The following is a 121,896-nucleotide window of genomic DNA, read 5'->3' on the forward strand; positions in this document are numbered from 1 at the left end:
CGTTTTTATCAGCGCTACCAGTGAGAGTTGAAATACAATTATTTCATTAAACTTGAGAGACCAAAAAAATATATATCAGTATTTTGAGGTTGGGGTGTAACTCACAGGTAGAAAATACACTAAGCATGCACAAGGCCCTAAGTTCAATTCTCAGCACCAAAAATAGAAGAAGAGAAGGATAAGGAGAAGAAGAATATTTCTAAGTTAATATTTCATGTAATATTTAATTTAAACTATACTTAACTAAACTAATATATAAATATTATTAGATGTTCAAAAATTCCAACTATATTATTGTTATGGTTTGCCTTTGTAATTTTCCCCCAAAAGTTCCTATTGAAAGCATGTCCCCAAATCCCAGTACTTGGGAGGTGCAGATGATAGGATCATGGGTTTGCAGCTAGTCTCAGATACTTAGGCTCTCCACAACTTAGTGAGATCCTTTAGGGCAGGGGGTGTAGCTTGGAGATCAAATGCCCCTGGTTTCAATTAAAAAAAAAAAAGGCATGTCCCCAATGCAACAATATTCAGGGATGAAATAACTGAATCAGGTCTCTAATCTCATCAGTGAGTAGATCCAAAGAATTAATAATTTTAATGGTTCCTGGGTGATAAGTTATGTATGTGTGGTATGGCTGGAGGAAGTAGGTCCTGAAGATATGGCTTAAGGACTCTATCTGTCCCTGGTCACTGCCTCTTTCTTACTGCTTTCTGCTGCTATTGAATTGAGCTCAGCTGTTCTCCCCCACACAGCCTCATGATGTCTGCCTTGGAGTTGGCCAACTATGGACTGTATTTTTTTTGGGGGGGTGGCACTGGGGTTCCTGGAAACCCTTCTACCTCCGGGACACCCCAGACACCTATTTTTTATATTTTTATTTGGAAACAGGGTCTCTTAAACCAGCAAGGCTGGCTTCTAACCTGCGCGATCCTCCTGTCTCTGCCTCCCAAGAATGGGGATTACAAGCGTGAGCCACCACGCCCGCTGGACTGTACTTCTGAAATTATGAGCCAAATAAACTTTTTATTCTCTATGTTGTTCATGTCAGGTATTCAAGGCACAGTGACAGAAAAGCTGTCTAAGACAATCCCACAACTTGATGATACATTCTAGTTGGCCATAAAAGTGTTTTGGTGCAGCTCCTATCATGAGAAAGTGGAAGAACTGCATTACCTAAGGTCACCTGATATTCAGCAAATACTATAGTTTGGTCTATGCAGTACCAGGCCATAGAGTTGAAAGAGTAGCAATAGATGAAGTTGGAGAGGAAAGAAGGTGGTTGAATCAGAGTATGAAAAGTCCACAATAGGCAATGGAAAACTACTAATGTTTAGAAGATGTGTGTATTCTAATTAAGTTTGCATTTTGAAGCCAGGTATGGTGGCGCATGCTTGTAGAAGAATTATCCTGGTGGTTGTGTGAGGGATCTAAGAATATGAAGGAAAAACACACTCGAACTCAGTTTCTTTTACTTTACTCTCAGAATATAGGTCGTCTGACATCAGAGTGTAGGGTCTTTTCCCAACACACCAAACAAGTAATCAATGCTGGAGTAAACGCCAGCTGGGCACCGTCCAGCTATCTACATGTCCTGTCCAGCTATCTACATAATGGAGATAGTATCACTATCTACCTGGAGATAGTGTCAGATGCCACAGGATGAGGGTTGAGACTTAACTTTCCTCCTCCTTCAGATGCCAATCATAAGCCGCAGGTTGTTTTACCTGTGCTTCTGATGGACCGCTGTAAATCTGGGTCCTCACAACCTTCTCCATCAAATCTTTGATGGATTTCCTAGAGCAGCTCACAGAACTCATGGAAACACATTATAAAGGATGACACAAAGGATACAGATGAAGAGATGCATGGGGCAGGGCATGTGGGAAGGGCAGGAGCTTCCATGCCCTTTCTGGGAGTACCACCCCCCTAGAACTTCCATGTGTTCAGCTGTCCAGAAGCTATCTGAGCCCTGGCCTTGGTATTAATAGTACTATTATATAAGCATGACAGAAGCATGGCCAATCACATGGAAATGTGCAAAAAGGGAAAAATTTGATTCTAATATACTGAGTGGGGAAATCCAGTAAGGCCTGCTTTTTCAGATTCTTTTTAGTGTTCCTGTGCAGTAGTCCTTTCTTCCAGGTGTGAGGTGGGACCTCTTCTGAATTGGGGGTCTTGATCTATTATTAGATAAGGTAGGTCAAGCTGAGTGCAGTGCCATACACTTGTAATCCCAGAACTTGGGAGGCTGAGAGAGGAGGATTGCAGGTTTGTGGCCAGCCTCGGATACTTAATGAGGCCCTCTGCAACTTAGTGAGACTCTGTTTCAAAATAGGGCTGTGGGTGTAGCTTGGAGATAATGCTCCTAGGTTCAATCCTTAGTTCTGGAAAAAAAGAAAAAAAGATAAGGTAGGTCAGAGAATTTCTTTATCACCAGCTCCAGACAAAAAGGCAGGAAGAAAAGTAGAGTGTATTTTTAGTTTCTATGGCCTGCCTAGGGGAAGAGAAATCATAGTTTCTATGGCTTGCTTGGGAAAGAACAAGGAGCGGGTAAAAGGAGGGCAGGAGAATGTCAGAAAGATATCTTTCTGTCTGAGGTCCACTTCTGAGGCTTAGAGAGTCCTAGCATTATAACAAAAGACTGTCTTTTGCCTTTATTTCTGTGAAGTTATTCTAAATCTGCTTTAGGAATCAAGGAAAAAAGGCCAAATACTTTAACCTTTTTCTAGTCACTGAGGAAAGGGCACTTGGAGTTATGATCTGGGAACTATGGACAAAACCCAAAAGACATATATCATAATATTGCAGAAGGTCAACTAGAAATGAGAGAATGTCAGTTCATCCTAGACCTATGAATGTTCCGGGTACTTGTGGGGTTGTTTTGTGGTAGCATCCTCAGAGCCTAGAAGAGTACTTGGCCAGTGAAAAGTAATCAATACTTCTTAAATGAATGAATGGATGGCTGGATGGCTGGATGGCCTACCCTGAAAATCCTCGTTTGTAGCCCTCATCCCACCTCCTCTGAAAAGTTTTCAGGTTGGCTCTTCCCGTTTGACCACATCCATGACATCTCTGGATTGTCTGCCTTTCCTGAATTGAGCCTCTACCTCCTTCAGTTACACTTTTCTAATGTCTCATCATCACAGTCTACCCAACTTCTATGGCAACACAGATAATCTTGAAACTTTTGAAAGGTAACGCCTTTGGGGAACATATTAGGGAGAATAAGTTGCCTGTTCCTGTCCCTCAGTCTCTGCTCTTAACTGTGTCATTATGGTACCTTTCATTAAACAAACTTCTTTACTTATAGTTGGGATTATAGACTGAGTCAGGATATTGAGCAAACTATCTCACTCTACAGAGAAAAATAAAGCTGGATCTGTACATGAAATCATACACAAAGGTGACCTGAAGATGGACTTTAATGTGGAAAGTAAAACTATAAAAATAGAAGATGTTGGGAGCCTATGCTTATTATCTTGGGGAGAAGAAGGACTTCTTAAACAGGATAGATTTGAGCCAGGCGTGGTGGCGCACGCTTGTAATCCCCGCGCTTGGGAGGCAGAGACAGGAGGATCACGCAGGTTCGAAGCCAGCCACGCGCGCTGGCTTAGGAGACCCTGTTTCCAAATAAAAATATAAAATAGGTCTGGGAGTGTAGCCCGGAGGTAGAAGGGCTTCCAGGAATCCCAGTACCAAACAAAACAAAACAAAACAAAACAAAAAAACCAGGATAGATTTGGCTCTATAAAACATAAGATCTCTTTTCAAAAATGACCATGATATATAATGTTATTAGGTGACAGATTAAGAGTAGATACTTTTAGTCAGTTTTACTAAAACTGACCAGCATTAATGTCTAGAAAGTACAAAAGTCCCTGCAAAACCAATAATAAAATAGTAGAAAACTACATAAAAAGTAAGTAAAAACTGTGAATAAAGTATTCACATAACAAGAACATAAAAAGCTATTCATCCTTATTAATAACCCAAGACAAAAAAAAAAGTACCATAGCTGAGTTGGGGGGTACATGCCTATAATTCTAGTACTTGGGAGGCTGAGATGAGAGGGTCACAGGTTCCAGGTTAATTTAGTGAGATCCTCAGCAACTTAGCAAAACTCTGTTTCAAAATAAAAAATAGCTGGGTGTGGTGGCACATGCTTGTAATCCCAGTATCTGGGAGGCTGAGACAGGAGGATGCAGTTCGTGGACAGCCTCAGCTACTATTTAGTGAGACCCTTTGCAACTTAGTGAGACTCTGTTTCAAAATAAAGAATAAAAAATAGGGCTGGGGGTATAGCTTGGAGATAGAATGTCCCTGAGTTCATCCCCAGTACCGCAAAAAAATAAATAAATAAATAAAAATAAAAAAAAATAATAATAATAATTAAAATTAAATTAAAAACTAAAAAGGGTTGAGGGTGCAGCTCATAGCTAAAATGCTCCTGGTTCAATCTTGATACAAAAAGAAAAACATGAGTTATCATTTTATATCCACTAGATTGGAAATATTAGAAAGTTAGATGATACCAAATGTTGTCAAGGAGAGGATATCGAAGATTTTTACCAATCATAACATTGTGAAAAAAGAAAGAAAAGTAACAGAAAGCATTCTCAAGTACAATACTTATGTAATTTATTTATTTATTTATTTATTTATTTATTTATTTATTTTGGTGGTACTGGGGTTCCTGGAAACCCTTCTACCGCCAGGCTACACTCCCAGGCCTATTTATATATAAATATATATTTTTTATTTGGGAACAGGGTCTCTTAAGCCAGCGCTGATGGCTTCAAACCTTCGTGATCCTCCTGTCTCCGCCTCCCAAGCGCTGGGATTACAAGCAAGCGCCACTACGCCTGGCTACTTATGCAAATTTTAACATGTGAATAAACACAAAAAGTCATGTGTATACACAACCAATAAATATACAAGGATATTTATTAAATGCTTTAAAGGATTTCTGTGGAAAAATTGGGTGAATAGGAACAGTTAGAGATAAAGGAAAAATGAAAATAAAATTTAAATGCAATAAAACCACCATACAAAGAAATATGCTTTGTATGGTGTACGGACAAGTTATGATCTGAATACAATGTTTCACTAGCCTATTTGCACCAAAGTTCCAAAATAAATAAATAACTAGAGAGAACATGCCTCAGGGAGATTTCCCTCATAATCCCTGATTTATAAGGCGAGCGCAGTAACCGCTAAAATACAGTCTTTAATTAGTTCCAGTCCAGAGGTGACTGCTTTTCCAACTGGAGTAATGGAAGGCGAATTTAGGGATTTTTCTCACTCCCAAAGAGTGCCGATCTCACAGATGATTAAGTGTCTGCCTTCATTCTCTGCAGCCTGCTCAGATAAAAGCCAAGACCACCCCTTGAGAAAGCATTTCCAAGGAGAGGAGTCTGAAAACCATCATTGTGACAAAAAAGAATTACCATCAGCCAGGGTTTGGGGAGCCGACTTGAAGACCAGTGAGGAAATCAGAGATTAACTCACAATTTACTGAATGTTCTTCTAAATAATTCTAACTGTGTAGTTTGCACACTGATAAAATGGAGGCATCCACCAGAAGGAAATATAAAGAATGCAGCTAAAGAACACTGAAACAAGTATCAAGGGAATCTTTGGAGTTTTTTTGGTGAAGGAAATAATGGTATAAAAACAAGGTATTTTTAAGCAGGTAACACTAAGTAAATAAAGCAAGAATATCTTGGTATGAACTTACCGGGAGTTATCTTTGCAGAAGTTTTGGTTTCGTTTCTTTTTTTTTTTTTTTTTTTTTTTTTTTTGTACTGGGGATTGAACCCTGGGCCTCACATATGCTAGGCAAATGCTCTACCATGGAGCTACATTCTCAGCCCAACAGATGTTTATTTTTAAAGGGGGAAGTGTCCAGAGCACTATAATATTACCAAGCAATAAACCATTTACTTGTAAGCACTGAATGAAATGAGAATGTTCAGAAGAATGTGGGGCTAAGGAATTATCTTAGGTATCTGTCTCTAACAGTCTTCTGAGGAAGAGTCAGGCCCAGCCTTAAAGGCTTCATTCTTCATGTTTTGGCAGGGCGGGGATGGGCTAGAGATATATTTCACTGCTCTGACATAATAGGATAAGATGCTAGCTAATATGATAAGAGCATGAGATGAGATTTAGGTGATCTCAGGGGCTTGTTGAGGAAAATGAAATCAGTCACTGAAGTGACAGTATAATTACATAAGAATGGGACCAGCCGAGGGGTTGTATGTACCTTCCCTATTGCAGTGGATTCTGAAATTCTACCGGGTTCTCTGTTCATCTTCTAACAGTGTTTCTGAAATTAACTGTACTATGTTATGGATCTTACTAAACTCAATTCTTCTATTTGGATCAGGTGAAGGGGATAGAAATTGATTTCACAGCTGGAAGGAAAAGTTGAGTAAAGTACCTATTGTCACGCTAGTGAACATGGTAAAATGGAGTCAGAGACTGAGTTTGAATCCCAACTCAGTCACCTTCTGGCTAGGTAAACTTTAGTGTTTTTTTTTTTTTTTTCACTTCTCTAAATTTAGGCTTGTTCATTTTTATGGAGTTCAAATGCTTAAAGACTCAAGAGCTAATAGCCATAAGAGTAGACCCTTGTTTATTTAGGAATGCATCATTTATTTCTGGGAGGACTTAAAGTCTCATATGCATTCATGAAATAGTCACAGCTACGAACTGCCCTGTTCTCCACATTTACTGCCTGCTGAGCACCTTGGCCATTCCTTACAGATGCTGCTAACCACAGGGATGAAACAATGCTAATGCCAAGGGTGATGATTAGTACCTAAGATGACTCAAAGTTTTGGAGCAATCTGTTATGCAACAATAGACTGCAAACACAGATTTTATAACAGGGAGAGGTTTTTCATATCTAAACTTTGAAATGTTGGAATGGCTTTGGAACTGGGCAGGGCAGAAGCTTGAAGGACTTTGAGGAGAATGTTAGTGAAAGTCTATAGAGTTTTGAAGTTGTTAGTAGAACGCTGATGGTCTTTGATAAGGTTATAGAAGAGGTTTTAAAGAAAAATATTACTGGAAACTGGAGGAAAGAAGTGGTTATTATTGTACAGGGAGAAGTTTAATAACATTGCTACATGTAGTCACATGTAAAGTAGGAAATAAGACTAATTGACTTGGTGTTGTAGTGAAGGGTATTTCCTGGTAGAATTTTTGCTTTGTTTTTCTGAGTTGGGCTTAAACCCATAGCCTTGTGCATGATAAGTGAGTGTTCTACCAATGAGTTACATTCTTATCTCTACTGGTAGAGTTTTGAAGGCACTGGCTGATGTCTTCGTGCTCATTATAGCAATAAACAAAAAGAAAGAGATGATATAAATGAAGGAAAAAGAAAGAAAAGGAAGGAAGAATTGATTCGGATTTGCTAGGTTAGAAAACCCCCAGTTTCTTGCGGTAGCAAGTGATGCTAAAGGAAATGGTTTCCAGGCAAAGATAAACTACAGAATGCTGCCAGGAAAACATCACCAAAGCCAAAGCCACACGTGGTGGCGCACGCTAGTAATTCCAGTGCTTGGGAGGCTGAGACAGGAGGATCACACAGATTCAAAGCCAGCCTCAGCTACTGAGTGAGGCTCTCAGGAACGTAGTGAGACCCTGTTTCCAAATAAAGTATAAAATAGGTCTGGGAGTATAGCCCAGAGGTAGAAAAGCCCCTGGGTTCAACCCCCAGTACCACACACACAAAAAAAAAAAAAGAAAGAAAGAAAGAAAGGAAGAAAGAAAGAAAGAAAGAAGAAAAAAGAAAAGAAAAGAAAAAGAAGACATCACCAAATGATGAAGTAAAGTCAGGCATGGTGTCGAATGCCTATAATTCCAGTACTTGTGAAACTCACACAGGAGGATCATTGGTTCGAGGACAGCCTCAGCAAGTATTAAGACTTTATCAACCTAGTGAAACCTTCCTTGTTTCAAAATAAAAATAAAATAGGGCTGGGGGTGTATCTTGTCCCTGTGTTCAATCCCCAGTACCACACACACACACACACACACACACACACACATAGATGAAGTAGGAATATGACTTATCTTGAAGAGATTTCTGGGTAACAGTTTTGTCCAATAGAGTGAATTCAATTAGATTCTTATAGGAGAGTATAAGAATTTTAAAAGACTTATATTGGCATAATCATTGGCAGCAAGGACACTCAGAGACAGTACAAAAGGAAAAGTGGCCTTTGGACTTCCTAAATTCTACTCAAAAGAGGCAAACTGACAAAACTATACAGTTGCAAACATGGGCTACTTTCAGTAGAAAAGGATGACTCAGAGATCAGAATAGTCTAAGAATCACAGAGAGTCACTGCCATGCAGGAGTAGGTCTGATATATAACCAAGGAAAGTCCAACATGTACCAAACTGGATTTAAGGCTTACATGACTCTTCAGTCTTATATCTTTCTCCTTTTTAAATAAGAAAGGCTGTTATACTATCCTAAACCTACCCCACTGTTGTGTTTTGGAATTATGATAGAGGAGATAAAAATAACTTAGCAAGGAACACTATTCAGTAAATATACTAAAGTTGATGTTTGAGTTAGCATTGATTGAATCTTTTTTCCTCCCACAATCCTTGTTTTTAATGAAGTCACAGAAATAATTTCCAAAGAAATGAACTGGAGGAAAAAATATGCAGGGAATTAAAATCTAATTTTTCAACATTCTATAGAATTGTTCTGGGGTTAAAAAAGAGTTTCTGAAATAAATAACAAAAGCTGTACAAAGATTAAGCATATCATATTCAAGAAGACATTAAAAAGCATATACTCCTTATCCTGTAGCATTTTTTTATGGAGATATCCTAGCTCAGAATTATCTAAGAAAATCAAAAGAAAACTTACACCATTCCATCACCCTCCATTCTTTTTAACCACACCCCAGCCTCTCCCTTGACTAGATCAAAATGTCCCTTTTCCTTTCCCAAATGCAAAATACAAAACAACAGCTTTTCTGTAATGGAGACACATAAATTTGTAGTAGAGATGGGGTGTTGCCTACACTATCGGCAGCCGGCTAAAAATGTCTTATGTGTTTAAAATGTTTCAGAAACCTCTTTCAAATGGTCATTGTGAGCACTAAATATAATTTGTGCCAGATCCAATAAAGCTTAAAGAACACCAAAGTACAGGCTCTTTTACATTTGATAAAATAACCCTATTATTTCACTTTATATACTTCTTAGCATTACTTCCACTTTACATACTTTGTGTGTGTGTGGTGGGGGTACTGGCCCAGCATTCCCAGAGGCAGAGACCAGAGGATCGCGGTTTGCGGACAGCCTCAGCTACTTAGCGAGGCCCTTCACAACTCAGTGAGACCCGGTTTTAAAAAATAAAAAGACTTAAAACAATACCTTAAAAAAAAAAAAAACCAGTGGAAAACAGAAAACTTGTCCATAGTCACTAGGGGCTCTAGGATCCTGGGGCTTCAGGACAGTATTTCTTATAAAACCAGCTTTTAAAAAGCCACTCAAAGACCTAGCTGGGTTCTTGGCACTTTGAAACCGTTTGACATATAATGGTCCCCTTCCTGACCCTGGGAATCCAAGGCGCACCTAGAGGGATTCCTTACACGAAGGAAAGTGACTGCAGCTTGGAACTCTTCACAAATACAGCCTCCTCTTCCCACCTCCCTTTACCTGACGTTTCCACCTAACCCAAGGGAAAGCTCTCAGAAGAAAAAGGCTGCTGCCCCAGAGGTTCGAAGCCCCTAGGAGGCAGGAATGCTGAGACTTTACAAGCAGACCAAACATAGTATTGCTTTGGATCAAAAATGTTTGCTTGCACAGCCTGACTCTGAGAGTCCCTGAGCCTAGGAGAAAACCCAGCTCTTTTGGGGCCGGTTGAAAATCCCAATAGGCCAGGTTGAGTCTAATGAACAACAGGGTCCTGGCACCTTACGGGAAACCAGGGACTGTGTCGGGTGAAGACACAACGACACCTCTGGGGAGGGGGCGGGAGGCGGGCCCGGCGCGTCACGGGAGGCAGCCGCATCCCCCCCTCCCCCTTCCCCTCCTCTTTCTTTGGGGGATGCTGAGATTCCCAGCGGCGCGGCCGAGCCCCGCGGGAAAAGCAGAAAAGGGCCATTGCCACTTTAAGTGACGCAGGAAGTGAAAGGCGGCCGCCTGACCGGGGAGGAAAGCAGAACCGGGGCGGCGGGCCGGGCGCCGCGGTCTCGGGCGGCGCGGCGGGCGCGGGGGCTGACGGGGCGTGGGCGGCCGCGCCGGAAGTGCGGGCGGCGGAGGGAGCGCAGCGCAGCGCAGCGCCGCGCCGAGCAGGCCGGGCGGCGGCAGGCCCAGAGCTCCGCGCCGGCGTGGGTGCCGCGGCCGCAGGCCCCGCTCCGGGACGGGCTCGGCGCAGGGGCCGGCGACTCGGGCGGAGCGGACCGCGGGGGCCCGGAGCCCCGAGATCGCGCCAGGGCCGGCGGCGACTCGCAGGCCCGAGGCCCGGGCCGCGCAGCTCACCCACATGGCCTCCGGAGTGGGCGCGGCCTTCGAGGAGCTGCCTCACGACGGCACGTGTGACGAGTGCGAGCCCGACGAGGCGCCCGGGGCCGAGGAGGTGTGCCGAGAATGCGGCTTCTGCTACTGCCGCCGCCACGCCGAGGCGCACCGGCAGAAGTTCCTCAGCCACCACCTGGCCGAGTACGTCCACGGCGCGCCGGCCTGGACGTCGCGGGCCGCCGGGGAAGGCGCGGGGAAGGACGAGGCCGAGGCCCAGGCCGAGCCCCAGAGGGAGGCAGAGAGCGAGGCCGGGGAAGAGAGCGAGTCGGAGCAGGACAGTGAGTCGGAGGAAGAGAGCGTGACCGAGGAGGAGAGCGAGGACGAGAGCGACGAAGAGAGCGAAGAAGACAGCGAGGAAGAAATGGAGGATGATCAAGAGAGCGAGGCCGAGGAAGACAACCAAGAAGGGGAATCCGAGGCGGAAGGGGAGACCGAGGCCGAAAGCGAATTCGACCCAGAGATAGAAATGGAAGCAGAGAGAGTGGCCAAGAGAAAGTGTCCGGACCATGGGCTCGATTTGAGCACCTATTGCCAGGAAGATAGGCAGCTCATCTGTGTCCTGTGCCCAGTCATTGGGGCTCACCAGGGCCACCAGCTCTCCACTCTAGATGAAGCCTTCGAAGAACTAAGAGTAAGTATTGAGCATTCAGAACATAGGCCTAGGGGCAGGACACCTGGGTTTTAACTCACATGACTTAGCAGTGATCAAAAAGAGACTTTCACTGTGTCCCTTAAGAGTTACATCGCGGGAGCAATGCCTATTCGCCCCTTTTGGTTGAACTCTTGAGAATCACATGGAAGTTCTGGACCATTTCCCGAGAAAATACACGAGCACACAAAATCTAGTGTATAATTTATGAAAGATGGCAAACCTCTGGTCCCAGATAAAGGATTCCTTGAGCCCATTTAGGCCAATCTCCACAGCTTCACCACTGTTAGGACTAGTTAGTGTCTTGCCAGGCATGGTGGCCCATGCCTATGATACCACTATTTGGGAGGCAGAGACAGGAGGATCTCAAGTTCGAGGACATCCTTAGCAAGTAGAGACTCATCAACCTATTAAGAGCCTATTTCAAAATAAAAGTAAAGTAGGGCTGGAGGTATAGGTTAGAGATAGAATGCTCCTGGGTTCAATTCCCAGTATCACCAAAACAAAACAAAAAAACAGCCTTGACTTAGTGCTCTTGATATGGCAGTCTTTTGATCTCTTGTCTACCTGAAAACACGAGAAACCATGATTTTTCCCAAACGAATCCCAAGCCATGTTTCCTCTGCAGAGTGATTTTGGTAATGCCTTGATGTGTGCCTTGATTTGCTGCTTTTAGGTTTTTCATGGTGAAACTTGGGAGGAAAGGAGAGTAAGAGGGTGAAGGCCAAATGGTGGGGGTGGGAGTGGAGGTTCATAGGTTTCCATTTGGATTTTCATTTGTATTGCATCTGGCTGGTCCCTAGAACAGTGTTTGGTGAGTAGTAAACATTTAGTAAATATCTGTTGAATCCATGAGTTTGCAAATGATTTGCCTTTTATTTCTATTCTGAATGCCCAAAAGTCAGTAAGAGTAACTGCTGGTGTTACCCATGTTGAGAAAAGCTTAGTGAATATTGTCATGCTGACTTTTGCTTTCCTAAGCAACCGAAGAATTGCTGGAATTAAGTATTTATATGATGAAGATTCTCTATATTGAGATTTTCCCTTTTCTTTTTTATCATAAAGTACACATTCACAAACTGTGTAGAGATAAATGCAGTCTAAAAAATAGTTGCAAAAAACAAATACTGATATAACCATCCAGATTTAGAAATGGAACATTACTGGCAATATTGACCCCTCACACACCGCACATACTGACCTTTTTCCTTCCATAATCATCTTTCTTCTCCATAGATAACCATTATCCTGACTTTGGGGTGATCATTTGCTTATTTATCTATATACTTTTACTACATACATATGCATTCCTAAATTGGTTTGAACATGACATTATTGGTATCATGTTTTTATTATGCATTCTGTTGTTTTTGTTTGGTAACGAGGATTGAATCCAGGGGAGCTCTACCACTGAAGATACATTCGCAGCCCCTTTTATATACTATTTTTTGTTTTGAGACAAGGTCTTGCTAAGTTGTCTAGGCTGGCCTGTAGCTTGGGATCTTCCTGCCTCAGCTTCCCAAGTAGCTAAGTAGCTGGGATTATAGGTATGTAACATTGCACCCGACTTCTTTTGGATTTTGCTTCATTATTGTTGTTATTATTAGTAGTATTAAAATTAATATAGTACTAGTAGTAGTAGTTTATTTTTTCGTATTGGGGATTGAACCCAAGGGCATTCTACCTCCAAGCCACACTCCCTGTCCCTCCCCCCCTTTTTTAATGATAACTTTGGCTAGTTTGCTGCAGCTGGCCTCGAACCTATAATTCTCCCATCTCAGCCTCCCAGGTACTGGGATTATAGGTGTGAGATTCATCCCATGAGTGGCTGTGGCTCATTTTCATTGTTGTATTGAATTCCATTTTGTGAATATGCCACAAATTACTCTGTTATAGATGACCATTTTGGCTGATAAACAACATAGGTATAAACTTTTTTGGTCATATCTCCTGGCATTCATTTATCTACATTTAAATGGACTATATAGGGGTGAAATTGCTGAATCAGACAATGTATATCTTTAATAGTGCTAGGTGCTACCAACTATTTTCCAAACTGGTTGTACCAATTTGTGTTATCATGAAGAATAATAATTCCTGTTGCTCTATATCTTCACACTGCTTGCTATTACAATGTTTTTAAGTTGTGTCTAGTGAGTATGTGATTAAATGGTATCTTGATTTTAATTTGTATTCATTTGGTTACCAGTGACTAACTTTATATTTCCTTCTGGTACTCAGTCATGTCTTTTGTTCATTATCTCATTATATTGTCTTTTTCTCACTATAGGTAGTTTTCTATTTTTGGTAGTGGCAGTGGTGACTGAACCCAGGGACATTCTATCTCCCAGTCACCCTCATTTCTTTTTTCTTTTTTTTTTTTTTAATTTTAAAAATGGTCTCTGTAGGCTGTGATCCTCCTGTCTCAGTTCCTAAGTACTGGGATTATAGGCATGAGCCACCGTGTTTGACTGGTGGTTTTTTAAAAAATATATATATTTGTTTCTGATTTATTATTGCCTATATGGTTTTCAAATATCTTCTAATTTGTGGTTTTTCTTTTCTTTCTTTTTGGTGCTGGGGACTGACCCCAGGGTCATTCTAACTCTGAGTTATACCCTCACCCCTTTTTATTTTGGAAAAGGCTTTTCCTAAATTGCACAGGGTTTCCCTGCGTTGCCGAGTCTGGCCTGGAACCTGCAATCCTCCTGTCTCAGCTTCCCAAATAACGGTATTAGGTGTGCACCACTACTCTTGGATTGTGGTTTTTCTTCTGAAAATGTGTTCTTTTTTTTTTTTTTTTTTTTTTGCGGGTTTGGAGATGGAACCCAGGGGCATTTGACCCCCGAGCTATACCTCTGCCCTATTTTTTATTGTTTACATTTGAAACAGGGTCTCACTAAGTTGCAGCGGACCTCACTAAGTAGCTGAGGCTGTCTGCGAACCACGATCCTCTGGTCTCAGTCTCCCGAATGCTGAGATTATGAACCTATGGTCTCAGCCTCCCGAATGCTGGGATTACAAGTGTGCTATAATTACACTTGTAAGAACACACCCGGCTGTGTTTTTTCTTTTTAACATGGTAAAATTTACCAATATTTTTCTCTATGGTTTGTGCTTTTTTTTTTTATCTTGTTCCACACAGTATTGCTTTTTTTGTAATAAAAGTTTATTTTATCCCCATAGATACCAATTGCTATAGTCCTTTATGCAATGGTCTGCTATGCCACCTGTCATATATCAAGTGCCCATAAGTGTGTGAGTGTGGGGGCCCTTCTGTACTGTTGATTTTGTAGTTTATTCCTGTGCGAACATGATGTTTTCTCAGTTACAATAACTTTATAATGTGTCTTAATATCTGGTAGAACATGCCATTCTACTCTCTTTTCCTGCAAGAGTGCCTTAGCCAGTTTCTTTGCATTTCTTAAACCAGCACTACAAAAAAATCCCACAAGACTTTTTTGGGGGTATTTTTGGTTTTATAAACCAATTTAGGAAGAATTAATGCCATTATAATAAGAAATCTTCTGATCTGTTTCTTTAGATCTTTTTTGATTGCTTCACAATAAAATTAAAAAAATTTTTTTTTCTGAAAGATGTTTATCATTGTGAAATTTATTTTTAGATATTTCATAATTTTATAGTATTGTAAACATCTTTAACTTATATAATTGTGCATAAGATTTTTATCGTATATTTTATATTAAGCTATTTGTTAAATATTTTATATATTCTAGTAATTTATAGTCATTCTTTATATGTGATTGTATTAACTTGGAAGGAGGGGAGTTTTTTTTTTTCTAATCCTTATGTCTCTTGTTTTTACTTGATTTAATGTTCTTGATATGACCTCTAGTACAGTGTTGAATAGATGTAATATTGGCTTTTCTGGCCGTGTTTCTAATCTAGGAATAATTCACATTTAATAAATAAGGATGACATGTTTTATATTTTTAATGGACATGTTTCATGAGATTAAGAAGGTTCTCTTCCAGTCATAATTTGCTAAGTTTTTCTTAATTTTGAGTGGATATTGAGTATTAGCTACTTTTAGTTTTGCATTTATTAGGATGATCATCTGATTTTGCTCTTTTACTACATTAATGTGATATATTACATTAGTTGATATACTTTTTTTTTTTTTTTTTTTTTGGTGATGGGGTTCCTGGAAACCCTTCTACCTCCAGGCTACACTCCCAGACCTATTTTTATATTTTTATTTGGAAACAGGGTCTCTTAAGCCAGCAAGGCTGGCTTCGAACCTGCGTGATCCTCCTGTTTCCGCTTCCCAAGCGCGGGGATTACAAGCGTGTGCCACCACTCCCGGCTAGTTGATATACTTTTTAAAATTAAATTTAGAAGTCAGTATTAAGTACACATGTCCCAAAGCTTAAACACAGTAGAAGTATGAGACATTTTGTGTCTCATGATGTTTTAAGTTCTTTAAATGTAAAACATATATCCTTAATATTTCTGTATCTCTTGTGCCCACCATGAGAAAGATGTAAAAAGTCTGCCTAATAAATGAATTAATATATGATCTTAAGACCAGAATACCCTGATACTAATACACTACATGTGTGTACTACAATCTGAGTATAAGAACTAGGTTATTTTCATAACTACTAGCTGTTGGTAATCACTTTTATTAGGTCTTTGCTTATTCTCCAGGTGTTTAATTTTGCAAATATAGGTATGTGCTATTATATGGCCTTATTTCCATCTTTTCATGTTACTATTACTATTTTGTAATTAAATAACTCTTGCATTTCTGGTATGTACTTGACCCAGCTTGGTCATGATGAGTAATTTTTATGTTTTGGGATTTGGTTTTTTTAATAGTTTATGTAGTACTCCTTTTGCATTTATATTTATAGAGTAGATTGGTTTTTTTAAATTTTTCTATTAAGGGTATGCTGGTCTCATGCTTCAAGGAGGAATTTATTGTGTTTTAAATATTCTCAGTGTGTCGGAGGAAGTATTGAGGTTTGAACCCAGGGCATTCTACCTCCATGCTACTCCCTCACCTGTTTTTATTTTTTGTTTTGAAACAGGGTCTTATTAGGTTGCTGAGAGTCTTGCTAACTTGCTGAGGGTACCCTTGAAGCTGTTATCCTCCTGTCTTAGTTACTAGGTATTGGGATTATAGGTGTGCATTACCATGACTGGCTTTATTCTCTCTCTCTTTCAATGTTCTGGAAATATTACCTTAAGATTGAGGTATTTCCTCGTAGAATGATTTGTTAGAACTGACCATGAAAGCCTTTTGGCCTTTTCTTCTACTCTGCTGTGCTGGGGATTGAACCCAGGGTCTCCATTGAACATACTAGGCAAGCATTCTACCATTTAGCTACAGCCTCAATCCAATATAGACCTTTATTTTTTTTATGCTATAGGTATTCTCTATATTTTGTAAGAACAATAAGCATGTTGGTTTATAATCTGCCTCTGATAATCCCAATATGTGAAAATGTCATGGATTTCTTTATTATCTTTTGTTTTTCTTTCAAATTTCTCTTATGCTTGGTTATGTTTCACTGAGTAGCTTCTGATTGCCTTTAAAAAGTTATGTTTCACTGAGTAGCTTCTGATTGCCTTTAAAAAGTTATTTCTGGGGATTCTTCAAACCTTGGATGAAGCCGTGTTCTACAAGAGCAGATTTTAGTTAGTTTCTGCTAAGGTCTTAAAGTATAGCTTGCTTAGACCTCTCTTAAACTAAATAAATTTCTGGAGGTTTCATGGATCAGATTTCAGAAGGGTTACAATCTTTCAAAGATTTTTTAAAAATCATCTTCCCTTCTCTGTTATGCTCAACTCAGAAACACTCCCCTACAGTCTTTGGAGGTTAAGATTGTGGCAAGTTTAGTTTGCTTTTACTGTGGTTTTTACTCTTTGGCATGTGTGGAAAAGTAGGAGGGTCCCATGGAAAGGATCTTTGAAATTTCTCAATCTGAGCATGCTATGGGCTTTGCTGTTTTATACCTTCCTCACTTCCCACTTCACTTTCCACCCCTAGCCAAATGCAGAGTTTCTTGGGACCAGTAAGTGTCCTGAAATCAAAAGTTACTTCCTGACTCTGCTTATCCTAACATTGAAACAATATATTATTAACTATAGACCTTATTGATTTTTTTTTTTTTTTTGCGGTACTGGGGATGGAACACAGGGGCATTCTATCTCTGAGCGACACCCCAGCCCTATTTTTTATTCTTTATTTTGAAACAGGGTCTCACTGAGTTGCAGAGGGCCTCACTAAGTAGCTGAGGCTGTTCACGAACTGTGATCCTCCTGTCTCAGCCTCCCGAATGCTGGGATTACAAGCGTGTGCCACCATGCCCAACTAGACCTTACTGAATTTTACCAATTTTTTTTTCCCTGTAATGATTTATGTACCAGGATTCTCTTATCCTAGACCTCACATTATAATTTATTTTTGATAGTCATTAGTTTTGAGAAGTGTTAGCCAGGTATTTTGTAATATGTTTGTCAATTTGAATTTATCTGATGTTTTTCTTGTGAAATTGTAGTTATGGGTTTGGGGGAAATGTAATATTCTTTTTGCAGTACTGGGGATGGAACCTTGGGGCATTCTATCTCTGAGCAACATCCCCAGCCCTATTTTTTTTTTTTTTTAAACTGGGTCTCAGTGAGTTGTAGATGGTCTCACTAAGTAGCTGAGGCTGTCTGTGAACTGCGATCCTCCTGTCTCAGGCCCCAAATGCTGGGATTATAAGCGTGTGCCACCACACCTAGCTTATAATACTTTTATGTTTTTTTGTTTTTTCACTTAGCAGTCCTAGAAATTACTCTATAGGTTTGCTCATTCCTTTCCTTCCTTTTCCTTCTTTCCAGCTGTGTACCTATCATTCATTACTGTGTGTGTGTGTGTGTGTGTGTGTGTGTGTGTGTGTGTGTGTGTGTGTGTGAGAGAGATGCTGGAGGATTGAACACAGGGGTGTTCTATCACTGAGTTATACCCCCAGTCATATTTTATTTTTTGTTTTGAAATAAGGTCTCCTTAAGTTGCTGAAGGTCTCACCAAGTTGCTGAGGCTGGCTGCAAACCTGTCATCTTTCTGTCTCAGCCTTCTAGGTGCTGGGATTACAGGTGAGCACCACTACTCCTAGTTCTCTGGATCTTTCTGAGTCTCTTTCTTGATCATATGTCAATTTTCTTGATCTTTTCATGTCTCATGATTATTTATTGCCAGATACTGTGTTTCAAAGAACCTTAGAGACAATATTTTCTTTTTTCAGTGCCAAAGACAACCCAGGGCCTCATACATGTGTTATTTTTTTTTTTTTTTCCAGAAGGGGCATGCCATTTGCTCTGTTAGCTAAGAGAACTGCTTATTTTGATACCATAAAGATAAAATTTTGAATTGGGCATAGTTATGCACACCTGTAGTCCCCATATAGAAAGCTGAAACAGGAGGGTCACAGGTTCTAGGCCAGCCTCTAAAAAGGGCTGGCAGTATAGTTCAGAGGTAGAAGCCCCTGGGTTCAAATCTCTAGTACAGAAAGGAAGAAATGGAGAGAGGGAAGAGAGAAGATAGATTTAAACTTAGTAGGAACTTTGTTGCAATTCTGGTTTGAATTCTTTGTTGACAATGTTCTGAGTGCTGTTCATTTTTTGGTATTGGCAAGAGAGTAAGGTATTTTAAATTTGTTAAGCAGCAAGAGCAGAGCATTATACTGTATTCATTTGTTCAGCAAATGTTGAGCATCAGAAAGTGCAGGGATATAGCATTAGGGATATAGCAGTGAACAAAAATGGAACCAGTCTCTACTATTGGAGCTTACATTTTACTCGAGGAGAATAGAGAATAACAGATAAAATAAATGTATGATATGTATTATAAATTTTAAAAAGTTAACATAGGGTTAGAGAGGAACAGGAGGTATCCTGGCTCTATGTCTTTTTGACCTTGGACAAGTTATGTAACAGTTCAACCATGTTTCTATATTTTCAAAATGGATATAATAAAAAATAAAATACAATTTTTGTGAGAAACACATGACTTAATGGGTGATAAAAGACTAACAAAATTTAACACATTGCCAGTGCACCGTGTTAGTTCTTGTTCTTATTAATATAAAAAGCCTAGTTAAACAATAATTTAGACTTGGGAAGAATTTGTACAATTTGTGTTTAGATATTTCAGCACTGAACTGACTGTGAATGACTGGTATTTGTGGTTATCAGTTTTGCAAAAGAAGAAACTGAAGTATAAGAAAGTTCAAATAACTTGCCCAGGATCATACAGTTAGAAATTGTCAGAGCTTAGCCAGGGGTCTGACCAGCCCACTTTGAGAGAAAGGTGCACGCTTTTCCTGCTTGTTCTCCCAAGAGTCCAGTGCTCTTTTTTCTCTTCATTGACCTTATTATCAAATTAGAATGGATCAACAGGCATTTTATACAGTTACACAGTTGATTTTTATAGTAAGGTTACTGATGCATTTAGTTTATTATTCCTAGGCTCTTCTGGAAATAAAGGAATATGTGCCTTTGCACTAGTTTTTCTTGACCATAGCACACTTTCTGGTGGTTTTTCTGCCTGTTCATCCTTTGGTATACCCACCCTTTGTATCCTTTGCATCTACCCATATCTGAGAAGCTAGAGATCCATCTGTATTAAGGCTGAATATGTCTTCTATTTGAGGTTATATTTTAATCTAGAATGACAAGTCAGTTTTGTGCACTTATTTCTTTTGGGTGTGGTAGAGGTGGTGGTGGTGAGGCGGGGAGAACTGGGGACGAAACCCAGAGTCATTGTACCTCTGAGCTATATCCTCAGCCCTATTTTATTTTTTATTTGGAAACAGTTCTCACTAAGTTTCAGAGGCTGACTGAACTTGAGATCCTCCTCAGCATCTCAAGTAGTAGAATACAGGTGTGTGTCACTTTGCCTGGCTGTTAATGCTTTTAATATCCAAACCAGGGGCTGAACTTGTCAGGTGGCAGTAAGGAATACAGATGTTCATGGATCTCTCATAATAGGAGACAGAGTATAGACCAAGATCTGAAACAAAAACTAGTCTTGGTATGTGGGGTAAAAATAAAAATAGTATGAGAAACACAGATACCTGGCCCTATAGAGAGGAATCCCATGTGTGTGTGTTCATATGTGTGTGTATGTATCATTATATGGATCAAGCCAACATGCATTGGGAGAAAAATAAAAGTTGATGTCCTTTTGAGATGGAAAAAACAAAATCCCTCAAATACACTAATGGTAGAATCCATAATTTATAGACGTAACCATATGATCAATGACTTTGATGTGAACCATAGTGTGCTAGCTTATGCTTATTGAACATTTAATTATATATTCAACTTCATATGTGTTTAGCTAGTTTTTAATCAGGCCATAATCTATTTTTAGCTTTAATAATCTTAGAAAAAACATTTACTGTACTCTGTCCAGACTATTTTATTTTCTTAAGTTAATTTTATTTATTATAATAATTTTTGAGTCCTTATTATGGTGAATTGTGTGTTCTATATTGAAAAGAATAAGGAAACCTGTTACGATAGTGCATACCTTATAATCCCCTGTAATGGGGAGGCTGAGACAGGAGGATAGCAGGATTGAGGTCAGCTTCAGCAACTTAGTGAGATCTTGTTTAAAAAAAAATAGGGCTGAGGGTGTAGCTCAGAGGTAGAGTACCCCTAGGTTCAGTGCTAGTGCCATACACGTACAAAGGCTTATAGTCTAAGAGGAAAGATGGTCTTTCTTGTGTTTACTTATTAAAGGAGAGAGAAAAACAGTATAATATATGAGTTTAGAGAAAAGAGAAAACATTTGTTACTAGAGGGTGTGGAGCCAGGAATGGTTTCCTGGAGGAAGTAGTATTTGAGGTAGGATTTAAAAGACAGGATTTTATTAAGTAAAAACAGGTTGTTAAGTAGCCTTCCTCTGTGTTCCCATAGCTCCAGCCTATACACATTTCTGTAGCACAATATATTGTGTATTAAATCAGTGCTATCTCTTTTTGTATGTGTTCCCTTATGGGTCATGAACTCTTCTGAGGCAAGGCCTATATGTCATTGATCTTTGTATTCGCAGCAGCTAGCACATTGCCTAGTGGGGTGTTAGTAGACATAAGTGGAGTATTTGGTAAATGTGTGATAAGAAGTATAATGATCTCAACTAGTCCCAGAGCATTAATGAAGAACTGAGATAATATTGCATAGTTATATTGGAATTAAATTTGAATATATCCAAAGTAATGAAATTACTTGGAAAAATCCCAAGTAACAGCAGCTTAAACAAGATATTTATTTATCTTCCATGTAAAAGAAGTCTGGAGGTAGGCAGTCTAAAAAGGTGGAAGGAACCATAAAGTGAAGTGATTAGGAATTTAGGCTCTTTGCAGTTCTACTCTGTTATCCTTAGGGTATAATTCTTGTTATGGACCAGGGTGACTGCTGAAGTTACATCTCTGGTCTGGAATACCAGATGTAAAAGTGAAGGGCACTGTCCTCTATTTTAAGAGCTCTCTGGAAATTGTGCACATTGCTGCTTAGGTTTAATTGGTCAGAACTCAATCCTTGCCTTATTAAGTTGCAAGGGAGTCTGGGAAATAGTCATTTCTCTAGGCTACAGTGTGTCCAACTAAAAACTGGGGTTCTCTTACCAAGGAAAAACAAAAGAATGAATATTAAGTCTTTGTCTCAGTTGGCTTTGCAGTCTGTGAGTTTAAGTGCTAGCACTTTTACCTCCTAGCTGTCATATGGGTAATACATTCACCTCCCTTGGTTTCTTCTGTAACATGGGCATAATAATATTTTCTTCTTGATGGATTATGGTGAGGAGAAAGGACCATAGATGTAAGGAACTTAGCACAGTGCCTGTAATACATTAAACTTTAAGCAATTGCTGCTTTTTTTTGTGTATGTGTGGTACTGGGGGTGGAACCCAGGGGCTTTTCTACCCCAGGCTACACTCCCAGATCTATTTTATACTTTATTTGGAAACAGGGTCTCACTAAGTTGCTGAGAGCCTCACTCAGTAGCTGAGGCTGGCTTCAAACCTGTGCAATCCTCCTGTCTCAGTCTCCTAAGCTCTGGAATTACAAGCCTGCGCCACCATGCCCGGTATTGATGCTTTTTGTTATCATTAGTGAGCCATCTAAGGTTCTATTCTAAGTTCAGTTCCAGACAAGTTAGTCTTGCATCAGTAGATGTTCTGGACACCAAGTTTCTTTGGGTGAAAACTGTTCAGCCCCCTCTCCTTCTGCTCCTTCTGCCTGCTCTAATCTGGTGAGTTGATAGGCTGGTGAAGAACAGCTCTTCAGAAAACAGGCTCCTATATATTTCACTGTCTTGCTGGTGCCTTTTGCATTAGCTAACCAAAACACAGCTGGTAGGTCTAAATTTAGGTTCACACATCTTGCTGGTTGTCCTCTTTAGATCTCTTTTCTATTCCAAACTGTAGGAATTTTTTTTTTTTTAAAGCTGATGGGAGGCAGGGGCAATTTACCCTTTATTATCTTGTTAGAAAGTATAACCTCCATTTTTTTCCTCCTGTAGGCCATCATGGAGAGAAATGAAGGGTAAGTTTATATAGGCATTCCTACTCTTCTCCTTTCTGTTACTTTGGGTCTGTGTGAACCCTGGCAGGATATAACTACAGTGAGTGGTAGATTCTTACTTCATGAACTTGAAGAATGAAATTGCTCCCCTTTGAGATGACTGGAGACATCTAGACAACTAGAGTCTAGGAGAGGACTAGACACTTTTTTTTTTCTGGTGCTGAATTTTGAAACTATTCTAGAGATAAGAAAACGAATAATAACTCATTTATTGAGCAGCTTAAGGTCAGATGCTTTACATACATTTCTTGATTTGATCCTCAGTACAAATCCACAGTAAGTTATGCTGTTATTATTTCCACTTTATTGTTGAGGAAATTGAGACTCAAAAGAGTCTTGCTGGGGGTTAGCCAGGTAGTAAGTCAAATAACAGATTCGAATCCAGGTCTGACACCAAATTACATATTCTTTCTACCCTCGTTTCTCCTGTACTCTTAGTTAATTATTCCTACTCACATTAAGCTTTCAGTATTGTACTGCTGATGTTTAATATCTCTATGAAGGTATATCATAAACATAGATTTCAAAACCACTTTTTTTTATTTCTCTGAAGGTTTCTTCTTAAATATTTTAGACTGACTTCCTTTCCTTTCCTTTCCTTTCCTTTCCTTTCCTTTCCTTTCGTGGTACTGGGAATTCAACTTAGGAACATTCTACCTCTGAGCTAGGCTCCAAGTCCTTTCTGTCTTTTGTTTTGAAATAGGTCTCCCTAGGTTCCTGTGAGTATACTAAATTGCTGAGGTTGGTCTTGAACCTACAATTCTCCTATCTTAGCTTCCCAAGTACTGGACTCACTGGTGTGCTCTATCACTCCTGCTCTACAAGAGTATTTTGATTAATCAAAAATGGTTTTACAAGCCGGGCATGTTGGCACACGTTTGTAATCCTAGCATTTGGGAGGCTGAGACAGGAGGATTGTGGTTCGTGGACAGCCTCAGTTACTTAGGCCCTTTGCAACTCAGGGAGACCCTGTTTCAAAATAAAGAATAACAGATAGGGCTGGGGGTGTAGCTTGGAGGTAGATTGCCCCTGGGTTCATTCCCCAGCACTACCACCCCCCCCCAAAAAAAGGTAATGGTTTTGCTCATTTTTTTTATTCACTGCTTTTCTAGCTAAGTACCTGATATTTAGTAGTCACTCAATATATTCTTACTCAATAATAATAGTGATAAGTAAAATTTGAGTAACGTTCTATTTTTTGTAATATAAACTACACATAATTTCATTCAATTTTTTATTTTTTGAGGTATACTATTTATTGAAATATGTTTGTATATTTGAAGTTAATGGCATGATGTTTTTCTTTTGATCTTTTCATTTAATATAAATTTATTGGAGGATCAAAGTTTCAGAAGGTGGAGTACTTTTGGCAGAGAGAAACTAACAGTGGCCAATTCTAAGTCCCTGATCTTAAGCTCCTTTTATTCTGTGAGGAAAAGCAATAGTAAGCAAACTAAATGATAAATAATTTTTCAAATAATGCTAAGGGCTATGGGTAAACAAAGTAGAAAGAGAAATAGGAAAGGATTGGGATGTGTGAATGAGAGGAAGGCTGTTGAAGGATCTGAGATGGACTATTTTGAAGTAATTACCTGGCTACAGTTAGAGTTAGTGATTTAGAGGTAGTGATGGGCAGGTATAAGGGACATAGTGACTCAGGAAGAGGGAATAAGGCCTTGATCTGGAATAACCTTGCTGAGGCAGCCAAAACAATGGCTAGAGAAAAATGAGTAAAGGCAGTGGGGGAAGGATCAGGAGTAGATGAGATCAGGCTACAAAGTAGGTCCTGATAAGGATTTTGGTTTTTATTCTGAATGCTTATACTGTTTGGGCAAGGGAATGATCTGATTTATGTTCTTAAAACTTGGTTTCTTTGTGTAGAATGGACTATGGGGTAGCAAGAGTAAGTGTATTCCTGTGGGGGGGGGGACTGGGGATTGAACCCAGGAATATTCCAATAAAAAATTCCCCTTTTTTTCCCTTTATTTTTGAAACAAGGATTTACTAAGTAATAGAGGGCCTCACTGAGTAGTTGAGGCTGGCCTCAAACTTGCAGTCATCCTGTCACATTCTCCCTGTTACTGGGATTACAAGTGGGCACCACCACATGTGGCTTGTGTAATATTCCTACTTGTAACTGTACTAGTGGAGATGGTAAAGAACAGTTGAATATGTACGTTAAGAGTTAGGTCTAAAAGGACTTGATTTTTGTCCAAGCAACTAAAGGTGGGCTTAGAGTTGGAAAGTGAAATAATACGAAGAAAATGGTAAAGATTTTCATATTTGAGAGAGGAGGCATTGCAATGTAATTTCATTTCCTTTTGATAAAACTTGCCTTTTTTATTTGATTCATTAAGAAGACATCTATATTTTATATTCTGATTCTTTTCCACTGCTTCTTCTGAACAAGATCTTTTTGTAAAATCGACAGAAAGTTGGATTGACACATGGTGTCAACACAAAGCCAATGGGGTATGGAGTAGGAGAAAAAACAACTCAAAACAGCTAATATTCTTTTCTAAACTAAGCACCTTCTGACTTCATCCCTCCCCATCCCCTCTGGTATTAGGGATTGAAGCTAGGAGCATACTACCTTGAGCTATACTCCCAGCCCTATTTTATTTTTTTGTTTTGAAACAGTCTCACTAAGTTGCTGAGTGCCTCGCTAAATCGCCGAGGCTGACTGTGAATCTGTGATCCTCCTGTCTTAGTCTCCCAATTACTGGGATTACAAGTGTGTTCCACCATGCCTAGCTATCTTCTGATTCTTTGTAATATTGAATTAAATATTTAGGAGTTAATTTAGGACATTTATTTATGTGATTTACCTTTACTTTCCTGCTTGACACATGACTTATTTTCCTCCAAGCTTGTTATTGGCATTAAATTAGACTGATGCTTAGAAATACTTTCTGTTCTGATGCCATTTTTGTCCACCAAATTCCACTTTTGTTTCTAACCCCATGGCCATTTTTGAAGAATGTTTTTGTTAAAATAAACTATATATGTTTTTTTGTATTGGGGGTAGATGGAAGGTAGATATTCTGTTCTTCTTTGAAGACAGACATCCCAACTTTCTTGGTATTTCAACACAAGAAACTATATAGTTAGAACACTTAAAGGGAAGAGTTTCTCACAGGGATAGCAACTTCAGGTGTCTACAAGGACCAGAAAGGCAACGCAAATGAGAGAAACAAGAAAATGTGAGTGAAAAGAGCTTCCTTTGTCTAAAATGGGATGTAGCTTCTGATATGGTCCATCTTCCTCATTTACAGATGGAGAACTAGAAACCCAGAGAAATAAAATGACTTTCCTAAGCTTACATAACAGTTAGTTGCAGCACTGGGAGTAGCACTTGGGTCTCCTTTTTTCTTTGTGCAATACTCATTACACTAGAAAGTTAGGCTTTTTCAGAAAATCTGAGGAAAGATAATATCCCTATCCCTATAAAAGTACAGATATAGCACTTACTTTCTATATACCTTTGGGGATTTCAGGCCACCTGAAATCCATACATGAACACCAAATAAAGAACCCTTTCTTGAACCTGCTGGTTCATATGTTTGCACTGTAAAAGGAACAGGCCCCAGAATTTACATTCAGACAAAAAAAGAAAAAAGAAAAAATATCAATGGGAAGAGACATTTGAAGCAGAAATCCTGTACTCTTCTTTCCTTCCTTCTCTTTTTTTTTCTGCCAGATTTTTTTTTTTTTTGTATTCCAAGTCTTAATTATACAACAAATAGGAATACATTGAACTAAATCTATTCCTAATACCAGTCCTGGGAGTAATTATTTTTCTAGTCACTTACATACATATATCACCCATAGAAAATGCATACTTATTATGTATACTGTTTTGCAAGTTCCTTTTTTCTCTCTTAATTCCATAGTATCTTGCTGTATATTTAGGTACATACAAATCAACTTTATTCTTTATTTACTGTATTTGCTATTCCATTGTTTAATTCTGCAGTTTATTTTGCTATCCACTAATTTTTTGTTATTGTTCTGGGGGCATTCTAACTTTGACCTACACCTCCAGCCCTATTTTTTAATTGTTTTATTTTTTTGGAGGTAATACATTTATTTATTTTTAAATTTTTTTAAATTGGTACATTGTAGTCATACATCTTGATGAGGTACAAGATGGTAGAGGCATACACTCACACATCACTCAATTAGCCTTTCCCCAGTTACCTCCTCCCCCATTCCCTCCTCTTTCCCACCTTCTCATGTTTAGCTTAGTGATTGATATGTTTATGAATGTACATCTTGTACATTCTTTATTTTGAAATCGGGTCTTAGTAAGTTGTAGAGGGCCTTACTTAAGTAGCTGAGGCTGGTCACAAACCTGCAATCCTCCTGTCTTAGCCTTCCAAGTATTGGTATTACAAGCTTGCACCACCATGCCGCCCAACTTGGCATCTACTATTGATGAATGCCTACTGCTTTTCATTATTATAAACAGTGCTGTAATAATTTTTGAATGTGTCTCTTGGCACATGTACTATTACATCTCAAGAGAAAAGGAGCCGGGCGTGGTGGCACACGCTTGTAATCCCAGGACTTGGGAGGCGGAGACAGGAGGATCACGCAGGTTCGAAGCCAGCCTCGCAGGCTTAAGAGACCCTGTTACCAAATAAATATATAAAATATGTCTGGGAGTGTAGCCCGGAGGTAGAAGGGTTTCCAGGAACCCCAGTACCACCAAAAAAAAAGAGGGAGGGGGGAGGGAGAAGGAAAAGTGGACACAATAGGCATGTGATTTTAGTGGAATTTTCATTTTAATCACCAATATAATGGAAGTCCCCTTTTTCCCCTTAAGCCCCTTGCCCCCCCCCCCCCCAGTACTGGGGATGAAACCCAGGGGCATTGTACATCCAAGCTATACTCCAGGTCTACTTTTTTAGTCTTATTTTTGAAACAGATTCTCACTGTGTTGCAAAAAGCCTTGCTAAGTAGCTGAGGCTGTCCTTGAACCGTGATCCTCCTGTCTCAGCCTCCCAAATGCTGGGATTACAAGTGTGTGTCACCACACCTGGCTTACACTTGCTCTTATTAGATTAATTTTTTTCAGTCTGATGGGGAAAAATTATACTGTAATTGTGAGTAAGTTTGAGGATCTTTGTATCTTTATATATTATTAGCCGCTTAATATTTCTGTTTATAGCCTTGGTTGGGTTTCTTTGGGGCTTGTCTCTTTCTTATTAATTTACAGGAGTTTTTGTGTGTGTTTTTATTTGTTGTTTGTTTTGTGGTACTGGGTATTAAATGCTTACATTCTACCTCTGAGCTATGCCCTCAGCCCTATTTTGTCTTTTATTTTGAAACAGGGTTTCACTATGTTGTGGAGGGCCTTACTAAGTTGCTGAGGCTGGCTATGAACCTATGCTCCTCCTGTCTCAGCATCCTAAATCCTGAGATTATAAGTGTGTGCCACCACAACTGGCTTCATATATTCTTGCTACTAATCTCTTCTGTTGTAGATGTTATACATCTTTTATTCAGAACGTTTTGATCCTGGTTTTTGTTTCTGGCTAGCTTTTTGATTGGGGTGTATCATTTGACTTCCAAAGCCATTTTTTCCTTCACTGTAAAGCAAGAATACAGTGTCTCTTAGTTATTGTGTTACTGTGAAATGCTAATTAAAGGGGGTGTCTGAGCTCTATGATTTTTTAGTTTCTCACTTGATTTCCATCAGCTATTTTTCTCATAACACCGCTTTTTAGAGTTATTGTGAAATGCTATGAAAACATATGAAAGTGCTTTAGGTAGTAAAGAATACCTTCAGATATAAGGCATTTTATTCTTTCTTTGGTTTATTATGACTTATCTGTAGGACCTGGCTTTTATGAAGCATTTCACACACATAGTGATCAAATTCTGAGGGGTAGGTGTCACAATGTAATACTTGTCTCTATTCTTTATTCTTCTTGGGAAGTAAATGTCTAAACAAGATATGTCTACACTGAACTTGTGTTCTTGAAGTGCATTGGTGGGATGGACATGAAGTACAGTTATCAGGAGAATCTAGCTTCTTTGGCAGTCATGGTGCTTGTCTCAAGATTAACATTATAGCATCTGATCATTTATAGAACCAGACATCTAGTTGATTAGAATTAGCTTTCCCTGAATTACTGTCCTGGCCCATTTCTTGATTAGAAAACCAGTTTCAGAGGGAGCTTTTCTGTTACACAAATTAGGGAACATATGAGAGTACAATCTTTTTTCTGATTACCCTTTAATTAAAGACTGACTATAGCAAACACTAAAACATGAGACTTCCTCCCTATAGTTTAGGGATACTCATGCTCAGATACCACCCTTAATGCCCTGTGTCCCATGGTTTCAAAGGCTCCTCCACTCATCATGCCTGACCCCTTCTAGATTGTGTTCCAAGTCCCCAGGACCCAGGAATTGCCTGATGAAATGTCTTGATCCTATTTCTGGGACTTTTGGAGGCTCTGTCTGCCTGAAGGTGGATCCCAAACCATTGAATTCCAGGTGTGGTCAGGGGACTGTTAGAGAGGAATGTTTTCAGAATTTGGACACTAGTTTGAACACCTGTACACAAGACCCCTTGGGGTACAGGAAGGGATTGAGGTATAGCAGAAAGCAGGGGCTGGGGGTGAGATGGATTTGAGCCAGGTTCTCTCTTTAGACTCTTGAGCCAACTCTGCAGCTGTCAGGGTCAGATCTGCCCAAAAGAGCCTTTCTGCCTTTCTCTTTGACCAACTGCTCTTTTTATGATGATGTTGTTGTTGTTGTTTTTACAGTACTGGGGATGGAACCCAGGGGCATTTGACCTCTGAGCTCTGCCTTCTGCCCTATTTTTTATTCTTAAGTTTTGAAACAGGGTCTCACTAATTTGCGGAGGGCCTCACTGAGTAGCTGAGGCTGTCCATGAACTGCGATCCTCCGGTCTCAGCTTCCCAAATGCTGGGATTACAAGCTTGCACCACCACGCCCGACTCTTCATCACTCATTTAGAGGCTGAGTATATAGCAGGTTCAGGTGTAAAGCCCAATTAATCTTTGAGCATTCTCAGAGAGGGAGGGTGTAGTGGGTGAATTTCCTGATGAGAGGCTCTCTTCAGGTGCCTCTCTGTCTCTCCTCTGGGCAGACAATGCTGCTGATTCTTTATGGGGGGGTGGAGAGGAAGACTGCTGACACTGCCTTTTTACGAAAGAAGGCAGAAGGGTTCCCTTATCTTTCAATACAAGGCACATCTACCTGCAAACGCTGTCTGCTATTTAGGGATTCCTTCCACATTTTGTTACTTTTCCGAAGGATTTAAGGCACAATTTGGTGCATTCCTTTCTGTTCTTTGGAGCCAGGGGGGAAGTCATAACACATTAGGCTCTTTTATTGAAGAGCTTAAAATGGGTGCTGGCAGCTGGGATGTGGGGGAAGAGAGCTTTCCAGGGACAAGTGACCTGCTTGTTCAGCCAATGAGAAGCAGGTTAGAGGAATGATATCACCAGACAGGCTTTATTGTCTGATCATCTCGTAAAAGCAGGACCATGTCTGGCAACTTAACCCTTTTTTAGGTACTTCTGGCCTCACCATTCTGTGGTATGCAACCTCTAGATTCCATTCCCAGCTATCTCCTGTGAGACCACAGAGACTTAAATGATTTTAGAAATAAGGGGAGTTATAAACAGTCATTTGAAAAAATAGAACCATAGGTAGAATGGAATTGTTATCTAGTTTGTGTTCAGAGAACACATCTAAAGCAAGTATTGGTCAGAGTCATCCATATTGGACTTTTATTTTTATATGTAGACTTGAGAGGAAAGGGAGATTAGAGAAGAAAAAGTTTTAACTTTTAGTGTATTTTAATCCACATAATAGGGTCTCACAAAGTTTCTGTTTGAGAGAGATTGAAATTGGTTGTGTAAATTTGAAAACAGTTTTATCACTGGTCCTGAGGCCAGTTTTGAGTAGGAGATATAGCTTTTATTGGTTTTTTTTTTTTTAGTGTTTATTTATTCTTGTACTTCTTATTGTCCCTTCCCCATAAAAATGAGTCGGTCTTTTTTTCTTTGTTCATCAGACTTTTGTTGTTGTTCTGGGGATTAAACCCAGGGCATTCCATGCCTGAGTCATACCCCCAGTCCTTTTTTTTTTCTGTTTTTTTTTTTAAATTTTTTATTGGTGCACTGTATTCATACATCATAGTGGGATACAAAAAAAACTTTTGTAGACATACATGCACACATCGCCCAGTCAGCCCCCACCCGATCCCCATCCCATTCCCTCCTTCCCATGCTTGGCTTAGTGGTTGACATCTAGTATTATAGCAATTTATCCAAAATTAACGATGATAATCTTACATAACAGTTTCATTTGTCTGATACCAAGCTTTTGATAACTTAAAAATAACATTTCAATATTTCTTTTTGCTTTCTTACCAGAGAATATTTTTTTCTTTTTTTTTTAGGTGAAACTATCATATATTTATATATTTATTTTTCAGAAAAAATCTATCCTAATATGGAATATGGACTCTAGATACCCAAAACGATCTTGAAAAAGAACAAAGCAGAAGATATATATTTTCTGATTTCAAACCATATAAAGCTACAATAATTGAAACAGTATAGTACTGTTATAAAGGCAGATATATAAACCATTGGAGTTAAATAAAAGCCTAGAGATACATTCGTCCATATATTGTCAAGTTATTTTTGACAATGTTTCCACGAACATTTGGTGGAGGAAATACTAATATTTTAACGAAATATTGTTGAAAAATAATAATTATGCCGGGCATGGTGGCGCACGCTTGTAATCCCTGCACTTGGGAGGCAGAGACAGGAGGATCGCGCAGGTTCGAAGCCAGCCGCACACGCTGGCTTAGGATACCCTGTTTCAAATAAAAATGTAAAAATAGGTCTGGAAGTGTAGCCCGGAGGTAGAAGGGCTTCCAGGAACACCAGCACCACCACCAAAATAATAATAATAATAATAATAATAATAATAATAATAATAATAATAATAATTACATGAAAAAGAATAAAATTGGACCCTTACCTTATCCCATATACAAATATTAACTCATAATAGGTAAAAGACCTAAATATAAATCTTAAGACTATAAACTTTTAGAAGAAAATCTGGGTCATAAAACCTCACAACATTGAGATTGGCAGTGATTTCTTGGATATGATTTCAATGGCACAGGCAACAGAAGAATACACAAACTCCCTAAAAAATAAAATATCGTATATCCAAAAACAATGTAAACAGAGTTAAAAGTTACTGACAGAATGGGATAAAATATTTCCAAATGCTATATCTGAAGGTATATTAATATTCTAACTAGAAATCCTAAAAATTAACAACAATAAAAGCAAACTACAATTTAGAGATAGGTATAAGACTAACATAAATAACGAATCTCCACAGATAACTAATCTTAGTTGTCTGTTGGATGGAAAATCTTGTTTCTCTGGTTCTGGTGTGTGTTACCTATTTCTTCTTTGTAGTTAATCTCTTTGAGTATTTTCTCTAGCGCTGGTTTTGAAGACATAAATTCCTTCAGTTTCTGTTTGTCATGGAAGCTTCTTATTTCTCCATCTAATTTGATAGAAAGTTTTGCTGGGTAGGAAATTTTTGGCTGGAAGTTGTTTTCTTTCAGAGTTTGGAATATGTTACTCCAAGCCCTTCTGGCTCTCATGACTTGGTTTGGGAAGTCTGGAGTGATTCTAATTGGTTTGCCTCTGAATGTCACTTGGCCCTTTGCTTTTGTTGCCTTTAAGATTCTCTGCTTGGCTTCCACATTGGTCATTTTAACAATTATGTGGCGTGGGGATCCTTTTCTTCGATCCTGTCTAAAGGGAGTTCTATAAGTTTCCTGGACCTGTGTATCAACCTCTTGCTCTATGTTTGGAAAATTTTCTGCTATTACTTCCTTGAAGAGATTGTTGATCCCTTTGGTTTCACCTTCTTATCCCTCCTCTATTCCAATTATTCTTAGGTTAGCTCTCTTAAAATGGACCCATATTTCTTCAATGTCAGATTCCTGCTGTCGGATATTTTTTTCTAGATTAGAAACTATGCGTTCATTTTTTGGAGTGATCATCTTCTAAGAGCGAGATTCTATTCTCCATGTGGTCTAATTGGTTGTTTGTACTTTGATTTGAGGGCTTTACTTCATTAATTGCATCCTTTATCTCTTTTTGGCTCTCGCTAAATTCTTTTCGAAACAGCTCTATTATTTCTACAGTTATTTTCCTGATTTGATCTTCTAGAAATCTCTGAATTTCTGTTTTATTGGGTTCTGATGTTGTGGGGTTGTGGGCATTCATTGCTCCATTGTTATTCCTCTTTCCCATGATTTTAGAAGTTTGTCCCTTCTCTGGGTTCTTCCCTTGGGTCACTATGACTTCATTTAATGTGCTCTGGATCTCGAGTCAGTGGTATCTCAGACCCCACTACTCCTTTACTGGGTTGTATCACAGAGTCTCAGATCCAGGAAGTCGATAGAGGCTGCTTTAGACTATGGGGGGGGGGTGTCAGGTTGGGCGTTCTCCTATGGTGTGATATCTCTGCTACCTCCACTCCCCCACTGGGTCAAGTCCCTGGGAGTCAGTACTGGGATTTCTCCTCTGGGGCCCGCAATTTGACACACTGTTGTTGAGTACGCAGATGGAGCTGTATTGAACTCAGTGGATTCGCTGCTGCTGCCGCCAGTGGCAATATGGCACCGCTGCCATGCCCTCGGCCATGAGGCTGGCGTATTTCTTCTCTGGTTTTGAGCTCTGCTCTGAGTCCCTCGGCTCGCTGTCCACTGTTTCTCTCTGGAGCCTGGTGGGCTGTTGAGTGTGTTGGTCTGTAGCCGTAGCTGTCTGGTGAATTCGTCGCTGCCTCTGGCAGTAAGGCACTGCTGCTGTGTCCTCAGGCGTGAGGCAGGCGTATCTCCTCTATGGCTCTGAGCTCTGTTCTGAGACCTCCCTCCTCTCTGGGGCTGGTGATTTTTTTGTTTCTTTGATGATGGTATTTTCTGGCTATGAAAGGCACTGATTTTGTGGTAATAGAGATTGGTTGTTAGTGGGGCTCTTAAGCCCCGCTTTTCTCGGTCGCCATCTTTTTTTTTTTTTTTTTTTAAACAGGTTCTCACTAAGTTGCAAAATATCTTACTAAGTTGCTGAGCAGCCACCAACTTGCAATTCTTCTGTCTCAGGCTCCCAAGCACTAGGATTACAGGCATGCGCCACCATGTCCAGCTGTTTAGCAGATTTTTTTTTTTTACAATGCTTTCTTCATGCCAAGTTCAAGAGTTACAGAGATAGTAAAGGTTTAGTTCTTAACTTTTAAAGAACTTAAATCATCATGAAGGAGACAGACAATAATAAAACCCTTTCATACTTCTCTTGTGTTCACCATGTACCATTCCCTATTTTAAGTGGCTTGACATATATTAACAAATTCCTCTTATTACAACCCTATGAAATAGGTACTACTATAGTTAGCTTCAATTTACAGATAAAGAAATCGATACATTTGGAGGCCAATTGACATGCCTAAGGTGACACAGCTGGGGTGGAGTTGGGATTTGAGTCTAGACAGTGGGCTCTATAGTCTTTGCTCTAAATCTGTACTGACCAGTAGCAGTAGCCACTAGCCATGTGTGGTTTTAAAGCACTTGAAATGGGGCTAGTCTAAGTTGAATTGAGATGTGTGAGAAAAAAACTGTATTTCACAAAGCTAGTATGAAAAAATATCTTGTATATATGTATGTATATGTATGTTTTATGTATATAAAATATGTGTTATATGATTTTGAAAATTACATATTGGCAAGTGATAATATTTTAGATATAATGAATTAAGTAAAACATTGAAGCTAATTGTGTAGCCGGGCATGGTGGCGCACGCTTGTAATTCCCATGCTTGGGAGACTGAGACAGGAGGATCGCGCAGGTTCAAAGCCAGCCTCAGCTACTTAGTGAGGCTGTCAGCAACTTTGTGAGACCCTGTTTCCAAATAAAATATATAAAGTGTGTGCTTTTTCATTATAATTTTGCTATTTTATTATAGCCACTAGAAATTTAAAATTACATACAAGCTTGTTTTTGGAGACACATTATATTACTGTTGGACTGTGTGACAAATCATTCCTGCAGTAATAACAGGTGACATTTTGTAGTACTTACTATGTGCTACATACAGTGCTAAACACTATTTCAGTTAACCTTCATAATGATGTGTTTATTATCTCCATTTTATAGAAGAGGGAGATTTTGAGAAATTCAGTAATTTCCCCTAGATTAGTCAACTAATAAATTTGTGAACTTATTTATCTGACTCAAAAACCTTGCGCTCTCAACCAGTACACTGAGCCAGGCGTGTTGGTGCATACTTGTAATTCCAGCATTTGGGAGGCTGAGACAGTAGGATCATGCATGGTTCAAAGACAGCCTCACCTGCTTAGGCCCTTTGCAACTCAGTGAAAACACCTGTTTCAAAATAAAGAATAACAAATAAGGCTGGAGGTGTAGCTTGGAGGTAGAATACCTGTGGGGTTCCATCCGAGGTACCTAAAAAAAAAAAAAAAAAAAAAGCAGTACACTGCATGTCTGTTTTCAGTTAAATCTCAGGCTGTTTTCTTTGTTTTTATTTTTATAAGAATATTTAATATTGCATACTTCTGCATCTGACATGTAAATGTTCAAATGAAAGTAGGCCATACTATGGAAATCTTTTGCAGTACCTTGGCCCTCAGTGAACACCAGCACAGTTGAGTCTTAGAAGAAGCAGTGTGAGCCAGCCTGTACAAATTACATTTAATTTTCATTTCAATAGTTCTCCCAGGTCAGTGGGCAATTTATGTCCTAACCCTCTTTGTCCATAGAGGAGGGGAAGAGGGACAGTGAAGCTTTCTATTGTTCAGTTCTCTTGGCTGATAAGAAAAAATTGCTTTCTATTTCATTGTCCTCTGAAATGCTGTTTGTGTTTGAGAGAGCAACAAAATGCTGTCTAGTGACCCTTGAATTTTCTCTCTTCTAGAGCAAAGACTCAGGCGGACTGAAGGCGGCCATGATAGAGTTGGTGGAAAGGTTAAAGTTCAAGAGCTCTGACCCTAAAGTAAGTATTATTTTGGAATTGGTGTTGGCACCCCCAACATTTTGTTCTCCTTGAACTAAGTTTGAAGGGTGTTAATGATCATCTGTCTGAACATTACATTAGGATCTAATTAAGCCTGCTCATCAAAACCAGTATTCTAATATGCCTGAAGATATGTCATCTATTTTTCTCCTTCTCTATTTTATGACTTACAACATATAATCATTAACTGTTTTCCCTCAACTACAGAGAAGTGCATTTTTAATCTTTGTTTTCTGGGTCTTTGAGACTACTGTCTCCTGTGTCCATTAAATTCAGCCAGAGGCATCTGAGATGCTGATAATTTTAATACTTGGGAAGAGAACAGGATCCAGACTCATCCAGTTGGTATTTAGTGCTCAGGTCTTCTCCCTCCTCCTCCCATTTACAGAAGCCAGCTGCCGCTGAGCATGCTGTTGTCCTCATGACCTGGAATCTGGGAAATGTTTTTTTTGAAAGATGTTGGGGGCTGGAGGGTTTATACTGTGGGATGTGGCATACCAGGATCAGAGTGGACTAGGAACTGAACATGCTGCAGGGATTATGACTAGTATAGACTTCTTTCTTCTCACTCTGAGACACTTATTGTGGCAGTACCTGGTATTGGGAACAGCTGGCTCTTTCTGGGACGCAAAGATTCTTACAATTAAGTAGGGAGAGGAGTGTAATTTTATTTTACTTTTTGTGTTTCTTTGTTTGCATCCAAATTTCTTATTTAAAAAAATTGTTATTGAAAGGAACATGGCTAACTTTTCTTGAGCACCTGCTGAGAGCCACACACTGTACTTGGGTGCCTTATGTAATTGTGGTAAAATATATATAACACAATTTTAACCACTTTTAAGTATTTAGTTCAGTGGCATTAAGTACATTTACATTTTTAAGCAGCTATCACCACTATCCTTTCCAGTACTTTTCATAATAAAATGAAACTCATTAAACATAACTCCTTATTCCCCTTCCCCTTATATTCTTTCAGTTATTTCAAGATTTCTGTAAAATAGCTTATTATTCCTATTTTATTAATAAGGGCACTGAGGTTTGGAGAGAGAGTCATTTGTTCCATAGTATAATTTGGTATTCAAATTCCAACTCCAATGCCTGTACTCTTACGCTATGCCGCAAACCAAACACTACCTTTCGTCTGTTTCTGCTATGTAAGCACATTGTGCCTCAGTTTTTTTTTTTGTTTGTTTTTTGTTTTTGTGGTACTGGGGATGGAACCCTTCTACCTCTGGGCTACACTCCCAGACCTATTTTATATTTTATTTGGAAACAGGGTTTCTTAAGCCAGCAAGCTTGGCTTCGAACCTGCGCAATCCTCCTGTCTCCGCCTCCTAAGCACGGGGATTACAAGCATGTGCCACCATGCCCAGCTGTGCCTCTGTTTTCTAAGCTGAAACACTATATGAGGTGGAGCCATACACAGTGACAAGTTCTTGAAAAGATAGCTACAGCCACCAATCTACAAAATAATTATCTCTTGATATGATATTAGAAGTAATGCGGCATTAGTACTAACTCTTGTCTTCTGGTATAATTAGGGATCTAGAGGTAGTCTGTATCTTGATATAAAAGAAAATTAGAGTGATTTTAATCAACTCTTCCAACTCAGAGTAGGTGGATCCCTGGTATAAGTAGTTTTTCCTTTACTGAAGATGAACCAATTAATTTTTAAAGGTTATTGAAAGCTTTTCTTACAGTTCTCTGGTTTCTGGGGCAACAGTGATGCTGAGGGAGACAACTGTATTTTATGTTTTTGTACACTCCTGTGCTTATAATCAGCAGGGCAATGAAGAGGGAGAGATGATACAGGCAAAGTGCTTTGGCTTCCTTTGTGAATGTATGTAGTGCTTCTGATGGTAGACTCGCCAGAAGTAAGGGAGTGAGTAGTCCCATGAGAGGACTCCAAGGAAGCCTGAGTATCCCCAGGATATTTGTGGGGACCGGACTTGATCTTGGGTATGTGTGTACCTACTCACCACCCTCCCTCTGTCAAGCCCCTTCTTAGTTTACCACATACATATACAGAATATACTTGGAGCTTGAAAAATGATGGGCATAATTACAGAATGCCTGCCAGGTCAGGAAGGAAGGAGAAAAGTAGGCCACTTAAATATATAATTTCTATAAGAAAGAATAATTTTCCCAGAAATAAATTAGTGTCTTCCAAGAGAATTCCTCTAAGTTTTCAGTCTACATTGTTTTTGTGCAGCAACCTACCATCCCCTTTTTGTGTTGGCCTACTAAAGACAGAATCTCTCGGGCTGTATTACCTGTCATTTCCTGGCACAGTGGCTTTTGCATGGAAGTACTGATTGAGTCTAGGAGGACTGAGTGCTATCTGCTCACTTTCTCTAGAATTCTCTAAAGCATCACAAAACTTGATTAGTCCAGACACAGTCTACTGTGGACTGAGCAGTGGTAGTTGCCTAGATTAACCTTTGTAAAAATTATGAAATATAGATTTACATGAAAATGTACAAATACTTAAAAAGGCAAAGTAAAGTAACTCCTCCCAAGTTAACCACATTACCAGTTTTATGTATAGTGTTCTAGTCATTTTTTCTTTTTTGAAAGTTTTTATGAATATTTAATGTCTATGGTTCTGTAATTGCTCTTTTACCTTATGTGGAATTATCCCTAGACATTCTTCTGTATCAATAATATAAACAGTTCTATTTTAGATGCCTCACTTTAAAATATTTGTCAAACCTCTCTTTTCTTCAAGATCAGTGGTTCTTAAAATTCAGTGTGCATGAAAATCACTTGGGGAATTTATTAAAGCATAAAGTGCTGAGCTTACCCCTAGAGTTTTTGATTCAGTTGATTTGGGTTGGTTAGAGCATTTTATTTCTATCATGATCCCAAGCACTGATGATCTTGTTGGCTCAAAGATCACACTTTACGAACTATGTTTTCCTTCATGTTCATTTTGATTTTTTTAACTCCTTCCAGCAAATAAAACAGTACCTGAAATAAGATTAAACAGTTTCAAAGAAAAGAAAATTCATAAAAATCACGGCTTATGAAACAAATACATTAAGCAGGTTTAGCAAAAGAGTAATGAAAGGGAAGGAGAGACTGGAAAGTCAGCTCAGCCTGCCTGAGAGGACAGGATTGCTTTAAACCATCATTTCCAGTAGAGAAATAGCAAAGCCAAGAAGAAGAAAATCTTGTTGAGGATTTAGGTAGATGATCAAAGCATGTGCCATGGTTCCGGAATAGGCTGAGTTCTAAAACCAGAGAACAGCAGGAAACATTAGATCCCAGTCACTCAGGGTGAACCTGAGGACAGGAATAAGAGCCAGTAGTAGTGATGGTTGAGAAACATGCCACAGGACCAAAGTTGCATCAGCTAAACATAAGGCAGGATTTTTGTCTTTAAATTTCTTACATTTATGCTAAGCTTCAGGGAAATTAAAAGGTAGTCAGGTGTGTGTGTGTGTGTGTGTGTGTACATGCACGTACATATGTAGCGTTCTAAGAAATTTAAGACTTTCTGAGTCTATTTTCATAGCTTTTCTGACTATATAGTTATTGTTAATAGTTTATCTAGAGGAAATGGAAGCTTGTAAATACATTGATTCCCTTTCTTCCCTTTTCCTCTGCCCAGTCCTCAGCAAGTATTGAATCAAAAGTATAATATACTAAGCTCAATAAAACTAACCTCTTATTATGCAGTTAATAACAGCCACTTTGTCTATTATGTATTGATTACTTTTCTTTCTCTTTAAAATGTGCTATTTTTTGTTTCCTATAACCAGTGTGCTTGAAGCAAATAGTTAAAAATAGTACATGTCTCAAATTCATAATAATCTTATAAGAAATTATTTTCCAAAAAGAGGCATCTTAAAACTCCAAGAGGCTTACATTATTTTCTCTGCCTGGAGTGGGATTGAACATGGGATCTGGTCATACTGAGACTACCTAAAACATAGTTGTTTTTTTTTTCCTTTTCTTGTTGCCTCCTGCCTCTAGAGGTGTTCTTACTAAAGTGTGAAACCAGAGAACTGTCTAACAACATTAAATTAGTTATATATAGCATTTTCTAATTGCAGAAGAACTTTATAGCCATTTTTTTTGTAGCTGATATCATTGGCATGGAACACAGTCTAGTTCTTTACCCTTCTATGCTAATCAGAATGTCAAAAATTACAGGTTTTGCATCTACAGATAGGAATGAATATAAGCAAAACGTAATTTGAATTCTTATTGTTAGTATTCCATTATTAACAAGGGTCAAGCCAGGCTTCATCCTGCTTCTTGCTCTGCTCTAAGACAGAAGCATTCACTACAGTGGGGAGTATTTATTCAACCAACTGAAGCAAAGAATTGAGATCATTCAGCTATCAAGTTATTGTATATAGCGGGGTTCCTTTGAGGGGAGTATTAGAGCTATTGACTTATTTTTGTACTTTTCATAAAGAATTAAAATGAGGGATTATTGGAAGGCATGAGTAATGTTTGTTTTATCTCTACAACACTTACTAGCATGGTGTCTGGCATTACATTAATAGATATGCATTATCTCAACAACCCTGTGAAAATAAGCACTTGTCCAGTTTTATGGATGAGTAGCCTGAGACTTAAGAGGGTTAAGTAGTTTACCAGTAAGAATTGGAACAGGACTTAATTTCAAATTTGTCTTATTCCATGTTCCAAAAACACAGTAGGTCTTTTTTTTCTTTTTACCTTCTGCCTCTAGAGGTGTTCCTTCATGGATTATTTTCCCCTCATACTCTTACTTCCCTTTACTGGGATTCTGCAGCCGTAGAGACTTCAATTTGAGAGCACAAGAACTGGTGAATGGTCTCTTCCTGCAGCAAATGTGGGGACATGGCAGAAAAACCATAACTCCCAGAGAATTTAGCCCTGGCTAAGAACTGAGGTGAGTCCTTCAACAGTCAACAGTTTGACCTGACTGATGAAGAATGCCAGGTGGGAAAATACCTAGGCTTTCTCAGGCTCCCTCTAGGTTTCTGAAGCACGAAACCACCCAGGAACAAATATGGCCCCCTGTCATCTTATGTAGACAAATACTTGGGCTGCAGAAAAAGGAGAAGTAAATGCTTTCCTCTCTTTCCTTTTTCTCATGTCTTTATCATCAACAAAACAAAATATCTCTTTCTTGTCCTCACCTCAGTTGTAAAAGTAATGGGTATTCTCATTTTCACTTGAAATGTAGAGAAGTATAAAGAAGTAGGGGGAAAAATTACCTGTTTTTCTGCAACCTGCTGTGGTTTTTAAACATTGGTGGGGGTGGGGCTGTGTATTTTGTGTGTGTACAAATGGGGCTATTACTCAGAATTGAATACAAGGGGTTTGTTTCTCCCTCTGAGCTACATTCCAGCCCTTTATAATTTTTAAATTTTGAAACAATGTTTTGTTGATAACACAGGCTGGACTTGAACCTGTTTTAGCCAGAGTACCTGATTCAGTAATTCTGAGATCTGCTTAGATGATTTTGATATATATGCTCAGTGACCACATTTGAGAAAAATGTGAAAAAGTAGGATATTATGGTGCTGTACCTTTTGGGCAGCAAATGATAATATTATATTTATTATAGTTTTGTGCTTTTTTTTAACCTAACATTATCCCCTATAAATGCATATACATTTTTATCTTTGGAATTCACTTTTGTCTTTGAATCCCATTAAAGAAAAATAGAATCCTGAAGGCCAATCTGCCATTACTGTGACATAGAAATTTTACCTAATAAGGCATTTCTGTTTTTTTCTTAATGGCAAAAGTGCACAGTGGAAACTGAGTTAATAGAAAATTAACTGCAGCCAGCCCTAACTATCAATATCTTCCCACTGTTCAGTGTATTTTACATATGGTGACCAATATTGGATCAGTTGGAAAGCTGAGGCCACCTGCTTCAATCCTCCCACTTTACAGATAGGGAAATGCAAGTGCCAAAGGGTAAAGGCTCACCACACCAGATGCTAACAGTGCCGGAACAGGTTGACAGATTGCAGGGGTATAAATTTCTCAATACAGATTTCTCAATAAAGAGAAATATATTGTATGAGGTTCTAAAGAAATTGGTAATCTCATGCATTTCTTGTGGGAGTGTCAAATGGTGTAGTCACTTTGGAAAACAGTTTCTTAAAAGGTTAAGTGTGGAGCTACCATATGACCCAACTATTCTGTTCTTGGGTATATACCCAGGAATAATGAAACAGGTTCACATAAAATGACAAATGCATACCAATATTTATGGTAGCATTAGTCATTCTCTCTACATAGTAGAACAAACCATGTGTCTATCAGCTAATGAATGGTGGATAAGTCAAGTGTATTGTGTGTGTGTGGTAGAATATTATATGACAATAAATAAAATGAAGTACTGATGCATGCTACAACATGAATAACCCTTGGAAATATGATATAGGGTAGGAAAAGTAATTTTACTCTTTCAACTTGGAATTCTTAGTTGGAATGGATGTGTGTGTGTGTGTGTGTGTGTGTGTGTGTACTGGGGGTTGAACCCAGAAGCTTTACCTCTGGGCTATACGCCCAGACCTATTTTATATTTTATTTGGAAACAGGATCTCACTAGGTTGCTGAGAGCTTCACTAAGTAGCTGAGGCTGGCTGGCTTCAAACCTGTGCAAGCCTTCCAAGTACAGGGATTACAAGTGTGTGCCACCATGCCCGGCGGGATGGATCTTTCAATAAGGATATATTAAAAAAAAAGCAAGCACCAAACACAGTCTGAATATATGCCATTTTCAATATGATCCTCATAAAAACACCCACAGAATTTAGCCGGGCATGGTGGCACATGCTTGTAATCCCAGCGCTTGGGAGACTGAGACAGGAGGATCACACAGGTTCGAAGCCAGCCTCCGCTACTTAGTGAGGCTGTGAGCAACTTAGTGAGACCCTATTTCCAAATAAAATACAAAATAGGTCTGGGAGTATAGCTTGGCAGTAGAAAGCCTCTGAGTTTTACCTCCAGTACCACCAAAACAAACAAACAAACAAATAAACAAACAACAAAAAAAAACCCAGAGGATTTTTTTATTAATTTATTTTTTAAATTGGTGCATTCTAGTCATATATCAATCACATTGGAGTACAAGACTTGAGAGGATATACAAGCACACATCATCCAATTAGCCCTCCTCCAGCTCCCATCCCATTCCCTCCCCCTCCCTCCATCCCACACTTCTTTGGTGATTTACTTTGATACATTTGTTTATGTACCTCCTGCGTTTTAAAGAGGCTCCGTCCTCCAGTATTACATACCCTCTGATTGGTCACATTAGTTGCTTCACTATAGGGCCCTTTCTATAGCTCAACCTCTTCCTGTTGCCCTTTTCCTCCTAGTTATTGCTGATTAAGAGAAGCGTCTGATTTATATTTTCTGCGATATTTCTCTGTGCATACTGCGTTGCAAGTACCGATCCCACTCTTGATGGTCCCAGTAGTAGCCTGGCTACTCAGTGGACTGATTCAGACCTCGCTGGCTCAAGCAGCGGCCTTGCCTCATGGGAGGCCCCAGTTCTGGTCTCGCTGGCCCCTGCACCGGTCTAACCCCTAAGCTGGCTTTGGTCCCGGCCTTGGAGGCTGCAGGAGTGAACTTGCCTCACGCCAGGCTCCGATGCTGGCCATTGGCCCCTGCACTGGCCTAACCCCTTGGCAGGATTCCAATCCCGGCCTCGTTGGCCCCAGCACCGGCCTAACCCCTTGGCAGGTTCCATTCCCGGCCTGGGAGGCCCCAGCACTGGCCATGTCTCACGGCAGGCTCCGATGCTGGTCTCGCCTCACGGCAGGCTCCAATGCCGGCTTTGCTGGCCCCAGCACCGGTCTAACCCTTCGGCAGGCTCTTATCCTGGCCTCGGAGGTCCCAGTATCGGCCTTGCCTCACAGCAGGCTCCGATGCCGGCCTCGCTGGCCCCAGCACTGGCTTAACCCCTCGGCAGGCTCTTATCCTGGCCTCGGAGGCCCCAGTACCGGCCTTGCCTCAAGGTAGACTCCAATCCCAGCCTCGGAGGCCTCAGCACCAGCCTTGCCTCACGGCAGGCTCCAATGCCAGCCTCACTGGCCCCAGCTCCGGCCTCACCCCTCGGCAGGCTCCAATCCCGGCCTCGGAGGCCCCAGTACCGGCCTTGCCTCATGGCAGGCTCCGGTGCTGGCCTCACTGGCCCCAGCACCGGCCTAACCCCTCGGCTGGCTCCGATACTGGCCTCGGAGGTCCCAGCACCAGCCATGCCTCACAGCAGGCTGCAATGCCAGCCTCACTGGCTCCAGCACCGGCCTAACCCTTGGCAGGCTCTTATCCTGGCCTCGGAGGCCCCAGTACCGGCCTTGCCTCATGGCAGGCTCCAATGCCGGCCTCGCTAGCCCCAGCACCGGCCTATCCCCTCGGCAGGCTCTTATCCTGGCCTCGGAGGCCCCAGCACCGGCCATGCCTCACGGCAGGCTCCGATGCCGGCCTCGCTGGCCCCAGCACCGGCCTAACCCCTAGGCAGTCTCTTATCCCGGCCTTGGATGCCCCAGTACCGGCCTTGCCTCAAGGCAGGCTCCGATCCTGGCCTCGGAGGCCCCAGCACTGGCCTTGCCTTACTGCAGGCTCCGATGCCGGCTTCGCTGGCCCCAGCACCGGCCTAACCCCTCGGCAGGCTCTTATCCCGGCCTTGGATGCCAACATACCGGCCTTGCCTCAAGGCAGGCTCCGATCCCGGCCTCGGAGGCCTCAGCACCGGCCTTGCTACACGGCAGGCTCCGATGCCAGCCTCGCTGGCCCCAGCACCTGCCTAACCCCTCGGCAGGCTCTTATCCTGGCCTCGGAGGCCCCAGTATCAGCCTTGCCTCAAGGCAGGCTCCAATCCCGGCCTCGCTGGCCCCAACACCGGCCTAACCCCTCGGCAGGCTCCGATCCCGGCCTTGGAGGCCCCAGCACTGGTCATGCCTCATGGCAGGCTCCAATGCCAGCCTCGCTGGCCCTAGCACCGGCATAACCCCTCGGCAGGCTCTTATCCTGGCCTCGGAGGCCCTAGTACCGGCCTTGCCTCAAGGGAGGCTCCGATCCCAGCCTAGGAGGCCCCAGTACCAGCCTTGCCTCACGGCAGGCTCCAATGCCAGCCTCGCTGGCCCCAGCACCGGCCTAACCCCTCGGCAGGCTCTTATCCCGGCCTCGGAGGCCCCAGCACCGGCCTTGCCTCACGGCAGGCTCCGAAGCCGGCCTCGCTGGCCCCAGCACTGGCCTAACCCTCAGCAGGCTCTTATCCCGGCCTCGGAGGCCCCAGTACCAGCCTTGCCTCATGGCAGGCTGCGATGCCGGCCTCCCTGGACCCAGCACCAGCCTAACCGCTCGGCAGGCTCTTATCCTGACCTCGGAGGCCCCAGTACCGGCCTTGCCTCATGGCAGGCTCTGATGCCGACCTTGCTGGCCCCAGCACCGGCCTAACCCCTCAGCCGGGTCCGGTCCTGTCCTCGGAGGCCCCAGCACCGGCCTTGCCTCACGGCAGGCTCCAATGCCAGCCTTGCTGACCCCAGCACCGGCCTAACCCCTCGGTAGGCTATTATCCTGGCCTCGGAGTCCCCAGTACCGGCCTTGCCTCACAGCATGCTCTGATGCCGGCCTCGCTGGCCCCAGCACCGGCCTAACCCCTCAGCAGGTTCCGGACCCGACCTTGGAGGCCCCAGCACAAGCCTTGCCTCATGGCAGGCTCCAATGCCGGCCTCGCTGGCCCCAGCATCGGTCTAACCCCTCGGCAGGTTCCAATCCCGGCCACGGAGGCCTCAGTAGTGGCCTTGCCTCACAGCAAGCTCCGATGTCGGCCACTGGCCCCGGCGCCCGCCTAACCCCTCAGCAGGTTCCGATCACTGTCTCTGTGGTTATTATTTCAAAGGTTCCAGGTGTAATGTATCAGATCTCTGCCTCCCCTGAGTATTGGCCACTGGTATTGCTACTGCCTCCACCATTTCAAATCCTTCCCAGGCTCTTTTTCCACTCTGAATGTTGTCCAGTGTTCCTAAGCATGCGTGATGGTAGCATTCGATATTTGGTGTAATTTCTCCAAAAAAATAAAGTTGGTAGGATCCGGTTTCTGCTTCTCCTGAATACAAGTCTCCACCACCATCACGGAGAACTCTTTCAACACCGCATTTCTCCTTGATCTCCGCTAAACTCTCTCCTTACAGGTGATGTCTGAGATTCTTAACAATATAGAGAAATAGCAGTCCTCTTTCATTTCCATAAGTTCCAGTGCATTTAGATAAGTTTTGTCTGCATCTCCAGTGTCCTGGCATCCATAACGGCTTTCTTACCTCCTCTCCGATATTTTTCTTTTTCTTTTTCTGTTCCTTTTTTTTTTTTTTAATAAGAGAAGACAGTATATGTGGTTTGAGGAGGTAGTGGGATCAGGCACTCAGTAGCACTGTAACCCTGTCGGTTTCCCCATGGGTCCAGAGTGATCTGCCCTACTCCGCCTGGGGCCCAGGGTCTCACGACCCGGGCCCCAGCTGGCGTGCTCCTCGCAACCCCTGCCCGGAACCCAGGGTACTGAGCCCGGTTTCTCCAGGGGTCTGGCGTGTTACGCGCATTTCGGCCCGGGGCCCAGAGTCCCGCGACCCGGGCCCCAACTGGCGTGCCCCGCGCGCGACCCCTGCCCAGAACCCAGCTACTTACTGGGCCCGGTTTCTCCAGGGGTCTGGTGTGCTACGCGCAGTTCGGCCCGGGGCCCAGAGTTCCGCGACCCGGGCCCCGGCTGGCGTGCCCCGCGCGCGACCCCTGCCCAGAACCCAGCATCTTACTGGGCCCGGTTTCTCCGGGGGTCTCCAGAGGATTTTATTAACATATACAACCTGAAGTTTATTTACCCAGGAAAAAAATGAGTAAAGAGTAAATCCCAAAGAGGTAGCTTGTTCAGATTGTATGTCATAGTGAGAAGGCTTATTATGGGGAGATGCCCAGGAAAAGGTTGGTAAACAAGGGTAAGGATGTTATGTACATATAAATTGATAATTTCTTCCTTTCTAAGAGTTTCTAGGGATACAGTCTTCCTTCTTTTCCCTGGTACAGTGGGACGAGCCCTTACAAGTGGAGATCCCTTTATTATAAATGCAAATATTCCTTACAAAAAGGATAGTTTTTCTTGTGTAAAAAAGAAAAAAAAGAAAGAAAAACAGCTCAAGCTGGGCATGGTGGTGCATGCTTGTAATCCCAGCATTTGGGAGGCTGAGACCGGTGGATTGCAGTTCACAGACAGCCTCAGTTACTTAGTGAGGCCCTTTGCAACTCAGTGAGACCCTGTTTCAAAATAAAGAATAAAAAATAGGCCAGGGGGTGTAGCTCAGAGGTAGAATGCCCCTGAGTTCCATCCCCAGTATCGGAAAAAAAAATTAGCTTCAAATAATTCATCAACAAAACATATTTTGTGGTTGATAAGCACTCATATCAACCTGGTCTCCTGCAGTCATATGTTGGGATATATCATGTCCTGAATTTCCTAAATAAGTGGAAGAAGCTATTCATAAAAGATGTAATATTGTATAATTCTGTTTATATGAAATGTCCAGGATAGTCAAACATACAGAGATAGAAAGTACTAGGCTCATTGTTGTCTCGGCTGAAGGAAAGGGGATGTGTGACTGAATAGACATGGTGTTTCTTTGGGGGATGATGAAAATACTTTAAAATTGATCGTGATAGTTGCATAAATCTTTGAATATATTAACATCATTTAATTACACACTTTAAATGGGTGAATTTTAAGATATGTGAATTATGTCTCACAATAAAGCTCTTCAGAAAGTGAGAAAAACTACTGCCTAAAATACTTGGAAGTGCCAGCAGTGAATAGTGTTTTGGGTTTTTGCTTTCCTTTTCTAGTCAGGGATGACAGTCAGAAACCTGATGTTAGCCTATGGCAGGAGAAGCTCAGGTTCTATAATCAGCTCGACACCCCTATCAGCTCCAGCATTGGTATGCAACCATAGGAGCATCTTATACTCAACTCCATTTCTCAGTTTTTTGTTTGTTTTGTTTTGGGTTTTTCTTTGTATTGGGGATCAAACCCAGGATCATGTATATGCAAAGCAGTTACTCTACCACTGCACTACATTCCCAACCCTAGGTCTTTGTTTTTCATTTGTAAAACAAGGGATGCTAATATATTCTTAATAGGTTGTTAGGAAGATTACATGAGATCATTTATATAAAGTGCAGAGGACAGCATCCTGAACATTGTGACCACTGCTAGCCTTCCTTTAGTCCTGAGAACCACTACTACTTCCATCAGAAAGGCGATAAGGGCAGTTTCCTCCTTTACAAAGTTACGAAATATCCTCCAAGACTTGCTGAGAAAAAATGAATCACCTGATAAAATAATTCAATTTTGTACTTTTGATCAATCAGCACTTCTAGAATTGGTGACACACACAGATTGCGGGTGTTAAAGGGCCATTTGATATACCTCTTGAGTGATAATGACATGCAAATAAATTGAGTCTCCACAGTTGGGATTTCTTGGTATGACTGGCTGGCTGGTTCTGTGTTTCTTGCCTGGCTACAAGTAATTGACATCAGTTCATTGTTGCTCTATTGCTTGTGCAAGTCAAGGTAGATATATCTGCCTTGGGAATGTGTAGCTTTATGTCCGTATATCCCCAACAGAAACAAATTAGTTACGTAGAAGCAATTATGTTTATTGTTTTGAAGCAAAACTAGTGCAAAGTTAAAAAATAAAGTCACAATTAAGAGATATATTTGAAGATATATCCTCACTTTAAAGTAAATACCACTGAGGTTCTTCATTCTCTTTCTACTTTCTATTCTCCTTTCCCCTGCAGCTTTGCCCTTTGACTGTTCTCTTTCTTGTTGAGACTCATGCTCCCAGTTGAACTACTGTATACATTGACTATAAGCATCTTAAATTAAGGTGGACATAGTTTTTGGGTTGCCTACTGGCCTCCAGCATTGTTAGAAAGCAAAGAGCTTTAAATTATTTAAATAATTTAAATAATATGATATTCTTCTTCCCCTGCTCCATCTCTTCTCTGCACTGACAGGAGACTTGATAATACACTCTGCCAAAAACTTGAAGGGCTGATTATGCGACTAATGTGGAGAGGAGAGGAGAGCTGTCAGGACTCCCCTGTAGCAGCCACACTTCACATTTTCAGTACGGGATTGTATTTGACATTTAATTTAGGAGTTTGGGTACCTAGATATAAAACTTTATTGTGATAGTAGTGATAAAGCCAGTTCAACTTTTATTTAAGGGCCTGTTTCTCTTCTGTCCCCAATCCTTTTCCTTTTCCTGTTAGTTCAACCTTTCATTCAGTTATAAAATAAAACTCAGATTTGCTCAATGAAAAAGGTATATTCTTTGCTCTTTTAAGGCTGTCTACAAAATGCAATTCTCAGTCTACTGCAGATATATATGTGGATGCTTATATGTATATATAAATATAAAATTTGAGAACAGTACCTCTTTCCTGATGGACTCTGAATTTAGCCAAAGGCAGAATTCATTGAGTCTCTGTAGCTTCCAGAGAAATTCCATTCACCCTAGTGATCCAGTTGATGTATTCCCTTGATGTATGGTTTTTGTTTATTTCTATGGTCAGTTTAAAAGACTCTGTAATAATATCACCTTAATTCCTAACTCAACCCAATTATTTAGACATTATAATCCCCACTTTACAAAGTTACCTCTCTAGGATTTCCATATGGAGTATTAGTAGGTTTTGGAAGTTATTAACTTTTTACATATAGAAGATGGATTGGGAATAATTTACCAAGGTAGAGTTTGTTCTGACTTTTAGGGCAAAAACATTTTTGAGTATGACATACTTTCCTCTCCTTTTAATGGAAAGGCACACAAGCATTGGAGTCAGATGTGAGTCCATATACTAGTACTTATTACCTGGATCACTTAATGTATATGAGCCTCCAGTTTTATCTATAAGACTAATCATAATTATGTTTTTATTCATTAGTACCCTGAAAATGAAAATTTTATTTTATAGTGCTGAGTGTTGATCACAGGGCCTCATGTATTGTGGCCTCATGTATTGTAGGCAAGCACTCTACCACTGCTATGTCCCTGGGCTCCTAAAATCGATACTTTTGAGGGTATAAGAAGTTGTGGAGGGCCGGGCGTGGTGGCGCATGCTTGTAATCCCCGCACTTGGGAGTCTGAGACAGGAGGATCGCATGGGTTCAAAGCCAGCCTCAGCTGCTTAGTGAGGCTCTCAGCAACTTAGTGAGACCCTGTTTCCAAATAAAAAAAGGTCTGGGAGTATAGCCCAGAGGTAGAAAGCCTCTGGGTTCTACCCCCAGTACCACCAAAAAAAAAAAAAAAAAAAAAAAAGTTGTGGAGGATTATTTGGTATCATAATACCAGGGAGGGAGTCTGAAAAGTATTTTAGCAACTGTAGTAAATGAGTACTATGGTTCTTAGATAAGTGGATTGTTAGCTCCCCAAAGGGTAGGAGTAGGGCTTTAGTCTGTACAGTAAAGAAAATATAAGAGACATGAGTTTGAGAAGCCTAATATGCCTATAGATTATGTATAGGTGCTCACGAATAGAATGTGGTCCATCCTTCCTGCGTTCTATCCCTCCTGTGTTCTCTGTGCTTCCCTTCTGTATCATGAAGGTAGACTATATCTGAGACAATGCCCAGTGAGATTGTTCCAACCTAGAGAGGTGGCCATTTACCAGAACTGAAGCAAGAAGCCTCTGTATTTATATCCTTACTCTTCAATGCCTAGGATGTATAAGAAAGTATTTCCCTGTGTTCTATTGGGAAGTTAGAATCTGAACTTCCAAGTGTGGAGGCTCTCTTTTCTTTAGGAAAACTCATTGAGGGCTAATTTTGAGAGTTTTGTGAGTAACCATACTGAAGCATATAATAACTGTTTAGTTACTATTATCTCTTAGCAGCAGCATAGTTGTGCTTATGGTCCTATGAGCTGGAAGGGTACACATTTGCATGTGTTGTTTTATATAAAGTTAAAAATTTTTAACTATGAGAATAATATTGCCCATTTTATAACTGGTAAAACTATGAGGTTCAGAAAGTGGCTCAAAATTAGCATAGAATTAGTAAAGCCAGCCTAGCAAAGTGGCACATTACTGTACAGGAAGATCACAGATTTGAGGCCAGGACTTGCAACTTAGCAAGAACTTATTTAAAAAAAAAATTAAAGGACTGAGGATCTAGCTCAGAGATAGAATTCCCTGGCATTGAGTACCTAGTACCATAAAAATAAATAAATAAACAAATAAATATATAGAAATAAAGATTTAGCAGAGCCAGTTAGTTCCTAGACTCCTTTCTCTACTATACCAAACTTAATGGGCTTTATCATTGTGACACTTTTGTTGCAAAGAAGACCCAGAAAAGGTAAGGGAAGGCCTTCATCTCAGTTCCCATTTTAAGTGTTCCTTGTGGTATACAGTTATTTTAGTGTTGTATTACAGTCTTAATAGTATAAAAATAACTGGTTTTGCAGGGAAGGCATTTGGGTAAAGAACTAGAAAGAAGTTGAGAGGTGATTTTTGTTTTAATATTGCTTTAATTTTCTGCAGATAGAGTAGTCCTTTTTTTGTATATTCAAGTGTAACAGACTTAAAAATAGTATAAATTCTGTGTAGTTGCCCCTTCAAATTTTCAGTGCCACTTCCCACCTCCTACTTCCTACACAGTAGCTACTGAAGCAGAAGCTGTCTTTCTTGCTTGAGCTAGATTCAGATAAAAATAATGCAGAAAACCAAGATGGAATAGAAGTTCTCTCACTTTTATTCTTGGTTGACACAAGTCCTGGGAATCACTGGGATTCATTCTTATGCTTTTACTGTGTGCGCACGCACGTGTGTGTTTACTAAGGATTGAATTCAGGGGTGTTCTACGTCTGAGCTACACCCTCAGCCCTATTTTATTTTGAAACAGGATCTCACTAAGCTGAAGTTTATTTTGAAACAGGATCTCACTAAGCTGAAGTTCACTAACCTTGCTAAGTTGCTGAGGTTGGCCATGAACCTGTGATCCTCCTGTCTCAGCCTCTCAAGTGCTAAGATTATAAGGATGCACTACCACAACCAGCTTGCTTTCACATTCTTATAGTGTTAGTCATCCAGAATTTTTTTTCTATTCACTCAGAAAAAGTGGTACTAGAAATTTTATGAATACTTTCTCTGTTACCATCCTGGGGTCGAGCAAATAGAGAAATATCTTAAGAGCAAGCAGTAGTGTTTAGTCAAAGTGAGTTCAGCATCCCCAGTGAACTGCTTTCTGTGTCATGTCACTGGGTTACAATCAAGTTGTCATGGCAACAAAGTTCCAGGCAGCTGACAACATGAACAAGTAGCTCTAGGAGGAGAGTGTACGTGGCAGCAGTGACTCAACCATAGTGACTAGAGCTCCATATCTCTCTCACTAAGGGCTGCTTGCCAGTCAGTGTGGTTGAGTCTCAGGTTTCTGTAGTGTATAGTTGCTATCCAAGTCATAACTGATCCACAGATTTGATATAAGTGCTTATCAATCTCTTTCAAGTACAAAGCCTCTAGAAAGCATGGTCCTGAGCCTCTTAATATTGTTTGGGCATACTGTATATTTATGTTTGTATGCCTTTAGCATACATAAAAAGGGAGAAAAATGAAGGAAGTTGAGAAGAAACATAGGGTCATATGAATGAAGCTGTTAATAAACAATACAGTACATGGGCTCAAGTACCAAAATGTCTTCTAGAAATACTCTGAAAGAAACTGAAAAGATGGTATATTCTAAGTGAAACTTGGGGTTCCTATCTGAAAGAATATGATTCTGGGAGTCACGTTATAAGCCAAGTCTAACATGTCTAAGCCTTTATGAGGTCAAAGCTAAGGTCTAACTATGAACGCAGAGGGAGTAAGAGGTACATGTAATTACTAAGTCTGAACAGTTCAAAGGTGGGATTTGAAGTCAAGATCAGAAATCCAGGAATTCAAACACTACTTCAAACACAAGTTAAAACTGAAAATGTTGGAAATTAAAAATTATCTCTCATTAATCATACTGGACATAAATGGCAGACGTAAAGACCAAGCTTATCAGAAGAGACAAAGCTTGTCATTTTTTATTGGTAAAAGGAACAATCCACCTGGAGGAAATAATTGATAGTCAGTATATATGCCCCAAACATAGGTGTAGCCACTTTCATAAGACAAATTGTTTGTGACATTAAGTCACACATAGATCCCAATACAGTAATACTGGGAGATTTCAAAACTCCTCTCACACCTCCAGACTGATCTTGTAGACAAAAAGTCAGCAAAAATGCCTCAGACTTAAAGAACACCATAAACCGAGTGGACCTATTAAATACATACAAAATATTCTACCCAACTACAGCACAGTTCACATTTTTATCAGCTGTTCAGGTAACCTTCTTTAAAATATATCCTGGGCCACAAAGTAAGCAGTAGCAAATTCAAAAGATACCATGCATCTTTTCAGACCACAATGGAATGAAGGCAGAAATCAACTTTAAGAAGACCTAGAGTAACTACATAAACATGTGGAGACTGAACACTACACTGCTGAACAAGGAATGGGTCATAGAAGGAGGAGTGAAATTAAGGAATTCCTAGAAACAAAGGAAAATAGAGGCACACTTATCAAAAGCTCTGGGACACCTTGAAGGCAGTATTAAGAGGAAAATTCATAGCACTGAGTGGCCACATAAGAAGAAAAGAAAGCCACCAAATAAATAATCTAATGACACACCACAAAGCCCTTGAAAAACAGGAACAGTCTAACCCCAAAGCCAGTAGAAGACAGGAAATTATTAAAATCAGAGCAGAAATCAATGAAGTAGAGAATAAAAATAATACAGAAAATCACCAAAACCAAAAGCTGGTTTCTCGAAAATAAATAAATAAATAAACAAAATAGATAAACCACTAGCCAACCTAACAAAAGAGAGAACCAGTCCAAATTACTAAAATAGAGATGAAAAAGTATATAATACAACTGACAGTGTGGAAGTGCAGAGAAGTGCAGAATGCAGATGATTATCAGAAACTATTGGAAAAACTATACTCCAACAAAATGGAAAATCTGGAAGAAATTGTTAACTTTCTAGATGAATACAACCTACCTAAACTGAGTCAAGTAGATATAGGAAATTTAAACCAACCAATAGCAATCAAATAGATTGAAGCAGCAATAAAGAGCCTACCATCAAACAAAAGCCCAGATGGTTTCCCAAGCGAATTTATAAAATTTTTATAGAAGAGCTAATCTCAATACTCTTCAGTCTATTTCATGAAATGGAAAGAAATGGGACTCTCAAGTGCATTCTGTGAACCCAATATCACATTAATACCAAAACCAAATAAAGATAGCTCAAGGAAGGAAAACTACAGGCCTGTATTGTTGATGAACTTAGATGCAAAAAATTACCAACATGCATTCAAAACCACATCAAGAAAATCATATATCATGACCAAATAGAATTCATCACAGGGATGCAAGGCTGGGTCAACATGAAAATCAGTCCATGTAATTCACATAAACATAACCAAAGACAAAAATCACATGATCAGCTGGGTGTGGTGGTGCATGCTTTTAATCCCAGCATTTGGGAGGCTGAGATAGGAGGATCACGGTTCACAGTCAGCCTCAGCTACTTAGTGAGGCCCTTTGCAACTCAGTGAGACCCTGTTTCCAAATAAAGAATAAAAAACTGGGCTGGGGATGTAGCTTGGAGGTAGAATGCCCCTTGGGTTCCATCCCCAGTACCACACACACACACACACACACACACACACAGTCACAGTATCATATCAGTGGATGCTGAAAAAGCATTCGACAAAATCCAATGCCTGTCTGTGCTGAAAGCACTGCAGAGAATCAGAATAAAAGGAACATACCTCACATCATAAAGGTACTATACAATAGGACCACAGCCAACATCATATTAAGTGGAGAAAAATTTCAAGAGTTTCCCCCCAAAAGAGGAGCAAGACAAGGATGTCCATTATCACCACTTCTTTTCAATATAGTACTTGAGACTCTAGCCAAATGAATAAGGCAAGAAAAGGAAATCAAAGGAAGTATAAATAGGAAAAAAACTCAAACTATCACTATTTGCATATGATATGATACTATACTTAGAAGACCCAACAAACTCAACCAAAAAGCTTATAGAATTGATCAACAAATTCAGCAATGTGTTTGGATACAAAATTAATCTTTAAAAAAAAAACAGAAGCTTTTCTGTATGGCAACCACAAATCCACTGAAAAGAAAGCCAGAAAACACTTCCACTCATGATATCCCACAAAAACCTAAAATACTTAGAAATAAACTTAAGCAAGGAGGTAAAAGAGCTCTACAAAGAAAAATTTAAAACATTGAAAAAGAAATGGAAGACCTTAGAAGATGAAAAGATCTTCCATGTTCTTGGATAGGCAGAATAAATATCAAACTGGCCATTCTTCCACAAGTGATCTACAGATTCAATGAAATACCCATTAAATTACCAAGGTCATTCCTCTCAGACCTAGAAAAATCAGTCCTTAAATTCATTTGGAACCACAAAAACACCAGAATAGCCAAAGTAGTTCTCAGCAACAAAAATCATCCAGGAGGCATCACAATACCTGACTTCAAAGTATACTATAAAGACTGACACAAAAACAGACACATAGACCAATGGAGCAGAATAGACGACTCAGAAACAAATCACACTTATAGCCAATTGATTTTTTTACAAAAGGGTTAAAAACATACAGGAAAAAAGACATCCTCTTCAACAAATGGTGTTGGCAAACTGGTTAGCTACATGCAGAAAATTGGAAATAAACTCCACTTTCTCACCCTGTACAGAGTCAATTTAAGATGGATCAAAGATTCGGAAATAAGATCAGAGACTTTGCAAATTCTTGAAGAGATCATAGGTCCAACACTTTAACACTTAGGCACAGGTCATCAAGATCCCAAAGGCACAAGAATCTAAAAGGTGAATCAATATGTGGGATTGCATGAAAATGAAAAGCTTCCCTGTAGCAAAGATAACTATCAAGAACCTCAGCAGAGAGCCGTCAGAATGGGAAAACATTTTGCCAACTATTTCTCCAACAGACTAATATCTAGAATATACAGAGAACTCAAGAAACTTATAGCTGAAAAAACAAATAACCTAGTCAAAAATGGGCAAGTGAGCTAAATAGATACTTCACAAAAGAAATTCAAAGGGCCAATAAATGTATGAGAAAATGTTCAACATCATTCACAATCAGAGATGCAAATCAAAACTACCCCGAGTTCTCACCTAACTCTAACTAGAATAGCAATTATTAAAAACACAAATAACAAATGCTGGTGAGGAGGTAGATAAGTAAAAACTCTAATATATTGGTGGGATTGCAAATTAGTACAACCACTTTGGAAAATACTATGGAGGGTCCTCAGAAGAACAGGACAACCTTCCATATGATCCAGCAATATCACTTCTGGGTATCTATCCAAGAAAATGGAAACCAAATTACCAAACTAATGCATTTGTATCTATGTTCATAGCTACACAATTCACAATTACCAAACTGTGGGACCAGCTAAGATATCTATCAACAAATAAATGGATTAGAAAACTATGGGCTAGGTACACAATGGAATTTTACTCAGCCATAAAGGAGGACAAAATCACATCATTTACAGGGAAATAAATAGAACTGGAGAACATTATGCTAAGAAATCGGATGATTTCCCTAAATATGCAGAAGCTAGGATAGGAAAAAAAAGGATCATAAGAGGATCTCCAGATGAAAGAGGAGAAATCATAGATAAGTAAATAAGGTGACCTAACTAAGGGGGATGGACGGAGGAAGAGAGAATTTTTCCAACATACATGATGTACATTCACAGACATATCAAAGTCAATCACTAAGCCAAACTTAAGAAGGAAGGAGGAGGGAGGGAATGGGGTGAGAATTGGGGAAGGGCTAAATGAGTGATATGTGCATACATGTCTCTACCATCTTGAACTCCATTAAGATGTATGACAATAATGCACCAATAAAAATTCTTTAATAAAAGTAAGAAATCACAAGAACGTTATAATTCAGGGCCAAGTGGAGATGAAAAGTGAGAAAAAGCTATCCAAGAAGAAATTGGAGATCAGAGCAGGATTCTACCAATTTCCTCAAATAATTTCAGTTCTTGGTTATTTAGAATTTCATTTCAGTGAGTTGGTGGTGCAGTCTGGAGTGGGACTAGGTTTGTGGACCCAGATGGGATGACAACCAGGGTTAAAATGGGGCATGAAGAAGAGATCTAGATGTCTAGTGGGGAGTAGTAGGAAGGGGATACAAGACAAGAAAGGGGTTTTCATAGATTTGGGGAACATTTCTTTTTCAGCCAGACTGGGGTGGAAGGGCTTATGTTGAATGGCTTCTGCCATTCAGTCAGAATGCATTGCCTGACCTGGCCTGGCAGTGCACGCCTGTAATTCCAGATTTTGGGGAGGGTGAGGCAGGAGGATCACAAGTTTCAAGTCAGTCTGGGCAACATAGCTGGACCTTATCTCAGAATAAAATAAAAAGGGCTGGGAATTTAGCAGTGTTAGAGTATTTGCTTAGCATGTGCAATGCCCTGGGTCCAGTGTACCTTCTTGGGAACGGAGATACATTGTTTGCTGTTACATACTAGGCCTCAAGCAATTTCCCTTTCAGACAGTTATTTGATCTGTTATCTGGGGAGACAAAACTGACTCCAGAGTTTGTAACCTGGTGACTGCCTAAATTTTGGTTTGGGAACAGGAGAAGCAGTCCTTGTATGAAAGTAAGATATATGATGTGCTTAGATAGCCAATTATGTAGTCAGCCTCTAAAGTTCAAATTCCAGTATGTGCTTACTGTGTATGTGAATTTGGGCAGATTTCTTTCTCAGTTTCTTCATCTGTAAACTAGATACAGTAATAACAACCTCATCTTATTATCATCATGATTATTTAAAGTAGTTGACATAAAGTGCTTAGTTTAGTGCCTAATATGTCAGGCACTGAAAAAAGGTGGTAGTGTGACGAGGTTAAGGATTCATTTTGAGTCTTGATGGCTTAGATAATAGAAAAGTATGCAAACAGAGATGTACGTTAGTTAAGAAGAATTCTGAGAATGGTTTCCTGGAGAAAAAAATCTAGGCATTGGGGCCATCTCCATGGAGGTAATAGTATCATTCCAAATGTGGAATGAAATTGCCATGGAAGGCATTTTAAGTTAGGCACCCCCAGCCTAACTTTTTAAATTTTTAACAGGTTCTCACTAGGTTGATGAAAGTCACCACTTGCTGAGGCTGTCTTCAAACCTACAATCCTGTCACAGCCTCCCAAGTACTGGAATTACAGTTGTGTGCCACCATGCCCGGCTCAACATTCTTAATTCAAAGTTTTATGTGTTTAAATATGTGCAGGAAGTGCCAGTCTATATGCTTTCTGGGTGTACTCTAGCTTGGAAATATGAAATAAATATCATGTAGAAAGCACCATAGGATAAGATTTAACTATCTAGATATAAATCCTTTATCTCCAGATTCACTTGGGGGGAATAATATCCCAATGTGGATAACAAGAGAAGCATCTTGTTAACTGAGGAAACACCTCAACTAGGAGGAAAAAAATGAGCTTGAAGCAGTCAGAAAGGGGCTATTAGATGCAACACATAGCACAAAGCATATTAGAGCGGACCACAGCACAGTATGAAAATGTGACTTTATTATTGCACTTCCCTCAGGTCTATTTTCTCTTCACCTATATAATGAAGAGGTTGGATTCAGATAATTCACTTGTGTCTTTTTTTTTTTTTTTTTTTTTTTTTTGGTGGTACTGGGGATGGAACCCTTCTACTTCTACTTCCGGGCTACATTCCCAGACCTATTTTATATTTTATTTAAAAACAGGGTCTCTTAAGCCAGCAGCGCTGGCTTCGAACCTGTGTGATCCTCCTGTCTCTGCCTCCCAAGCACGGGGATTACAAGCGTGCGCCACCATGCCCGGCTCACTAGTGTGTTCTGATCATACGTAAACAAGCTACACTTTTTTCCAAATTACAATGCTGTTTAAGTAATTTTAGCAAAACACTAAGTTAAAATAACAACATAGCATTTGTCCAAAAGCAACTATAACAGAGACATAGCACCTTGCTTTTAAGTTAAGGAATGAAAGTCTTGACATTTTGGGGGCCAGTCAACCAAAGGAAAGAAATGCTTTTAGGATGTCATTAATGTTGAGGAACAGATCCTTCGATGAGATTTTCCAGGAGACACTCAGTGCCTAGTATTTCAAAGAAGAGAGATGTTTCCTTTAATCAGAATAGTTCCACTTTGGGCTATATTATGTTTTTTGGGTCTAACACTTAGGTTTTGTTTGGGATAAGGAAAGTGTGTGGCTTTAGAAAGGTTTGACAGTTCTTAGTAGGTGCTAGATAGAAGACCCTTTTATATCACCAGTTTCATGATTCTATGATATATCTATATATATTGCACCTTTCTGAGTATGCAGAAACTTCTTTTCATGTAACCTCTCATGTAGTTACAGTCAAGAATTTTAAGACTGTCACTCTCACACTTTTTGGGAACTCTAGGACAAGGGGGAAAAAATCCCAAGAAATGCACTTGGAAATTATGTAAAAGGCTTCCAGATAGCAGGCACTGACATGAAGGCCTTCTGCTTTTGGAGAACTGCAAAGGTTTTTAGCAGGATGGAGTCTTGATGATAAAGAAGTAAAATGGAATTAAGAGGAAGTTTTGAAAGCAGAGGTCCCTTTCCAGTGGATCCAGCCTACCAAATGTCCAATCCACCAGGGAGGCTTTTCTCTGTGCTCTGAAGCTGAAATGAATGCCATGGACCAGAAATTCTTACATTTTTGAATTAGCTTATAGAATACTCATTTGTTAATTAGGAGAGAATGTAAGTGAAGGGAAGGCATAAAGGTTTTATAAAATAAATTATTCTGTTTTTAATTTTCTTTTTTTTTTTTTTTTGGAGGGTCTGGGGGTGGAACCCAGGGGCACTTGACCTCCGAGCTACATCCCCTGCCCTATTTTTTTTTTTTTTATTCTTTATTTTGAAACCGGGTCTCACTGAGTTGTGGAGGGCCTCACTAAGTAGCTGAGGCTGTCTGTGAACCGCGATCCTCCGGTCTCAGCCTCCCGAATGCTGGGATTACAAGCGTGCGCCACCACGCCCAGCTCTGTTTTTAATTTTCATTTGTGGTCCGCTCTGTATAAAAATGTCACATTGAAAAAACCTATATGTATAGCAAATGGAAATAAAGAATTTAAGTTTTTAAAGCCTATAATTAATTCCCCTATTGCAGTCCGGTCCTCACTTTCCCTGACTATGATGTCAGTTCCCTAACTTTGAACCACATGTGTATGTGAGATCTAGTAAAATAGATTGAAGTGAGTTTTTATTATAATCTTTATTTTTAGTCACTTAGAACCATTAAGAAAGATTCTCAGGCATTCAGAAAATTTCCTTTCTTAGTGAAGACTTTCCATGCTTGGTCTCTGAGAGAAAATTCTATATCATTTAAGACCTTATTTATGTCAAGGGTATAGATCAGTTGAGAAAGATCACCATAAGACATAACAGCCCTGAAGTATATACTCTAAAAATAAAAAAGGAATTACATGAACACAAATCACAGTTCTCATTTGGATATAGAATTGGCAGGGATATTAATAACATTTAACACCCCTTTCCCCTTTCTCCAGCACCAGGGGGAACACCTGCAGAGAGCATATGAATTTCTGAGGGCTATGCCACTTAGTCATTTGATATTTCAGTGGATACATGTCATACAGGTCTTTTGCATTGATGTTCTTAAAACAGTGTTACAAGAGCTGCTTAAGGTATCAAGCTCCTTTCAGTCCCCCCCCCCCCCCCGTACTGGGGATGGAACATTCTACCTCTGAGCTATACCCCCAGCCTTATTTTTTATACTTTATTTTGAAACAGGGTCTCACTGAGTTGCAAAGGGCCTCACTAAATAGTGGAGGCTGTCAGTTAACTGAGATTCTCCTGTCTCAGCCTCCCAAATGCTGGGATTACAAGCATGCGCCACCATGCCCAGCTTCTTTCAGTTTTTAAGAAGCTAATTAAAAGCAGCCTCATTGGCCTCCGAGGCCGGGATTGGAGCCTGCCAAGGGGTTAGGCCAGTTCCGGGGCCAGCAAGGCTGGGACCGGGGCCTGCCGTGAGGCAAGGCCAGTGCTGGGGCCTCCGACGCCAGGATTGGAGCCTCCCGAGGGGTGAGGCCGGTGCCAGGGTCAGCGAGGCCAGGATCGGAGCTTGCCTAGGGGTTAGGCCAGTGTCGGGACCAGCAAGGCCGGGAGCGGGGCCTTGTGGTGAGGCATGGCCTGTGCTGGGGCCTCTGAGGTTGGGATCGGAGCCTGCCAAGGGGTGAGTCCGTTGCCGAGGCCAGCAAGGTTGGGACCGGGGCTTGCCATGAGGCAAGGCCGGTGCTGAGGCCTCCGAGGCCGGGATCAGAGCCTGCCGAGGGGTGAGGTCGGTTCCGGGACCAACGAAGCTAGGATTGGAGCCGGCCATGAGGCAAGGCTGGGGCCTTCAAGGCCTGGATCAGAGCCTGCCAAGGGGTTAGGCCGGTGCCAGGGCTAGCAAGTCTGGGACCGGGGCCTGCCATGAGGCATAGCCTGTGCTGGGGCCTCTGAGGCTAGGATCGGAGCCTACTGAGGGGTGAGGCTGGTGCCGGGACCGGCCTGGTCAAGATTGGGACCCGCTGTGAGGCAAGGCCAGAACTGGGGCCTCCAAAGCCGGGATCAGAGACTGCCGAGAGGTGAGGCTGGAGACTGGGCCAGCGTAACGGGATTGAAGCCTGCTGTAAGGCAAGGCTGGTGTTGGGGCCTCTGAGGCTGGGAACAGAGCCAGCCGAGGAGTGAGGCCGATCCTATGTCCAGCGAGTCTGGGATCAGAGCCTGCTGGTAGGCAAGGCCAGTGCTGGGGCTTCTGAAGAAGGGATCGGAGCCTCCTGAGGGGTGAGGCCGGAGCCGGGGTCAATGGCGCAGGAATCAGGGCCTGCCATGAGGCAAGGCCATTGCTGGAGCCAGCGAGGCCGGAATCAGAGTCTGCCAGGGTACAAGGCTGGCGCTGGGGCCTTCAGGAACGGGAATTGAACTTGCAATGTGGCATACACAGAGAAACTTCACAGAAAATAGAAAATCAGATGCTTTCCCTAATATGCAAAAACTAGGAAGAAATGGGTAATGGGAAAAGAGCAAGTTGAAGAAAAGGCCCCATGGAAGAGCAATTAAGGTGACCAATTAGAGGGGATGGGGGAAGACAGAATCTCTTTAAAACGCATGATGTACGTAAACAAATGTATCAAAGTTAATCACCAAATCAAGCTTGGGATCCAAGGAGGGGGAGAGAGAATGGGACGGGAGAAGGGCTAATTGGATAATATATGCTTGTATACCTTCACAAATCTTGTATTCCACTGTGATGTTTGACTGTAATGCACCAATAAAAATATATTACAAAAAATAAATAAATAAAAAATAAAAATCTGTGGGTAAAAATAGCCTCATTGCTTTTCTTCCTCCTCAGTCTTTCTCTTTCTCCAACCCTTTGCTTTGGTTTTCTTAGTTTGATTTCCTTTCTGACAGATTATTAAGTTAACCAGACTATCAGACTCAGAACAAGAAAATTGGAATCTTTCTCTTCTATAGGTTTGCAGCTGTGTGCCTTTTTCATCTGTAAAAGAAGAGGTTTAGATAACAACTACTTTGTCTTTCAGGCTTAAAATTCCTCCTTCCTTTTGCCTGCAGTTCTCTTGTACCCTAGCTCAGCTACTGATAATACATTTAGTTGTTTAAAAATACTGATAAATCTAGGCATATAGCTTAGTGGTAGAGCAATTGCCCAGTATGCATGAAGCTCTGTGTTTGAGTCTCAGACCTGCAAAACAAAAACAAAACCACAACTTAAAAAAATACTTGTAAGCCAGATACGATGGTACATGCCTATGTAATTACAGTACTTGGGAGGCTGAGACAGGAGGATCACAGGTTCTCAGCCAGTCTTAGCAACTTACTGAGATCCTGTATTAAAATACAAAATAAAATAGGGCTGGGGGTGTATCTCAGAGGTAGAATGTCCCTGGTTCAATCTCCAGTACCACATACACATACACAAAAAATTATGAAATTAACATGGTTATGAGGAAACATCAATAAATGTAGTTGCTGGTGGGATGAAGACTATTGTAGAAGTTCTTATTTTGTAGTTTCTCACTTTGTTTTTCTTATGCCTTAGCCAAATGTAGCCTGTAGTTATATTTTATATGGTTTATGGTTGTTGTAAAATAAAACAATATATTTTTACCTGATAGTAAAAATGTAAAAGCTTGATATTGTCCTATATTAGTAAGGAAGCAGGGAAATGCTTACTTTTGTACATTGTTGTAGAAATGTAATTGGTACATCTTTTCTGGAGGGCAGTTTATCAGTATTAGTCAATATTTTTAGAGTATGTATAAATTGATATTGTGATTTCAGAGGTCTCTAAAGAGACTCCTATGTGAATATTAAGAAGTATACACAAGGATGTTTATTGCTGTGTTGTTTGTAATAGTAAAAATTGGAAAGATCCTATAATTGCATTAAAAAAGAAATAGTTAAATAGGACATATCTTCACATTTTACGGAAAATATTACAAATAACAGTGTTGATGGCTATGCTTAGCATATTTTAAAGAGAAAAGAGACAAAACCATGTTTCACTGTGATTCATTCATATAAAAGCTACTTATTTATATACATATATGTCTTTAACTGTATGGACAAATGAGGCTACAAACCAAATGTTAACATTAATTGGGGAGGATAAAGGAATTGCACTTTTTACTATATTTAATTTTTTTAAAGTAGTTGTGTATTACTGGAATAAAAATGATCAAACCCCAAGGCAGAAAAGGACATGGAATTAATTCTTGAACAATGAAAAAGCAAAAAGATTAGCAGGGAATTTATAAAAGGTATTAGGGGAAAGCATTGTTGAGACAATATTCCCAAAACTTCAGGATCCAGATATAGAAACCATACTTGGTGTTTTAGCCAGGGCTACCTCTAGCTCCTTATAGCAGTAACTCTGCCTTCTCTTTTTTTGAATGTCCAACTTATTCTTTTTACTGTTTGTGTCCTACAGGTAACTCGAGACCAGATGAAGATGTTTATACAGCAAGAATTTAAGAAAGTTCAGAAAGTGATTGCCGATGAGGAACAGAAGGCTCTTCATCTAGTGGACATCCAGGAAGCAATGGCCACAGCTCATGTGACTGAAATACTGGCAGACATTCAGTCCCACATGGATAGGCTGATGACTCAGATGGCCCAGGCCAAGGAACAACTTGATACCTCGAATGAATCCGCTGAGCCAAAGGCAGAGGTAAATGAAAATGTCCATGATTATTAGTAGCAACAGAACCAGGAGGAACCTGATCATTATATTTGTTAGTTTTGGAAGTACCCCTTTGTGGTCCTGAACGTGATTGAATTTATAGTGTAGAAAGTGTTAAAGCCTTGTACAGTGTTTTGTTAAAGCTATGTGAAAGCACTGGCCACTAGGGTCTATTATTACAGTGCCTAGGCCTAGCAAAAAATTTACTCACTATGACCTTAAAGGAATATATTCACTGTAGCAGATACTAATCTTAGTTCAAGAGAGAAGCCCGAAATCAGAACCAAAGAAAGGGCAAGTTATACATCCAAAGTTGAGAAATGAAACTAAATAAAATTATTAATAGGGATAAGAGGTAGAAGGGCTTCCAGGAACCCCAGTACCACCAAAAAAAAAAAAAATCCCCAAAACAAAAAAACCCCAATTATTATTATCATTATTATTTTGAAAATAGGTTTCACTCTCATACCCAGACTGGTCTTCAAATCCTGTCATTCACCTGCCTTAGACTACAAATAGCTAGAACTACAGGCACATGCCATTGTACCAAATTTATAGTTGATTTTATATATTAACCTTGTACTTTGTAACCTGCCAAATTTACCTATTATTTATAATAGTGATTTAATAGCTTCTTTGGGATTTTACATATCAGCAATTATGCCATCTGCAAACAGATAATTTTATTTCTTCCTTTATAATTTTCATGCCTTACTGCAGTGGCTAGGCTGTCCAGTGAAACGTCTAACATAAATGGTAAAGGTGGACATCTTTTTCATGATTCCAGACTTACTATCAAGTATGATTGGCTGAGTTATGACTCGGTGGTAGAGCATTTGCCTAGCATGCATGGGGCCCTCGGTTCAATCCCAGTACTGAAACAACAACAACAACAACAAAAAACACCTCAAATAAGCTATTAAGTATAATGATTTGGTAGATGCTATCTATCAAATTGAGGAAACTCCCTTTTATTCATAATGTGCTGAGGGTTTTTTAAATCATAGGTTACTCATTGAATTTGTCAGATATATCTGAAATGATCATATGACTTATTATTCTGTTGTAATGATTAATTATATTGGTTAATTTTACAATATTAATCTAACCTTTTTTTTTCTCTAGTACTAGTGATTGAACCCAATGACACTCTATGACTTCATCTTCAGCCCTTTTTTATTTTTTTATTTTGAGACAGGGTCTTGCTAAGTTGTCCAGGCTGCCCTTGAACTTGGATAGTTTCCCTAGTAGCTAGGATGACAGGCGTAGCTCAAACTTTGCATTCTTGAGATAAACTCCTACTCGGTCATGATGGGTTTAATTTGCTAATATTTTATTAAAGGTTTTTATGTCTTGTTCATGAGGGATAATAGTCTGTATCTTAATATTTTTATAATGTCATTGTCATATTTTCATTTTAGGTTTATGTTCACCTTATATAACAAATCGAGTAGTATTCATTTATTTAATTTCTTTTTTTTTTTTGGTCAGATTTAGTTACATCATTTTATAAAAGTCTTTACCAAAGTCAAGTATTTAAAATGTTTTAAAATTATTTTTATTATTAATAAGTGATTTGCCTTTAGTTTAATTTGTATGTCACAGGCATTTCTGGGTTTTGTCCAGTTTTTGAAAAGAGAGTACTAAATTGCAATGAGATAACACTATAAAAAGTTGTTTCAGATGGGGATATTATTAATATGATATGTCCATAAGCATTTATTTTAAACTACATATATATACATTTATATATACTCTTGATTCTGAGTCAAGGCTTTTTTTTTTTTCAAAATAGGGATTTGCTAATTGGAATTAAATATCATGTCTGTTATAAACCACATACATTCTATGTCATTTAAAATGTCTAGTTTCACTCTTAGGGGGGTACATTGAGAGCAAGTTGGATGCAGTGTGTGTGTGTGTGTGTGTGTGTGTGTGTGTGTGTGTGTGTGTGTGTTTTACTGGGGATTGAACCCAGAGGCATTCTACCTCGGAGCTACACCCCCAGTCCTGTTTTATTTTTATTTTGAACCAGTCTTGTTAGGTTGATGAGAGTCTCACTGTTTGTTGAGGCTGTCCTTGAACCTGCAATTCTCCTGTCTCTGCCTCCCAAATACTGGGATCACAGGCATGTGCCACCATGCCCAGATAGAATCTTAGTTTTTTTTAAAGTTTTATTTTTCTGACATTTTGTGTCATCTCCAGTTAATATTGTCACAAATTTTAAGTAACTCGTTTTCATTGAGTGCTATGGAAGTATTCAAATTCTCATGAAAGCAACAATTGATAAAAGCAAAATTATCTCTCTTATACTATTTTTTGTTATTTAAATGTATCATTATAATTGCAAATTTATTGAATAAACAAGTTAGGGGTTAAACTTGTTCCAGTCTTAGCTAACAACATTTCCATTGGTGGAAGTAGAAATAGGAGGTTGCACTAGTATGTAGCCAGCCAACCAAGAGCATTCAGTGTGTTTTAAGGAGGGATTTGGAGCATGTTTTATCTATTATGTCATTTATATTGAAGTTGGTGTTTAAGAGATGCTCATTTTTGACATCCTTCAAACCAGAATTAATTCATAATAGGAATAGAAATTTATCTTAAGTCCTACTATTTCTTGCCACCCATCTTTTCCTGAGTAATTATTTACTATTTGGCTTGTTCTGTATTGGGTGCAGTGAATAAGAAAATGAACAAAACAGTTTTTGTTTTGAAGGAGTTGAAATTCAAAAAGGAAAACATCGTATGATGTTGTCAGTATCAGTTTTCTTCTCTACTTGAGCCAGAAGGATAAACTCTTTAGCTATGAAGGGCAGAGCAGGATCACCTCACTCAGCTCTTATGAAGTTTGAGTGAGACACAATCTTGAAGGATGGGTAGGAATTAGCTAGTGTTTCAGACTAGAGATGCACATTTGGATTAGGTAGCTGGAACAGCACTTGAAAGAATCTGAATGTCTGCTGACCTATTCACAATTGTGTGTGTTTGTTCTTTTCATCCCTTCAGTGGTAAAACCCTCACCGTGGCCTTCCCTGTGCCTTGTGCTAGTGAAAATAAACTATGTTTCTGTAAGCAGTAGAAATGGATGAATCTACATCAAGACCTTGTAACCTATCTCCTAATTCAGAAGCTGGGCACAGTGGTACATGCCTGTAATCCCAGTACTGGAGAAGCTGAGACAGGAGATTGTAGGTTCCAGGCCAGCCTAGGCAACTTGATGAGATTCTGTTTCAAAATAATAAAGTAGGGCTGGGATTGCAGCTCAGAAGTAGAATGCTCCTGGGTTCGATCCCCAGTACAATAAAATAAAACAACAATAACAACAATAATAATATAAAATATAATAATATAAATAATTATTTAAAATATAATAATACAGAGAAAGTATGATAATGGCCACCATTTTTTGAACACTTACAGTGTATGGTACACTTTCTTAGGACATTATATAGGACATTATATAGATTTTCTCATTTATTTCAATCTCTATAGTAACCTTTTTAAGTAAGAATTAGACTCCCATATGCAAATGAGGAAAGTGAATCTTCAGACAAGTTTCTGAAAGCCTCACTATTGAAATTGGTTTAAGACTTCTTTTTCTTTCTTTTTTTTTTTTTTTTTTGGTGGTATTGGGGTTCCTGGAAACCCTTCTACCTATATGCTATACTTCCAGACCTATTTTATATTTTAATTTGGAAGCAGGGTCTCTTAAGCCAGCATGGCTGGCTTCAAACCTGCCCGATCCTCCTGTCTCCGCCTCCCAAACGCGGGGATTACAAGCATGCGCCACCATGTCTAAGACTTTTTTTTAATAACTTTGAAATATTGTTTCTTAACCATTGTATCAAGAAACGTGATTATGAGAAGGACTTGCTTTAAATCATGTGAGAAATTTAGAATTTTTTCCATAAGGTTGTCCTAGACAGTTATGTTTAAATATCCAAAGATAATTGGGAAATTGTGTTGAGGTTTAATTTTGTCATAGATAAGTTATGTAATTCTTATAAATTTTCAATTGCATGGCTTTTTTCTTACTATATTAGAGTTCTCATGAGATATACCATTTGCAAAATGCAAAGAATGTTTCCACTGTCCCTATATCCTCCATTCACTATTCAATTTCTTGTCATTGGAGAACAGATAATTAATGTTCTTACAACTATTACAAATTCTTAGTGTCTTGCTAAAATGCCCTCTGGTTCAACCTCCAATACATAGTCCAACTAAGTCCCTTTTCTGGCTACAGCTCTCCTTTTAGGCTCACACCCTGGCAATTTCCCTTTATCTCAGTTGTATTCTTAGTCCCATACCACCTCATAGTCCCATTTCCACATCCCCTGCCTAAGACATGTACATGTCCATTCTCTGTTCCCACAGAACTCAAAAGTTTCTTAAACAGTTAAACAAATTTTTAAACTGCCTTGCCTTTGCCCTTGCTAGTCCAGTGTTCTTCCCACTTTTCTCTGTTGTCACCCTGGGAAAGTTCTGCTTATTCTTTCAGTGGCAGTGTGAATGTTACATTCTTCCAGCCCTTGTTTCAGCCTCCAAGTACTGGGATTATAAGCATAAGCCATGTATCCAGATACAGTAACTTCTTAATGAATCATTACCCCATTTTATAAAATAGGAAATTAAAGTTAGAGAAGCAAAATAGTTAAAATAACTCTTGACTAAAGTAACACAGCAAACAAGTGATGAAATCAAGATTTGAATCCAGTGTCAAGTCTAGATTATTATTCTTTGTATGATAGGATTCCTTCATTCATTTGTTCTCTGGGAAGTACAACCAGAAGGTACATTCCCTATTGAAACCAGCCTTGAATGATTACAGAGGATAGGGATGTGAAAGATACTCTCTCACCACATGGATAAGTGAGTTCTCTTGGGGAAGCCTGAAGAGTTATTTGAAGGATTTCAGTTTGTCACACAAAAAAGTCCCAAAGGAATCTTTTATAATCAGTACTAAGTTAGGTTGAGAGAATGCAGTACCTAGAAAAATTATATTTACACATTATTTTTGCAAATAGTGAACAAGGGGAAAAAAAGGCATTGTTTAACTAAAGTATGATGTGGATCATCAATTACCAGAACTACTCTTTTACAGAGAAGACCAAGGTCTAGATTATCTTGTCCAAGCTGGGTGTGGTGGTACACACCTGTAATGCCAATATTCAGGAGGCTGAGACAGGAGGATCACAGGTTCAAGGACAGCCTCAGCAATGCAGTTAAGACCCTGTTTCAAAACAAAAAATAAAAAGGAATAGGGATGTAATTCAAGGTAGAATGCCCTTGGGTTTAATCCCCAGTATCAGACACATGCAAATACAAAACTCAAACAAATCAACAAAAAACAAATTAGCTTGCCCAAAGGCACATAGTTAATAAGTATCAGAGTTCTCACTAAAATCCCAATTTTCTGAGTCCTTGTTCAGTACCCTTTCCACCTTAGTATGTTGTATATTAGAGTCGCTATGTTCTTGGTGGGAGAACATGCTGGACCAAGGCAGGAATGAGTCTTTGAAGGAAACAGGTAGATGCTTTTGGAGGTGGACAGTTTTTGCCTGTGACATGCTGGTATTTTGAAGCTCTCAGTTTGCTCAGAACTAAATACTGCCAACTATATAAATGAAAGGGCAAGGCTATTATTTAGGCCACCTACTTTGGTACATTCACTTTTTGCTTTCAAGGGCAAATTATCAGTTCATCTCTGCTGGCCATTTTGAACATAGGATTATATTAGCCCTTGCCTTAGTCCTTAGACAACTACTAGTTATCTTTATTAAACACACAATCTTTGCTTTCAAGTTGGGAGAAGAGAGGGAAAGGGAAGAAATCTAAATCAGTTTCTACCAACAATAATTTCTAACATTGTTTCTTTCTGTTGTCTTGCAGGGTGATGAAGAAGAACCCAGGTAAGATCACATTATTGTTGCCATCTATTCTCAGAATTGAAGAAGGGTGACATTTGTGCCCTTTAATGCCCATGAAATGTAGACAGCTAAGGAATAGCACAGAAAAGGGATTTCCATCTTAAGCCAGGGCTTTGAAGATCTTATTTTGTAAGACTCCCATCCCATCCACCTCCTGATCTGTATCATTTCCTGCCTGTAGCCTTCAGATAAAGGTAGGCTTGAAAGTATATAATGACACTGATGTTGTTTTATTCTTTAGCATATTTAGAATACCTTGTTAAGAAGAGCAGACATTACATTTGAATGACAGGCTATCAGGTAGACTCACTAAACTTTTACATTGTTCTTGTTTTTATTTGAATTGGGTAGCCTTTTTTTTAATGGGCTTTGGATCCACTGTTCTTTGTTTCTGACTTATAACATCTTTGTGTCTGACTCAAGACACTTATACAATGGGTCCTAGGACATAGGTGTACAAAACTTCAAGAGGAGAAAATGCCATTGTGTTTCTCTATATCTGCAGTTGGATAGAATTTAAAAGTGGATTTCATTATTGCCTCAGTCTTTTAGTGAAGCTAGACTTTGGTTTACTTACCTTTTCAGTCATTCTGCTCAAGCTTTGCAAACAGACTTTAGAACTGCTGCAGCTGTGCCACCAACACAATCCAGGGGTATTTGTAACAAGTAAAATGTAATGCCCAGAGGGGCTCCATCTGTTATATTGGCTCAGTGACTTATTAAGTCGGAGAGCTATCAGAAAGGCCATCCAGGCCACTGCTATCCAAACTTTATTTTTAGCAGAAGTACCCCTTTTACAAATGAACTTTAAGTTGAACCCTAATTTATAAAACACTGTTTATTTCTATTTAAAGTTAGGGCCACCCATTGGTAAACCTTTCTTCATTTCAATAGACTTTGGGTTTTGGTTTTTTCCCCCAGAATCTAGGTTTCCTCAAAACTCAATTTGAAAACCAGTTATCAATTTCAAGTTCCTCATTAAAAGAAGCTAATGAATTGTCCAAGGTTATATTACTATAGCCAGGATTTGACACTTCTTCACTTTTATTTTTAAACCAATAAATACAGTTCTTTCTCTGGATCTACCCACATCTTGAGGCTCTTGCTTAAAAAAATACCAACTATTATATCTGCATATCCGATATCCCAGTGATTTCTTCTCTTGTGAACTCTGGTTCTCATCCCCACTGTAGAACTGCAAGAAAGGTACCCTGTTTTAAACCTATAGAGCCTCAGGGAATCTCTCTAGATTCCATCTCCCAGACATTCTAAGGAATAGCTTCCTTCTGTATTCTGGTTTTTTCCCTTTCTCTCTCCTTTCCTTCCTTTTATCCATTTAAAATATATCTGTGCCCCTGCTGTGTGTCAGGCACTGTGTTGTACACTAGATATGTAAAGGTGACTAAAACAGATGCAATTCTTCCATTATGGATCCTGAGTCTCTATGGAGAGTTGAGAGGTGAGCATATAAGAAGCACACTATAGGAGAAGTGTTGGGATAGGGAAGTACAGGCTGCTTGAGGAAGGGCTCCTGAGTTGGTTTGGAGGATAAAGTGAGGCTAACCAGAAAAGGCTAGACATAAATAAAGGTCTGAACCATGAGAAGGCAAGTAAAGGACAAGCAGGCTTCAGTTGTAGATATAGGAAAAATCTTGTATATAAGCTCCAGATAAGAGAAGAATGGAAGAAAGAAAGTGGAACATAGGTCACTTAGGGCCTTATGGGCCTTCTTAAGGTATTGGAGCTGTATCCTGAAGTTAGTGGGAAGCCACTAAAGAATTTTAAACAGGAATTAACTGAGCAGGTTTGTATTTTAAAGTTTATACTGCCTACAGAATGAAAAATGAATTGGAAGTAGGTCAAGAGCCTGGGAGACTAGCTAGACTTAGGTGTCTTAGTTTGTTAGGCTCACAGTCTGGAGATTCAAGGGCATGGTTCCAGCACCTAACTGGCTCTGTGAAGCCTCTTGGTGCATAACATCACTATGATGGGAGCATATGCAATAGAGACCCAGGGGGGTGGTGCCAGCCTCCTTTATGAAAACCATTTCCAGGAACTAATACAGCTCTACAAAACCTCATCTATTGGTTCTGAGACTGGTGTTCTCATGACCTAATTATCCTCCACTAGGACTCACATCCTACAGGTTTTACCACCTCTCAACATCACTGCACTTGGGACCGAGTGTCCAACACACAAATCTTTTGGGGACAAATCACATCCAAACTATACCACCAAGCTATAAACGATGGGACCCTAACTGGATATTTTCTCTAATCATTGAATAGAAACCAAGTTTTCCTTGACACTTTGCCTCTTCTAGTTCCTTAAAATCCAGGCTAGGCTCAGCTCTTCAACTTCTTTCCCAGAAAGAGAATTCAAACAAGACCACAATAAAGAAAATACCTTACCAAAAGTAATACACAGGCTCCATAGGAGAGCAATGGCATTTCTCTCTTGGGAAATTCTGATTTGGTGAACATACTCCTCCTTATGGCCAAATGGTAGGGTCATGTTGATTAGAACACACAAGAGCTTTATGAAAAGACTAACTCCCTTCAAAGACAATATTTGGTGTGAAATACTGGCTTTAGAGTTTAATTGCAGATACCTTCATGTCATTTTGACAAGGTAGTGGTGAGGCATAGAGTTCCATTACTAGCAACCAAGATGTCAAGCTGTCTCCCTTGAGCTGGGCTGCCATAGATGTCAAGCCCATTCTCTTGGACTAGGATTTGACAGAACCCTTTTTGGTACAATGAGCACTTGAAGAGCATGTTCCAATTTGGCAGAAAGAGGAGAGAGGAATCAATTTTTCTTTTAACCTTTAAATTCATCTTATTGGTTCCGTTCAGTTTATTTGTATTGAACTGCCATTTCTACCATTTGGCTAAATTTATTCCAATTAACACTCCAGGGCAGATTGCCTTTGATCTGAAATTTCTCACTTGTGATATACACTTTACCATTTTAACAAGCCAAGCAGAATTTTGTTTAAAGGACTTCTATGTTGCTGATAGATTAGAGCTTGATGTAGAAGGAAGCAGAAAGGCAATGTGGGTCTCCTTGCCTTGTGGCTGGATGAGAAATGAGTCCAAAGACCCCGAGTTTCAGTTCTGCTTGGATTATTGTACCTTTGTCTCCTTTGCTAGCATTCCTTCCACACTGCCATTTCCCGACTATGCAGAAGCTGAGTGAAAGGAAAATTCCTGTCCTATAAAAATATGTTTGCTTCTAATTGAGCTTCCTCCCTTTGTACATCAGGAGTCTTCCTGCCTTCTCTACTCTTTTCAGTTTTCATTTCCCAAGCTGTCTTTTATGAGGTGGCTAAATACTGTGCTTTTAGTCATGTCTGTTCTTTGCTTGAGTTTTCTTGTATAATTCTTCTAATTTAAAATAATAATAATCATCACAGATTTGATTTATTGAAGGTTTATTATGTCCAAAGCACCATGTGTGTATGTGTGTGTATCATTTAATCTCACTCAAGACCTATGATTTAGTTATCCTACTTGTCAAATGAAGTATATGCTAGGGGTGATTAACTTTTCATAGGTCACAAGGTCTGTAAGTGGTAACCAGGACTTGAATCTAGACTCGTTTTAGGGCTCGTGTGCTCAGCCATCATTTGGACCATCTCCAGAAGGCCAGCACACTTATGTCTGTAACCCTGTAAGGAAGCTAAAAAGATCCATACACAGTCCTCAGAGGACCTCTCTGGTCTGGTGCCTCCAACCTGGGAGTATTCATTTGCTCTGACATTGAATTGCTGTGGCCTCTGTTTTCTACAAGCAACTTCTCACACAGTATTCTTTGAGCAGAAGCAGCAAAAGGGGTTCTCTCTGGAGAGCATCCAACCAAACCTTTCTTTAACCCTACAGAATAGCTGCCTGTTGCTCTCCATGTGGTAATTTACTCCTCAGATCCATGATACACATCAAGTAGTTGGTATGGTTTCTAAGAGGGCATGGAGGAGCAAAAGTCCTAATATGTAGAACATGAATATTAACTGCTGTGGAGTTATCTTGTAAGAGGATGTCTTTGAAGCCCACAGTGACTTTTTTTTCAAGCAAAAAAGCAATTTACACTTTTGGCAGCAATTTCTGTCTTCTCTGTGCTATTATGGGAGATCTTGCATTCCCTCTCTCACAGATTGGCTTCTTCCCTACTCCTGCCATAGCCTGCTGAGAGGTAATATATATTTGAGGAGAGCGGGTGGCAATATGATCTGCTAGTGTGAAAGCAATTGTGTAGTGGGAGGAAGTCAGAGAGGGAAAGACCTTTAAACTCTTGTGCTCCGAGAGAAGGAGCAAGATCAGGATTAAATTTTGATTTGCTATTAAGGTTTTCTATGTTTTTTTTTAACTAAGAAGAAAATGACTTTTTAATAGTAACAGTCATACTTGGAACTTCTGTAGAATTTTTCATCTTCAAAGCTCACTGTTATTCAGGCAAAAAGCCCTTGCTGAGATCAGTGTGAACTTGACCTATGCCAATTCTGTGATCAAACAGGAAGTGTGTTCTGAAGGAGTAAGAGCTGGAGGAGTCAGCAGACCTTACCAAAAACCTCACTTTTATTCTTGGTTCTGCCTGTCACTGACTTGTGTGACCTTGGGAAAATTGTTAACTTTCTTATATTTTTTATATTCTTATATTATGCTCTTAATTTGTAAATTAATTTGTAAATCTGTGTAAATTCTAGCTCCATTCTCACCTCTGTCTAGTTTGGGGGATAGAATTTGTGATGAAGAACTCAAGTCTTGTATCACATATGGAGCAGAAAGTATCTGCTTATAGATTAGATAATTTGGTATATTTTTTTAAAATATAAATTTTGATTCTTTAAAATTATCTTGGGACTATATACTAGGTATGCTTCCTCCTTCTAAATGAATAATTATATGCTCTTGGATGTAGCATTTCTCTGAATACAGGTTGTACAAATAAAAGAGGACCAATTTAGTGATACCCTTAGATTATTTTGTCCTCTGATTGCAAATTCATGGTTTGATTGTGGATTACCTTCATTTCATGAGGCCTGCCTGGAAGTCAAAGAAAATGACTCTAATTTTTGTGACCTGGGTGGAGTATAACTATCAGGGCTGCTTATTATGCAGAATGGGGATCCAAAACCCTAAGTTTTTCTTTAATTAACACAGGGAATCTCTTAACTGTGACATTTCCGTGTTATGAAGTCTTAGCTGACTATTTTCCCATGCTGAGGTGGATTGTTTATCCCCTTCTTGAGCCAAATGAAGGGTAAAGTCATACTATGTATTGTGCTGACTTATTGTATCTTGCTTCCAAACGGAAATGCTGTCTAGGAGCAGCCTGGATTCTACTGTGCATCTGCCTGCCTTTTCTTGTTTTATGCTGCTAAGAAAAGGTCCAGTAGAAAAGGGCCTGTTGTCACTTTGCAACAGGCAGGCTGTGCTTCTACTCTGATTAGATTTTTTTTTTTTTTTTTTTTGCCACCTAGTACAATAATCATGATGGAAAACAAAGTTGATCAGAATAGAAGAAGGCTAATATTGTTTATATATTTAACCTCAGATCTTAGCAGGATAACACTTTCCATTAGGAGCTCTATTCCCTAACCTCTCAGACAGGAAAGATTGCAGAGGAATTCTTTCTTAATTTGCTCAGTAAACATCTTCGAGTACCTAATGTGTACCAGGTCCTATGCTAGACTTACTCAGGGATATGAGAATGACTAAGGTTTTCATCCTTGCATTCAAAGATCTCAAAGTCAAGTTTAAAAGAGCTAAATAAACTTTAATTTCATATTTAAATATAATTATCATTATAACTTATAAAGAATTTATGGAGTATCAGCTGTGTGAAGAGGTGTTTTAAGCATTTACATATATTAGATAATTTATTTTTCACAACTGTTCTTATAAAGTATTGTATGTATAAGTTACCTTCATTTCATCTGAGATGAAACAGCTGTGTAATAGTCACTTCATATATTTGTAAAGTCACATAAATGAAAATTGGAGAACCTGCATCCAAACTCAAGTTGTCTGACTCTAGAGTCTAGTCTCTTAACCACTGAACTATAATGGTTCTATAAAATAAATATGTTGGATGTAGAGCATGGTACAACTAAGAATTGAAAAAGATAGCATTTCTTCTGGACCTTGAGGGTGTGGTGAGCTAGACTTTTCAGAAAGATGAAAGGAAGACCATTTATTCAGAGAGTCCAACAAGTAAAAAGGCCAGAGGAGTGAAAATGCATGTGATGTGTAGGGGCTAGTACATTAATATTGTGACTGGGTTGTACAGGAGATGAGACAAACAGTAGATTAACACCAGCTTGTAAAGGGTTGGGTTTGCCAGGCACCACACATTTGTGCCATTTCCTGTTGTACTTATTGACTACAGTATTGGCCCAAGAAATGAACAGACTTGTGAATCATAAGAGTTTCTTACTCTAGTCACTTCTTATGATTCCTTACAGGTAAATTGCTTCTTTATGCCTCAGTTTACCCATCAAAATTTCACATCTTATTATACTTAAAGGACAAACATGCTGTGAAGCATTGAAAGTAATCAATCTCCTTTTGACTTTGTTATTTTAGCTGGGAAAGAAGCAACTGAGATAAAATACTTGTAAAATGGAAACTGTTCATTGCATTTGTGTTCTGTTTTGACAGTTCTATCTTCCTCCAATTTACAATCAGGTTTGGAAAATAGTTATCTAATTTCTTGTAAATTGATGGAAAAAAGCAATATTAAGGCACCCACATTTTCCAAGTAGAGGACATAGGTGTTTTACTTAAGCACTAGTCAAAGAATTAAATTGATGTGAAAGAATGCCACTTTGGTCCCTGAGTTAGATCTGATATGCAGAAGTGTACCTATGGCCCAGTTTTCTTATGCTTTGTTTAATTTCATAGCCATTTTTGATTGTTGGCACTAAGAATGGATTTTAGGAAGTCACAAAACTCCAGTCTAAATTTGATGGCCTTGTTTATGCCCCCTCTCACCTGTGAACAGCCATAACAAAATTGTTGTTCATGGTGGCTTTTTCATCTTAGGAGAGATCTGCTAGTCTCAAGCATATTCTTCTTCCCACTAAGAGGCAGGCAAGAGGGCAGATAATTCCATTTTCCCAACAGCTTCCAAGCTTCCTTCTTTTTTTTTTTGGTAAGCTCACTGTGGCTGAACTGCATTTACCTTTTTATCTAGAAATATACAGCAGGCATCTGTAACAGATGCTGGGAACACATGCTGATGGATTTTGTTTTCCTTTTTTCTTTTCAAGATGGTGTGAGTTTTAGAGTCAATAAGTACAAATTTCCTTAAAATTAGAATTGTCAGTAAGGAAGATGGCTTCAGAATTTAAAAAAATATAGAGAGACAAAGGCTGAGTTAAAACTGGGATATCCTAAAATGGTGAGGTTTTTGCCATGGTTTATAATATGCTTGCTTGATTAACAACCTACACATGAGTAGTTGCAGATTCATGAAAGAAATATTTTCTTACCCACATTCTGTGGTATTAGGGAACAAAAATACTTCCTGTGTAAATGCCTCATTTCCCCTACTCCTTAGTACCACTCCCAGTTGTTCCTCCTAGGTTGCAATGTGGTTGTAAAACAAAAAGCATTTTGTTTCCTTGGTAAGGACATGTCCCCTTACACCCTGGTTCCATCAATTCTATTTAAAGGAAAGTAAGATTGAGCATGAGAAAAACAGTAGAGGGAAGGAGGAACTGAAAAAATTTCTGCAAAGTCACAGAGAGAAACATTTCTCAGTTGTTCTGGACACAAGATGCATCTTGGTATACATGCTATATAGAATTATGCCGTTTTATTCCACCTCAGGTAATGTTACCCAGGCAAGGATTAAAACTGACCAAGACGCCATCTTTGCCCTAACTTTTAGAGTTGTTCAGAAATGATAGCAAAAACATTGAGACCATTTAATTGAACATTAAATAGGAGCTAGAACTACCTGTATCATCTCAAAGCTTTAAAACAACTCTGAGGACTATAGTTACCCTAATCACCTTTTTCTATGACGAAATCGATACCATAAGAGGTTAAGTAATTAATCTGTGGTCATGTAGTTAGGAAGTGACACAGCTAGGATTAGAACCCATATCTATCAAGCTTAAAAGCCTATGCTTTCAACCGTTACACTGTGGTCTTTTTGTCAGGAGATAGGAAATTGACACATTCCAAATTGTTAGCTGGGAATAAGTAAAGCTAATGGACAGGATTGTGACAAGCAAACAGGGATTTGGCATTTTTATAAGATTTTTTTTCCATTTTCTTAGTTGATTATCAATAACCAGTTTAAGAAGAAAGTTGAAGTGAGGCTGGCCAGTAAAGTGCCTAAGGTGGAATAAATAGGAACTTCTTTCCCAGACAGGTAAACATTAGTTTATTCCCTGGCTTTTGTGTAGCCTGCAACTGCCATCACCTCTTCTGAAAGAGCTACTGTTCACCCAGTGGCAGGTGCAGGCCAATAGTTTCCATGACAACAGCAGGAGAAGCAAGTAGTTTAATTCCAGAACTGATAATTAACTGGGGGATGGAGTGGGGGTGGGGAGAGAAATGGGGGGATAATTGTTGCAAGAGGGAAAACTTAGCAATTACTGGCAAGCTGCATAGCTGAAAAGGCCAGGCACAGATGCTCCAGCCCAGCATGCCCCTAGCATTCGGAGCTCATCCCCTCTGGTTAGGAATTTTTGATAAACTAAAATGAGGGTCAAGTTCCCCAGCCAAGCCAATCTCTCTGAGCAACCTCGTGAAGAAAGAGGAATGTTGCATAGGCTGTGTGAAAAGAAATGCAGGGGGTCAGATGAATGACTACCCTAAATGACACCACCCAGCTAGAAACAATCCAGAATTGCTGTCTAAACTCTGCAGGAAGAATTCATGCTTGGGCATAAAATAGGACCCATAAAGCTTACTTGGTATTTGTGAGCTTCTGCTTCTGTACATGGAATGGGGAAAGAGTGGTTTACTAGAAAGAAAAGAACTTGTCAAGGTAATGAGCTTTTTTAGGTGCCTGATCATCATGGCTACTATTCTGTCAGTTCTTCAGAGATTGTATTAATGAAAGTAGCCAGCCAGGCTCGATGGCACATGCTTGTCCCAGTACTTAGGAGGCTGAGATTGGAGGACTACATGTTCATGGCTAGCCTCAGCAACTTAGGCCCTGTTTTCACAGTATCCAAATTAAAGAACCAACCTAGGTATCCATAAGTGGATCACAAAACTGTGGTATATACATGCAATGGAATTTTACTCAGCCATAAAAATAAAAAAAATAAAGAAAAGAACAATGTTGAATAGACAAAAAAAGAACAAAATCACGTAATATGCTGGAAAATGGATGGGATTTGAGAATACTATTAACTAAGATTTGAAAGTCCCCACAAAATAATAGATGTATGTCTTCTCTTATATGTGGAAGCTAGAAAGAAATTCAGAAATAAAGGTAACATCAGATAGAAGAGCAGAGGCTCCAATGTAGTGATTTGAGGTGCCTTAGGGAAGGGAGGAAGGGGATGAAGAAATAGAGCATAACAGATTGAAATAATGCTTTAAATATACACAGAATTACCAATTCCAATCTGAAAGACATGTGGGTGGGGGCAGGATTCAGAGGGAATTGCTCCAAGAGTTGTATGTGTGTGTTTCTATCACTATACCCCAATATCATGTATAATTAACAGTGTACTAAATGAAAATAAAATAGGGCTGGGGATGTAACTTGGAGAAATAATGCCCCTGAGTTCAGTACCCAGTTGCCCCCACACATATATACACACAAAAAGAAAGTGGCTAAGCACTCAAATGAATAATTATGTCAAGAGAAGATGCTACTGTTATTCTCATACCAGACCCAGACATGTTCAGTATTTTGACCAGGCCACAGATATAGTTAGTATACTGAATCATATTATCTTATTTATAAAATATAACTGAATCATATTATCTTATTTATAAAACAGAGCTTACTACTCTATAGGGCTGGCATGGTCTCAATCGAAAACAAAATTACACTTAAGTAGATATAAGCAACTTATAATAAAATGAAAATGTTTTAATAATAAAAACCTACAAAATAAAATTCTTATATGAGCAGTATTGGAGAATATTCTATTTTTTGAAATCCATCAGGCTTATAGCTGAAGATTAATCCTTTACCCCAGCCCCTGACCAAATGAATCAGCCTGATTAGGTCATGATTTTATTCTTGTTTTCTGTGGCTTAGACTGAGTTCAAGGTTAGAAGAGCATGTGACATAGTAACATTGTACAATTCAAAGAGACTGGCCAAAACTTCTCTAATGATCTAGGTTAATCAAATTTCCATGATTTTCTGTGAGGAAAATGCCATAATACGTAGCAAAACTTGTGTGTGTGTGTCAGAGAGAAATACAGATAGAGATTACTTTAAAAGTCTTCTTAGTAGTCTTAGTAGGAAGAGAAATGTAACATCAATTCAGCAGAGTTTATGGAACATCTTTGTCCCAGCATTTTCTTTGGTGCTAGGGATACAGTTGTAAGCAAGACATTCAAAGGTCCTGTCTTCAAAGACCTTACATTGTGGAATCTCAAGGAAGGGTCTTGGAATGTAAGTGGTATAAAATGTGTGTGTGTGTGTGTGTGTGTGTGTGTGTGTGTGTGTGTGTGTGTGTGTGTGTTACTGGGGGTGGAACCCAGGGGCTTTTCTACCTCTGGGCTATACTCCCAGACCTATTTTATACTTTATTTGGAAACAGGGTCTCACTAAGTTGCTGGGAGTCTCACTGGCTTTGAACCTGTACAGTCCTCCTGTCTCAGCCTCCCAAATTCTGGGATTACAAGCATGTGCCACAATACCGGCTCATAAGTGGTGTATAATTTTAAAACAATTTTGGACATCCATTGGCTTTTCTCTTTTTTTTTTTTTTTGTGTGTGTGTGTGTGTGTACTGGGGATAGAACCCAGGGGCATTCTACCTCTGAGCTACACCCCTAGCTCTATTTTTTATTCTTTTTTTTTTAAATTGGTGCATTGTAGTCATACATCTTAATGGGATAAAAGACTTGTAGAGACATACATGCACATATCACCCAATTAGCCCTTACACAATCCCCACTCCATTCCCTCCCCATGCTTCCTAGCCATGATTGGCTTAGTGATTGACTTTGATATGTTTAAGTACATCATGTACTTTAGAGAGTTTCCCTCTTCCCCCTTTTCATCATCTCAGTTAGGTCACCTTATTTGCTTCTCTACAGAATCTCTTTTTTCATATAGAGTTCCTCCTGTTACCCATTTCTCCCTAGCTTTCACATATTAGGGAAAGCATCCGATTTCTTATTTTTTGTGACTGACTAATCTCACTTAGCATAATGTCTTCCAGTTCCATCCAATTCCCTGTAAATGTTGTAATTGTGTTCTTCTTTATGGCTGAGTAAAAGTAAAATTCCATTGTGTACATGTGCCGTAGTTTTGTAATCCATTCATCTGTTGATGGGCATCTTGGCTGTTTATTTTGAAACAAGGTCTCACTCAGTTGTAAAGGGCCTCACTAAGTAGTAGCTGAGGCTGTCGGGAACTGGGAGTCTCCTGTCTCAGCCTCCCAAATGCTGGGATTACAAGCATGCACCACCACATCTGGCCATTGGGTTTTTTTTTTGTTTTTTTTTAAGCCTTTAAAATAAAATCTAACCTGATTCTTCTGTCTGATAGGTAAATATGCAGAAGAAAAGAGAGCAGTAGAGGTTGGTAATAATTATTTAAAACTTTGAGGTTACCCATAATTTGTCAGAGGTTTGAAAGACTAACATGACATGTAAGTGAAACAATATAAAAATTTAGAAGCTCTCATCATAATTATGCTGGAAAATGTATAATGGAGATGGAATTGTTTCCCAGATTTCCCAGAGATATCATTCATCAATAAAAAGCAACACAACCTTTTTCTTATTAGATTACATAACGGTTGTGATACAAAAGGCTATTGGGATCATTAGTAGTCTTTTCTTTCTAAGGAAATAAATTGAGTACTGTCTAGAAGTCTAGATTCAGAAATTGAAATCATTAAAGACTGAAAAGCTGGCCAGGCATTTTTAAATCTCCATGAGCCTTCTGTCACTTCTGCATGATTTGTATTTTCCATGTATTTGGCAAATTTTATCGTGTCCACTATATGCCAGACAGCACCAGATGTTGAGGCTATAGTAAAAGCAAAACCAAACACAGTTCATATAGTGAATGTTCTTTTTCACATTTCATAGTATGCATTTGTTCTGTGCTTGCTCAGCTCTTTATAAACTTAAAAAAAATCAACAGCCTACTAAAAACAAAAATTAATGCTGCTTTCCAAAACAGGACTTCTCTGGTATATTAGACAGAAAGTGAAGTATTATTCATTTGCTATTCCATAGTCCATTAAGTTTGGAAAAAGCTGCTTATTTACCTACCTCTTGAAATTCCACAACTACCATAAAAACTTTTTAGCAGACCTGTGATAAGGGAATGGATGTTTACTTGGTTTAACCTTGTGTTCCCAAACTAACTGACCAGGAGAGTCTTATAACAACCTTTCACATAAAAAATCCTTTGGAAAGCATTGTTTCTCAAGATACACTGTGTGAAGCCAGGTGTGGTGGTGCATGTTTGTAATCCCAGTACTTGGGAGGCCAAGACAGGAGGATCACGGGTTTGCGGCCAGCCTCAGCTATTTAAGTTAGGCCCTCTGCAACTTAGTGAGACCTTGTTCCAGGAAAAAAGAGAGAGAGAGAGAGAGAGACAGACAGACAGACAGACAGACAGACAGACAGACACTGTGTGGAGACCAGATGTTGGGACTTGTTGCTGACAATTTGCCTTCTAGAAAGAGGATATAAGAAATTAAGAGTCAACATCTCTTAAAAGGTTCTTCTTATTTGGTTTCAAATGACTGGGACTTTTGTGTCCTATTTCTCTACTGTTATTGATACTAAGGGTACAGGTAGGAAGTGAATGCACAGTCTTGAAAAGGAAGCCTATAAAGGATAGCATATATATATATATATATATATATATATATATATATATATATATATATATTAATAGCCATAAAAACAACCAAACTTAGATGTCTGTAGTTCCATCTCAAAAATAAGGGTTATGAGCCAGGAGTGGTGGTGCATGCTTGTAATTCCAGCATTCGGGAGGCTGAGACTAGAGGATCACCATTCACCGACAGCCTCAGCTATTTAGTGAGGCCTTTCACAACTTAGTGAGACCCTGTTGCAATAAATAAAAAGACTGAAAAATAGGCCTGGGGTGTAGCTCAGAGGTACAATACCCCTGGGTTCCATTCCCACTACTGCAATAAATAAATAAATAAATAAATAAATAAATAAATAAATAAGGGTTATGTTAAAAATAGATTGAGTATGGCAGTGCAAGCTTGTAATCCCAGCATTTGGGAGGCTGAGAAAGGCGGATCGTGATTCACAAAAAGCCTCAGCTACTTAGTGAGGCCCTTTGCAACTGAGTGAGACCCTGTTTCAAAATAAAGAATAAAAAATAGGGTTGGCTTAGTGGTTGACTATGATATGAATAAGTACATCGTGCACTTTAAATTTAAAGTTTCCTCCTCCCCCCTTCCCATCACCACATAAGAGGGAGGGATGGGGAGGGAGAGGGGTGGGGACTAGGTGGGGGCTAGCTGGGTGATGTGTGCATTTAAGTCTACACAAGTTTTTTTTTACTTCATAATGATGTATAAATACAATGCACCAATAAAAAATTTAAAAAAATAAAGTATATGTCAAAAAGATTGACTATGCCTTTAGAATATATGAAGATAAAATGTTTTATCTTCTCCTCCTTGGTAAGAACTTTCGAAGCTTTAGTTTTTGCTAAATAGAACTTTATTCTTTCTTCAGATATGTTGATATGGGCTGAGAAAAATTATCTACCTAAAGTTATGAGAATTATGTTTTGGTATATAATTATGCTTCTTTTTGGTACTACATATTTTACTTTCTGTTTGTGTACATTTTACATCCTCAACTAGATTAAAAGATTTACAAGCAAAAAAAAAAAAAAAATAGGGCTGGGGGTGTAGCTTGGAGGTTGAATGCCCCTGGGTTCCATCCCTAGTATCACACACACACAAAAGGTATAATTCTCCTTCCTTCCTTCCTTCCTTTCTTCCTTCCTTGTTTCTTTCTTTTCTTTCTTTTCTTTCTTTTCTGTGTGTGTGTGTGTGTGTGTGTGTGTGTGTGTGTGTGTGTGTACACGCGCACTACTGGGGAGTAAACCCAGGGGCATTCTACCTTCAAGCTATACTACCAGCCCTATTTTATTTTTTTATTTTGAACCAAAGTCTCACTAAGTTGTGGAGGACCTTGCTAAGTTGCCAGGGCTGGCTGCAAACTTGCAGTCCTCCTGTTTCACCTCCCAAGTACTCACATTACAGGTATGTGCCACCACACCTGGCTTCCTTCTTATTTTTAACAATAAAAAGCTGTGGTTCAATAATACCATACATCTAGCATATTTTGTCTAACAGTAGATCCTCAAATATTCGGTGAATGAACGAATCAAGGTACGTTACTAAATGCAAAGGAATTCAAGATGATATTTTTCAGTTTTAAATCAGTATATTAGAGTAGGCATATTATCCTTTTCTTATGATAGTGCCTTTTACATCTGGGTAGCTCTCATTTCAAATCATGTGTTAGGAGGAACCAAGAAAATAATAGATATAAAAGGATTTTGCAAATTGTTATAATCTGCATTTAAAGAATAGTTCAGTCCTGGTGGCACATGCTTGTAATCCCGGGCAGACAGCCTCAGCTATTTAGTGAGGCCCTCTGCAACTCCGTGAGACCTTGTTTCAAAATAAAGAATAAAAAATAGGGCAAGGGGTATAGCTAGGAGGTCAAATGCCCCTGGGTTCCATCCCCAGACCTGCAAGAAAGAAAGAAAAAAAAAGTATTTTTTTCACTAATGATTGTAAAAGTACTCAGCATTCAATGTGTTGGAAATTTCCCCAGTATGATGAGGCCTTGATGCCAAATGGATTATGCAGATATCACCATTTCCTGACTTGGGAGCCAAGAGAAGGGGGCAGTGAGATCAGGATGTCAGGCTTCTTGTCTTTCAGTTTTCTTGTCAGTCATCTTATAGACATTAGTACCCACCCTATGTATCTAAAGAATCAAGAAAATTATATATGTGAATCATACTCCTATTAAAAAATAAATGAGAAGTGTAAATGATGTGCTGTACCCTTTAAAGATTTAAAGTTCTAGCCGGGTGTGGTGGCGCATGCTTGTAATCCCCGCGCTTGGGAGGCAGAGACAGGAGGATCTCGCAGGTTAGAAGCCAGTCGCCTGCGCTGGCTTAGGAGACCCTGTTTCCAAATAAAAATGTAAAAATAGGTCTGGGAGTGTAGCCCGGAGGTAGAAGGGCTTCCAGGAACCCCAGTACCACTAAAAAAAAAAAAAAAAAAAAAAAAAAAAAATTAAAGTTCTAGATAGGTAAAGTTGGCATGGATTATATAAAGTTTAATCTTTTTATAATAGGATTTGTGAAGACACAATTGTATTTATAACCTGAGGTTCAAATATGAGTCATTTAAGCAACATTTACCAGAAATAGCAAAGGAAACAATAAACTGACCTTGATTTAGCACCTTTATAATTTACAGGGTGTACACAGACATCTCATTTTGTTATTTTATCTGTACTAAGAGGTAGGTTTTGCTATCCATATATCAGGTAGATGAGCAAGTGAGTTGTCCAAGGTTGTTCATCTAAAACTATAAGCATCTGAGTCTGGACTTCTTGTTCTACACTTCATGTCTTTTCTCTCATCACAGTTTTTGTTCAGAACATAACCATGTTGTCTCCTTTCTTCTGTTATCTTCTTAATAAATGACATCATCCTATTTCAGACCAGTAACCTAAGAGGCACTCTCCTCATAACTGTTTTAATATTCCATATCAGTCGATGGGCAGATCCTCTGAGATTTGCTCTCAGATATACATCAAACCTCAAGACTTCTCACTATCTCCAGTCCACCATCCGGATCCAAGCTACTTTCCTTTCTCCAAGAATCCTACCACCTCCTGCCTGTTACCACACTTACTCATCCTCTCCTCCGTCCCCTCTCCCATTCCATGCTTTATATAGAAGCTAGAGGGAAATTTTAGGATACAAAGAAGATTATGTAATTCTTTAATTATGAATTATGTCATGTCCAGAATTTGCTTCAGAATTTCCGAGGGAAAGAGGGTTTCTAAAGTCATATACGATGTCTTTCCATCCTCATGCTGGATGCTCACTCCAGTGCTTACCTCAGCCACTCTGCTTTCTTGCTCTTCTTTAGACAGATGTGGAGTTCCTTCTTCCATCAGGGCTTTGTAATTTGTGTCCTGTAGTGTGAGCCCTTCTGCTCATCCTCAGATCTTGTGGTGCTCTCTCTTACTTTATCTAGGCTTTTGCTGAAATATCACTCCTTAAGACTTTTATTCCTTACTCTGTTTCCGTTTTCTGCATATATTTGTCACTACATGAAAATGTATCCTGTATTTAACTCATTTTTCTTCTTCCTCTCTAGGAAATAAGAGTAATGGGGTCAAAACTGTCTTCTTTTTTTACTATTCTGTGCTCTAGAACACAATAGGCACCCATTTACTTGTGTGTGTGTGTGTGTGTGTGTGTGTGTGTGTGTGTGTGTGTGTATTTGTGTGTGTGTTATTAGGGATGGAACCCAGGGGCATTCTACCTCCAAGTTATATCTTCAGCCCTACTTTATTCTTTTATTTTGAGACAGGGTCTCACTAAGTTGCCAAGAGACTCACAAAGTATCTGAGGCTGGCTGTGAACCTGTGCTCCTCCTGTCTCAGCCTCCCAAGTACTAGGATTACAAGCATGCACCACCATATCTGGCTTACTTACTTCTGTATTATATTTTATTTTATTTTTGTGGTACCAGTAATTGAACCCAGGGTATTCTACCTCCAAACTATACTCACAGCCCTTTTTATTTTTTATTTTGGAACAGAGCCTTGCTAAGTTGCAGAAGTTGAACTTGAACCTGCAATCCTCCTGTCTCAGCCTCCCCATTTAATTTTTTTGACTAAGTAAAGTTTTGAAAACCCTGTTTTGTATGTAGAAAACCCGAGTTTGAAATAGGAAAACCTTAGGTTCATCTCATTAAGCTCATCTGTTTGCATGTGCAGGTCATTTACTTATAGCAATTATTTCTGAGTCTGTTTTTATTTTCCACAAATGGGAATAGCAAGGTTGTAGAACTTGTGGGGAGATATTAAATGTATGAGTGTTTTGAAAATAGTAAGGTATTATAGATATGGAAGAAGCCTGTATGTTACTCTTAAGTCTGTTCCCTATTTAGGAAGTATTGGTAGGGAATTGCACAAATCAGTACCTTCAGTGTTCCTCTGCAGCTCAGTATTCTGCTAGCATGGCAGAGACTGGACTCTTGACAGTGTTAGAATTTCAGCCTAGGGCCTTCATTCATCCTCAGACTCTAGCCTAAAGAGCAATTTGCTCAAGCCAATGGTTTGAAAATTGTCATGTGAGATATGCTTATGCATCATAATTGTTGCTTGAATCCAATAAGAGTGAAGCACCTAGGGATAGTTCACTTAGGAAGGACTACCTTGATGATAGGGAAGTTTTCTCTTGGCTATTCTCACTCTTGATTTATTTCAGAATCATGCTAGGTTATGCTTACATAAATGAGGAACACTCTTACCACGCAAAACCAGATCTATCCTAGTGCTCTTTGGAAAGAGAAAGCTCATCTCAAGCAGTTGCCAAATTAATTTAAAGGAACTGACTGTCCTGTTTTAAGCAACATGTGCCCCGAAATGTCTAAGACTCTTTCAGAGATTCATACTCTTGCTAGTACCTATTCCTCATCACTCAGCCTCTGGTGGTGGTTTTAGTAGTTCCAATCCCTGTCTCCTTCTGCCTCACCTAAGAAGCCATCTTGCTTATTCACTAACCAGTATAGGTATGCATTGTTTCAAAACATTTCTTTTTCAATAGAAGCTGACAGGTAATGTAGTACAAGTTGTGTTGGCACTTGTAGTATGGATCTTGCCACAGTGAAGTTCCTCACCAAGCAGTAAAGACTAATAAATGTGCTGTGGTTCACACCAAAAGGACATTGAGATGGTTTCTTCCTGAAGTGATAGGATTGGGTTATTCCATGTGCCTTACTTGGTGCTGCCTCTCCTCCTAGGGTGAAGGAAGAGTAGACTGGTGAGAAGGAACTGGCCCATGCTTCTGGAAACAGCAAGAAGAATGGGACAGATTATAGTACTAATAGAATCTTCAGTAGAGGAGGTTATGGCTCTGAGGTGAGGGGCTGAAAGATTTGTGGTTTACAACCACCACTTAGGTTCATTAGTCCTTTGTGAGCTGAGTTACATTAAAAATGTTGATTCTTCATCAAGATGAGTGGAGAGAAAGAAAGAACTGAATTCCTGTGAGAATTATTATATTAGTAAAATTATAGTTGAATGCACTTATTGAATATGTAATAAGTTCCTAATAAGGACCAAGTATCATTACATATGAATATTGGCTTGGGTCCTGAGGCTTTGTATTCAAGGTAATTTTTCTTTAGTAATTTTTATCTATCAATTTTTGTGATAGGAGAGTTTGAACCCAGGGTATTCTTCCTCTGAGCTACCTCTTCAGCTTTTGAGCTGAAGTTATTTGACTGCAGAGTAAAATCACCCTTGCTTGCACTGAAATAAGTAAAACTTCTCCCATCATGTCTAAAGATGAATTTAAATCTAGCAATTCAAGGCTGGTTTCTTTGCTATTTTTGGTTATAGCCTACACATTCACCCTGTCTGCTATTTGAGCCTTTAGAAAAGGTCAGGGATATAACAGGGAGAGCTTTGGAAGGAGTAAACTGTACTTTCAGGACTGTGGCAGAAGAGCTGCTAGAGAGAATTAAGCAGTGCTCTTCTCCCTGTCTTTGGAAAGTGTAGGGTCACAGAGGTGCTTTCATGACAGTGGCAGCACTTTCAGCTTTAGACCTGTGTACCTTGCACATGATGAGGTTGGAGAATGATGGCCTGTTTGAACTAGAAGTAGTACAAGATACTTTCTAGGGGGAAAAAATGAGTAAACTCAAATTCATTATCTCATGGAAAAGCATGGTATAAATTCAAATTTATTGTCCTGAAACATTCATCAAAGTAAATAGACTTTTTTTTACTTACTTCTGAGGCCTGGCCATATCTTTTTTCTTCTTTTAAAATAGTCTTCCCAGATGATCAGTATTCGCTTTGAGTGATAAATGAAATTATCTTTGTTAGACCTAAGAGTTAAAATTCAGTCTTTGCTTCTGGATCTCTGAGTCAAGGTGAGAAATTTCCAAACCAGACATCTCATCCCCTGAGGATTGGAGGTAGGAGTGAGTTCTTGCCCTGAACCAGTCACAGTATTCAATAAGTCTTGATTGAGCCTCACCTATGTTTTCAAGTTAGGATGGATTCTTTGCTCTCAGTTGCTTACATCCAATGGTGGAAGAGAATCTAGGTATTAATATATGAAATAATCAGACAAAAATAAGATAATGACTAATTAAGAACCAAGTTTGGATTTTAACTATAATCCTTGTTTAAAAAAATTCTCAAAATCTGTGTAATGCACTGGTTAAAAAATATGGAGAAATAGGAACTCTTTTTCACAGTTGGTGGGAGTGTAAACTAGTTGAGGTGCTCTGAAGATCAGTGTGGAGATTCCCTAGGAAACTGGGAATGGATCCTCCATATGATTCGGCTATACCTCTCCCGGGTATTTGTTCAAACAGGTTGAAATCAGAGAACCACAGTAACATACGCATACCCATGTTCATAGCAGCACTGTTTGCAATAGCCAAAATACGGAACCAACCTAGTTCTCCATCAACAGATGAATGGATTGCAAAATTATGGGAAATACACACAGTGGAATTCTACTCAGCAATAAAGAAGGACAAGATCATGTCATTTGCAAGAAAATAGACCTGGAGAACATTAATGGAGGTTAGCAAAGCACAGAAAGAGAAGGGACATATGTTTTCTCTAATATGCTCAAGCTAGGGAGTATTAGGGATACCAGAGGAACTCCAGATAATGGAGAGGCGAAACCTCAGCAAAGCCAGAAAGGAGGGTTATAGGAGGAAGAAGGCTAAGGTTAATTAATGGAAAAGCTACATTTGAATATATATATACATAAGAATATAACATTAGTTTTTTTGTTGTTTTTTGTTTATTTGCGGGTCTGGGGATGGAACCCAGAGGCATTTGACCTCCGATCTACACCCCCTGCCCAATTTTTTATTCTTTATTTTGAAACAGGGTCTCACTGAGTTGCGAAGGGCCTCACTAAGTAGCTGCGGCTGTCTGCGAACCACAAACCTCTGGTCTCAGCCTCCCAAATGCTAGGATTACAAGGGTGCGCCACCATGCCCAGTTTAGAATATAGCATTGTTTAGCTGGGCATGGTGGCGCACCCTTGTAATACCAGCATTTTGGAGGCTGAGACCAGAGGATGGCAGTTTGCAGACAGCCTCAGCTACTTAGTGAGGCCCTCTGTAACTCAGTGAGACCCTGTTTCAAAATAAAGAATAAAAAATAGGAGCCGGGCATGGTGGCACTCACTTGTAATCCCAGTACTTGGGAGGCTGAGACCGGAGGATCATGGTTCGCAGACAGCCTCAGCTACTTAGTGAAAACCTTCACAACTCAGTGAGACTCTGTTTCAAAATAAAGAATAAAAAATTGGGCAGGGGGTGTAGCTCGGAGGTCAAATGCCTCTGGGTTCCATCTCCAGACCCTCCCACACACAAAAAATTTGTTAACCTAGACACTCTGTATTGGGAGGGAGGGAAAAGGGAAAGTGGGGGTAGAGTAGGGCACCAAGTACTGTGTGAATATATGCCACTGTCAACATGGTCCACATTATAATGTGAGACTATAGTACACCAATAAAATAAAGAATAAAATTTTTTTTTAAATATGGGCTTTGGAGTCAGAAGTTCTGGATTTGAATTCTAGCTTTCCTACCTACTAGCTATTAATCTTAGCCCTACAATTTAAGTTCCCTAGGCCTTAGCTTTCCTGTGTGCAAAATGGAGTTGATAATAGTATATAGAATGAGGTTGATGTGAGGCCTAATTGAGACAGTGGGTGATTTCTTTGTGCAAGATACTGTTCTAAGTGTACGGAATATGTACATGACCCTGAAGTTTTAGTGTCAACAACAGATGTTTATTTCACATACATTCATTGTGGGCTAGTTTTAGCTCTGCTAAGAACAAAAGGAGAGCCCTTATGTGAGGCATGTTGGCAAAACCATACAATCCATGATAGTTCACATGGATTGCATGCAGAAATCATTCAGGCAGAGTAAGACGTGATTTCAGATCGGGAGAAGAGTCTTAAAAGCCCACTGGATTTGGAATGTTGTTGCAATGAGCATCTGTTGCTACTGCTGTCAGCGTTGGACATCAAATTTCAGATTCTCCAGTCTTCCAAGTTGGACTCTCACCAGTGATTCTTTAGGGAATTAGTCTCTAGTCCTTTCGTCTCAGACATTGGACCCTCTTGTTCTAAGGGTCTCAGCCTCTTGGACTGAGCAGCCACTGGTTTCACCTTCTCTCCCCAGTGTGCAGATGGCCATCATGGTATCATCCAGCTTCTTATTGGATAAACTGACACTAAATTCCCTTAATGATTTTACACACACACACACACACACACACACACACACACACACACACACACCCCTACTTCTTTGTTCTCTTCCTCTAGAGAACTGTACACTTTCATTGATGGCACAGAAGGAGCAGGAGAGAGGATGAAATAAAAGAGAATGGATGAATGTAACTTTAAGACTGAAAAGCCCAAAATGATGGCTGCCTTAGAATATATCATAACTACTCCAATAATACAAGTGAATAGAGAGAAGTTCTTAAAAATTAGGATTTATTCCTGGTTTCTGAATTAGTGAGATATGAAACTAAATCTAGTGACTCCAAATTGATGTTTTATTCTTATATACACTGACTTGTAAGAGGTCAGAGCAAACAAGATACAATCTCATTCATACCTCTACCAGGCACAGAAGTACTTCCTTTGATTACACACACACACACACACACACACACACACACACACACACACACACATACACACACACACACACTGTGGTTGGGACTAGCGATTGCCCTCTTGGTTTTCTTTTAAATTTTTTTGTGACTGCTTTCTTCTTGCTTTATTCCTCTCTCTGCAGAGTAACCTCCTCTGTTTATTTTTTTCTCTCCTCTTTTTCCCTTATAATTTCAGTTTGCCCAGAAATTTCTCTAGCCCCAGCTTAATGGGAGTTTTCTGTTTGCGAGATTCATCATTGCCTTGCCATTGTCTCAAAAGGAAACTTAGCCAGTTCATCTGTTAGTAGCAGCTCTTGAATTAGTCATAGTACAGTCAACTACAATAAAAAGATCAGAGAGGAAAATGGAAGTCCTGTGGTCTTTAGGGTGTTTCCTCCCCAAGGTAGGAGCAGGACAGGAGAGCAAATTGGGAAAAGTAGGCAAAATTGAATGACATTCTTATAATGCTACCCTAAAGAGGCAGTTTAAGGTATGCAGTCTAAAATGACAATTTAGATTTTCTTAACACAAGGATTTTGTTTTGTTTTTAAGAGATATAGAGTGCCCCTTAATTGCCCACATCCAATGTACATTCCAGAACAGGCTCCATTTCTTGCACATCTTAGCAGCTTACCTGTACTTATTGTTTGCCATGGCCCCTTACAGGTCAGAGTATATAAGAAAAAAAATAAATTTGGAGTCACTGGATTTTGTTCCATCTCTTACTAATTCGGTCACCAATAATAAATTCTAATTTCTTAGAGCTTCTGTTCCCTGGTTCACAAAATAGGATTGACTTGTTTCTCATCAGCCTATCTGGAGACTTCTGTGAGGAACATGCTAAATGTGTATTGAATGACTTTGTTGAAAGTAAAGTATTGGACAGATGAGTTCACTTAGTAACTCATGTTAGAGGTAGGAACCGAGATTGACTTTTGGCTTATTTGAGTGAGGAGGGGACAAGCAGTTAGCATGAATTACTAAAAATATCTCCTCTAATAGCTGCTCACCTAAGTCAAGGCATGGTTTTAGGTAAGACTGGCAAACACATGAAGTTTCTGGTTCTCCAGCTCTGACTTGGACTGTCATCAACCACTTGGAGTTTCTTGAAGATGTAATGGAAGGCAATCGGTCTGTGCTCCTATATGTGTACCATAATGGCCCCCATGTATGATAAAGGAACTTTCATCTTACTCATACTACTGCTGTTAAATATGCTGTTATCTGGGTGCTTTTTTAAATTAGTGATGATGAGAGAAAAAAACGTAGATCACAAACTTGATTTAACTTGGGGTCATTTTTACTTGGATGTGGATAAGAATGAAAAAAACAAAAAAAGACCAGACTTGTCAACATACAATTGCTTCCTCCATCAGTCACAGGTGAGCCTGCAGTAGGTAGTCCTCAGCACCACTGCTCTAAGGAGAGGAGCTGGAGGTGCTGCCTGCCAGCTGCTTTTCCTGTGATCGTATTATGTTTGTATGCTGTGGTGGGAATAACGGGGAAATATTATTCTCATAATGTTCTGCCTTTGGGAAAGGAGAAAACACACACACACACACACACACACACACACACACACACACACAATTTGCCACCTCAGATGTATTATTTGAATAGAAGCAACTTGTAGTGGAAACACCATGAGTTTTAAGTTGGACAGATGTTAATTGAAACATCAAATCCCATATTAAACTATTTTTTAATGGAGATTACATTGGGGATTACTTAACCTTCATGAACTGCAGATGGTTCGCTTATACAATAATGCAGATAATAGTACAGATATGTGATCTCTTATGACAGGGCTTAGCACATAGATACTCACTAAATGGTAGCTGTAGTCATGATTTTGCAGGCTCCTGATGGTCCCTGTCCCTAAGAAGCTGTTCTTTCAGGTAGAGGCTGACCATCACATGGTAGCTGCAGTGGACATTTTGATCAGACAATAGTGAGGTTTCTTCTAAAACCATGGACAGTCCCTAAGGCTGCTCACAATCCTGTGCTGCAGGATAGCATATACTGAATCATATTAAGAGAGCTTTAGGAAGAGGGAACACTGCCCAGAGCCTGTCAGACAAAAGGCAAAAAAGGGATATTTAGGTAGGGAATGAGGGTTGAAAACGCAGTGATTTAATTGTAGGTAGCTCAAAGAGAGTATTTAACATGGATTCAGACTTGGTGTATAGATTATAGAACAGAGTTTAAAGAAGTCTTATTATTTAATCCCTGGATAAGTGATAGGCACCCTGCAAAATAGCTTGCATACTTGATTTAATTTGCTCCTCATGGCAATCCTGCAAGGTAGGTGGGATTATTCTTATTTTCATATGACTAAAAGAAGCTAAATTTATAGAAGGTCATCCAGCTAGTAAGCTAAGGCCTATGATTTGACTTAGTTCTGACTCCAAATTCCACATTTTTGCTACTGTGCCTTACTGTCACCAGTGAGATTTTAGAGCCAACATTTGCTTAGTCCAGTAATTTCTAACTTAGATTTTCAGATCCCTAGAGGAATAAAGTCTATGTGCTATTTTTAGTATTCCAAAAGTTTTAATGGGAAATCTTATTAACATTTAGCAGCAACAAGTTTATACTTATTAGCAAAAATGCCAAGTTTCTTTGTTTAGGATAGAGTTTAATATTAACTTTTTCTCCCATGGTACCTAATTTCTCAGTTATTAATACATTTAATTTTTATAAGAAAACTGATTACTAAAGAATGTTTTTGCTACACAAAAGACTTTCAAATTCTGAAGGCTCTAGAGGGTAAATGGGGGTCTTTGATGATACAAACACTGTGAAATAGAGCCAGGAGTGATGGCACACACCTGGAATCCCAGTACTTGGGATGCTGAAACAACAGAATCACAGGTTTGAGGCAAGCATCAACAACTTTTTTTTTTTTTTTTTTTTTTTTTTTTGCGGGTCTGGGGGTGGAACCCAGGGGCATTTGACCTCCAAGCTACATCCCCTGCCCTATTTTTTTTTATTCTTTATTTTGAAACAGGGTCTCACTAAATTATGGAGGGCCTCACTAGGTAGCTGAGCTGTCCGCGAACCACGATCCTCCGGTCTCAGCCTCCCAAATGCTGGGATTAGCCGGGCGTGGTGGTGCTCGCTTGGGAGGCAGAGACAGGAGGATCGCGCAGGTTCGAAGCCAGCCTCGCTGGCTTAAGAGACCCTGTTTCCAAATAAAAAAATATAAATAGGTCTGGGAGTGTAGCCCGGAGGTAGAAGGGCTTCCAGGAACCCCAGTACGACCAAAACAAAACAAAACAAAAATGCTAGGATTACAAGCATGGACCACCACGCCTGGCTAAGCATCAACAACTTAAGGAGACTGTTTTAAAATTTAAAAAAACATTTATTTTAGTACTGGGGATTGAACCCAGGCGTATTTTACTCCCAAGCCCTATTTAATTTTTAGCTTTGAAACCGGATCTTATTAAGTTGCTGAGGCTTGCCTCGAACCTTAGATCCTCCTGCCTCAGATTTCCAAGTATTAGGATTACATTAAAAATTTAAACATTTTTAAAGATTTGGACATGTAGCTTGGAGGTAGAATGAGTTCAATCCCATTACCAAAAAAAGATTATAAAATAATAGTTGCATCTTGAGACTATAAACTTAGACATCATTAGCCAGATCTGGCCTACAGATAGGTTTTATTTGGTTCCTGAAGTCTTTGTTTCTTCCAGTTTTTAACTACTGACCAGCATTTCAAATTTCAAATATTTAATATTGAAAAGGAGATTTTTCAGTCTCTTTTGAAAATGTTCCAGCAACACTGGATCTGTATTTATCCATAACATTGACCGGCTGGAGCTGAGCTGTTACTTATAGTGCGTGTGCTTTCTAGGGTACCGCAGCCTCCCTGCGCAGTTCATTCCTTTACATTACCTCGCAGGCCCTATAAGCATTTGAGTCTGTGATGCCTGGGATGGTCCATCTTCTTCATGTTGTTGTGTGTGTGTAGAAGTCCATTTCATGGCTGTATTTACTCACAGGTTTTGTACCCTGTGTATTTTTGTTTTCTTTTTCTTATATTATTATCTTCTTTTATGTAAATCTGTCTTTTTGGTTTGCTACATCTTAGAAAACAGGAGACATAATCTCATCAATTCATCAAACACTGTTGGCATTGTTTTGAAGACTGGGAAAGCAAAGAGTAAGATGGAGCTCCCACCCTGAGGAAGGTCATATCTTTGTTATTATTGTTATTTATTTATGAAATTAATACCCTGATAGGTACCAAGTCATGTTTAGAACCTGATTGCCTAGAACATAGTGACTAATCTCATAGGGTTTGGCATCAATTGGAATACTGACTCCCAACATTTCTCAGGCAGTTAAGCAGACATTTTATGTAAACTTTTGAGCTTCAGTTTTCTATTCTCTACAATAGAGATAATTGTTGTGCTTATAGGATGAAGCGAGGATTGAGTGACCCAGTGGTCATAAGTGGCGAGGTTACAATATGTAACATTTAATAACTGTCCCATATTTGGTGACAGCTACTAAGGCTGGACATACAGTTGGCACTTAATTGATGCTTATTGAATGATCAAATGAATCAATAGAATGAATTGAATGTAAGGAGTTGGGTATGTTCAAACAGAGAAATAGCTGTAATGATGTCACCAGTGTCTTCAGCGGGCCTGGGGAATTACAGACTTATTTATTTTTTATTGGCACATTGTAATTATACATCATAATGAGGTTCAGAGTGATAGGAACATACATGCACACAGCACAGAGTGATAGGAACATACATGCACACAGCACTTGGTGTGATTCATTCATCTGTTGACAGACACTTCGGCTGGTTTCATGTTTGACTGCTGTGAATTGTACTGCTCTGAGTATGCATATATCACTACTGTGACTTCAGTTCCTTTGGAAAGATCTCCAAGTGTGGTATAGCTGGGTCCTATTGTGGTTCCATTCCCAGTCTCCCAGTCTTTTTTTTTTTTTTTTTTGCATTACTGGGGATAGAACCCAGGGGCATTCTACTTCCAAGCTACACCCCCAGCCCTATTTTTTATTCTTTATTTTGAAACAGGGTCTCACTGAGTTGCAAAGGGCCTCACTAAGTAGCTGAGGCTGTCCTCTAACTGCGATCCTCCTGTCTTAGCCTCCCAAATGCTGGGATTACAAGTGTGTACCACCACGCCCAGCCATTCCCAGTCTTTTGAGGAACCTCCACACTGATGTCCATAGTGGCTCTCTCAATTTATAATACCACCAACAGTGTATGAGGGTTTTTGTTTCCTCACATTCTTGCCAGCATTTATTATTGTTTGTATTCTTAGTGACTGCCATTCTAATTGGAATTAGATGAAATCTCAGTGTTGTTTTGATTTGCCTTTCCCTCATTGCTAATAATATTAAACTTTTTAAATATATTTATTGGCCATTTGTATTTTTTTAGAAGCATCTATTCAGTTTGGTTGCCCACCTTTTGATTGGGTTATTTGTTTTTTTAATGTTAAGATTTCCTTGTATATTCTAAGTATTAGTCTTCTATTAGAGGAGTAGTTGGATGATGTCACCAGTCTCTTCAGCAGGCCTAGGAATCGAAGGGGTTTTTTTGTTTTGTTTTTGTGGTACTAGGGGTGAAACCCAGGGGCTTTTCTACCTCCGGGCTATACTCCCAGACCTATTTTTTATACTTTATTTGAAAACAGGGTCTCACTGAGTTGCTGAGAGCCTCACTCAGTAGCTGAGGCTGGCTATGAACCTGTGTGATCCTCCTGTTTCAGCCTCCCAAGCACTAGGATTACAAGTGTGTGCCACCACGCCTGGCTCCAGGAATCAGAGATTTTGATGGCTTTGAATGCCCTAAAGCACATGTGGCAAAATCTGCACCCACAGTTCTTTAAAATAGATTTATGATTTTATCACTGTGTGATAACAGACATTTAATACAAGTATTTTGTTTTGTCTTTGTGGAACTGGGGATGGAACCCAGGGGTAATCTACCTCAGAGCTACTCCTCCAGCCCTCTTTTTTTTCCTTACTCTTTATTTTTTGAAACAGGGTCTCACTGAGTTGCAAAGGGCCTCACTAAGTCCATGGCCACGAACCATGATCCTTCTGTCTCAGCCTCCCAAATGATGGGATTACAAGCACAAGCGTGTGTGCCACCACGCCCGGCTAATACAAGTTTTTAACAACAACAAAGATAAACTATTTAATATAAGATTGAGAAGAAAGGAATAAATATGTAATACTCTTGCAAGGTAGACTTATGCTCAGTGTTTTGAGAATGTTCTCAGGACTTAAAATTGGCCTTCAAGGTTGACTCCCTGACACAACAGCTAGAGTTTATTTCCCTGAAGAATGATAGCAATTGTTAAGGTGACTGCCAAAATGGGAAAAAACATTTGACCACTTACCAGGGCTCCTGGATTGCTTCCTCTTTTTATAGCCTCAAGGGGCAGGCAAAAACTGACTTATTTGCTCTGCCATCACTGTCTCATTTAATTGTATACTGATCCTCTGAAATAGTTTACTGTACAGATGATGAAACTGAAGCTTGGAGAGGTAAAGGGATATGTTCCAATTGTCACACATGTTACAAGTGGCAGGACTCTTCCTCATGGCTTTGCAAAGCCAACATCACTACCCCTAAGCACACCCAGTACCTGTCAACCTCACCTCCACCCTGACTCCCAAAAGGAACTTCAAGGCCAGCAGAGTGGATTTACTGAATGAACACACACTGCCCTCTTCCTTTTATTCTTTGCAACTCATATTAAGTATCTAAGCACAGCTCTTAGTGCCAAGGATATAGGCTGAACAAGTCAGAGGAAACCCCTTCTTTGGTGGGATTTAATTCTAGTGGGAAGAAATAGACAAAAAATTAATAAGGCACAAATGAACAAAATAATTTCAGGTAGCAGTGCTAGAAAATCAAATAGGGAGGACTAGGCCAAAGGGCCTGGGGAAAGGAAGCTACTGTAGATAAGATGTGGGAAGTGTTCAAAAAAGGGCTAAGGAGGTTATATTTGAGCTGAAACCTGAACATGAGGAGCCAGCCAAGCTAAAACAAACACGGGGAGCATTACAAAAGGGCAGAAAGTCACACCTGTGTCCAACCTTTTACCTTGTAGATGTTTTTTCGTTTTTGATGTAATGTGCTTAACTGTGGAGAGTGTTTCTGATGTAAGGCTTGAATGGCAGTACAGTCACACATCACAACAATAGGAATACAATGTAAAAATGGGTTGTTAGGCAGTTTAGTCATTGTGCAAACATCATAGAGTATACTTACACAAACTAAGATAGCTTCAATGTCACTAGGTGATATAATCAATTAGGTCAACTATTGTGGTTCATTTTAACCAAAATGTTTTCTGTGGTATATATATGTATTTCATTATTCAGCATTATTTTTTCTGAGTATTTGGAGAGGGGCTCATAATCTTCCTTCAAGAAGTCTATATGATCAATATGAGCCCCACAGACAAGGTGGTTTTATAGGAAAGGAGAGCTTATATCTGTTTTCTGGCAGAGAGAACCACATACCTTAGGTTTAGCTTGAGTTTCTTCTCATTGCAACACGAATTGTCAGGACGCAGATTCGGTTGAGTCAGTCGGGAAGCCTATGGTGGAACTAGATACTACCTCAGAAGGGAGCTGCTGGATGATGTAAACATTAGTTTGGTGCTAAATGGGATTATTCACAAGATTTCTCTGGTAATTATAGAACAAAAAAAAATGAAAACAAAAATTCTAAAGCATTAAAGAAAATTACTTTATGTGGTGACAAATATAGACTTAATATATGTCATAAATAATCTAGGGATTAAGAATTATGGAAATGTCATGAACTCAAGCAAGTATCAAGTGGAATAACTTAAAATGATAAAACTCACTGCCTAGACCTATACTTTTTTAACCTAGAGTCCCTGAGAGTAATAAAAAGAATTAGCTGTTTACAGTGTTTCAAAAGGAAAAATGATGAATAAGGCCACATAGGTTATCATTTACTTTATTCTCTTTCAGATAATTCTTTCATTGGAATAATCAGTATTTCAACAAATCTTTAATGATTTTTCTAGTATGCCAAGTTTTATTCAAATACTAAGAAAATTTTTAAGTAACTACAATAAGGATCCTTGCTTTTGAGACATTTTAACCATATAACTGTCAAAGAGACAAGTAAATGGGCAATTATAAAACAGTATCATATATACTGATAGAAATGTTTATGAAGCACTCTGAGAAGTCCAGTGAGTGGGGAGAATGCTAATTCAGTGGAAGATACTTCTTAGAGGAAATAATGTTAAATTTTAGTCTTTAAGGACATATATAAATAAGCCAGATGGACCCAAGGGAATGATATTCTTGGCAGAGGAAAGATCAGATACATAAGTAAGGGACTTTTAATTCTCCATAGTACTTATACATTGTATCAATTAGAATTATGTTCAGCTTTCTGTGAAAAAACTAGAAATAGTAGGTTAAGCAAATAAAGGTTTGTTTGTTTGTTTGTTTATGTGTTTGTTTCACAGAATTAACCTAGAGGAAGGTGATTGCTGGCTTTTGTTCATTGGCTAATGATGTCAGAACTGCATGAGTTTTTCTTTCATGTTTGTTGCCTTATGGCTTGAAAGGATTGCACCTTTGAGCATCGTAGCTGTGTTCTAGCATGAAGGGATTAGATGAAGGATTATGTGTCTGTGAATCAGGAAAGTAAAACACTTGCCCAAGAAGCACACCTCTCTACCCACCACTGAACCAGAAGACTTGTTCCTCTGTGTTACATGCTTGAAATGGGTTACATGGCTATCCATAACTTGAGCATAGGTGGTGTACAAACATATTTAGCCCTTCTACCCTCTATAGTAGAAAGTGATAATAGAAGGTTGGGGGTGACTACTGAGTCAACCAGGTATAGTCTGTGCCAAACATATCATTTGCTTCATGTCATAAGCTTGTGAGGTGGGAAGAGCCTGTTTTATTGACTCTACCTTATAGAAAAAGAAACAGATTTGGAGAACTAGGTGATTCCTAAACCAAAGTTATCACTGTGTATGTATATGATTATTATGCATAGGACTCCAAGCTTTGATATATTTCTTCTTCATGTAGTTGAGGGGGGAAAGGCTCTCCTCATTTTATAGATATATTCAAGGAACAGACTTGAGGCAGAAGTGGATACTGATAGAACTTGCCTGGCATCACTAAACCAGCCTGTAGCAGTTTCAGTTCAAATCATACTTCTCCACAATGCAAGCCTTGCTCTTTTCACCTCTTTTAGTTTTTTGGTTCTAGGGATTGAGCCCAGGGGCATTCTACCTCTAAGCTGTACCCCAGCCCCTTTTTATTATTTTATTTTGAAACGATCTCACTAAGTTGCTGAGGCTCGCCTTGAACCTCCTGTCTCAGTCTCCCAGGTACTGAGATTATAGCCGTACACCATTTCTGCCTTTTAACTATCAAAACTTTCCCTGTACATCCAGGAATGTGCCATCTCACTGACATTGCCCAGAGCCCTTGAAGCTACCCCATGCCCCTGTTATTCCTTTTAATTTATGTGACCCATTCCTGTTTCTTCATTATTGCTTTTATGGACACAGAATCCAACAACACATTATTTTAAATGTGCTGCCATTATGAATGCATTTCATTTCATTGTAATAGCACCAACTATAATGAATACATTTTGTTTCTGTGCAGATGTCACTGGTGTTTTCGATGTTCCATTCTAATTTATGTTAGAAAATGAATACTTAAAGTATTGCCAGGCTCCCATTACTCCAGAGGAAATGAGGGACACCCTGTGTATGTGCATATGTTTTTGCATTCATGCAGCAGATAGAATGTTTGGTCAGAATGAATTGTGTGCCTGACATGAGAGTCTAAGCCTTTCCTGGAAGGGCACATCGAAGGTAATTTGCTGTGCATATTAGCAAACCTGTTTAAGCAGGTTCTTTGAGAATGGTTTGGGCTACTTAATAGGTACAAATTGTACTTGGAGTGTTCTGTCAGAAGGGAAAGCAGGAAATCCCTGCTGATTAAGGGATCCATGTTTTAGGGTACTGCATTATCTTCTTGCCTTCATCTGTACACACAGAAATGGTTGCTGGTATGCTGCTCAGTGCCAACAATCACCCCACCATCAGCCATACACTGACATGGCCTTCAGTGTTGAAGGTGGTTAGTGAGACAGGTCTGCTGAGGAACAGAATATTCTGGGATTAGGATTAGTTGTGTGAATTGAATTTTATGGTGAAAATTGGCCCATGTGATCAAAGATGGGAATAGTCAGACTCTGAAACTAGATTGTAGAAGGACATAGCTCCTTTGTGGAGAGGGGCTAGGGTACTCAGCTATCCAAGAAATGGCTCCTCTTGTTTTTGGAACACTGCGTGTGTGATCATATGCTGCGGATATTCAGTCTGTCTGTAGGAGATTTTTAGTGTGAGTGATATATAACTAAATGTTAACATTTTTGCCCCACCAAACATCTTTATGAAGCTTGAGATCTCACCAGCTAAATAGTACCTAGAAGCCGGGTGTGGTGGTACATGCTTATTATATCAGCACATGGGAGGCTGAGACAGGAAGATCCCACAGGTTCAAAGCCAACCTCAGCTACTTAGTGAGACTCTCAGCAACTTAGTGAGACCCTGTTTCCAAATAAAATATAAAATAGATCTGGGAGTGTAGCCTGGGGTAGAAAGCGCCTGGGCTCCATTGCCAGTACCACAGGAAAAAAAAGAAAAAATTCCTAGAGGTTAACTTGTAAAACCCAACATTATGAGTCTTCATTGAACAGCTCTGGGAATAAAAAAAAGTAGGAGGGGCCGGGTGTGGTGGCACACTCTTGTAATCCCCACGCTTGGGAGGCAGAGACAAGAGGATCGATCAAGCAGGTTCAAAGTCAGCCTTGCTGGCTTAAGAGACCCTGTTTCAAAATAAAAATATAAAATAAAACAGGTCTGGGAGTGTAGCCCAGAGGTAGAAGGGCTTCCAAGAACCCCAGTACCACCAAAAAAAAAAAAAAAAAAAGTAGGAAGGATAGTAGCTTACATTAGTTTCTGTGTGATAATCTCGTGTGTGTGTGTGTGTGTGTGTGTGTGTGTGTGTGTGTGTATGTATGTGTGTGTGTTACTAGGGATTGAATAAAGGGACATTCTATTTCCAAGCTATACCCCCAGTTGGCTTTGTCTGTCCATCTGTCTGTCTGTCTATCTATTACTGGTTGTGGGGATTGACCCAGAAGCATTCTACCTTCAAGCTATACCCCCAGCCCTATTTTATTTTTATATCAAAACAGGGTCTTGCTAGGCTGATGAAAGTCTCACTACTATCTGAGGCTGTCCTTGAACCTGAGATCCTCCTGTCTCAGCCCCCCAAGTTACTGGGATTGCAAGTGTGTGGCTTGCTAGGTTGCTGAGAGTTTCACTACATTGCTGAGGCTGGCCTTGAACCTACAGGCCTCTTGTCTTAGCTTCTCAAGCACTGGTATTTTAGGCATGCAACATCACACCTAGCTACTAAACTTCTAAAATATGCTGAGTTGCCCTTTAATAAAAATTTGCTATTTAGTTTAAGATTACTGACTCAGTAATTACCAGGCAATCAAAGGAAGGAATAGTATTTGTAAACTGAATGTAGAATGAATGCATGTGATATGCTGTGTATTTGTATACACACATATATACAATAAGTACATATGTTGAGGGGTCTGGAACTGTTTGTTTTGCCTTCAACAAGAATTTTAAAAAGCCAAGATTCTTTTTATAATTTGGCTTGAAAAAGAGTAAAATCAATCTCTCTCTATCTCTCTCTCTCTCTCTCTCTCTCTCTCTCTCTCTCTCTCTCTCTCTGTCTATCTCTCTCTCTCTCTTTAAATGATCTTAAATTCCATCATGTTTTATTTACTGAAAAATCTACTGTCAGAAATCTACATAGTAGCATTTCACTATTTCATTTTCTGTTTCATAAGAAGTGCTTTCTGCTCTTTGAGTCTTTCATGCCTTAATTGTGTGTGTGTGTGTGTGTGTGTGTGTGTGTGTGTGTGTGTGTGTTACTGGTGGGGGAACCTAGGGGCATTCTACCTCCAAACTACAAAACCCCCAGCCCTATTTTTTATTCTTTATTTTGAAACAGGGTTTCACTGAGTTGCAAAGGCCTCACTAAGTAGCTGAGGCTGTCTGCAAACCGTGATCCTCCTGTCTCAGCCTCCTGAATGCTGGGATTACAAGCATACGCCACCAAGCCCAGCTTCAAGCCTTTAATTTTTACATAGTGAATCACCTGACTCTTATGTCAATACCTGAAACAGAGACTAGGAAGAACTAGTTTTCCCAAGTCTATCTAGAAATATAAGTTTAGATGAAACTGGTATAATAACCTTAAAGAAGTTATGCTTTGAGGTTATTATACCAGTTTTATCTAGCTTTGATTTCTTCATGCTAGAGAGCTACAAATGCTTTTTCTATATTGAAAAGCTTACTATTCTATAGGAAATTATTTAGAACCAAATACACTGTTTGGGAAGATTAGTTAAAATACAACAGCAAGAGGTGAAACCATTCAGAACCCTGCATGTTTGTGTAGTCTGTTCCAGTGTTCACCATTTCCTCAGGGGCAGTGATTTGAAGCACATTTTATTTTTGCCCTGGGCAGGGTTAGGCTTGCTTCAGCCCAGAAAGCCTTTTTGAAAGGGATGCAAAAATGAGGATTCAGATACAAGCAACTTCCTGCAGCCTGGCCTCAGGTTTCTGTGGACAGCACCAGGAGGCAGATGCCATTTACCACTAGAACAGCTTTGTGTTAGAATTGCAGAAGACCAAAAACCAAGAAGAATGCTTAGTCTCCCTGCCCCCACTGGGGTCAGAGTTCAGCCTTTATAGTGAGGATCAGAGACAACAGCATCATAACCACATTCTCCTTAGTTCACTGCTGTCAGTTCAACTAAACTAACCTGAACTATACTCCTAATGAGCTGCCCATCTTGAGAGAGTTCCTAGCAAATGTGCCTTCAGGGGACTGAAGCAAGCCAATCTGCATTAATTCAGCCTACACATGTCTTTGGCCCCCTAAAACATTCAAGATTCTCTGCCATCTGTATATATAGTACAGTTTTTAATCTCTGAATAGCTCTGCTTATAGTCTGCTCTAACCTAATTGAATCATATGGGAGAAGGCCAGCCCCAAGAGAATGTGGCATGTATCTCCTGGGCCCAAGTCATGTATGCGTCTTTTGTCCTCTTTTATTGTCATTGTTCTTAGCTATGAAACAAACTCAAGATTTAAAAAAATTACTTTTAACTGTAAATAGTACCTACTGAATGGGAAAAAGCTGGTGCCGAACCTATGAATTTTCCCAAACTGTCAGTCTGAAATAAAAGAGAAGTTATGATAATAGCTGTTGTTTATAAAGTATTTTCTGTGCTAGATATAACTTAAGGACTTTAATAAGATTTGTTAGTGTTCATAACTCCTCTATTACATAGGTTTTAATGGGCCCATTTTGCAGATGAAGATAAGAGAATTGAGAGAGGAAAGTGACCTTACGAAGGTTGTATTATATGCAATTCTTAGTCCTTTTTTTCTAGATGGTTATTGACAAATCGAAGATTAAAGAAAGAGCCATCAAAGAAACTACATTAACCCACTTAAAATAGATGGATTGACTCTTTAATCAGGTGGACAGGAAAAACCATTGTCTGCAGACCCCACATCCCTACTAATTACCAGGACATAGTAATGCATACCTGGCAAACTACCTCTTCCTCCTTCCTTCTCTCCTCTTCTTTTTCCTCCTCCTCCTCCTTCTCCTCTTTCTCTTTCCCCTTTTCTACTTCTCCTTTTTTTTCTTATGGAGATTGAACCCAGGGCATTCTACCTCTAAGCTATATTCCCCTGTCTCAGCCTCCCAAGTACAGGGATTATAGACATGCACCACCACACCTGTCCAGTCTAGCCTTCTTTTTAGTGAAAAACATGGGTTTTTCCAGTTTCAGATGTGGTTAAGTCACTGACCTCTTTGAACCTATTTCACATCTGTGAAACAGAACCAGAATGTCTTCCTCACAGATATGCAGTCCTAATTGGATAAGAGATTATATGTGTATACTAATGATAATGCATACTCACTGAATTTTTAAGAAAATAATGTAGTTGCTAGCCAGGCATGGTGATGTACACATGTAATACTAGTACCTAGGATCACAAGTTTGAGGTCAGCCTTGGCAACTTAGTAAGACCCTTTTTGAAAATAAAATAAGGCTGGGGGTATAGCTCAGAGTAGAATGCCCATGGGTTCAACTCTCAGTACCACATATCAACAGTGTGTGTGTGTGTTTGTGTGTGTGTGTGTGTCTGTGTGTGTGTGCCTGTGTGTGTGTTAGAGCGAGAGAAAGAGAGAATGAGATAACAAGATGCTTAAAATGTCATTTTACTTTGTTTATGCCAGCAAGAGTTCCCCCAGGGACCCTGAAGCACTTTGGCACCAGCATGAATGTGGTTGGAAGATACAACATTCTTCAATCTTCATTCTAAAGACTGATCCATTCTTTAGAGCCAACTTTGCTTTATAAAGTCAAGTTTTTAGCCTCAAGGCAGGAGGTAGGCAGATGCTTTCCCTTCTTCCCTCTCAGTCTTTTAGCTCTTGAAGTATTCTCTCACCTCTCTTTTGTGATTTCCTTAAGTGCTTTTAATGGCTATTTGACACAGGAAAGATATTCCCAGCAGGCACTCAGTTTGTAATTGCTGCTTGTTCCTTGATGTGAACTTGTGGCTGACCTCTGGGAGTGCTGTGCTGGTGGAGATGAAGACTTAGGAGGGAGAAAGACTGTTCTCCAGCGGAGTGAGATGATGGGCACCTGACCCCCTGACAGGCACTGGAGGAGTAGCTATGAAGATTACTCTCACAGCTACTGCCACCTTGGTCCAGCAAGTATAATCGGCAGAGGATTGTGGTGTTGGTTAACTCGGTTTTCCTAAGCAACACCAGAGAAAGTACAAAGCAAGACAAAAAGATGATAAACAGAGGGCATCTAATAGTACATTTTTGCCATGTCTGTTTTATTACCATGAACTGAAATGGCATACCCTTAGGAGTATCCTACATAAACCTAGAGCAACCATCCATTTTTCCACAGCCTGCCAGTGGGGATCTAGATAGTCACCCACTTTTTTTTAACCTAACTGAAAGATTATTGAGATACAGGAAATGGAGAGGAATATGCAGCTCCCTTATGTCTTTGTTCCAGAAATCGCAACACATAGCTGTCAATCAGGACTGTAAGTGATGAATGAGGATGCTTATCCATTGAGCAGCAGCGCTGTCTAAAGTAGGAAAAGCCGAATCTCCATACCAATTTAACTTCACCACAAGAGATACCTGATAGTGGGCAATCAGTTCCAGGGAAATGAATTTCACATTAAGCACTTTTTGGCCCAATCTTATGTGGCCTTCTTGAACTTTATCACTTTATCACAAATCACGAAGCCAGGACTTTATAAAGAGCCTTCCAGTGTCTGTCGCTGTTGACAGCCTCCATTCTGAACTCCTCCGTGCTGCTCATGCCTTACTCCACTCCACAACCTTTGTATTGAATTACTATCCTGTCTGTGCACATGGCTCACTTCTCACGGCTGCCATGTTACCCTTCCTTGCCAGATCTGATGGCAGTTCTGCCTGTCTGGCAGTTGTTCTCACATAATCCCATGATTAAGCCACTTCTAGCCTACCAGCCCTTGGTATCCTACATTTCTTCTGCTCTCCCATGAGCAGTTTAATCACAATGTTTCCTTTGGCCCCATAAGCAGGGCCCAGACTCAAGTGAGTCCAAGGGTGGATGGTAAAGCAGCTGTAGGCCAAAGTGGTCAATATCATCTTCATGGAAGACATAGACTCGAAGACTAGTTATGATTTGGGTAGGGAAAGAGAAAGGACATGGATATTCCACCGTAGAGCAAGAGTGGAAGAGAGGTCTTGTTATGACTTGTTAACAGCTGTTAAAATTGTCATTGTGAAGGAGAAGCTTAGAACTGAGCTGCCACAGAGATTTAAGGATTATCTGTGGAGCTGAGTGACACTGCTGTTCCTTTACCAGAGGGGAGGGAATGAGAAATTGAAATGAAAGAGAAAAAGAAACCCCTAATATGGAGATATATCTGATTCATAGAGTCATACTCTCCTCCTGGCAGACAGGTTTTACATTCCTGTGCTAGGTCTACTTTGAGAGTCTTCTTTTGAGCTCTAGCAGAGTATCCCTTACAACCACATTGTGACCTTTCGTGCCAGTTAAAATGAGTCAGAACTAAGTGAGTGATTACCTTGCCTTTTTCATAAACCAGTGGTTCTCAGCCTTGGTTGCTAGACCCCTACCATTAATTTAAGCCCATTTCCAAGGCCTAGATCTTTCCTAGCTTCCTCAGTGGGCCTTGGTCCCATCAGGACTTCCAGCACTGTCAGAAATTAGACTGAGGAAAGAAAGAGTTTATATCTCCACCTGAACACAAAGCAGGTAGTTCCACAGGCCTTATTAACTCCTATGCACAGAACTATCACTCTTTGTGGCTTCTTTTTTCTTGTGTGCATGTATTTCAGTCAAGAGGCCCTAAAAATAGCTTTTATAGAGGAATGGCTTGTCTCATAGCAAATGGTTTTTTTTTTTTTAATTTAAAAACAACCCCCAAAAGAATTCTCTGATCTTTTCCCCAAAGTGGTTGGGTGAAATGCTTGTTTTGTTATCATTCCCTCACTCCTACCCTTTTCTGCTGAGCTGAGTGAATATTGCAGTAGAATGTTTTAATGTAGTGAGTGGGTGAGTGGGTTAGGAAAGCAGAAGATCTATGCGCTTTGTGTTAACTTCTCACTTCTCGTGCTGGTATAGAAGAGCTATCTGGTATACTTATTGTTTCATATTAAACTTGAGTCTGATTGGGACTCAAAATGTGAGAGCCTTAGAATTTAATCCAAGGAAGAAGAGAACAGAGCAATATGTAGTGAAAATCTAAAGTGGGCAGGGCACTGTTTTGCACGGTATTTCATGGGAGAAAAAAACCAATCACCTAACAGCATTTCCAGTGTGTTAATGTGGCTTTGTATTCATAACCTGGGACTCATTAGGAAAGCTGAGGCCCAGGGGACCCAGTTGATAATAAGAAGAATTGGATTCAGGCATTGGTTTACCTGGGTTCTTTCTTTTCCTATCAGTCTGAAAAGAAGAAAGTTTTGATATTAGGAATCCCTGCCATTCAGATTATTGGTAGATGTTCCTCAATGGGGCAGTTTTATGAGGCTGATTAGACCTTACCTGGTTCTAAAGGTCATTCTCCTGGTACCCTTTCAGATAGTTGGACTGCCCTCTCTGGCTAAACATTATAATTGGGCCAGTGGGCAGCATTTGCTTTCCAGGCATCATAAATAAATGTTATGACACAGGAACAGATTCTACTGCATAAAGAAGTAAAGGAGTAGGATTATGTCATTTGGGTGTCACAACAGAGCTGGCTTGAGAAAAAAGTGGGAAGGCAAAATGTGTCTCTAATCATTCTTATCTTCTTTTAGCATCCTATACTTACACCCTAATTCTAATCTTTTTAAGATGGTATTTTTCCCCCCAGCAAAGCCTATCATCCCATTAGCTAAGATGACAGCTGGTTCATCCAAACACATCTATGCTCATGTGGTTTCTGGTGATCCCATGGCCTGCTCTCATTTTGTAATATATACTGATTTTTTATTCTAAGGCTTCAGCCAGAAGAAACCTTCTAAGCATAGTACTTGAGACTAAAGGAACAACTTTAACAGGAACTGTAGACATAATGGCTTATGGGAGAAGATAATGTTAAAAGTGGTGAAGGCCTCAGCTCTTTTTTGTGTACTCTCATGTTGGGTGTGTAGGGTGGTTGTATGAGTATGAGTTCAGAACAGTGGGCTTTGTTCAGACTGGGGATTCCTTGATGACACAAAGCTGAAAGGCTGCAGTGTCCCCTCCCCCTGACTTGGCTGGTTGGCTCTCTTATTTGGTGTATTTATATCATGTCATTCACTCACATGATATAATCCTACCACTTCACTTCCTGTATATGCAGAAGACCCTGTTCATGTGTCACTGTGTCATAAAATTTATTTATGATATCTATAAAGCAAATGGTATCCATTGGACTGATCACAGTGTTTAATCAAAGAGGATAATCCAAATAGAACAATGTATTTTGAGTCATATCTTGATGTAGTGCTTTCACTCACCTGATATCACTTAACTGCCATCCAGAGAGAGCATCTGGTAAGATTAGCTGAAAGTAAATTGGATGTGATGTTCACCTCCTACAACCGCCCCCTCAGTAGGGGCAAGATTCCTACAGTCCAAAGCCTGTTGGCTGCATCAAGAACTTTTGGAATACTGGGAGTAGAGTAGAGGTGGGGGTTCCTTTCCTAACCTTCTTCTCTGTTTCCTTGAGAGGCTTACAACAAGAGTGTTTATTTCGAGAGGAAGGATAGGACTGAGTAGTAACCAGGCAGTAGAATGAGGACCCTCTGTTTCCTTCTACAGATGTCTACTCCACAGTTAAACTCATTTTGGAGAAGATGTGCTAGCAGAGATGTGAGTTCCTAGCATAAGACAACTACAACTCCTTGTGGTTTCTCTTTTCCCATTTCAGAGCTCTCTCACTGCTTGGCATGGGCCTTAAACTGGACATAGGGAAGCCTAGGCTCTGCTTGGGAATAAATGTCCCTTATATCCAGATCCCCAGCACTATCACGTTAGCACCTGTGTTGCTCTTCCAAGCCGAGTCTCAGACCTGTACTGATGGCATAATCACATTGAGCAGCCTAATGCCTGTCTGCCCCACACAGGCTTTTATTGAGTTACCATTGGGTGTTTGTTTTCTTTTTTTCCTGAAACATCTGTTTGAGCTGCCTCCGGGAGTATTGCACAGAACACAGCCTGAATATTTTAAGTATAGCCCTTGTTCACATTTTGGAGTGCTTGTAGTATGGAAGATGCCATATGGAGCCCTGATACCCTTCTCCATTCTTTCCCAGCCACGTCCCCATCTTTTTAGGAGAGGCTTCAAGCGTGACCCATGGAGATAAGCGTTAGGAGCTGCTGATGAGTCACTTTTCTCTTAGCCTGCCCTCTCACACTATCTAGCCATTCTGAATTTTTCACAGTTCCCTGACCATGCCAAACTGTTTCACATCTTGAGGAGTTTGTTCAAGCTGTTTCTTCCACTCAGCATGCCTCCCTCACCCCTTTCTCTTCCTGGAAAATACCAATCCATCTGTCAGTGCTGAGTGATAAAAGTCATTTCTTATACCACCATTTCTTCCTTCTCTCAGTACACAGTCTACATTTTTTGCTAGTGTGTGTGGTCCTTAAAGGTAGAGACTATCTGATTGTATTCCATCCCTTGCATGTAGTATGAGTTCATTTCCTTTTGAGGTGAAAGAGAAGCAACTGACTTTAGGATAGTAACTATACAAAAACAGTTGGATTTGATGAAGTGCTCACAACTTATCAGGCAGTATGTTAAACACTTTTTTTTTTTTTTTTGGTGGTGGTGGTGGTACGAGGGGTGGAACCCAGGGGCTTTCAACCTCCGGGCTCTACTCCGAGGCCTATTTTATATTTTATTTGGAAACAGGGTCTCACTAAGTTGCTGACAGCCTCACTAAGTAGCTGAGGCTGGCTTTGAACCTGCACAATCCTCCCTCAACCTCCCAAGCACAGGGATTACAAGCTTGCACCACCATGCCTGGCAGTATGTAAAACATCCCTGTGTTTGGGAGGCGGAGACAGGAGGATCGTGCTGGTTCAAAGCCAGCCCTGCTGGCTTAAGAGACCCTGTTTCCAAAATTTAAAAAAAAAGTATAAAATAGGTCTGGGAGTGTAGCCCAGAGGTAGAAGGGCTTTCAGGAACCCCAGTACCACAGGAAAAAAAAAAAAAAAAACTTTAAATCTATTATCTCATTTAATATTTACATGAGGTTTAAGAAATAAATCCTGATATTTTTTCCCCTTCCAGATTTGCCTTCCCAAACCACACACATACCCATCAGAGACATTTTACCTCCAAGCCTCATTTTGTTTTATTTTACTTTGCAGTACTTGGAATGAAACCCAGGGGCATTCTACCTCCAAGCTATACCACCAGCCCTATTTTTATTCTTTATTTTGAAACAAGCTCTCACTAAGTTGCGGAGGGCCTCACTAAGTAGCTGAGGCTGTCCATGAACTGCGATCCTCTGGTCTCAGCCTCCTAAATGCTGGGATTACAAGTGTGCGCCACCTCGCCTGGCTCCCGTTTTATTTTTTATTTTGAAATAGGGTCTTGCTAAGTTGCTGAGGCTGGCCTTGAACCTGCAACCTTCCTGTTAAGCTCTCAAGTACTAGAATTATAGGCATATACCACCATGCCCTGCCTGCTTCTTTCTTTCTTTCTTTCTTTCTTTCTTTCTTTCTTTCTTTCTTTCTTTCTTTCTTTCTTTCTTTCTGTACTGGGATTGAACCCAGAGGCATCTACCTCCAAACTATACCCCAGCCCTATGTTTTATTCTTTTTTTTTTTTTCCTTGGTGGTACTGGGGTTCCTGGAAGCCCTTCTACCTCTGGGCTACACTCCCAGACCTATTTTTATATTTTTATTTGGAAACAGGGTCTCCTAAGCCAGCATGCACGGCTGGCTTCGAACCTGTGCGATCCTCCTGTCTCTGCCTCCCAGGCGCGGGGATTACAGGCGTGTGCCACCACGCCCAGCTATTCTTTATTTTGAAGTAGGTTCTCACTAAGTTGAAGAGGGCCTCACTAAGTAGCTGAGGCTGGTCCTGAACCTGTGATTCTCCTGCCTTGGACACATACTAGGATTACAAGCATGCACTACCACTCTTGGCTTTTTATTTTCCTAATAGTATTTTCTATCTGGAATCATATGTTTACTGATTTATTGTGTCCTCACAAGAATAAGGACCTTGTCAGTCTTCTTCCTTACAGCAATTCCAGTACCTATTATTGTGTCTGACATATTGCATATGTTCAATAAATAATTATATGCTAAAAGAGCAAATGAACCAACAAAATTTTCCAATTTGAAAGATATGGAAACTGAGACACAGGAGAGGGCAGCCTGATGAGTTGGTAGGACATGCTTTAGAACTCACTGAGATACAGAGATGGTGCTCTTAAGATTTTGAGTACAATGCTTGGCACATAAAAAGATTGGATACATGAGAGTTATTAACAAATGGCATATTATTGAACACCAAGAAAAGAGACTTGAAAAGTAATCTTGAACCCATTTAACCGACAGGCCAGTTTCTACAATACATGAATGACACAATGTTGACTTCTTCCTCCCTCCCTCTAATAAATAGCAGTCTTGGAGACAGTAGAGATTGCAGGGTAATGTATTCAGGAGCCAGAAAATCTTTTCAGTCAATCTCTGCCATAACTCACTCTATAATTGCTAGCCTTTCATGGTTTCTTTATGTGATGTTAGTAACTATAAAATGTATTGGTCACCTACTGTGCGACACAGGTCCTATGCTAAGTTCTTTATACATACATGTAACACTATATTAATTTTACTTAATCCTTTCAGCAACTCTTCCAAGTACTTACTAAATTGTGCTCCCATTTTTAAGTAAAAACATGGGTCTCAAAATCCCACAACTAGTAAATGGTGGAACTATGAGTCAAACCCAGGTGTTTCAAACTCTTAGATCTACATTCATAACCCTCAGGCATTTAAGAAGTAGCAGGAGGTCCTTAAGGACTCATGCTTCCAACTTCTGGACCGCCTCTTGGTCACCATGGGACTTCAAAGCTATTTACATACATGTGTGTGCAACCGATTGTTCATAGAAATGAGTGTCAGAACCGTATTTATTTATGTTTTTATTAATTTTTTATTGGTACACTGTATTCATACATCATAACGGGATTAAATAAAAATTTTGTAGACATACATGCACACATTGCCCAGTTAGCCCCTACCCAATCCCCATCCCGTTCCCTCCCCATCCCTCCTTCCCATGCTTGGCTTAGTGGTTGACATCAAGTATTATAGCAATTTGTCCAAAATTAACAGTGATAATATCATATAACAGTTTCATTTGTCTGATACCAAGCTTTTGATGACTTAAAGATAACATTTCAATATTTCTTTTTGCTTTCTTTCTTACCAGAGCATATTTTTTCTTTTCTTTTTTTTAGGTGAAACTAGCATACATTTATTTATTTATTTTTCAGAAAAAATCTATCCTAATATGGAATATGGACTCTAGATACCCAAAACAATCTCGAAAAAGAACAAAGCTAGAAGATGCATATTTTATATAGTATTGAAACAGTGTAGTACTGTTATAAAGGCAGATATATAAACCATTGGAGTTAAATAAAAGCCTAGAGATAAATTCTTCCATATATTATTGTCAAGTTATTTTTGACAAGGTTTCCACGAGCATTTGGTGGAGGAAATAATAATCTTTTAACTAAATATTGTTGAAAAATAATAATTACATGAAAAAGAATAAAATTGGACCCTTACCTACCACCATATACAAGTATTAACTCAAAATAGATAAAAGACCTAAATATAAATCTTAAGACTATAAACTTTTAGAAGAAAATCTGGGTCATAAAACCTCACAACATTGAAATTGGCAGTGATTTCTTGGATATGATTTCAATGGCACAGGCAACAGAAGGGTAAACAAACTCCCTAAAAAATATGAAGTTATGACTGATTTTTCTAGGTCTCTGAAGAGTAACATTGGTATTTTGATAGGGATTGCATTGATTCTGTAGATCACTTTTGGTAGAATGGCCATTTTGATGATATTTATTCTGCCTTTCCAAGAACAAGGGGAGATTTTTTCCATCTTCCAAAGTCTTCTTCAATTATTTTGGATGTTTTATAGTTTTCACTGTATTTTATTGGTTTTAAGGTTATTGTGAATGGGATTATTTTTGTATTTCTCTGTGGATTCATGGGTGGCAAGTAAAAAAGCTACTAATTTTTATAAGTTGATTTTGTATCTCACTACTTTGCTGTATTGGTTAATCAGCTCTAGTAGTCTTTAAGTTGAGCTCTTTGGGTCTTCTAGATATAGGATTATGTCAATTACAAACAAAGATAATTTTAATTCTTCTTTTCCTATTTGAATTCCTTTGATACTCTTTTGTCTTAGTGTTCTGGCAAGAGTCTCAAGGACTATATTGGTGATACTAGGCATCCTTGTGCATGATTTTAGAGGGAATTCCTGCAGTTTTTCCCCATTCAGTATGATGTTGGCTTTGAGTTTACTGTATGTTGCCTTAATGATGTTGAAATTCATTTCATCATTTCCAATTTTCTGTAGTATTTTTAACATGAATGGGTGTTGGATTTTGTTAGATTTTTTTTCAGCATCTATTGATGTGATCATGTGATTTTTTTCTTACTTCTATTTATGTGGTGAATAACATGTATTGATTTGTGTATGTTGAAACAGCCTTGCTTTCCTGAGATGAAACCACCTTGGTTATGGTATACAATTTTCTTGATGTGATTTTGAATATTGAATGGCAAGTATTATGTTTAGAATTTTTGCATCTATGTTCATCAATGGTATTGATTTGTAATTCTTTTTCTCGAGGTGTCTTTATTGGGTTTAATATTAATGTGATACTGGCCTCATAGAAGGAGTTTGGAAGAATTCCATCACTTTCAATTTCACAGAATAACTTGTGAAATATTGGGTTTAGCTCCTCTCTAAAAAGTTTTGTAGAATTCAGCTGGAAATTCATCTGGACTGGGGTTTTCTTTGATGGCAGAATTTTATATTGCTGTTTCTATTTCTTTGCTTGCTATTGAAAGGTTTAGGTTTTCTATATCCTTTTGGTTCGACTTAGGCAGTTTGTATTTGTTCAGAAATCTATCGATTTCTTTCATGTTTTCCAGTTTATTGGAATATAATTTCAAAATAAGTGTCTCATAATCCTTTGAACTTTCTTATTGTCTATGGTGATGTCTCCTTGTTCATTTCTGATTTTAATGATTTAAATTGATTCTTTTGGTTAGGTTGGCTAGGGGCTTATCCATCTTGTTAATCTTTTCAAAGAACCAGCTTTTAGGTTTGTTGATCCTTTGTATTTCTTTATTCTCTATTTTATTTATTTCTGCTCTAATTTTAATTATTTCCTGCCTTCTGCTGGCTTTGAGATTAGACTGTTGCTGTTTTTCAAGGTTCTTGAGGAGTGTCATTAGGTTGTTTATTTAGCAACTTTCTGTTTTACTTATGTGAGTACTTGATGCTATAATTTTTCTCTTACGACTCCCTTCAATGTCCATTCTCTCTTTTCGATACTTCTAATTTCTTTATGCTCCAGAGTTGAATAATCCTTTTACAGAAATAATTAATTATAAATAGCCAAGAACTGAGCAGACACAAGTGATACCAAATCACTTAAGTTGTATTTAATGCATAGAAAAAGAAACTATTAAAACTTGTGAATTCAGAGTATCTGCTGCCTCTTTCATTAACTTTCTCCTAACACACCTCCAGCTCTGGGGAAAGAAGTTGAAAGCAGAGCTACCCTCTATGGGCTATCTAAAAATCTGTCAGGCAGTAACACCCTTCTCTGCCCTGATCACTTTGTCAGCAGGCATGGTGAGGCTGAGTGACTGGGTTTGTGACATGCCTCTGACAACTCTTCAGTTTCTCGGGTACCATAGCCAGATAAAGAAGATTCCTCATCAGATAGTGCCCAACTCAGAGAAAGGACACACCATTCTGCTGGCTGGGACTCCTTAGTGCCATTTTAAAAGTCACCCTAACCTCCATTTTCAACTAGGGAAGTGTTAAATTTCACACCACCCTCTCAGTCAGAATTTAGGAGCTCCCAGTTCCTTTAGCTAAGCCTTTTGGTTTTATAGCACTTAAAAGGATGTATAAAAACGTATGTGCCTCCTTGCCCATTTTTAAGTTAACTCCTGAATTATGTATCAAATTTGGATAGTTACAAAGCAATGAATTCTGACCTATGTGTAGTTTACATGAACATTTATATATGTTTTTGTCAAAACTTTTATACTGTAGACTTATACATTTTAAAGACAAATTTTACTATAAAATTGGCAAATCCAGTTCTTATGGTCAAACCATCCAGTTAAATGAGACTTGCTTTCTCTTAGATCAAGCTGGATTTTACTTTTTTTTTCCTAGTTCAAATAAACACTAGTACATACCTAATGACAGCTGTCTCACTTTAGATAGAAAGGTGAAAGATACGTCTTTGCCAAGAGTAAAATAAAGGATTGTCTCTTCTACTGGGCTCCTCTTAGAAACGATCTGCACTAAAAATATTGCATGTAAGATTCAGGAGGCTGAGAGGTGTACTTTTTTTTTTTTTTTCTGAAGTGAGAGTAAGGTGATTTTGAAAGTAGAAGTGACTAAAAAAAGAAAATATATACCTATGTACCACAGGCATGTTCTTGGAAAGGACAGCTTTAGGAAAGAGTATGTATAGAAGTTAAGAGACTGTACATTTGTTTTCTTTAAAATTGTCCATTTCCAAATATTCCCTGGAGAGCCGGGCGTGGTGGCGCACACTTGTAATCCCCGCGCTTGGGAGGCTGAGACAAGACAGGTTTGAAGCCAGCCTCAGCTACTTAGTGAGGTTCTCAGCAACTTAGTGAGACCCTGTTTCCAAATAAAATATGAAATAGGTCTGGGAGTATAGCCCGGAGGTAGAAAGCCCCTGGGTCAAGTGTGTGCCACTACGCCTGTCTGTGTGCTGCAGTTTTAAGACTAACACTTTGAGATCCAGTCATACCCTCAGACTAGATCAATCAGTAACTTAAGAGCCCAGCACTGAATGTCACTCGGCTTGTATCTGTACCAGCATTTGATAACACATAGAGGGGTCGGTGCTATAGAATTCAGTCTTTGTGTCAATACCTGCATTCATTAGGTATAGAGTTGTCATGGGGAAAGCTCTACCAGCAAGCAAAGCAGGATACTGGTTCTCTCCAGATATGTAAAGGGAATTTAGGGATAAGAACATACTTGTTTTGGAATGTAATGTTTCAGATGTCAAAATGAGGAGCATTGAGGTAAAGCTAGGAGGAGGCAGGTTTTGATTCAGGAGAAGGAAGGGGGCCAACATTTTTATCATTTGTATTACATAAAATACATAAAGGTTTCATAACACTGTAGGATGATCAATAATTATCATAAGGAAACTGAGATTCAGGGAGGGCTAGTAATTCACCCAAGAATTTGAACCTCGTTCAGACTTAAAAGCTATTCTATGATACTGTCTCTCCCCTATAATGTGCTCCTCCCTACCCCCACCATAAGTACCCCTATAGAATGGCCCATCTGCCTAACACCCTAGTTCATTAAAAATACATACATAAACAGACATTAAAAAGAATTTCAGGAACCTCTGAATCTCACTCAAGTTAGAAGGATGGGTTCCTGAGGTGGAAGACTGCACTACTTCACTTGGGGAAAGTGAAGACCAAAGGAGACTATTTTAGATAAAAATCTTATGACCACAGATTTGCTTATAAACAGGTGAAGAAGGGGTGTTAGGAGAGGAGTCAGGGCACACAGTAATGATGCTATGGGTGGCCTCAGGCAAGGCCATGAACAGGGTGAGGCATGCTCTGGTATCAAACCACTTAAGATCCTTTTTCTTGATTATTATAAAACATAGATTAGTCTTTATGAAAATAAGATGTGTTCTTTGAAGGCGCTATTCTGAAAAAAAGTGTTTCTCTTCCTTCCTGTTTCTCCCCTTCTGTCTCATCTTCTAGGCTAGAGTCTGTGAGGGCAACTGCTGTGTCCTTACTCCTTACTGGTGTCATGCCTGGTGTCATGCCTAACACATAGTTGACATATTTAGAAGTTGAAGGAATCAAAAATTGATATGATAGAGTTCCACAATCTTCTGTTTCAAAATGAGACAGATGATCTTTCAGCCGTGGGTCTCTTAGGGTAACAAGAAATGATTTTATTAGTCAAGACTTCTGACCTTTTCCCTATACTGCTCTCCAAGTCTTAGAGTAAAGAACTTGGCAACTGGAAAATTATTTATAATTTGATATCTCCAGTTTGAGATGGGAGACTATGATGAAAATTATGGCCTTCCTCAGACAAAGGAGCACATAGACCAAACTGTTTGCAAATTCAGTAGGTTCATAAACTCTTTAAACAAGAATGCTGAAACGTGAGCCTCCGCTTAAGGAAAAGGCACAGTCACCATGCTGGCCCTCTCATATTAGAAGTAAAACGGACACGGGAACCACAGTAAGAGCTTGCTCTCCATGAGGATGTGGCGCCAGCTCCAGTACTGCCTTGATGCTGGCCAGTAGCTTTCATAAAAGGCCCTTTGTTCCCTGTGGGACAGATGCCATCAAATGCTGCTCTGATGACAGCCCCTGGCCAGCCCTTCTCCACACCCCCTCTGTCCCATGGGGACAAGCAGTGGGGAGAGGCAGCAGCATGGGGGCATGGTTTGGGAGGTAAACATGAGTGAGCTGGTCCTTTTCTCTTCTAGCATACACTTGCCTTAGTTTGTGGTCCTATGTCTTAAGTGTTTTTACACTTACCAGAAATACTAGAAACCTGTTGTCTAGGGTATTTTCTTTTAATGGCTTTCCCAGATGAATGCAAAGCACATGGATTTTATACAGTCCTAGATTTAATTCCTTGTGAGATGTGAAAGTTCTAGGTCATAGTTGGGAGCTGATGTACTACAGATCTTTTCTTTCTTCACCAGCTTGACTGCTTTAGCCAAACTAAACCTTAACTTTTAGGGGACATAAACCTTACTGTGCGACAATAAGAATTTACTTCTTGGCTGGGCATAGTGGCACATGCCAGTAATCCCAGTACTTGGGAGGCTGAGACAGGCGAATCTCAGGTTCCAGGCCAGCCTCATCAATTTTCTTAGCCTTTCAGCCACTTGGTGAGAGCCTGCTTAAATAAATTGATAGATGGATCATAGGTAGGTAGGTGATGCTAGAGGTATATGGCATCCAAAGGCATTCAGATGTAGAATGCCCCTGGATTCTAAACCCATTACCACACACCAAAATAAAAATTTACATCTCTTAGAAGTTAATTTTCCTCACCCAGGAGGACATGAGGATAATAATAGTTCCTACATCCTAGGATTGGAGTGAGGAGTGCTAGAGAGAATGGGTGAAAAATACTTAGCTCAGTACCCTTGGTTCATAGTAAGAACTACATCAAGTTGGCCCTTGTTACTATTTTTAAGACAGTGATGTCTAAAAGTGGATGAAGAAAACCCAGGCAAGTTTGCTACTTTTACCTTTCTACATATGCATACACGAGCCACTTTGTTTTCTCTGGCCCTGCCTTCTCCTTGCCCCAGTCCCTGTGTGGACAGTCTTCTTTCCCAGGACCAGACCAGAGAGCCTTTAACTCTGAGCAGCTGAGGTACTAGCCATACCTCTGAGATTCAGTAACTTATTTTTTTGGTCTCGAAACATCAGTGACATCTGGAATCTTCTGGCCAGGGCAGTGATGACTGGTCATTCCTTCCAACTCTGTCCCTGTCTCCCCTTCTTCCTGTTGTTATTTCACTCACTCCCTTTTTAAAAATTAGTTTGTTGAGCACTTCTCTGTGCCTGGCATAGTACTATTGCTAGATACACAGTCAATGACAAAACACTGTACTCTTGTATGCAGGGGGTAGAGGGAGAATAAATAGCACAGAATGTGATCAGGGATATGAAAGAAATGAGGGATAACCAGGGAGTCCTGCTTCAGTAGAGTACATTCTCCAAAGAGGTGACATGGAAACCCGGGAACAAACCCTGTGGCAGCATTTGAAACTTGGGCTTGTATTTCAAGTGTGAAGTGCCAATAATAGCTACTTCTTTTCCTGCTTTTAACCATAGATAGTTTTAAGGCTTAGAGGAAATCACACTCTTGATTAATTTATTTTGCCAGGTTAAAAAAGATTATGACTCTCCCCTGCTCCTTTAAATAGCTCTTCACTTACATAAAACATTGTGCATTTTACATGTACTTTTTTATCCTCTAATAGGCTCAAAGTAAATTTTATTATCATTATTCTTACAGTCAGAAAAGTCACTTGCCTGTGGCTACACTGCTGAGTTACAGTAGTTAAGACTAGAATTCAGGTATGTCTAGCATCAAAGCCAGTTTTGTCCACCAGTAGACTGTGTTGATGTTTTCCTGTGGTGTCCTAACTCATCTGCTTCTCTTTTTCCTTTGTAGTGGTGCCAGTGAAGAAGAAGACACATGAAGGCTTGTCATCCCAGTGGAAAATCACCCCTTCCCTGTGTGTATGTGACAGCGTGTATGTAATGGCTTCTGATTTCTGTGAAAGCTGCCCAGCAACAAATGTACTTCCACCAGATGTGTCCCCAGATTCACAGCAGGCGCGTATCTCTCCAAGGAACACCTAGTTTTATGCTTACTGTGTGCTTTTCATTCCCTTGTTGTGGTAGGTCAAGGAAAGAGTCC

General features: G+C 39.6%; 1 protein-coding gene across 1 annotated transcript; it reads left to right on the forward strand.

The window, feature by feature from the left end:
• Window positions 1-10,517: 10,517 nt before the first annotated feature.
• Window positions 10,518-121,675, forward strand: TRIM44 (tripartite motif containing 44; the record flags this gene model as incomplete). The annotated part of the gene is made up of 5 exons (XM_080719152.1): window positions 10,518-11,183; window positions 35,816-35,893; window positions 64,086-64,325; window positions 70,233-70,252; window positions 121,648-121,675. 5 exons carry the CDS (start codon window positions 10,518-10,520, stop codon window positions 121,673-121,675), a joined length of 1,032 nt encoding a protein of 343 aa, XP_080575278.1.
• Between the last annotated feature and the right edge of the window lie 221 nt (window positions 121,676-121,896).

Source organism: Muscardinus avellanarius (assembly GCF_963383645.1).
Source record: "Muscardinus avellanarius genome assembly, chromosome: 1".
Taxonomy (NCBI): Eukaryota; Metazoa; Chordata; class Mammalia; order Rodentia; family Gliridae; genus Muscardinus; species Muscardinus avellanarius.